This window comes from Lynx canadensis, chromosome A2 (assembly GCF_007474595.2).
Source record: "Lynx canadensis isolate LIC74 chromosome A2, mLynCan4.pri.v2, whole genome shotgun sequence".
NCBI lineage: Eukaryota > Metazoa > Chordata > Mammalia > Carnivora > Felidae > Lynx > Lynx canadensis.
Window position 1 is genome coordinate 104,896,248 of NC_044304.2, and position 144,179 is coordinate 105,040,426.

The 144,179-nt window shown below is 35.8% G+C and overlaps 1 protein-coding gene across 1 annotated transcript; it reads right to left on the bottom strand.

Annotated features, from left to right (window-relative positions):
- Positions 1-20,975: 20,975 nt before the first annotated feature.
- VWDE (von Willebrand factor D and EGF domains) lies at positions 20,976-98,684 on the bottom strand. The gene is given in 35 exon segments (XM_030294831.1): positions 20,976-21,162; positions 25,279-25,382; positions 27,669-27,764; positions 28,974-29,069; positions 29,174-29,269; positions 32,658-32,753; positions 34,001-34,096; positions 34,890-34,985; positions 35,983-36,078; positions 36,160-36,255; positions 37,627-38,196; positions 40,479-40,619; positions 44,462-44,599; positions 46,183-46,402; positions 47,473-47,723; positions 54,547-54,661; positions 56,686-56,790; positions 56,915-57,070; positions 60,739-60,875; positions 63,114-64,075; positions 64,502-64,710; positions 65,208-65,478; positions 66,901-66,934; positions 66,937-66,973; positions 67,259-67,476; positions 70,067-70,096; positions 70,099-70,173; positions 70,176-70,209; positions 71,941-72,033; positions 72,830-73,077; positions 76,815-76,880; positions 86,586-86,678; positions 86,681-86,816; positions 89,365-89,549; positions 98,618-98,684. Coding segments are annotated over 35 exon segments (5,478 nt in total). The 3' UTR covers positions 20,976-21,147.
- Positions 98,685-144,179: the final 45,495 nt, after the last annotated feature.

Below are 144,179 nucleotides of genomic sequence, written 5' to 3' on the forward strand. Positions count from 1 at the left end.
TTTTTGTTTTCCTTTGCTTGCAAGTAAAACAAAAACAAAAACAAAAACAAAAACAGAAGGAAAGGCCAAAGACTAGAACAAAAGGTGGCAATGAGAACGTGGAAGACTGAATTCTGTGTAGTGTATACATTGATGAATAAGCAACCCTTAGTGGTATGGGTGGCTCTAGAAATGTCCAAGAACAAGTATGTCCAATTAAAGGTTCTTATTTACTATGTGCACTGTCATTGTTGAGCAAAATTTCTGTTCCTTGCAAATCTTGCATTATTGGTTTAGTTGGAGAGGGAGAGAGAAAATAGTGCAATTATTGGGTAAATGCCATGTGTACAGGAAGGAATGACCTGTACAAGAGCAACAACAATTCCACTCTTCCTCCAGGATTTTGCCCAGATTATATGACATTGGTTTGAATTGATATGTGCATCTCAAGGAACTGAGACACACTAACTGACCTAGAGCTTATACAGAGTTATGATGACATTTGCTTTGAAACTGAATTTTCTGTGTTCCCTAAGTTAAAGAATATTTCATGCTAATTCTTACAGAATACTAACATTTAATATCTTTTTAATATAATGTATTAAATTCATGTTTAATAAATGTTTAAAAATAAAAGGTAAATAAGTGTTAATTTTGTATTGTGTCCCTTAGATTGTTGTGAGTAATAAATTTTGGTTATTACCTTAATTTAGTGCACATTTAGGTGTTTGAACAATGATTAGTTCTAGTGTTAGATTTAACAACATTTATTATTTAGCTTTGGGCACTAATGAACTTTTTTTCTTACATAATTTCATGTAACTCTGAAGATCTTTCTAAGGTTTGTAGAGAAAAATCATATTGTAATAAAAATAATACTATAATTAAAGAGTAGTAAATATTTCATAATCTTTGCTGTGCCAGTATTTATTTCACCCCATAAATTTGATATGTAAAATACCTCATTCTTTGTTTGGGATACCTCATTCTTTATCTGTGACTAGAAGTGCTCCTGGGTCTACTATTAAATATCCAAATTGAGACAAGTTTTAAATAATTTTGAATGTGGGTGCATTCATAGAAAATGAGATCCTGTCAGATATGTATCATGTATAAAAAATTATTCTGAATTTGTTATCTTTATTCACCTTTTTCCTATTTATCTTTTACATTTATTTTATATATAGTGTACATATATATGATAACATTAAATATTTACTATGCACTACATAAGGTACATATAATATTGACTATATTTACCTTTATTAATCTGTGTTTAGTTCAATCAAGAAATACCTTATTTCTCTTCCTCAGTATAACTGTAATTCCAATGATCAAAGTAGTATATCTCTTTATTTAATTTTTTATTGAGATATAATTGACATATTAGTTTCAGAGGTACAACATAATGACTCCATATTTATATATATGTTGCAAAATAATCACCACAATAAAGCAGTTTATTGATACATCAATTTAAGACTTGTGTTTATTTAAATTCTAAAAGCCCATTTTCCAACGTTTATTTATTTTTTTGGGGACAGAGAGAGACAGAGCATGAACGGGGGAGGGGCAGAGAGAGAGGGAGACACAGAATCGGAAACAGGCTCCAGGCTCCGAGCCATCAGCCCAGAGCCCGACGCGGGGCTCGAACTCACGGACCGCGAGATCGTGACCTGGCTGAAGTCGGACGCTTAACCGACTGCGCCACCCAGGCGCCCCCTAAAAGCCAATTTTGAGATAACATAAAAGGATCTTGGAAAAGTTTTTTCTAAATTTAGTTCATTAATGTTTCTTAATCTGTGAACTTAGATTTATACCAAATTTTTGAGATTTTTGGTATAAGCCTAAGAGTATTTTTTGACAAATTGCTTTGCCTGTTTGAGGAGTTCTTACATATTGCCCTTCAAGGAACAAGGAACATCCAGAAATTAGGAGACTAAATGATATTGGAAAAATTGCTTTTTTCTTACGATCAACATAAAAATAGGTCAAAAATATATCATGCGTGGGAGATAGAATGTTCCTTTTAGTTTTATTTTATTTTGAGGTCCTTATTAAATATATACTTTACACTGATTTTGATTTAGCTTGGAATTATTTAGTGAAATTTTGATGAAAATTGCCTTTTTAAAAAATGTTAATTTATTTATTTTTGAGAGAGAGAGAGCACACACGAGCAAGCAAGGGAGGGGCAGAAAGAAAGGGAGACAGAGAATACCAAGCAGGCTATGCACTGTCAGCACAGAGCCCAAACATCAGGCTTGAACTCAGAACAGTGAAATCATGACCTGAGCCTAAATCAAGAGATAGCCGCTTGCCAACTGAGCCACCCAGGTGCCACTGATTAAAATTGCTTTTAATAATGATGTTGAAAGATTAGGTTTTATTTTTTCCTCCTGACTTACATGCATAATTATACATGTATATTCATCATTTACTCAGCTCACTGTGATATTTAATTCATATTTATATATGGTTTTTTGTAGTTATTAATTGAATATAATTAGAAAGAAACTACTAAAACTTCCAACCATAGTAATAATCAATGGAAACAAAAAGTAAAAATAAAACTATTAACACATTTAAATTTTTTTCTTTTAATTGAGAGAGAGAGAGTAAGTGTGAGCAGGGGAGATGGGCAGAGGAGAGAGAGAGAATTTTAAAAAAAAATTTTTTTAATGTTTTTATTTATCTTTGAGACAGAGAGACAGAGCATGAGCAGGGGAGGGGCAGAGAGAAGGGGAGACACAATCTGAAGCAGGCTCCAGGCTCTGAGCTGTCAGCACATAGCCCAACGCGGGGCTCTAACTCACAGAGTGTGAGATCATGACCTGAAGCTGGACGCTTAACTGACTGAGCCACCCAGGCGCCTCGGAGAGAGAGAGAGTCTTAAGCAGGCTCCGTACTCAGCACAGAGCCCAATGTAGGGCTTGATCCTGATCCCATGACCCTAGGATCATGACCTGAACTGAAATCAAGAGTTGGACACTCAACCCTGAACCACCCAGGCGCCCTCCTATTAACACATCTTAAAGCTGAATATTCAGGTTACAGTTTTTAACATAAAGATGCTGTTTTGAAATGTAAAACTATACTGATTGATAAAATGTGATAAAACTTTCAAAGCTCAATACAACAACAAAAAAAAAACGACAAAATTTCTTTTTAAATTAGAAAACAAAATGTAGAGTCAAAGAAAAAAAAGTTTCTGAAACTTATTAGGGCTTTGAAACCTAACTCATCAGATAGGGCTTATAAATACAGAATTTTGATTGTGAAGTAGAAATTTTTCCTGTAAATGGAAGGAACATCTGGGCAGACTCAGATGAAAACAGAATGCCACAATCAGCTTATAATACAAGCCAATTCAAATGGAAAGAGATGATTCTCAAAAAAGAAAAACCATTTTGAGAATAAAAGAAACATATTCAAAACCTACAATTTATTCTTAATGATGCTTCATTTTTCATTTGCTTTATGGCAGCCTTCTAACCAAAGGGCAAAGATTGGCAGACTATTCCTTAGTCCCTTAATTTTAGCTGTCCCCTTAACTATGACTTTGGGGCTGGAATGCACAAAGAGGACAATAAATCAGAAGCAACAAAGAACCTTTAAAACTATATGGCAGAGGGGAGAAGAAACGTATGCTGAATAATTCCTTTTATATGTATCCTTAATAATTGATAAACAGTACTGAGTTTGCAGAGTTCAGTTATATATTTTTCAAGACAGGTACATTTTTTCATATTTTTCCCCATCTAACTTGAAGCAACACAGAGTGCTGTTTCACATTTCTTCCTTGATGTCATTCTCTAGTCAATTTGTTTAAAATTAGAATAAATTCTAGGTTTGGCTTTAGAAATATTCATACTTGCCCTGTCCTCAGCTCTTTCAAAACACCCATTGTATGCCTTCCTTGATTTGAAGCAAATTTCCATTTAAGTGTCATATTATCAAAAGTAGTACACTGTTGCATTAGTCAATAATACTCTGCATTTAAGGTTTCTGTTTAGATAAATCTAGCATTTCTGAAACAAGCTTAATTTGCCAACTCTAAAACAAGAATACTAGTACTTTCTAAACTTCTTTGTCATGGAGCAGATCTCAATAGATTTTTTTCTGTCCTGATTTAAATGTTTTATAATTTAATAATTGAACTGTTATTATAGGTTGAATGTCATATATGTGCTGAAATATTACAGGTAATTTTCTTTATGTAAGTAATAAGACATCTTTGACCTAACAACTAAAAACATGCGTATCAAGGTCAACAGCTGTCACACTAGATTTCATTACTATGTTACTTCTGTCATTGTATGGTGGTTAAAAGCACAGGTAGGTCAAAAGGAAAGTTCAAGGATGGAGGGCTGGTTAGAGGGGCTTTGGACAAACTGAATTGGTTATTTCTGGTCTCAAGGACTTTGGCGACATTATTACAGGTAAGGATTTGTAAGATGATCATTGGGCAGGACAGGGGAGTTGGTTAAGCTTTCCAGCTACTAACTCAAACTAGGAGTATGGAGAGAGTAAAGAAGTTCTGGAGACGATGTACACATGCTTCAGTTTTACTGAGTTTGGTAGGGAAACTAAAAATGAGCCTGGACTATGGCCATGCCTGTTCTCACACTTATTAAATTTAGATGGTCAGGGAAAGTTTGTAAAATAGATTTGGGGGATGAAGTTTTGTGCTGATGCAGCAGTTTCCTTTACAGTATATAATTAGTTTCTTCAATTTTTAAAATTCTGTTGTTTCTTAAATCTAAAAGTTAACTTACGGTCTTTCTACCTTACATTTGTCCTTAAAATTGCAGTAATTGCCTGCAAATAAGTCATAGAACTATATAGAAAAGTAGCAAAGTATTTTTACCATTAGCATCTGCTTTTTATGTCAGCAAGGAAAAAAAACATTTCAGCTTAGAAATTCACTTTTCAGCAGTCTTTATTTGTTTCTTTCCTAAACCTTTTGTATCCATTATGCCAAATCTCTAAGCATTTAAATGTTTTTTTTTTTTTTTAATCATATTCCCTGTCTTCATTCAACAATGCCTATTCTGTTACCAGATGTGCTACATCGAAAGAGAATTGCTCTGCTTCTCTAATTTGGAGTGGAAAAGGATCTGCTTATTTATCTTTAACATTGTTGAAGTAATCTCACATAAAACACCCAGTGATGACGGGCATGGCAATATTCAGGTGAAGCAAAAATGTTTTGTTTTTCCTGGTTTATTTGGGAGTCGGTCATGATTCTGAAGAATTCAATTCACTCTTGTTTGAGGAAAAACAGCCTTTGCGTTTTTGTGTCTTTCGTATATCAAAGAATAAATCCTAGCTTCAGAAAGAAGTAAAATATAAACCCCATTGAAATGTGAGTGTTATGATAACACGGGGGGCGGGGGGGGGAGGGCAGGTTGCGGAGACTGAGTACCCTGAGGTCTCTTTCCTCCTAATGTTAGACGTACTGCTTCCAACTTCGACTGTCCTGGCCCCATCAGAAGCTACAGGGCAGGGAGCCAAGGTGAGGCAATCTAAAGATCAATAACAGGGCACATAGTCAGGCAGATAATGACTAAGCACCAGAACAGATGGGTTAAAAGTCAGATTAGATAAAATTTAAAAGATAAGTAGTGATTTAGTGATAGGTTGGTAGAATTATCTGCTAGCACAGAGAGACAAGGATTTGGAAAATAAGAAATATTAGGTAATTGACATGAGGAATGTAATAGACAAATGTCTTACATTTCTAATGGGTATTCTAAAGGAAAGAATACAAATAATGGGAGGAGACAATATTAAAGGAGATGATAATAAAAGTAGTCATTTTCCAGTACTAATAGAAAACACATATAGCATTTTCTCTGTGCTGGGCATTTGGCATTCATTTGTTAACTAATTTAATCATTGTAACAATCTTCTGAGTAGGTACAGCATGAATCCGTAGACAGGGGAAACAATATTATCAATCAGTATAAATAAAAAATAAGCTGACATTCTGACACCTTGTAGTCAGACTACTGAATACCAACTAAAAAGAGAAAAAAAGGGAAAAGAGCCACAATAAAATAAAGTAACAACAATTAGATTAATAACAAATTTTAAGAACATTGGAATCCTAGTTCAATGTATAGAAAGAAAATAACTATGAACGTAGAATAAAGTATCCAGAAAAAATATTTTCAAGTATGAGGGAATCACAATAGTACTTTGAGATAAAAACAATGTTTACCATCAAGACTGTCACTAAAAGAGCTTCAAAATGAATGTACTTCAGGAGGAAGAAAATTGATTGCAAAAAGAAGGTCACGAGGCAAGACAGAATAGTGAGTAAATTGATAAACATTTAACTAAATTAAAGCAAATAACTGTCTTTATAAAGTAACAGTAATAACTTCTAATTTAGGATATAAAAGAGGATAAAATTAAAATACAACAATAACATGTAACTTGGAATAAGAAAAAGTCTCTTATGTTTTTTGAAATGAGAGTGAAGAGTGATTTTTATTTTGTTCATCAATTGAGAATTTCAAAGGCAATAATCAAAAGGATTAAAATATAACATATATTACTCCCAAGCCAGTTGAAGGGAAAAGATGAACCAAGAATCAAATAAATATAATATCTCAGTCAATTTAAAATAAAAAAAGAAAGGGGGGGAATAGTAAAAATGGGACAACTAGCAAAAAACAAAATGATAGAAATGTCAGAGTACTTCTTTCCAGCTGAAAGACTGACTAACTGTATTTTAAAAAAGAAATCCAGCTACACATTGAATTCAATTAGGCATAAAACCTAAGGAGAAAGAAAGGTTGAAAATATAGTAGAAAAAGATTAATCAGGAGGATTTCCCCCCCCCCCCCCCCCAGGAACATCCTTCTTTTAAAAAAAGATAGAGTAGCTATCAAAATAACATATAAGTAACCTTTAATAACCATTAAGCAAAAAGCATTATTAGGAATAAAGAAGTCAGAACATTTACTGGTTTATCAATAGCTGTGTGTCAACTTCTGTTATGGGCTTGTAAGTATTCACTTATTTAAACCTCATTTCAATATCCTGCCATGTAGGCATTATTTCTATTTCCATTTTTCAAGTGAGGAAATTAAGGGATACAGGTTAAGTCATTTGTTCAAGGTCACTCAGCTAATAAGAAGTAAAGTTAGGATTCAAATCCAGAGGGCAGTAGGTCTCCAGAGTCCATGCACTTACCACCATAACATGCTGCCTGATCAAAGGCTTACTATACTAGAACCTTCTAAGCATCTAATTTAATGGCTTTGAGAATATAAGTCGAATTGATAAAGTTACAGGGAGAAAGAGACAACTACAAAAATGATAAAAAGAAATTTCAGTACTTTTCTAAATTAGAAAATTAAGCAGCTAAAAAACTTGTAAGGTGAAGACCTGAACAACACAAATTAAGAGTTTGCTTGAGCAGAAATTAATATACTTTGTGCTCTTTATTAAAACTTTATACAAGGCAAGAATAATATACGGGTTCTTTACTGCTGACTAACAAATCACTCTAAAGCATAGTATCTCAAATTAGCACACATTTATTATATTTTCTTTCCTGTGGGTCAGGAATTTGGGTTTGGTTTACCTGAGTGCCTGTGTCTCCGGGTCTCTCTGAGGTTGCAATCAGGGTGATGCCTGGGGCTGTGGTCTCATCTCAAGGCTTGACTTGGGGATGATCCACTTCAAAATCACAGGTCATTGTCTGGGTTGTTGGACTGAAGGACTCGGTGCTGCCTGGCCTTTCTCATTCTTTACTACCTTTTCATAGGTAAACTGACTGCATGGCAATTGGCTTTCCTCAGAGCAAGCCACCAAACAAGGGGGGTGGGGTGGGCGAGAGGAGAGGGGGAAAGGGGAGAGAAAAGGAGGTAGGGAGAGAAGAGAAGCTATAGTTATTCTATAACCTAAGAAGTGACAGCCATTACTTCTCTCATATTGTGTTTGTAAAAAAGTGAATCATTAAGTGTAGCCCACCCTCAAAAGAAGGGGATTACATGAGGGTATGAATACGAGAAAGTGGTAGCTACTGGCAGGCATCTTACAGGCTGCCTGGTACAGATAACAAATGAAATTCAGGGCAGTAGTTTGGGGTGGGGAGGAAGCAGGGTCACAAGAGGAGCACAGAAGTAGTTGCAATCATATTGACGTTGCATATTTCTGGACTGGATGATTGAGTTGTAGGTGTCCATTTTGGAACGTTTTATAACTTTAGACATATAATACTGTTTTCTTTTGCATGCATGAAATATAACATATTTTTTTCAAAAAGAAAGGTACTGGTCATCTTTTGAAACAAAACAAATCTCTGCCTAGCTTATAGACTGACCTCTGACAACTTTAGTTTCTACTGAAAAGTATTGTGTTTCATTGGATTTATCAGTCTTTGGGAAGGTTGCTCCATCTCTGCCTGCCTCATACTATATATATAAAATAAAAGAGCATTTTAATTCTACCTGTAAAGCAAAATGTTCATTAATTCATTTTAAATTATCATTAAGTCATTCCTTTGAAGGTTCTAAAATTTTTACATGATAGGCACTCTACAACTTATAGGTATAAAACATTATTTTGTGGTGTATTTGCTCCCATAAACTTAGGCAAATGGGAGCTCTTTGGCTGCATTATTCAGGTAATAAGCTCAACTCTTAGCTGTAAATGTGACCTCTAAATATTAGAACTAATGCAAACAAAAGAACTTGGTTTCATCATTTTGATATGTAGCATATTTCTCTCCTGCCTACCCCTTGCCTGATAGTATTAGAAATACAGTTTGATACATGAATCAAGCTAATAACATTAGCCTGTGACTGATTACCTGTCCAGTTTGGCCTCATATGAAAATTCTGAGCAATTAATTTTAATCTTATGATAAGACTCCTGGGACTGTAAACCATTCTCCCTAATTTAAATACAATGGTTTCCAAGTTAAATACATATGCAATAATGAATTAGCAAAATCTTTTCTCTGAAAAGAGTATAAGTACTATGGCTAAAATTTTACACAAAAAACATTACATTTTTAATTAATTTTTATTTACCCTTTTCAGTTGAAGAAAACTATATATTGGTTCTTTGATTTTCAATTCCTATTTCAAGAAAGCTGCATTGTTTGGGGCTAACTGGAGATTCTACAAAAATATAAATTACAAAAATAAGATCACTTATTTAATAAGATCACAATAAGATAAAAATTTGGAGCAGTATAAATATATATGAAATAGTAAGTAAAATCTCACCCTCCAGCTTCTAATCCCACCTAAGAGGCAGCCAATTTTAAACATTTAATATTTGTCTTTTTAGAAATTTTCTGTTATTAAAAATATACATGTGTGTTTACACAGATGCAAACATATATGCATCTTAAATAAGAATGTACTATAATTACTGCCTGGAAATTTGCCTCCTCACCTTTTTCACTTGATATAACATAGCCACAAAATACAAGATACAGTTCTTCATGAATCAGTTTCATTGGGTGTATAGAAATTGTATAGATGAGTGTGTAATAATTTAACTTTTCATATTGATAGTCACTTAAAATAATATTTATTAATTTTTATTTTTTCATATTGGGAACTGTCCCACAATAAACATTTGGCAGTAGAATTATGCTAATAATTCAAATAAATTATCAGAAGAGTAAAATATCAGAGGGTATTATTTTAAACCTCCATGCAGTTTCTTAAATGGCCATATTTCTCAAAATTTTCACTGACTGCTCCCCATTTCATAGGACTACTCTTAAAATAGATGTGATAATCCTTAAATTTGATCCTCAATGAAAAGTTCACATCTTGATTTTAATTTTCATTTGTTAATTGTTATTATACATTAGCTAAGGTATCCATGATAGCATGCCAATTTCAACTACATGCACAGCTTAACAATAATAAAGCTAGTCTTAAATATTTTATCTGCTTTCGCATAAGAACTATAATATGGTAATATAAGATTGTTTGCTCTTTTCTGACAGTTTTATGCCTATAATAAAGAACTTACTTTGCTTTTTAAAAAAATAATGAGTAGCAATCATCTTAATTAATTGCAATGCAGCTTTTACAAAAAGCTTGGAGCCTCATTAGTTAAAATCTCTCATGTATTATTTCCGGCATGAGTATTCTATCAGAAGTTACAAGCTGATTATTCATTTTGGTTTCAACCACTCTTGTCTTCTTAATATTCCCTAAGGGGTGGGGAGCCTACCAATTTGCTCTTTCTAGCAAGTTGTATCACTGGCGCTTAGTAACGGGGACTGACCAAGCCTGTAATCTGCCTGCCTGCATGTGTTGGTAAAGGATTTGTCAGTTTTAGTGGAAACTCAGTATTTATTCACTTGGAAGAATATAATGGTGTTCAAAACAATTAGAAATAGGAATTTTCTCCTAATTGCTTGGCTTAACAGTGATAGGAAGGTTAGGTCATCTAAACAAAGCTCACAGGTAATGTTCTGTTTGAGATCTTTGTTTTCTCAATTCAGGTGGAGAAAAACACCAACGTATTCCTTGGCAGGCTCCCCCTTTTTAATATGAATCTGACGTTGGAAGCTTTTTAGAATACATTATGCATCAGGACTTTATCGTTAACTGTAAACTGCCTTCTGTCCGCTCTAGCCCGCTGCCCTTCTTGATTCAACCATATGGCTCTAGAAAAATCCCACTCTTGCTCGGCAGAGCCAGGCACAAAGCCATATGCCAACCCTCAAAATGAGCAATTCAGGCTTTATGTTCTGGTAATGCAAATTTCCATTTCCTATAGCTATTTCTTCTTTTATGGGGAGACAGATGAAACTAAAATATTCTTTCAAAATACTTGTCTGTGACTCATGTGACACATGATGGATTTTCTCTATAAAGGTGCCCACATTTTCCACCAAGCTCTGCTGCTGTCTTGTGACTTTTTTTCCCCCTGGATTGAACCATTCTATTCTTCCATGTAGGCCACTGTGTAGGAAATGAAGTGGTCAGACTAAATATATCATCATTAATGCTTTATTCATTTCGCTTGTAACGCTGCAGCAGGATGCATTTGTGACATTACACTGGAAATGGCTTCACTCTGATATGGAGAGATAAGTCAACTCCAAAGAAAGAGTTGACAATTACCACAAGAAGGGATTTGAAATAAAATCCTGTCCACTTTTACAGTGCTCAGAAATTGTCAATCAACAGTAAGAATGCATCAGCACTGAACACTGACATGACAAAAAGCAGTCAGCGTAGAGGGATGAGGCATCCTTCAGCTGCCAACTCTATTAACCAACATCAAGGCAGCCTCAAGGCCTTCTCTAGAAATGAGTGACAGGTCTTGATAGCTAAAAATACAACTTGGGGCCATAGAATATGCAAACCCTACGAATCTCCTTTGGTTTGTAATCAGAGCCCTCAACCAAAAAAGGAACATCTCAGTTTAGGTAGCACTGAGCCAAAGCAGTCAAGGAAACACAGATTACGATCACTGGAACCTAGAATGAGAATTGAAATTAGATAATAACAGTATTTCTTGGCCACATTGACAAGGATTACCACCAATTCCATGCTGAGGAAGATTGAAGTCTGATATCCGAAGCCACTCTATATATTTTGAGTATATATCTGAGGGAACTGAAAAATAAATTGGGATTATTCTCACTACAATATTTGCATCCAGTAAGGCTTATTACTTTTCTCAGATTCATAGTATGTCAGCTCAAAGATTCTTCAGGTGTTGTCATGTACAAGACACATAGCTGTGGGGACCCTACTTAATTCAGGCAAAATGATGATGCCAAGTAGGAGCCTTTTCAGCAAAGCACACTTTACAAAGATTATTTTTTTTCTCTCAGGGTGTGCTATACATTGACTTACGATTCTTTGTTAATGACAAGGGGGAAAAGGGATAATTTTTAAATACTTGAAATCTGAATTGCTAGAATTTTCCAACTTCAATGTATATATGAAAATAAAAGGTTCTCTTCTTACACTAATACTACTCACAACCATTTTAATTCTAGTATAGATTGGGTAAATCACCAGTCTTTGAATGAATTGTTAACTGCACTCAGGCAAGGGGCTATTATTGATTATCCACCAGGTGTAATGAAGACTTCAAGGCTCACATGAAAGGCTGATGTTGTGTTACTAAAGAATTTCCATTTTGGAGAATGTCATGTTTACATTAAATATTTAATATGCTCTCTTACTGAAGTGGTCCTTCTGCATGCCTGGTGTGTTTCCTGGGAACTGAGGATCTGGCACCACCTGCAGGCAAAAATCTACAAAAGTTTTACGAAAGCCTTCCAACTGAGGCTCAAAGTGTTTCTCCAATGAAGAAGGTGGTCCTTACAGTAAAAATTCCATCTAGTTTGTCTTCCTTTTCTTTTATTTGCCCAGAGCATCCGCAGTGGTTATTTAAGAAGTACTCTGGTCTCAGACTTGGTATGCCACAGGCCACCACACCGTGGCAGGCAGGGCCACATTTCTGATCAGGCACAAGAGGCACAGCGACTAGCGGTTCACAGTACTTTTAAAGGCTCAAGAAAATGTTTTAATTTATTTTAAAATCAGAAGAAAAAATAAGCTTCTAGGTAAAAGAAAATGTTTTAAAAAATAATATTAATATATTGGCCTTTTTAGCAACCCACCTGTAGAATATCATTTTAAATATATTTAAGTGGAGGAAGGGGCCGGGAAGACATAAGGGCTTAGGGCCCACAGAGGTTTCCCTGGAAGACTGTTGCTCAGGGCTGGAGAACTGTTGAGTGAGGAGTAACTGCTCACAGACGAGCCAGCAGGAGCAATCAACTGAACCCTTGTCCACCACTTAGAACAGAGCCTGGCTCACACATGGCTCACAAATTTTAGTCATTATGTGCCTGATTTTAAAAACTTTTTAGTCTGGTTCTTACTAATTGTATGCCAGACTTGATTTAAAAATTCATAGGCTCTTATTGTATCTTGTGTGCAACACACATACTGTTTCATCAATGCTTTTTTTTTTTTTTTTTTAATTTTTTTTTTTTCGTTTATTTATTTTTGGGACAGAGAGAGACAGAGCATGAACGGGGGAGGGGCAGAGAGAGAGGGAGACACAGAATCGGAAACAGGCTCCAGGCTCTGAGCCATCAGCCCAGAGCCTGACGCGGGGCTCGAACTCACGGACCGCGAGATCGTGACCTGGCTGAAGTCGGACGCTTAACCGACTGCGCCACCCAGGCGCCCCGCTTTTTTTTTTTCTTTAAAGTAAATTCTTTAATGAGGGAACAAGAAACACTAATGTACAGTAATCCCTAGAAAACCGAAAACCTGAATAATGGAGTCTACCTATCGTCCTTTTCTCAGCTGGTTCTGCTGATTTATTTTCAGCAACAAAAATAATAAATAAGAAATATGAATAGAAGAAATATAAATAAAAATAATAAAACCCATATATTTGCCATTTATTAGATGAGAGTCATTGTGAAAAATCATTTCTAAAAATTTCACTTTTTGGCACAAAAACAGACACACAGACCAATGGAATAGAATAGAAACCCCAGAACTAGACCCACAAACGTATGGCCAACTCATCTTTGACAAAGCAGGAAAGAACATCCAATGGAAAAAAGACAGCCTCTTTAACAAATGGTGCTGGGAGAACTGGACAGCAACATGCAGAAGGTTGAAACTAGACCACTTTCTCACACCATTTACAAAAATAAACTCAAAATGGATAAAGGACCTAAATGTGAGACAGGAAACCATCAAAACCTTAGAGGAGAAAGCAGGAAAAGACCTCTCTGACCTCAGCCGTAGCAATCTCTTACTCGACACATCCCCAAAGGCAAGGGAATTAAAAGCAAAAGTGAATTACTGGGACCTTATGAAGATAAAAAGCTTCTGCACAGCAAAGGAAACAACCAACAAAACTAAAAGGCAACCAACGGAATGGGAAAAGATATTTGCAAATGACATATCGGACAAAGGGCTAGTATCTAAAATCTATAAAGAGCTCACCAAACTCCACACCCGAAAAACAAATAACCCAGTGAAGAAATGGGCAGAAAACATGAATAGACACTTCTCTAAAGAAGACATCCAGATGGCCAACAGGCACATGAAAAGATGCTCAGCGTCGCTCCTTATCAGGGAAATACAAATCAAAACCACACTCAGGTATCACCTCACGCCAGTCAGAGTGGCCAAAATGAACAAATCAGGAGACTATAGATGCTGGAGAGGATGTGGAGAAACGGGAACCCTCTTGCACTGTTGGTGGGAATGCAAATTGGTGCAGCCGCTCTGGAAAGCAGTGTGGAGGTTCCTCAGAAAATTAAAAATAGACCTACCCTATGACCCAGCAATAGCACTGCTAGGAATTTACCCAAGGGATACAGGAGTACTGATGCATAGGGGCACTTGTACCCCAATGTTCATAGCAGCACTCTCAACAATAGCCAAATTATGGAAAGAGCCTAAATGTCCATCAACTGATGAATGGATAAAGAAATTGTGGTTTATATACACAATGGAATACTACGTGGCAATGAGAAAAAATGAAATATGGCCTTTTGTAGCAACGTGGATGGAACTGGAGAGTGTAATGCTAAGTGAAATAAGCCATACAGAGAAAGACAGATACCATATGGTTTCACTCTTAGGTGGATCCTGAGAAACTTAACAGGAACCCATGGGGGAGGGGAAGGAAAAAAAAAAAAAAAAAGAGGTTAGAGTGGGAGAGAGCCAAAGCATAAGAGACTGTTAAAAACTGAGAACAAACTGAGGGTTGATGGGGGGTGGGAGGGAGGGGAGGGTGGGGGATGGGTATTGAGGAGGGCACCTTTTGGGATGAGCACTGGGTGTTGTATGGAAACCAATTTGTCAATAAATTTCATATATATATAAAAAAAATAAAAAAAATAAAAATTTCACTTTTGATTTAAAATCCCATGAAATAAATATTATTTACCTCTTATAAATGAAAGAATTAAATATAGAAGGAGGTGAGGCTCTCTGTGTAAGTCCATATCACTGGGGAGAGGTGGAGTGAGGATTTGGGGCTGAATTTAAAGTCAGTCTCCCCCAATTCTAAAGTCTCAGCTCAATGTCCTGTGGCTTCTCTGCCTTTAGTCTTACCTCTGCAAAGAGCTCTTTGTTATCAGACACCTTTCTAGATAAGGATGCATATTCCACAGCTAAAATAAAACAGGCTGCTAATTTAGAAAGTCTTCTTGAAATATGTTCCTTTCAAAAATATTTTTGCTAGATGGGGCACCTGGGTGGCTCAGGTGGTTGAGTGTCCAACTTTGGCTCAGGTCATGATCTCACAGTTTGTGGGTTTGAGCCCCACATCAGGCTCCCTACTGTCAGTACAAAGCCACAGAGCCCATTTCAGATCCTCTGTCCCCTTCTCTCTCTGCCCCTCCCCCTCTCGTGCACTCTCTCTCTCTCTCAAAAATAAATAACCATTAAAAAAATATATACCTATTTTTGGTGGATAAGTGAATAAATGAAAACGTCTTATTTTAACATGCATAGTTTTCTGTTATCAGACCATACTGTAAATTGAAAGAGTCAATAGACACCCAGACTCCTTTATTGAAATTATCAGGTGGTCTTGAGCCATTAGAAGCCATTGAAAAATCTTGTTGTTGTTGTTGTTGTTGTTGTTGTTGTTGTTTAAATAAGTGGTACTATGAAGTTAAATAATAGGCCTAGGTTTCAGATAGATATGCATTCGAATAAAATCACTACAATATGTGAGCAGCAAGATCATGGACTATTCTGGTCTTTAAGATCTTCATCTGTAAAATGGGAAGAATCTCCCTATCTCAAAAGCTTTGTGAGGTCTAAATAATTAATATGGGTTAAAATCCCGTTAAAAACACGTTAAAATTGATGTGTTCAATACATTTTAGGTTTTTTTCTCTCAATTTGCCTGATAATTTGATAATCACATAATTGATCTACTTCAAATCAAGAAAACACTTCTAATTCTCATAGTGTGCTACTGAATAATTTACGAAAATAAAGTGGATGTTGACTGGAGATAATATCATACATAGCACTGTCCTTTAGCAGATATATTTGTTCATATGGGCTTTAGTTTACCTGCCTTAAATACATGAAAAAAACCAGAAACAAATATAAGAAATCTTCCTTGACAACAATTTTTTGCCTAAAATTACCATAACTTCTCGAGAATAGGGGCCTATTCTGTCCTATTTACCTCAATTAATTTCAGCATCACAAAGATCAAATTCTGAAAACTCTGGCATACTGGGATCTTCCTGTACTCAGAAGTTATATGTCCACCTCAGAACATGAACTTCCTCATAGGCTAAACACAGGCAGCTCCACCCACAATATGACTTTTCTGGCTGTAATCATGCCTGTTTGCCCAGGGATGGACACTGGCTCAAGCCCTCTGACTGTTCATTACTCTCTGAGGTCTTTCTCACTCAAGATTTTTGAACTAAACAACATGGTTTCTAACCAATGGGTGGCTGCTATGGGAACTGAAAGATTGTCATGTAGATTTGGTGGCCATGTTGGATCCTGAGGTGGATCAATAAAGGACAGACAGCAATGGGTAGAGAGAAGTATAGGTTGACAAAAAAGCCAAGAGGAGATAATCTATACAGCTTCAGTAAAAGAGTGGATCTCTTTTCTTAATTGCTTTCTGGTTCCCATTAAATCCAACTTCATGTCTTGCCTCACAGAAAGCTCTGTGAGATTTCTCTATATCCTTTTACTAAGTCACCATTTTCATTGAGTTCAATCAAACTTAAACCTCAACTTGATGATTCGTACCTTAGAGAGGAGAGGCAGTTTTCACCAAACTGAGACAAGATAGAAAATGAAGGAAACTGAAAGCAGTTGTCCAATTTTCAACACCAGGGGTGGGTGGCAGTCCAGCATACTTGTCCACAGCAAACTCCAGAGCATTCCAGGCCATTGTGAACAGATGATTAGAAGACGCAGTGACAATGATGCTGTCCATTGTCTTCAACATCAAGAAAGAGTTATATGAGGAGGTCCTTGGGAGGTAAATTGAAAGCTAGGGGAAAAAACTGACAAAGGAATCAACAGGGTCAGTTCTTGCAGCCCATTTTCAGGATTAGAGGGCTGAGTTTTATGAAAAATGGAAGGTATTTAGGAAAAGGCTTTATGCTTCTTTTCTTTTTACATTTTTTGGTAATGTGTATTTATTTTTGAGAGAGAGAGAGTGAGAGCGGGGCAGGGCAGGGAGAGAGGAAGATACAGAATCTGAATCAAGCTCCAGGCTCTGAGCTGTCAGGACAGAGCCAATGAAGGGCTTGAACCCATGAACCGTGAGATCATGACCTGAGCCGAAGTCAGATGCTTAACCGACTGAGCCACCCAGGCGTCCCATGTTTCTTATTCAGTATTAAATATTAGTGGCTTCGGCACAACTCTATTTTGCTGCTGTTTACAAATATACCATTTCATCCACTTCATCAGATGAATAAAAGTGTTGAGGATTTATGCAATGTTAAGACTGTCAGGCTTTTCTTTTTCTAAAAACAAGAACTGACTTGATGTTTTCTGTATCATTGGCAAACAGCGACTGAGAAAATACCAGCTACAGGGCTATTCAAAGTCAATTACAGAAGAATTAATTAACACATTCCACGGAGGTCATCTACTAAGCTTTATATGAAGAGATGGCTATTCCTCTTTTTTTTAAAATACAATCTTATAACTGCCTAGTATTTACTTCTTATTTATAGTTTATAACATTGTAGATACAATACAGTGTTTCTTTTTTAAGTTTTTTGTATTTATTGTTTTTTCCCTATTTAACATGTTTATTAATTTAGGTCACTCGATCTCATTTTAGAAATAACTGGCATACATACCCTAAGGAATGAATTATTAAAGTTGCACAAAGAAAAGCAAATTATTACATTCATTTAACTAATATAAATATACCTGGTTTAAACTCTAACACATAAATACTTTAAAAACAATACATAGTTTCAATGATATTTGTAAAATGTGTGTAATATATATATGTTCCATTAGAGGCTCCAAATATTTCCAAATAGTTTGTCCTTGAAATCTGAAATTTTATTATGTATGCTGCAATTTGGATAAATTTTATAATTTGTGAATGTGAAAAATAAGATGTATTTAAAATTCTACCAAAAAGATTATGATACTTTAGTATTTTAGAATAAAGGGCTGGTAGACATATTTTAAAATTTAGACAGAGAAGTTCATATTTTAAATACTGGACCAAAGAAAGGATAAGAATACTGGACAACTGAAAAATTTCATTTAAATGTTAACATGAATAAACACGAAAAAGCCAAGCATATTAAATAAGGTCTACAATCTGAATTCTTTTTGGAGAATGATTTATAAGGCAAAAATTGAAAGGTACACATTTTAAAGTACTTTTGCTTAAATTGTCTAACAGTCATTATCTTCAAAGTATTATCCAAATGGATTTTGAATGAAACACTTTAAAGTTAATAAATGTGAAAATATCAACAAAAAGTAAGGAAAAATTAAATGTCTTCTCCATAAATTTATCAAATTACTTGCTTTTCTAAACTCAGATTATATTTCTAAAACATTACTTTCATTTGCATGAGTCATTAGCTTTCATAAGAAGTGCTCTTATATAAAATCTGTAAACCATAACATTTCTTCATTATTAGCATGTACAGGCCCATTAAATCTATTATAAATGGATAGTCTACTGATTAATATTGTAATTGTAGCATGGGGTTCTTGGTGTGGATCTAGAAAATATTTATGAAAGATTTAAAAGTGTTAGTTTAGACATTTCAGAATAGATCCTTGAGTGATTATAACTTCTAGCCTTAAAAAGTATACACTGAAATTTAATTTAATAAGGCTATTGATAAAGTTGCTATGCTGTTACAGAGCAAAGGTGACAAAGAGACAAATATTAAAATTATATCTATTTTTATTACATCTATTTTTGTAGGAATTTCAATTCTAATTATTAAATTTTAAAAAGTATTTTTATCTAGAGTTCATTTTTCTTTATATATATGTATATATATATATTTAATGTTTCTTTTGAGAGAGAGAGAGAGAGAGAGAGAGAGAGACAGATAGACAGCATGGGCGGGGGAGGGGCAGAGAGAAACAGAATCTGAAGCAGGCTCTAGGCTCTGAGCTGTCAGCACAAAGCCCGATGCCGGGCTCAAACTCACAAACTCTGAGATCGTGACCTGAGTGGAAGTTAGATGCTTAACAGACTGAGCCACCCAGGACCCCTTCTAGTACTTACATTTTCATAAGAGTGTAAACATATAAGTACACACTAAGTGTCAAAGGTTTATTTTGCATTTATAATAATCTGTATTTTTAGTAATGAAATAAAATATAGTGAAACATTGTTTTCTTCAAAAATTCTTTAAACTACCTTTCAGCAAATAAGAAATAAATTAAAATCTCTTTAATTCTGACATTGGATGCTATTACTTAAAAGGTTCTTCTCAACATTAGCATAATTTTATTCTAATAATGTCTTAGTCTTATAGTTTAAACATGGCTTAGGAACGCTCAGTATTTCCACTTAAAATAACAAAATGAGTTCTGTAAACTTGTATGATTTAAAATAAATATATTCAAAGTAAAATAAAAGTATATTTGAAAAAGATAGTTTGAGGTCAAATCTGAGATAGGAAAGATTTATAACTGTATATAACCTATAATTATTTTTATCTCAAAGACAAATGTTTCAATTATATGTATATACCTTGTTGACTTTACCCACTTCCCCAACAGTTAACGCCATTAAATTTTGCTTTCATCAAGGATTCACTTTTTTTAAAAAAAAATTTTTTTTAACATTTATTTATTATTGAGAGACAGAGAGAGAGAGAGAGACAGAGCATGAGCATGGGAGGGGCAGAGAGAGGGGGAGACAGAATCTGAACCAGGCTCCAGGCTCTGAGCTGTCAGCACAGAGCCTGGCGTAGGGCTCGAACCCATGAACCGTGAGATCATGATCTGAGCTGAAGTTGGAGTCTTAATTGACTGAGCCACCCAGGGACCCCTCTTTCATTATTTATAGAAAGACTTGATTTTGTGATCTTTTGTCTCTTGCTTCTACACCCAAATAGATCATGGTACCAAAAGAATGGAAAGTGAAACAGACATCTTCATGTCCTTTTTACATCTAAACACAATGAGCAAGTAAATCTTCTAAAACCAGAATTTCATTATTCCTTTCAACTTGTCCAGAAATGGTACAGGTCAGAGAAGTAGAAAGACTGGAGGCGGAAAATAGGCAAAACTAAATATGGTGTTTTTATCACAGAAAAATGATGGCTTGATCTCTGGAATATGGTCCAAAGCCACAAGATGCAGGGTATATCTTTTGTTAGCTCACTGTTGTCTCCCTGGTACTACTGTCAGTTACTTCTAAGGCTAGGACTACATTTTCCAGAACCCCCTTCTCTGTGTGTTTCTGGGTTAGGGTTTGCCAGTGAGAAAAGCTTTCCAGAGAGAGAGAAGATGGAAGTGGGAAGTCATTTTTTTCAGAGGTGTTTGCAGCTAGATATTTGGATAGATAAAAGATTCACAGTGGCTTCCCAGCAAATTTTCTGTAATGACAGCTTGAGACAGTCAGTGGAGTTTCTGAAGATTGTCAAGTATTGCAGCAGCTCCAAGAAAGCTGAAATCTGCTTGGTGCTTTAGGCTAACATCTTCAAGAACAACCTCTCTGACCTTCAGCAGTTGCTTTCCCGACCTCTACCTCCTCCTGTCCCCACCCTTACCCCCAACCCTTCCAACAATCTTGAGATTTCCTAATTCTGCTTTAAATACTTTATATCTGGGTACATCACATGGTTTCTGTTATGCTGACTGATCCCTAATGATAAAGACACCAACCATCACGGTAAGAATTGGGAGATATTCAGTTTATTAGATAATGTGAATGTCTTGAATATCGGATGCATCATCTCAATATGTAAATATCAAATCACATTTCAAAGTCAATTCAAATGACCTGGATTTCTTCTTTGCTTTTCTCTAACAATGACCAGATAACAGCATTCTACATTTGATTAGTTTCTTCAGTCTTCAAAATAATTTTAAAAATGATGTTCAAATAAACTTCAAGTAGTTATCTTCAACTTTTTCTGAATAAAATTTCCATTCTTAAGACAGGCTTGTGATATACTTGATATTAATGGCGTTTTGTCTGTAGTAAGAAGTGGGAAACCAAGTTTCAATGAATACAGGAAAACCACTTGACCCTTATTCATTGTTTGCTACCTCTTCCTCTCTGACGTGATACATAAAGCTTTTGGTTCTACATTTGCTACTAGAGACCAAATACTGCTTTCATAAAACTGAGGTCTAATCCAGATCTTACTTATTTATTTAATTCTTTTAATGTTTATTTATTTTTGAGAAAGAGAAAGAACACAAGCAGGGGAGGGTCAGAGAGGGAGACACACAATCCAGAGCAGGCTCCAAGCTCTGAGCTGTCAGCACAGAGCCTGACACAGGGCTCAAACCCACGAACCGTGAGATTATGACCTGAGCCGAAGTTGGACACTTAACCGACTGGGCCACCCAGGTGCGCCCAGATTATATTTAAGTATCAAAATAGTTGTGACTAATTGGAGCTTGGATATTACATGACTCCACCTTGAAGAAAAATTACATTCAAGAAACATCCCTGCTCAATAAAACCAAGCACGTTTTTTCCTGATACCCTTCAGGAAAAGACTGTTTTCAATGCGTTGCAACATTTCTCTCCAGTCTTTTTCCTCATCCTTTTCCTTCTCCATGGCTCTCTATTCCTCTATTCAATGTAATAACCAGTAACAAACTGACATAGTGTTTTCTACACACCAGGCACATATGTTAACATAGTTAGTCCTTTAACAACCCTATGATTAGGTGTTATTAGCACCATATGACAGATGAAGAAGCTGAGACTTAGAGGGGTTCAGTATCTTGCTGAAGGTCACAGAGTGAACAAGTGGCAGGTCCAATGCTAAATGTATTTAGCAGCTGGGCAGCAAGTTCTGAGGCCTCTCAAAGCCACCTACCCCTCTTTAGCACCTCTTTTGCCCATTTCTCCTTTCTTTGTATTCTTTGTTTCTGGCTAGTAATTCTCTGCTGTTGTTTTCATTGAAATTCTAGCAACCCAACTTAATCACTATCTTCCATTTCTTTTTCCCCCTCACTACCTCAGGATGCTTGAAGAAGGGCCAGGAAGGTAGGCCTGAAGGGAGCTGGGAGGAGCCAGGGAGGGTTCTGAATACCCAAAACGGTAGTTGTTTTATTATTTTTTTCCTGCCTAAAAATTTGTTTTTTACCCTATGTTTTGGAGCCCAAGGAAAAATAAATAAGTAAGTAAGTAAGTAAGTAAATAAATAAATAAAAGCAATGACACCAATGAACAACTGAATAAAGCTCAAGTGAGAATTGAAGTCAAGAATTTGGACGAACAGGTTATAGTATTCAGGACATGTGGTCCCTGAGCTAGTCTCATTTTGTTTTCCTATTCCTTCTCCATGACTCTCTGTGCTTTCCTTCCTTAAAATGGCTCCAGGTGCAGTCTGAGAAGCATCCCCATTAGAGGAGATGAAGATTATCTGAGGAAGGATTCAGGTAGTAAAGAAATAGATAAAAATAGATTACAGAGAAATCACCTAATTTAGTATGTCAAAGTGGAGTTGAAAGCTTTTGAGCTCATGGAACTTTCTGTGCCATAAAAATCTCAAATAAAATGAAATAATACATGTGTAAAAGCTGCCTTTGAACTAGGGAATTCACATTTTTATTGTTTTTATTGTTCTCAACAACAGCTGATCAAACAGGCACTCAATAGCTTTTGTTTTCTGGCTTTCAAACCACAGTACTATTATGAGCTTGTTTTTGTTTGTGTTTTCAAAATGGAGGCCATATCCAACCAGGATGGATACCAGTGCAAGGAGAAACACATGTGCACGTCCACTTTGCCTCTAAGCTAGACTGATCCAGTATCACGCTTCAAAAAGAAAATTCCTTATCATTTTTCAAATTACAGTACTCCAGGATACTTTGATACTCACAACCCTTGGGCTTTCTGAAGTGCTAAATAGCATATAATTGCTTTTAAAATTAAAACCAATACAGATTAGGGGCGCCTGGGTGGCTCAGTCGGTTAAGCATCTGGCTCTGGATTTTGGCCCCATGTCGGGACTGTGCAGACAGCGTGGAGTCTGCTTAGGATTCTCTCTTTCCCTCTCTCTCTCTGCCTCTCTTTTTCTCAAAATAAATAAATAAACATTAAACAAAAACCTAATACAGATTAACATTAAGAGGTTTTTGAGAGCTCTGCTGCATTTGTGTGTGTGTGTGTGTGTGTGTGTGTGTGTGTGTGTGTGTGAGAGAGAGAGAGAGAGAGAGAGAGAGAGAGATTAGCACTACCCTTGTACATGTAGGAATTAGGACTGAAAAATTCCTTGGCTGTTGATATTTAGAAATTTAAGATTGGAGACAAAATAAAATACAGTTTAATCTTAGCACAGATTTGATCACAGAAACTTTTAAAAAAGATGTTTATGTAGCACTAGCCTTCTAAGGAAGTGTGGGGCAATTTCAGGAAGTCTAAGAAAGTGTCTATTTTTCCTTTGCTTTCTTGATTTCTTAAGTAAAAATAAATCCTAATCCTAATGATATGAAGAGTTTTTTATTGCTTTCCCTGAAACAGATTTTAACAGGGAGCAAATAAAGAGCAAGAACTACTATCTAGGAAAAGAGTGAGGACAGATAAGGCTTTTTTGGCACACACATCCTCAAATCAGTGAAGCAGTGGATTTAAAAGTGGTGGATTTAGGGGCGCCTGGGTGGCGCAGTCGGTTAAGCGTCCGACTTCAGCCAGGTCACCATCTCGCGGTCCGTGAGTTCGAGCCCCGCGTCAGGCTCTGGGCTGATGGCTCAGAGCCTGGAGCCTGTTTCCGATTCTGTGTCTGCCTCTCTCTCTGCCCCTCCCCCGTTCATGCTCTGTCTCTCTCTGTCCCAAAAATAAATAAACGTTGAAAAAAAAATTTTTTTTAAAAAGTGGTGGATTTAAATAAACTGGAGGGAGGGGTGAGGGTAGTCTTTTTATCTAGTATTTGACCAAATTTGTGGTGTCAAATACTGTGGTGTCAAATATTTGTGGTGTCTTCTTTCCTAAAGAAAACATCCAGATGGCCAACAGGCACATGAAAAATGCTCAATATCACTCCTCATCAGGGAAATACAAATCAAAACCACACTCAGATACCACCTCACGCCAGTCAGAGTGGCCAAAATGAACAAATCAGAAGACTATAGATGCTGGAGAGGATGTGGAGAAACGGGAACCCTCTTGCACTGTTGGTGGGAATGCAAACTGGTGCAGCCGCTCTGGAAAACAGTGTGGAGGTTCCTCAAAAAATTAAAAATAGATCTACCCTATGACCCAGCAGTAGCACTGCTAGGAATTTACCCAAGGGATACAGGAGTGCTGATGCATAGGGGCACTTGTACCCCAATGTTTATAGCAGCACTTTCAACAATAGCCAAGTTATGGAAAGAGCCTGAATGTCCATCAACTGACGAATGGATAAAGAAGATATGGTTTATATATACAATGGAATACTACTTGGCAATTAGAAAGAATGAAATATGGCCCTTTGTAGCAAGGTGGATGGAGCCGGAGAGTGTTATGCTAAGTGAAATAAGTCACACAGAGAAAGACAGATACCATATGTTTTCACTCATATGTAGATCCTGAGAAACTTAACAGAAGATCAGGGGGGAAGGGAAGGGGGAAAAAAAAACAAGTTACAGAGAGGGAAGGAGGCAAACCATAAGAGACTCTTAAATACTGAGAACAAACTGAGGGTTGATGGGGGTGGCGGGGAGGGGAAAGTGGGTGATGGGCATTGAGGAGGGCACCTGTTCGGATGAGCACTGGGTGTTGTATGGAACCAATTTGACAATAAATTATATATAAAAAAAATCTGTGGTGTCTTAACCATTTTGAGGAATATTATTCTCTTTCAGTTCCAGTGCCATAAAATAGAATAGTATTACACTTGAAAGTCATATCTACACATTGAAATCCTTTAAGTGAACATCAGAATTTTGAATAATAAGGTAACTCTACAATGACACAAAAACGATACTGTTTTTAGTTTCAGAGGCAAATAGTAAATCTCTGCATGTTTTTTATTTGGAAATCAATGAAAATCAAACAATAACACATAGATGTCAATTGCTAAGCAAAATATCTGAGTAGATAGCAGATAGCAATATCTAATATTTATTTTCCATTTAAAATTTAAAATACCTGTACTTTCTTTTCACATTTGGGTCCAGAATATCCATTGCGACAAGAACACACATTAGGAAATACACATCTGCCTCCATAAAGACACTTTTGTTTGCAAATTGCTGGAATATAAAAAAAATTACAATGACCATTCTTTGACACAAATGCTTGTGACATATTCTCTTCTGGTGGTCTGAAGCATGGTCATTAAGATTTTATGAATGACCAATGGTACTCCCATTCTTGTGCAGCCAAAACACAGACACACATACTCACACACATCAAAAAACAAAACACCCAAAACTCAACACAACAGTTTCACAATTCTATAAAGATATTATTAAAGCAAACAAAATTTTCATTGGCTACCTTTTAAACAGTGGCTATATGTTTTTGTTTTCTTTAGAGAGGAGATTCAAATCAGTAATATAAGCATTCATAATTTGCTTAATAATTTAGCAAAGATTTAAAAGACACAATGCAGTACTGGCCAGTGTAGAGAAAACTGACAATTTAATATGCTATCATTGGAAGTTTAATGTGAAACAACTGTATTAGAAACTTCCTAAAGATTTTTACACCAGCAATTTCTTCCTCAGAATCTCTCCTCATGAAATTTAAAAATACCTATATCTATCTCAATATAATTCAATACCAGTCTAGTTATCTATCATCTACCTAATGTATCCACCTATGTTATCATCTATCTACCTACCTACTTATAGAAAGAAAATGCTTATTATAGTAATAACTTGTAAATGACTACAATGTTCAACATAAGGGAAAAAGTCAAGTGAATTATATATCTATCAATATATTATATATATAGAATAGATATACATACAGTGGCATAGATTATATAATATTTCGTTCAAAGTTATATGTTGAAGGACACAGAAAATGCTTTTAAGTCATATTAAGTGAAAATACGTATAATATAAAATTACATACAATACAGTTATTTTTCATGAGAGAGGTATCTGCTTCCAGAGTTCATATTGAAAGCTTGCAAAATTCAAGAACAATATTCTCTTTGGTGGAAGTGCAGCATTAAAAGATTACGTTTTTATCAGTGATGCCATGTGTAGCTGGGCAGGCTGTGCAATACACAAAGCCCCACAGCTGAGGGAGTACTTTTCACACCACAGACATCATAGATTTGCATATTTGTTACAATAGCTCTCCAGCAGACGGCAGTCAGACATCTTGGTCAAATAATGTCAATATACAGAGTTTCTGGAAGTTGGAAATCAAGTATTTTGAGGAAAGGGACTTTGAAAAATTCACACAGAAGTGCTGCAAGGTGCAAAAATAAAGTGCACATCTTCAGGCTGTACTCAGAGTACCTCAATCCACACTTACTGGAGCACGTTTCCACATTAACGTGCTTCTAATATCTCATCATTCTCTTTCATGGTCCACAAAGACCTCTCTCTAGAATAAGCAGCCCAAATTAAGGGTGATGGCTCTTTTTTCTACCATTTTATCGCATATAACTCCCAATGAGAATTAGTGATTTTTGAGCACATATTTCTTAAGTACTAGAAGTGAATTCTTTGATAATATTTTCCTAAGATGAAAAATGTATAAATTGTAATAGCACTTACTAATAAAATACACTCTAAAAGTCATGAAAATTATATGTGAAATCTGTGATATATGGAAACAAGTGTGGTTCATAAGACATCAAAAAGCAGGGCAGATATTTTTTGTAAAAACACACGGTCATTTTGCAACTGTATAATTTCAGTTTACAATACACTTGGATCACCAGTTTAAGAGGATATAATTATTGATCAATTGAAAATATTTGGAGGGGGAGACTTCCAGTTTTTCTCATGAAGCTAATCTTTGTTAATATTTTAACATGTTATTTCAAGTTTTCATAAATTTCAATATTAGATCATTGATCTTCCTCAATACCCTGAGGCCCCATGAATGTAAAATTTTTAACTAAAACAAAAGGGAAATATATTAAAATACTAAAATCACAACAGGAATTTCTTTTGGATGGTAGAATGTGGGACCATTTAGTTTTTGGAACTTTTTCATATTTTCCATGATTTTCATGAGTGGTATGTATTTTTCTCATAATCTGAAAAAATATTTCAAGTTTATGCTAAAAACCTTCTTCACACCTGAGAGAACTTCCAAGGCACCCCAGAGACCATAATTTGGAGTTATCTGTGTCACACAAAATATTAACATATTTTACCAAATTTTCTTCTTTTAAATGGATATAACAATGAATGAAGATTTCCTTTTATTTCCAAACCCTTTTTTTTTTAATGTATAAGCATTATGGGATTTTTTTTCTCTATGATTTCTCCTCACATTACGCTTTGTTTAATAACTGTAACAGATTCAGGTTCAGAACATAGAGTAAAAAACAAATTTTGTAGGCTTACGTATTTGACACTGCACTCCTTCCCATGCGGTAGGACAGTGGCATATACTGGGAGCTATACATTCACCACCATTTTTACATTTCTGAAAGCAGATAGCTGCAAATAGAAATACAAACAAGTTAACAATTTAATTTGCCAGTCAAGTACTCACATAAACCACAAAAAATTTCACGGAAGAAAAAAAAGAGAAACAGTTAAAAGTTAATGACTTAAAGGAGCTTTTCCCTTAACATTTTATCAAGAACATTTTCCAATGTCACTGCTGATTCTTGAATAAGGTGATTTTAATGGTTGTATAACATTCCACTGATCGAATGCATCGTGATTTAACTTTTCCTCAATTTGTGGGACATTGGTGTTATGTCTTATTTTTCACCTTGACGAGCACATTATAATAGCTGCTAATTTTATAGAGTAATTTATAAAAGGGGGAAAAAATGAAACGTTTGAATGAGGAGAGCTGTTATCAACTCTAAAACTAGCCAGAGTTGAAAGTAGTGTGACCCACCTTGGAAGGTTCTGAAATGGTTGGTCTGAGATGTAGTCATGGAATCTGTAATTTTCTTTTTAACTATTTATTTTTATTTTTAAGAGAGAGCGCACGTGAGTGGGGGAGGGGCAGAGAGAGAGAGGGGAACAGAAGATCTGAAGTGGGCTCTGTGCTGACAGTGGAGAGCCGGAGGTAGGGCTCGAACTCACAAACTGTGAGATCATGACCTCAGTCAAAGCTGGACGCTCAACCCAGCCACCCAGGTGCCCCAGAATCAGGAATTTTTTACACCTTCCCCTGACCCTTCCTTAGAGAGGGAGACAGGACTTAAAGAACTTGTCATTTATCATGGCAATCACAGTGGACAGACTGGAAAATACAGCATAATCTCTTTCTCTGCTAGCCTGAAGAAATGAATTCAGAGCAGTTGGCATTTCACTCCAGTTCACAAAAAAATCCCCTAAAGTAGGAACAAAGAATCAAAAATAAAAACAAAACAAAACAAAGAAAATGCCCTGTGTAGTAAATTCTGCTTGATGTTCTCATGTGGATGCAGCATTTAAGAGTACCTCTTGGGGCTCCTGGGTGGCTCAGATGGTTAAGTGTCCGACTTCGGCTCAGGTCATGATCTCACGGGTTCGTGAAGTTTGGGTTCCGCTTTGGGGTCTGTGCTGACAGCTCAGAGCCTGGAGCCTACTTCAGATTCTATGTCTCCCTCTCTCTCTGCACCTCTCCCCACTTATACTCTGTCTCTCTCTTTAACGTTTAAAGCAAATAAACATAAAAAAAAAATTTTTTAAGAGTATTCTTCTTACGTGTGTTGCATTGTTTCCCTCTCCAACCAGAAGGACAAGAGCAAATGTTTGGTCCTACACATTTTCCTCCATTCATGCACATGGGATCACAGATACCTTAAGGTAAAAGCATGAAATATCAGCCCTCAAATGGCAATAGTTTAGCTATTTAATGTGTTTGCTTTACCTGTAGTTAAAAAACACATTTAGTGGTATCTTACTTTTTTGGCATCTCCTACCAGTGTATCCTTCACGACAGGTGCACACATTATTTCTCATGCAGCGGCCACCATTCTTACAGGGAGGGTGACAGATAGCTAAAAGAACACATGGCAGCAATCTGAGAATACTCCATATTCAATTATTATATATTACATATTGCATCATGTGCTTGTTATCTATGGGGCCATAAGGCAGAGAAATGTGCTATTAAAATAAAAGATCACATCTGCAAGTCATTAACACTATCCTTTCTAAATCATAAAATCCAATGCTTATAGCTTTAAGCAGCTAGTGGATTTGCACAATTTGAAAGGTATTGATGAAGTATTCATAACAAATGGAATCTTTGATATTATAGTGCTTAAATCACAAACCTTATCTTATGATTCACCTTTCTTAGAAGTAAAGAGTAAAATGATCCAGGCAGAACCAAGAAAGTGAGTCATAACCTAGCTCAAAATAAGAAATGCACCTATTCCTGTGGAAAATAGAAAAATCCCAACAATATATCATATGATTTTTAGAAAATAATTTTTAGTTGACTTTTGAATACCTAACTGAGGTCATAAAGGCAGAGCTTAGTATGTGACTTACTCCTAAAAAACTTAGTGAAAAATCCTTTTAACAATAAATCCCTGGCTTTGTTAGGAATATTTATCAGATAACCTTGACTACATTGTACTAGTATCTTCTATGTATATGCTTCTGCTTCATGGAATTCAGAAGTTAATATTTATCATCTTTTATGAGAAGATTTACATTGCTTCATGTTTCTTACAGATATGACAATAAATGCCTTTATTTAAAAAAATAATACATAGGCAAACCCGCCTAAATAGAAATTTATTTTTTTCTCTAAATGATAATTAAATGGATTTTAATTTGTATTTTAAAAACAAATGTCAAATTAACTGATTTTGGTAACAAGGCTATCGTAGACTAATTCCCAGTTTTGAATTAGATCCATCTTTAATAGCGACTTTATTTCCATTCTAAGAAAAGAAATCAACTAATTTCAAATGGATTCAAAACTGAAAATAATTTAGTACTTTATGTATAAAAACAAAATAACTGAATGATTTTAGCAAATGGATAATTTCCACTCTTTTAGTTTGAACCTTTTCTGATTAATGCTTCAGTCTACTTTCTCTGGTGTTTATTTGGTACTTTTTATAAAAAGTACATTTTCTGCTTCCTAGTCTTAATACAACTTACGATCATTTCTAGTATTAGAAAAAAAATGTATTTGTTCTATTGCAAAAACACAGTAGGAAATACTTATGGTTAGAAATTTAAAACTAAAACAAAAATAAAAAAACCAATATATAATGGGTAACCTTGCTATAATCAATACTCATCCATACCACAAAACTTGAGTGTAGAGATAAATACTACATTTACACAACAAAACATATGTAAATAAAGTAATATAAAGAGATTATATATTAATATAAAGGTTTGATCTTCTCCACATCTAGTCCCATTTTAGGAAAAGGAAGTTTAGGAGAAAATCCACCTACATATATACCTATATATTCTCTAGGCCTCACACAGATATTCCATGAGACTCCAAAGGGAGCTAAGTAATCCAGCCTCACCTACCATGTGGAATGGACTCATGACATTCAAGGATTTGAAGGATATAAAATGTATTTAAACAACTCTCCAGTGACACATTATAAGCCTTGATTATGAATGGAGTAGTTTAACTCTTTCGTTATGTCTCTAGTTCAGTTTTTATCTTCCTCATTTGAAATCCTATAGAACACACAATATCTTGTGTGGATAAATATTTTATCCATTTTCTGCCTATTTTTATTCAGTGACTTTGAATGTGTATACCATTTTCCCTTCCCACCATTTGGGCTCACAGAGGCTCATGAGAGGATGTGATCTGATAAGAATAAAGCTAATATTTTTTATTTCTTCTGCATCTCCTGTAGCATTTCTTAAAAACAATTGTACTATTATTCATGGTAGCCAGCCATGCACTTACAGTATGTACGTCTCGCTCCTTATGGCAACTGTGTGGTTCAAATCTAAAAAGTCAGGAAGTCTGATGCTGGAGACTTTGATTTCAAAATCCATGCCAGCTAGGAGGTTTTAGAGGCTAGCTAATTCCAAAACCTTTTAACATATGTTCAACAGATACTTTTTAGTTCAATACTTAATAATTTAGAGATTTCCTCCTTTCTCAGTAATACTGCTGGCACATAAGTTTTAGAGACATTTTCTCACTATATCTTACATCTACTGCAAGGAGCATGAGAGATATCAGCTTTTATATCCCTCTTAAATTCTGAGTCAAAACTATACCTATAACTCAGAAATATGGGGTTAGACATAGTCACTTGGTTTTCAAGGTTTGCTTTAACGTGGTTTTTACATCTTCCCATTTCACAAAGTGGTTCCTTGAAGGAAATCTTAACTAGAGGAACTCATTTGCTACGCCTGTACTTCAGTGGTAGTTTGTTCTCTACCTCATCTGCAACCTTAGAATCCCAGTCAACCTCCAAATAAAAGAAATTAAATCACTTCAAAGTATAACATGCCCAAAAAAGAATACGTTTTAGGAATTAAATTAGGACAGCCTCTGACACGTTTTACTAAAAAATCTATTCTGCATTTTGCAAAAGTTCAAAGATATGAAGATGTGGAAAATACATTTTAAATTTCATTTATTGACATTAACTCATAACTACACTGTCATCTTCAGGACATGCTCATTATTCTGAAAAAATCCATCACATTTCTATATCAGCGAAAGTATTGAAATAGCAGGCCACGAAGGGGGGGGGAACGATGCATCTGTATGACCTGATATCACCTTGCCCAATGCTGTGCATAGCTAACTTTTCACAAGTGTTTAATAAAACTAATGTTGACAGATCATGAGGTAATAGTGGGCATTAGTGGACCATAAATCAAACATTTTTGCTATGAGGGCAGAAAAAATGACACCATTGCATGCAATAGACTCCAAGAGAATTTTGCTTATTTGGTTCACACCTTGATCCTATAAAACTGCATGGACAAGTGCCAAAATTGAGAGTCTAATGTATAGTGAATAAATGTAAGTATTTTATTTAAAAATTTTTTAATGTTTATTTATTTTTGAAAGAGACAGAGATAGAATGCGAGTGGGTTGGGGCAGAGGGAGAGGGAGGCACCGATTCTGAAGCAGGCTCCAGGCTCTGAGCTGTCAGCACAGAGCCTGAGGCGGGGCTTGAACTCACAAGCTGTGAGGTCATGACCTGAGCTGAAGTCGGACGCTCAACCGACTGAGACACCCAGGCACCCAAAATATAAATATTTTATACAATAACTCATACATTTTCAGGATCTGGTCATTAAGCAGCCACAACTGTAACATCATAAGAAAGAGAGAAAAAAATAGCACTGTCCCCTTTGAGACTTGTCTTGTGTTTACTCAGAGTTCTGTTTATGCCTTTCTCTTTGTATTCATAAAGAAAGAATAATTACCATTCTGACACTGCGCACCAAAGAATCCATTTGGACAGAAGCAAGTGTTTGGCTTATCACAGGAACCACCATTGAGGCAAACAGGGTCACACAAAGCTAATGAACAGCAGGGGGAAGAGAGACCATAAAAGTTTTATTATTTAAAAAATGAAAGCTGCACTGAAGTACAAAATGGTGCCTAATGAAATATTTTATTTTTACTGCAAGGAAAAGCCATAACCTATAATTAATTTGACTTTGCCAAACATACGAGGAATAAAATAAGTGGATAATAGCTTTGAAAGTCTGTTCATTAAGTTTACAAACAATACCAAGCTAAGAATATGGAGGTTATGATTAGAATTCAGAATGCCCTCTGCAAGCTGAAAACAATGATGGGAAATTAGAAGACATTTCAGCAGCACTAACTGGACAGTCTGTAATCCACTCAAATACACTTCTTTAGGCCTCCATCTCAATTCAAATAGGAACACTGTGCTCAAGTCCTAGCATACTCAAAAGCATTCTGCTTAGCTTCTTTACCTTTGTTCCCCTTTGAGAGGCACCCCTAATTCCATTTTCCAACTCAGACTTTACCCATTCTCCAAAGTCTACCTCAATACTATCTTCTTCCAAACTGCACTTGCCAGAATGAATTTCTGTCTTCTATGCTTCCAAGGAACTGTGCATTAATTACATTACTTATTATAATCCAACTTGTACCACATTCATTTAAAATTATTGTATCCTGTGTCTTCTTCACTAATGACATCTACTTGAAGTCAAAGCAAAAATCAAATTGATCTTTGTTTCCCCTTGGATCATGTTTCACACATAGTTCGCAAGCTATAAACATTAAGTTAAACTTATGTTGAGAAAAGTCATTAGATCACAATGGATTAAATTAAACACAGATAACTGCAAACATTGCTGGCAAAAAATTAAGCCTGATACTCTGATAAAGAAATGGAATAGAGTGATGGTGTCGTTTAACTCAACTGCTTGAATGTTTCTTGAAACAGAATGTCTGTGTTGTGATAAAAAAAAAAACTTAAAAGAGATTGAAGATTGAGATGTAACATATATTTGTTTCTCTCCATTATAAGGCAAGTGTATGATGAGAATATAAAGTCATAAAAAACAAAAAAAGAAGTACTGGTTGGGCTAGATAACACTAAAGCTGAAATATACTCTATGGCCTGATACAGGAAGAAAAAGAATAAAAATAAAAGATACTTTTATTAAAACTTCATACTAATCTTGTCAGATTAGTTTAATGCTTTTGGGTGCTGGTTTAGGACACTGGTGCATTTAACATTTTTTTTTTTAACTGACTTATTCATTGAAAAAAATCCTGATTTTACCTGAACCACAAGTAGATCCCGACCAGCCAGGCTTGCACTGGCAAATATCTGGTGTAAGACATTCACCTCCATTTTCACAGTGCCTGTTACAAATCACTAAGATCACAGAATAAAAATAAAAGCAAGCTAAATTAGGCTTTGAATTGGTCATGTTATTGGGTATTATCTAGGTAGCTCATAACTGCCAATCATATCCTCTAATGAATAAATTCAGAGAGAAAAATAAAAATAACCTATTCTTTGGCTTTAAATGGTCTCCAATTGTGACATTCAGCTACTTTTTGGTAACAGAGTTGAGGAAAGAAGAAAATCATTGAGCTGAATGGTAAATAAGAGTTGGCTATTTAAGAAAATTATTAGTTACTAATGAAAATAGTTTTAGATATAAATAAACAAGATAAACTTATAGGCAAATCAACAAACTGGAATTCTTATTATCTCAAAGAAATGGTCATGGATAGGGTAAGGAGAGAGTTGTTTACAAGAACAAACTTCTTTATCTTAGTACTGGAATCCAGTGTTCCCAGTGGCATACAGAATAACAACTGTCATAATAAATCATGAATGTATGTTTGTTCGTTTTTTTAATGTTTATTTATTTTTGAGAGAGAGACAGAACGTGAGTGGTGGAGGGGCAGAGTAAGAGGGAGACACAGAATCCGAAGCAGGCTCCAAGCTCTGAGCTGTCAGCACAGAGCCTGACACGAGGCTCGAACTCATGAACTACAAGATCATGACCTGAGCTGAAGTCGAATGCTTAATCGATTGAGCCACCCAGGTGCCCCAGGAATGTATATTTTTTAGTGTTTGGGTTTATCTTAGTATTAAAGGCATCAACTATTAAAAGGAGCAGTTTCATTACATTAGGCTGCAAGAGAGTTTTGCTTACTTGTTTCACACCTTGGTCCTACAAAACCATAAGGACAAGTGCAGAGATTTCCAGCCAAGCAGGTGCCACCATGTCGACAAGGTGGACTACAATGTTCTACAGACAAAAATTATGTTATTAAGTCAGATCCTAATTAAGAATATGTTTGTTTATATTTATGAATCATAGCCACAATAAACTGTGTTGTAAAAGCAATTTATAATAAACTTGGCTTGCTTTTAGTATGAAATTTAGTTCTGTGGGATTGACCATACAAGTTGATACTCTCAAAACACCAACAAATCATCATCATGTTTTGGTTTATAAAACTGTTGGTTAACTGAATGGAAATATACCATGTTAGGTTTCTTCTGCAAAGTGAGACACACACTCCTCCCCTAAAAATAGAATACTTCTATATTTCCATAATTATTTTCCTATGTCATCGATAATACGTGTTTCTATTAGTTCACTCTGGACTTACTTTAATTTGTTATTTTGTACCTTGCCTTGACATGGAAGTATTTAGGGTGGTTCTTAGATTATTAATAATTATTTGTACTGTCTATCAAAGTATATTCTTTAAAATATTAAAAATAACAAATATGCTTCTTTAAAATATTTAAAAAATGTCATTTAATAAACTCCCCTCTTAAGATTTCAACCAAAGTAATAAAATTATGTGCCTATAGACATGTTTTTAAAAATCACTTTTTAGGATTCTTTTTACTACCTAATATCTTCTAATTATTTGGTATTTAGCACTTTCTTGGAGTCATGTTTGACAAGTCATTCAATAACCAGGTGTCCTTTACTTGAAGCTAAAATATATGTAGGGATATGGCACCTTAAAACCAAATATCCAAGATATTTCCGAAGACAATTTTACCAAGGACAAATAAGCTATTACTCTTTGGATTTCTAATGAAACTGAAGTTTTTAACATCTTCAAATAAATTATTTTTGGAAAACATTAAAAAGCTTAGACATCCTCTCCAACATTAATGAATATATATCAGTAAAGACACAGTAAAACAGAATTATCTTTTTAAAAAAGCTTTAAAAAAGTGTTTTATCTTGGCTCTATTATTTGATTTTTAATTTGAATTATCACCTTCATCACAGGTTGCTCCAGCACGCCCTGGGGGACATTCACAAATGTTAGGCTTAATACATTTTCCGTGGTTTTTGCAATCAGGATGACATAGAGCTGTATAAAATAAAGCTCAGGTTTTAGAAATATCAACTATCAATTAAATTCATTATGCAAACTAACAAGTTTTATACCTACCAGTTTGGCAGTTAGAGCCAGCATAACCAGGTTTACATTTGCATATGTTTGGGGCAACACACTCCCTGCTTTTCCCACATGGGTGTCTACAAATAGCTGCAAAAATCAAAGGAAAAAGGATGAATTGTTGATACATGTTCCATAGACTTACGTGTAAGAAAAGTAAAAATCTCTGAAATTTGAAAATTTTGACGCTGCTTATTAAAGCAATAACCATTGCATTTATCCATAAAGTCATTTTCCCCCTTATATTTGTTTTACTATTAGAATGACTGAAGAACATGATTAATATGGTCAGAAATAAGTGTCATAGGTGGTAATTATTCCCTTTGTGAGGCCTGATGTTGAAGATGGCTGCTAACCAGAAATGGGATTCCAGTCTTTTCACAGAGGTCAATAAAGTTCCAGATACTGATCAGATAAATGCTGGTAAATGTAAGAAATAATCAGAATTTCAAAGAGCAAGATACTAGGACCACATCTTAAGTTTACAGGTTTGTATTCCTTAAGCTTCTTGAAGTGCTTGATATATTCTAACTATTAGGCATTTAATGTTTTTCTGAGGTGACCAAAAAGTATGTGGTTGTTAATATGGAGTTTTATATTATGAACATATAAGTCCTGAAAGTCATTATTATCACTATTCCTACAAACAAACAAACAAACAATGTACCTCTCAGTAATACCGACAACAAGGGAATATCCCAACAGCTCTATTGCTTAAGTTGGTCTCAAACAAATCAAAACACAAGCAACACAAAACAGTAATAACAAAATAACAACACAAAATAGCTTCAACAGTGTTAAAGCTAAAAATTTGAGTTGCATCTAGGAAAACAATACTGATAATTATGAAAAGAAGTAAATGCTCCTTTCAAAATTAAAGTGATGCCCAACTTGTTTTTTCCTCAAGAGCTGGAAGAAATACAGAGAAACATAGTTTATGCAAATAAGCAAATATGCCAGAATTAGTAATTTAAAGTGCTAAATGCCCACTGTGAGATGAAAAGAACCCAGACAACAATGTTATTCACATCCTTATTTTATCTCTTTAGCTGCTTAATGCTAGGAAAGTCAGTTAGCCCTCTAAGGCCCTGTATTCTCATCTGGATGATGGGAAAAATAACACTCAATACATGGAGTCTTTATGGATTATATGACATAATTGATACAGAATGTTTCTATAGACCTTGGAACACAGTAGATACTCAAAAACATATTTATACTATATTATATAGTTTATAGTACTATATAATAGAAACGTTCTTTCTAAAAATAATGCAGGAACACCCATGTTAATTTTTTTGAAATATGAAGAGGGGATACACAAACAATAAACAAATAAATAGAAATTGGAGAAATAAATGGAGTAAATAGAATTTAATACATAAAAAAGAATCTCTTCTTAATTACTTAAATGTGAACTAATTAGTTTTCTTTCTATCTTCTAAAGAATTTTCATACTACCTCTGCAATTGATACCATCTCCGTAATATCCAAAGGGGCATCGTCCACATCGGAAATGACCATCTGCGGTTGGCACACAGGAAACACCAAGAAAACAAGGTGATGCAGCACAAGTTGATATTTTGGTCCATCCAGGCTTTTCCGGCAAAACAGTGATGGCTCTAGTAACTGATGATGTAAACTCATCCTTAAATTGCATGTAACCTTGGGCAGACCTGTTGATTTGAGAATTATGCCCTCCTGCCTCTGTTTGGATGGTACTCTGTATAACATCCTTTGCTTTACCATGGGAACTGTTTGGGTTAATGCTTAAGGAATTTGGGTGTTTCACAGAAACTACCAGTTCCTCCAGACTGAGATTTGTAGTGATAGTATGATCCGCATGTTCAAAACCTGATATCTGATGGGAAATAACTTTCTCTGAATTATTCATCTGAGAGGTAACTGCTTTTAATGAGAAGCGTGAGATGTCACTGGTTGTGTCCAAGAACTTTTTGACAGTAGCAGGACCGTGGGTAAAGTTCACACCAATCAGTGAATGATCTGTTGATGGTGGAGGAAATTTTACACCTAACAACCAAAAAAGAAAAGGAAATGTTAGTAACATTTATTAATGTTCTGCCCTTCCCACTATATTTAACATTAAGTAATTCATTCCTTCACATAATGTCTGGTGCATGTATACCATTACACTAGGAGCAATGTGGTAATAAGAAGTCATCATACAGTCCCTGCCTTCAAGGGATTTGTAATCTTTTTGAATACACAAGAAACATAGAATATTAAACATTATAAAAGTTAAAGAACAATAAATAATAATTTTATTTAAGAGTTAAAAATAGCCAACAAACATTATTGACCACTTTATACACTGAGGCTCACAGCAAAGAAAGCATAGTGTTGTCAATAATGGACATGTGAGCAACTCATAATGATAATCTGAAGAAAATTTTTATTATATTTTACTTATTTATTTTATGTTAGTAGGCTTCATGCCCAGCATGGAGTCCAATGAGGGGCTTGAACTCACGACCCTGAGATTAAGACCTGAGCTGAGATCAAGAGTTAGATGCTTAACTAACTGAGCCACTCAGGTGCCCCAGAAAAATTTAACTTACACAAACATACTATGTATAATTTTAAACTAAGAAGTCTGAGATCTTGATGAGATAAACACATTTTTTTTTTTTTTGCAAAATATAAATGATTAAACTGGTGGAAGAAAAAATAGGAGTTGATAGAACAATTACCATGAAAGGAAAAAAAATAATCCAAAGTCGCCCCCAAAAATTATGCCAGGAAGGATGATCTAATGGAAAAAAATTACCAAATAATCAAGGAAAGACTGTTTTACAAAACTTTTGCAATGCAGAGAAAGAGATGAAAGTTTTAAAAACATTTGATGAAGTGGCATAATCGTCAAGTCAATATTATTTATTAAAATACATAAGCATTTAATGAAATACTAGCAAATCAAATGCAGCAGTGTGGTTCCAGATTACTATATCAGAATAAATAAACGTGTATCTCTACTAATTGAATTATATTACATAATTATATAATTACATTACATAATAAAGAATGCAGTGTAAAATAATGTTAAAAAATGATCTGATCCCATTTTCTGTTGAAAACATTCTAAAAAAGTTAGCCTAAGGAAACATTAACAGAAACTGCAGCAAGTAATAAATGCTGAAAAACTGATAAAATTTAAAAACTACTTCTAATTTAAAACTAAAGAGAATTCTGAGAAATCAACAAATAAAAGGAAAATTCTTCAACTGGATGAAGGATTTCTAGCAGAAATCTACTGTGGTATCATACTTAATGGTGAAACATGAAAAGAATTTCCATTAAAACCATTAAGAAATAATTCCCTGCCTAAACACTCTGCACTGGAGGTCCCAGCCATTACAATGAGGACCCAAGTTTGAGAACTGAGACTCTATAGTCAGACTGCTCAGGTTCAAATCTCTCTCCTTTTACAATGTCTATCAGCCTGAACAGATAACCCATCTATGGCTCTGTACAGATTAGAAACTTCCACAAAATGGAAATAAGAACAGTTACTGTCTATAGCTATTGAAAGGACTGAATAATATATAAATAATATTTGTCTAGAGCTGATATGTTGTAAATACAGGCTAACTTGTAAATACTATTATAATGAGAAAGTAAGAGGAAGAGACAAATTGGCAAGCAGTATTGACTATTTATAAAACCAATAAAGAGACCCAACTATAAAAATAGCATAATATGAGTGTTTAGTAAGGCAATTGGATGTACGAATAAATTAAAATCAAGACAGCTTTCCTATGTTGCAGTAATCTACAATGATATTCTGCAAAACAAACAAGTGCAATGATATCTCGCAAGATGAATAGCTAATGTTACATAAGGCAAAGGCATAAAGAAAGCTAATGTAAAATCTGTAAGGCCTTTATAAAGACAATCAGAATATTAATCAAATAAAACAAGACTTATAAGGACAGCAGAATGGACAAGGAAAGGCTGTATGAAATAATGAGCTTCTTATTATTTTTAGAGTTTGAGTAGATGTTGGACGACCAGGGAGTTATAAAATGTAACTTTAAAATGGTCACTTCCAACCATAAGCTTCTCTGAGATCACCTTAAATATCATTTGTTCATTATACAACATGAATCATTTTTCTAGAATATAAACCAAAGAAGTCAATGGATTAGCAAGAAAAAGAATAATTTGTAAACCACATTATATAATCTTAGGTGATCTTTATAAACAAAAATTCCTGAAATAAATAATGTTAGTATTCTGGAAAATGAATGGGAGGTGTTACTTGTCATTAGCTTTTAACTAAGACCATTACTTACTAGAGGCATTTCTGCTTGTTGACTTAACACGGCTCTCTCTCTGCATGGCATTTTTATCATTCTCTTCCTTAGTTTCACTTTCATCAGAACTTGTAAGAACCACAGTATGTGTCGTAGATTTGTGTAAAAGCTGTGTTTCAACTGTAAATGTATGCGTGAAAAACAGATCAAACTATTGTAAAACCGAAACACTGTGAATGAGAACATACGATAAAAATGTCACTTGGGGGGAGCACCTGGGTAGTTCAGTTGGTTGAACATCCAACTCTTGATTTCCGCTCAGGTCATTATCCGAAGTCCCGCATAAGGCTCTGTGTTGAGTGTGGGGCCTGCTTAAGATTCTCTCTCTCTCTCTCTCTCTCTCTCTCTCTCTCTCTCAATCTTCGTCTGCCCCCTCCCCTCTTTGGGCTCTCCCTCTTTCTCTGTCTCTCTCTCAAAAAAAAAAAAAAGTCACCTGGACTGAACTCTTAGCAAATTAGATTACAGAACTAGCTTAAATTTCACCTCTTCAGCAAATCCTTGGGTTATGGATTGAATTGTGTACCCCCAAATTTATGTTAAAGCCCTAACTCTAAATGTGACTATATTACCTTAAAGGAGGTAATTAAGCTTAAATGAAGTCATGAATGGGGCCCTAATCCACTAGGACTGGTGTCCTTTTAAGAAGAGCAGGAGCCACAAGGGGCATTGCACATGTGAGGACACAGTGAGAAGGTGGCCATATCTCAGCCAAGGAGAGAAGTCAGAAACCAACCTGATCTTGAATTTCCAGCCTCCAGAACACTGAGGAAACAAATTTCTGTTGTTGATGTCACCCTGCCTGTGCTATTCTGTTATGGCAGCCCGATCTGACTAACAGATGTTCCTATAGTACCGCACTCACCCAACCACCCAACTTCATCTATCTGTGTTCTCCCACAGAGCTTTGTCCTTCACGCTATTGATTTTTATGTGTCTCCTTCCCCTTCTCGTTAGCAACCTCAATAAGAACTGTGCTGCATTTACTTTAATGGTCAGTGACTCTGTTGCCTGCTATAAAACTAAGTAAACAATACCAACAATAAAAGAAATATTTTGTATTAACAAGCATCTTCCTAAAATACACAAATGCTTCTGACAGAGTTAAGAAACTTAATAGTCACTGATGTGTAATGGGATTTGGTTCAACTTGCTTTCCTCTTAAATTCCATTTGATACAGGTTTTATTCAGGGAATGAGTCTTTGTTTGCAAAAGGCAGATGTTAGATAACTTTAGTGTATGGAGTGAAGGGTGTGATATGGTTGAGTATTTGGAACTGGATATTGAGGGGGAAATGTGAGTGGCTGAGCTACTAATGAATTCCCCTTACCATCCAGCACTATGCTCCTCAAGTCTGTTAGCTCCAGGGCTAGATAGTCCCACCTCCATCTGAAGCACAAAGTAACATTACATCACTAATATATGTTTTTCATCAAAACGGGGTCTTATTCACTGGTGCAGCCACTCTAGAAAACAGAGTGGAGGTTAGTAAAAAAGTTAAAAGTAGAACTACCCTATGGTCCAGCAATTGCATTACTAGGTATTTACCCAAAGGATACAAACATACAGATTCAAAGGGGGTACATGCACCCCAAGGTTCACAGAAGCATTGTCAACAATAGCCAAACTATGGAAAGAGCCCAAATGTCCATCAACTGATGAATGGATAAAGAAGATGTGGTGTATAAACACACACACACACACACACACAGGAATATTACGCAGCCATCAAAACGAATAAAATATTGCCATTTGCAACAACATGGATGGAGCTAGAGTATGTTATGCTAAGCGAAATAACTCAGAGAAAGATAAATACTGTATGATTTCACTCATAAATGGAATTTAAGAAAAAAACAGATGAAAATATGCGAGTGGGGAAGAAAAGAATAAAGAGAGAGGGAAACAAACCATAAGAGACTCTTAAAGATAGAGAACAAACTGAGGGTGGATGGAGGGATATGGGTGGAGTATGGGCTAGATGGGTGATGGGTATAAGGAAGGCATTTGTTATGATGAGTACTGGGTGTTGTATGTTAAGTGATGAATCACTGAATTCTACTCCTGAAATGAATATTGCACTGTATGTTAACTAATTAGAATTTAAATAAAATTTTGAAAAAAAAAGAAAATAAAGAAAAAATTATGTGGAAAAAAATGGCGTCTTCTTCACTTAATGATACCAAAATATAGTTCTTTCATACTGTCTTCTATAATTTGCTTTTCTCTTTTAAGCTTTTAAAATGTTGATATCCACCAATTTTTTGTCCTTCTTTCTCTTAGTGTTATCTTTGGGCAATTTCATCCATGACTGATGACCCTAAGACCTGTATCTTTAACTTAATCCTCCCTCCTAAACTCCACTTGGATATTCCATAGTCTTCTCAATCTCTATGTATCCAAACTGAACTCATTATCTTTCCCCTTGCAAATCACTTCTTCTTCATGTGTGTGTCTTAACTCAGCTGAGGCTGCCATTACAAAATACCATAGACTGGATGTCCTAAACAACAGGAATTTATTTTCTTACTATTCTGCAGGTAGCAAGTTCAAGATCAAGATGAAGGGCCATTCAGTTCTTGGTGAGAGCTCTCTTCCTGGCTCCCAGAGGTCACTTTTTCCCTGTGTCCTCACAGGGCAGAGAGAGAGAGAGAGAGAGAGAATAAGCTCTCTGGTGTCTCCTCTTATGAGGATACTAATGCTATCGGATCCTAATCCTCCCTTATGACCTCATTATGACCTTAATTAATTCCTTACTCCAAATATAGCCACAGTGGGGGTTTGGAACCCAACCTATGAATTCTGAGGCCACACAATTCAGCGCATAGCAAAGTGAATGCCAATTCTACACACTCATTCATGTAAACTGAGCTTTTGGAATTTAGTAACTCTTTACCTCGCCATGCTAATCCCAATCATTGACTGTGGACAATCAGCTTGCTTCTTTGGTGTTTCTTTCAACAATGACCTCCTCACCCAAAGTCAGAGTATCTTCCCATGTTTCCTATTTTTTTTTCTTTTTTCTTTTGGTGGGGGGAAGAGGAGCAGAGAGAGAGAGAAAGAGAGAGAGAGAGAGAGAGAGAGAGAGAGACTGAGAGAGAGAGAGAGAGAGAGAGAGAGAGAGAGAGACGGATAGATAGACAGAGATTAAGAATCCCAAGCAGTCTCCACACTCAGCGCAGAGCCCAATGTGGGGCATGATCCCAGGACTCTGGGATTGTGATCCAAGGCAAAATCAAGAGTCAGATGCTCAACTGACTGAGCCACCCAGGTGCCCTACATCTTTCCTATTCATTCGTAATATTCTCTTAGCTTTTCTTCCCACCTTCAGGCTTGCTTGCACAGTTTCTTACCCATAAGTGGTCCATCCACCATTATGCTCAAGTAGACTTCTCCGATATAAATCTTATTAAATTTCTCATAGTTTCTCAGTGATCTGGCCAGTGGCTAGTTCTCTAGCTTCATTTCTTATAGCAGTTCCTCTTACCCTCTATATTTTAAGCACATTGAATTATTTATAGTGGCCAAGTGTGCTGTGATGTTACATATTTCTCCACCTTTGTTCATGATGTTTCTTCTGCTTAGAAAGCCTTTCTTTCTCTTGATTGGATACATCAGATTTAGCTGTAATGACACTCGCTTTTTAAAACTTTTCATTATCCCTCTAGGTAGACACGATTCTCTGTGTAGTATTCCTATTATTCTCTACAGACACTTCTCATGAAAGACACAGAACACCATATGAAACTATGTGATTACATGTCATACTGGTATTACACTCAAACCTATTAGGTCAGAGGACATGTTTTACCTATTTTTGCATCCTCTGCATCCAGCTTAATGCATGAAACTTAGCGAATACATACTGAATGAACACATGAGTAAAAAAGGTAATAGAACTGAGTGATTTTGATTAAGTAAATGTAGCAACAAATATTTCATGCCAGAAAATAGGGACTTTTACCATGACATATCTTTCCATCACCATAAAATCCTTTTGGACATGAACCGCAATGATAGGAGCCAAAGGTATTGAAGCACTCTGCTCCTGGAAAGCAAGGTCTGGATTGACACTCATCAACATCTTCCTGGCAATTTTTACCTAAACAAAATACAGATTGAGAGTTCAATTTATTTATTTTGAAAAACACTGTATATCCCATCAAGTGTTCCTTATTTTATTTCTTTTACTTAAAGTACTTTACTTCTACTTTACTTAAAGTATATTTACTTCTTTTACATAAACTCCAGAAAAACTGTCATACATTAAGAGGAATGTATGTATGTATAAAGTCACCAATTAGAGGGGCACCTGGGTGGCTCAGTCAGTTGAGCATCCCACTTTGGCTCAGGTCATGATCTCGCGGTTTGTGAGTTCAAGCCCTACATCGGGTTCTGTGCTGACAGCTCAGCACAGATCCTGCTCTGGATTCTTTGTCTCCCTCTCTCTCTGTTCCTCCCCCCTCTCACACTCTGTCTGTCTCTCTCAAACATAAAATAAAAGGTTAAAAAAAATTAAGTCATTAATTAGATTCTATTTAACATTAAATAAGACCCTTCAAGTGCATAAGATTTTCCTTATAAAAAAGACGACAGAAGGCCCTTGGTACTCTAAGGCAAAAAATTACCATATCATAGCAGCAATTCTCACTTTGTTAAAAAAATACTCAATGATTTTTTTTAAAAAAAGTTAGTAGAATGATTGCTTAATTAGCTTAAGGACAGCTTATTCAGTGCGGTGACTGCATTAGCTGTGAAAACGCATGAAAATTTTACAGCATGTGAGGAAAGTCAGTATGTCCTCAATAAAGTTTTTTGAGATGAAGTGTTCTTTGAAATGTTTAAAATCTTAGTTGAATGAATATATTCAGTCATTTATGATGGTTGCTCCCATTACAGTAAGATCCATGAAGCACTCAACACGAATTGTTTCAAATGAAGTCTGTAGCACAACAGTCCCAACTGATAAAATTTTTATTTTAAAATGCTGAAGAAAATAATAAATGTCTTGCTTAGTTCAATTATAATGTTAAAGTAGATGCCTTCAAGTAAAATATAAACTCAGTAACTGCATATTTACTTAACATTTATATCTGTTTAAATTAGAGGAAATATTGGTATGACTCTTAAAAAGCCTTGGGAAATTATAAGTCATTCATATACTTATTTGAGGTTTCTAGAATAAAATTTTTCAGGATAATTAACAAGTTAGCAAACATGCTAATATTTCCTTTCATTTCGCTTTAACATTGTATCATGATCTTTTTAAGTTAATGAATTATCAAGTTTTCTTAAATGATAATGTTTATATTTCTCATGGCAGATTTCTTGATTTTTCCATATTATATTTCAATAGTAATATATTTAAATATATTTCTACCTAGCAAATATAGACAGAAATGTTTAAGAACCTGCAAAGTACAATACAGACATAGAATACTGCCATTAAAATTATAAAAAATTGGCAAAATTTTACGTAAGAGTATTTGTAAGCAATGTACAATAATAGAAGGATATGAGTAGCAAATGTATTTGTGATGACTTTTACTAGATTTTAAAACATATATTAAAATCTTTAGGACGATACACATGCTTGAATAACCTGTATATTACTTGGAAAGCCAAGGAACTTTCCTTTCTAATTTGTTCACATACTAATTTCGTTCATGAAGAACCAAAACTTACCTTTGAGTTCAGGTGGACACACACAAGAATAACTGTGAAAACCACTAATACAACTGCCAAGGCCACAGGGGTTTGACTGGCACTCAGTGACGTCCACTTCACAAAGACTGCCCTGAAAGCCAGGCAAGCAGACACACAGGTGCACTCCACTTCCTGGAGGAAATTTAATATCTGACACACATGATCCACCATTCAAGCAATCACAAGACTTCACAGTCACCTCCAAAAGAAACAAAAAGTAAACGCTTTATTCTTCAGTAAAATAATCTTCAGTTTATGCCTTAGAAATTGTGTTAGGCATGTACATTTAGGTGGAAGTAGGACCAGATCACAAGTTTTGAAAAGAAAGTATATATATATATATATTTAATGTAAAAGAGTATTTTAAAATATAGTTTAATAAGGTAACCTTGCCAATTTTCAAGAGCATAGTCAAAATATAAATGCTATGGATAATTTTTTAAAATGTTACAAGATACAGGTGCCTGGGTAGCTCGGTCCGGTAAGTGTCCAACTTCAGCTCAGGTCATGATCTCGTGGTTCATGGGTTTGGGCCCTGTGTCGGGCTCTGTGCTGACAGCTCAGAGCCCGGAGCCTGTTTCGTGGATTCTGTCTCCCTCTCTCTCTGCCCCTCCCCTGCTCATACTCTGTCTCCCTCTCTCTCAAAAATAAATAAAACATTTAAAAAAACATAAAATGTTACAAGATAATCAATTTCTATGATGCAATTGGAACAACTGGAAAAAAATCCTTAAGGGGCAAAGCAGTTAGTCACATGACTTGTCCCAGACTATAGGGAGTAAACAGTCATTTGAATTATCTGGTTAGCATGACATAATACACAATTGCCCTTCATACCATTACTTCTCTGGGAGTGTGTCTCAAATTTCAAGTGAATACAGGGCACAAAAACAGTATTAATAGCTCGTGACTGATAATATCAAAAGAATAGCCAATAAAAAAATGACTTCACTTGAAGGAAAGGGTATAATTCTCAATCTTAGGTTTATCATAGATATTTCAGACAGGTAGACATGAATGCATTCTTTACTTAAGTAAACTTAAGTACAGGAGCAAATGGTCTAGGAATTCGTCACATAGATCCGTGCTCTGGACTTGAGACCCTACCGAAGATTTTAAATTCTGACAAAAATAGCATTTTGGCAGTTTAATTTTCCACAAAATGTTGAATAATTTAGTTCCTCTTCATGAAGAATTCTATTTTAAGTTTCAAATAGTTACTGATACTGTTAATTAATTCAGTGGCATTTATGTAATTATAAATATTACCATAATCGTGAGTCTAGTTTCAGCATTGCAGTCATCGGTAAAAAGTAGAGTGAATTGCTGTGGAGTTTGGGACTCTGCTTTCCACATAAGAAGTCCCATAGAAGAAACATTTGCTCCCTCGGGACCCGAGTCCAAGGCAAAATGGATGTCAGAGCCTTCAGGATCGACAGCTGTGAACTGGAACACAAAGTTCTCCCCGAAAAATGTCTCTAATTTGTCTTGTGGCATTTGAATCAGTGGGGGTTGGTTGTCTGTCAAAGAGAAAACAATTACTTTGTACTTGTGTATAAAGAAAAAGGAAAAGGGAAAGTAAAGTATGATGCAAAGACCTCAGACTGAAACATTTTGATGAATTTCAAACTCCCCTAAAACTTCCATTACCTATGCTGGCTCTTTTTCTTTTTTCTTTTCTTTTCTTTTCTTTTCTCTTTTCTTTTCTCGTTTCTTTTCTTTTCCTTTCTTTTCTTTTCTCTTTTGTTTTTATATTCTGAATAAATTCAATTGCATTCTTAGAAAATGTAAAGTAACTGACAGGTGCAAGACTTCAAACTTTGCTACAAGGGTGTAACAGCACTTTGAACACAGCATAAAATACATAAACATATCTGCATTTCCCAGACTGGATGCATCTCCTTTTCTGTCTGAAATTATTTCCTGGTGTTGACCAACTCATTGCTTGCTCTCACTCTCTCTTCTTCATCCTCTACCCTTTTCAGCTTTACTTTCCCCTCAACACCTCCTTTTATTTCCCCTTCACTCTCCATGACTGGATTGTTCATTTAACCCCCCCTCCCCACCCGACCTTATTTTCCTCACTGTACCTGCCTCTCCAGTAGGAACTGGAAGCCATATAAGTCACAGCCATCCTCTGCTCCTCAGAGGCATTTCCCACTGCCAAGCTCACATAATGGAACGGTGGTTATTTCAGAGGACAGAGAAAGCTCCCTTTGCGCTCAAGTAATGCTTTAAAACACTTTTTTTATATTGTCATATTAAAAAATGTCCCCCTTCCTTGGCTTAACACATGGAAGGTAGAGGCTTTTTCATCACACTGGGCACAAACACTTTCTGCTTGCATTGACAAAGCACTGATGCCAAGAGAATGTGGTTCTGGTTCCCATTCTGCCATCATATATCTTTATACAATTCACTGGTTTTAATTTCCTCACCCCTCAATACGAGAAATTGGGATAGATGATTTTTCCAGCCTCCTTAAATCCTTGAACATTGCAAATCTATTATGAGTTAGTCATACTCAAGCCATTAAAAACATAGACACCAATTCAGAAGTTATATTGTGTTTCCCTTATCTTTTGCACTTAATTCTTCTCCAAATTTGTAGTGTCTTCCCATAGCACCCCATGAGTCTTGCACCTGAACAATAAATTATCTGAAAAATGGTCTAATACAGTAATGAAATTTGTATACACAATAATATAAATAGTGATGTTACAAAGCACTGTATAAATACAAGGTTTTATGATTCCTTAGCTAAAATTACATGGGGATAGGAGGAGGGAGTAATTATATCTTGTATTTTATAATGCCTGCTTGGTCTTTGGGATGAGGAAAGAGAATGAAGAAACAATTATATGGAATTATGTATAGCTGTAGTTAAGAAAGAGAAGACATTACAGGCCAGAAAGGAACGGCAGGAGATCTTCAAAGTGATGGACAGAAAAAATATGCAGTCGAGAATCCTTTATCCAGCAAATCTGTCATTTAGAATAGAAGGAGAGATAAAGGTCTTCCCAAACAAACAAAAACTGAAGGAATTCGTCACCACTAAACCAGCCCTACAAGAGATCCTAAGGGGGATCCTGTGAGACAAAGTACCAGAGACATCGCTACAAGCATGAAACCTACGGACATCACAATGACTCTAAACCCATATCTTTCTATAATAACACTGAATGTAAATGGATTAAATGCGCCAACCAAAAGACATAGGGTATCAGAATGGATAAAAAAACAAGACCCATCTATTTGCTGTCTACAAGAGACTCATTTTAGACCTGAGGACACCTTCAGATTGAGAGTGAGGGGATGGAGAACTATTTATCATGCCACTGGAAGTCAAAAGAAAGCTGGAGTAGCCATACTTATATCAGACAAACTAGACTTTAAATTAAAGGCTGTAACAAGAGATGAAGAAGGGCATTATATAATAATCACAGGGTCTATCCATCAGGAAGAGCTAACAATTATAAATGTCTATGCGCTGAATACGGGAGCCCCCAAATATATAAAACAATTACTCACAAACATAAGCAACCTTATTGATAAGAATGTGGTCATTGCAGGGGACTTTAACACCCCACTTACAGAAATGGATAGATCATCTAGACACACGGTCAATAAAGAAACAAGGGCCCTGAATGATACATTGGATCAGATGGACTTGACAGACCTATTTAGAACTCTGCATCCCAAAGCAACAGAATATACTTTCTTCTCGAGTGCACATGGAACATTCTCCAAGATAGATCACATACTGGGTCACAAAACAGCCCTTCATAAGTATACAAGAATTGAAATCACACCGTGCATACTTTCAGACCACAATGCTATGAAGCTTGAAATCAACGACAGGAAAACGTCTGGAAAACCTCCAAATGCATGGAGGTTAAAGAACACCATACTAAAGAATGAATGGGTCAACCAGGCAATTAGAGAAGAAATTAAAAAATATATGGAAACAAATGAAAATGAAAATACAACAATCCAAACGCTTTGGGATGCAGTGAAGGCAGTCCTGAGAGGAAAATACATTGTAATCCAGGCCTATCTCAAGAAACAAGAAAAATCCCAAATACAAAATCTAACAGCACACCTAAAGGAAATAGAAGCAGAACAGCAAAGACACCCAAACCCAGCAGAAGAAGAGAAATAATAAAGATCAGAGCAGAAATAAACAATATAGAATCTAAAAAAACTGTAGAGCAGATCAACGAAACCAAGAGTTGGTTTTTTGAAAAAATAAACAAAATTGATAAACCTCTAGCCAGGCTTCTCAAAAAGAAAAGGGAGATGACCCAAATAGATAAAATCATGAATGAAAATGGAATTATTACAACCAATCCCTCAGAGATACAAGCAATTATCAGGGAATACTATGAAAAATTATATGCCAACAAGCTGGACAACCTGGAAGAAATGGAAAAATTCCTAAACACTAACACACTTCCAAAACTCAACCAGGAGGAAATAGAAAGCTTGTACAGACCCATAACCAGCGAAGAAATTGAATCAGTCATCAAAATTCTCCCAACAAATAAGAGTCCAGGACCAGATGGCTTCCCAGGGGAGTTCTACCAGACGTTTAAAGCAGAGATAATACCTATCCTTCTCAAGGTATTCCAAGAAATAGAAAGGGAAGGAAAACTTCCAGACTCATTCTATGAAGCCAGTATTACTTTGATTCCCAAACCAGACAGATACCCAGTAAAAAAAGAGAACTACAGGCCAATATCCCTGATGAATATGGATGCAAAAGTTCTCAATAAGATACTAGCAAATCGAATACAACAGCATATAAAAGAATTATTCACCATGATCAAGTGGGATTCATTCCTGGGATGCAGGGCTGGTTCAACATTCGCAAATCAATCAATGTGATACAGCACATTAATAAAAGAAAAGAGAAGAACCATATGATCCTGTCAATTGATGCAGAAAAGGCCTTTGACAAAATTCAGCAACCTTTCTTTTTTTTTTTTTTTTAATTTTTTTTTTCAACGTTTTTATTTATTTTTGGGACAGAGAGAGACAGAGCATGAACGGGGGAGGGGCAGAGAGAGAGGGAGACACAGAATCGGAAACAGGCTCCAGGCTCCGAGCCATCAGCCCAGAGCCTGACGCGGGGCTCGAACTCACGGACCGCGAGATTGTGACCTGGCTGAAGTCAGACGCTCAACCGACTGCGCCACCCAGGCACATCTCAGCAACCTTTCTTAATAAAAACCCTAGAGGGGCGCCTGGGTGGCGCAGTCGGTTAAGCGTCCGACTTCAGCCAGGTCACGATCTTGCGGTCTGTGAGTTCGAGCCCCGCGTCGGGCTCTGGGCTGATGGCTCAGAGCCTGGAGCCTGTTTCCAATTCTGTGTCTCCCTCTCTCTCTGCCCCTCCCCCGTTCATGCTCTGTCTCTCTCTGTCCCAAAAATAAATAAACGTTGAAAAAAAAAATTAAAAACCCTAGAGAAAGTCGGGATAGAAGGAACATACTTAAACATCATAAAATCCATTTATGAAAAGCCCACAGCTAACATCATCCTCAATGGGGAAAAACTGAGAGCTTTTTCCCTGAGATCAGGAACACGACAGGCATGTCCACTCTCACTGCTGTTGTTTAACGTAGTGTTGGAAGTTCTAGCGTCAGCAATCAGACATCAAAAGGAAATCAAAGGCATCAAAATTGGCAAAAATGAAGTTAAGCTTTCACTTTTTGCAGATGATATGATATTATACATGGAAAATCCAATAGAATCCACCAGAAGTCTGCTAGAACTGATACATGAATTTAGCAAAGTTGCAGGATACAAAATCAGTGTACAGAAATCAGTTGCATTCTTTCTTATACACTAATAATGAAGCAACAGAAAGACAAAGAAAGAAACTGATCCCATTCGCAATTGCACCAAGAAGCATAAAATACCTAGGAATAAACCTAACCAAAGATGTAAAAGATCTGTATGCTGAAAACTATAGAAAGCTTATGAAGGAAATTGAAGAAGATATAAAGAAATGGAAAAACATTCCGTGCTCATGGATTGGAAGAATAAATATTGTCAAAATGTCAATACTACCCAAAGCTATCTACACATTCAATGCAATCCCAATCAAAATTGCACCGGCATTCTTCTTGAAACTAGAACAAGCAATCCTAAAATTCATATAGAACCACAAGAGTCCCCGAATAGCCAAAGTAATTTTGAAGAAGAAGACCAAAGCAGGAGGCATCACAATCCCAGACTTTAGCCTCTACTACAAAGCTGTAATCCTCAAGACAGCATGGTATTGGCACAAAAACAGACACATAGACCAATGGAATAGAATAGAAACCCAACAACTAGACCCACAAAAGTATGGCCAACTCATCTTTGACAAAGCAGGAAAGAATATCCAATGGAAAAAAGACAGTCTCTTTAACAAATGGTGCTGGGAGAACTGGACAGCAACATGCGGAAGATTGAAACTAGACCACTTTCTCACACCATTCATAAAAATAAACTCAAAATGGATAAAGGACCTGAATGTGAGACAGGAAACCATCAAAACGCTAGAGGAGAAAGCAGGAAAAGACATCTCTGACCTCAGCTGTAGCAATTTTTTACTTGACACATCCCCAAAGGTAAGGGAATTAAAAGCAAAAATGAACTACTGGGACCTTATGAAGATAAAAAGCTTCTGCACAGCAAAGGAAACAACCAACAAAACTAAAAGGCAATCAACGGAATGGGAAATGATATTTGCAAATGACATATTGGACAAAGGGCTAGTATCCAAAATCTATAGAGAGCTCACCAAACTCCACACCCGAAAAACAAATAACCCAGTGAAGAAATGGGCAGAAAACATGAATAGACACTTCTCTAAAGAAGACATCCGGATGACCAACAGGCACACGAAAGATTCTCAACGTCGCTCCTCATCAGGGAAATACAAATCAAAACCACACTCAGATATCACCTCAGGCCAGTCAGAGTGGCCAAAATGAACACATCAGGAGACTATAGATGCTGGAGAGGATGTGGAGAAACGGGAACCCTCTTGCACTGTTGGTGGGAATGCAAACTGGTGCAGCCGCTCTGGAAAACAGTGTGGAGGTTCCTCAACAAATTAAAAATAGACCTACCCTGTGACCCAGCAATAGCACTGCTAGGAATTTACCCAAGGGATACAGGAGTACTGATGCATAGGGGCACTTGTACCCCAATGTTTATAGCAGCACTCTCAACAATAGCCAAATTATGGAAAGAGCCTAAATGTCCATCAACTGATGAATGGATAAAGAAATTGTGGTTTATATACACAATGGAGTACTATGTGGCAATGAGAAAGAATGAAATATGGCCCTTTGTAGCAACGTGGATGGAACTGGAGAGTGTGATGCTAAGTGAAATAAGCCATACAGAGAAAGACAGACACCATATGGTTTCACTTTTATGTGGATCCTGAGAAACTTAACAGAAACCCATGGGGGAGGGGAAGGGAAAAAAAAAAAAGGAGGTTAGAGTGGGAGAGAGCCAAAGCATAAGAGACTCTTAAAAACTGAGAACAAACTGAGGGTTGATGGGGGGTGGGAGGGAGGGGAGGGTGGGGGATGGGTATTGAGGAGGGCACTTTTTGGGATGAGCACTGGGTGTTGTATGGAAACCAATTTGACAATAAACTTCATATATTGAAAAAAAAAGAAATTGAAGACGTTATACGACACATAACTATGATTTGGGGTGTTTTTTGGGGGTGGAACAAAGTATCCAGACATTATCTGTACCCACTATTATACTAATGAGGTCCCAGAATGGTAGGGCTGGAAGGCACTTAATAGATTATTGAATCCAGATAATCTCATTTAACAGGTGATGAATGCTTAGCCTTTGGAATTTAAATAGCTAAATGCCTTGTCACAAAACAGAAAAGAAGGCTAAGAGCAGGATGTAGAGCTTTGCTTTTGGTCTGAAAGTAATGTCTTCTTTCCACTAAACCCGCCAACCTTCACTGATGGACATTTTATGTGTTTACATAGTGGCCATTCTGTTGGTAGCTGTATGACTTGTACAAACTGTGTGTAGCTGAATTAATCATTCTAATTTCTTCCATTAATAATTCACATTTGCTTTCAGGATCAAATACTGAAAGGAAAATCCCATACCCTATTATAGTATAATCACGGAAATTACATAAAATAACATGTCATCTTATATTACGTTCAAGCAAAGTAAATCATGCAGTTAGGAAAGATGCTAAATAAAGCACAGTGTTCATCTTAAACACATTTATGTAACTCGTGTCTTAAAAATCACTTAAAAATTATCTTGTAGAGGAAATATTTGTATTAATAAAGAATAACTTACTTTCTAAAAATGACCAAGTAAATTTTGAAATTTTTGGTCTACAAATCAAACAAGGGCTGGTAGGATTTTTATCTCCTTCAGTGTAGCAGAGCCCATCGATAATGCAAACATTTTCCTAATGGAAGTTTTAAAAAGAGGAAAGCAATTAGGATATCGTTATAGTTAGTGTTTAGGAAAAAATGTACATAGAAAGATAGCATCATATATGTTGATCATTCCAGGGTAAGCATGTTATAAGTCTGTTTTGATTAGGAAACATTTTTTCATGTGTTCTAATCATAAATGTGTGTTAGAAAACAAATCATTTCCTTTTTGTGTAATTGCCCGTGGAACTGATCAATAGGGAAGGAATAAGAAAATACATATAGCTGTATCTCTGTGTAGAATTTTAGCTTATAAATAACATGGGAGACAATCTGTCTTTTCTTCTGGTCTTTCTTACTGCTAAGTCAGGCAGAAGTGCTCTATTTATAAAGAAATGAAACAATTTTTCCCCTTGCTCATCTTACAGAAACATATTCGTTTATAGCTATTTTCCCTTCCTCTAGGATCCCACTATGTCCTCTGAACAGAGCAAAACTGAACCAGAACCTTGGCATAATGATCCACACTTGACAATGGATATCCTTATACAAAATAGTGGAAAGAGAGGCTGATCTGCAAAAAAATAATTTTAAATGTAGCAATAATTTTCAACCTGGGAAGAAGACCAAATTTTGTTCAGCATATATAAGCTTTGCTCATTTAATGTAATCTCCTTTGATGTCACTTGGAACACTGCACAAAAATAAGAACAGAACAGTCGCAACAATGTAAAACAATTTTGAATTACAAAGTTTTTTTTTTTTAATTTTTTTTTTTTCAACGTTTATTTATTTTTGGGACAGAGAGAGACAGAGCATGAACGGGGGAGGGGCAGAGAGAGAGGGAGACACAGAATCGGAAACAGGCTCCAGGCTCCGAGCCATCAGCCCAGAGCCTGACGCGGGGCTCGAACTCACGCTGAAGTCGGACGCTTAACCGACTGCGCCACCCAGGCGCCCCCAAAGTTTTAAAAGTACTTACTGTAAGACATGTGGAAACAGAATATTTAGGGGAAAATAAAAATCAAACAACTTTGTAAAAACAGAAACTTCTGGGGCACTTGGGTGGCTCAGTCTGTTGAGCATCTGAATTCAGCTCAGGTCATCTTGTGGTTTGAGTTCGAATCCCGCATTGGGCTTTGTGCTAGCAGCTCAGATAATGGAGCCTGCTTCAGATTCTGTGTCTCCATCTCTTTCTGTCCCTCCCCTGCTTGTGCTCTGTCTCTCTCTCTCTCTCTCCCTCAAAAACTAAATAAAACATTAAAAAAATTAAAAAAATAATTTAAAAACCCCAGAAACTTTTTACTGACATGATCTAATTGCTAATCTCAAGGGAAAAAAAAAGATTTAAAATTCAAAATAATGATACTTTTCATTTTTATCTACATAAATATTTGATATGCTTCTCAATTTTGAATAGCCAAGTAATATTACTGCCATGGTATGTATTAAATCAGCAACTGGCATATGAGAAAGATATGGTGATAAACCCAACAGACTGCACATAGATTAAGAGGGTGTGGCTGTGAGGATGCAGCTCAGGCTGGGGTGTTCTGTAATCTCTTAAGTAGATAATTGCATGGTTCAATGAATTTATTTGCCACACACACACACACACACACACACACACAAACTCCCTATAAAAGTGGTAGCCTTACACATTTTACAAGCTCTATCAAAATGCATGTCATTTGCCACAAAGAAGATTAGGCGCGAGCAGAGAGACATATAACTGGAAAATCTTTATTACTTTTTAAAAGGAATGTAGTAGGAGTTAAAATTCAATCTGAACCTCTCCTTTTAATTTTTTTTTTTTTAAGAAATAAATAACCAGCCACTTGAAAACATTAGAGGTAGAAATCTCCTTGCCATTTCACCAAGAGTTACTGGCAGAGTAACAATTTCAGTTAACCTCATATAAACTTGAGGAAGGCTTTTCTCTATTAGTATTTCTGATATGAAGGTGAAAAAAACTAATATGCCTTTAATATGCCAATAGCATGGGAAATGAAAATACTTACCATGTAAATGTGAAAATAAGTGAAAAACTGCTTACCTTTATAGTACATGAGTCTTTTCCATAGAGACCGCAAAGTTGACAAGCCCCATCATAGATGATCATTATTTTGGGATTACTGAACCTGTAACCATCATTAGATACCTGTAAGATGTAGTTTTATAATAAGATAATTTGTTCTAAATGTGGCTTCATAAATTCATTATGAAATTTTAATACATAAATATTTACTTTATTAATAAATATGAGACTATCTTTTCTTTTTTACCTTTAACTGCCACTTCGCAATTGGCTTCTCACCCATCAGATCTAAGGTATCAGACTGCTGAACATCAGGGGGCAGCTGACAATCAATAGTTCTGCTATTTTGAAAAACAATATGCGTGTAGACAGCTTTTCCAAGGACCCATTTACTGCTATTATACTAAAGGCATAATAAGAAAGCAATTAACTTCTGTTTAATTATGGAAATTCCTTGCTAATAAACTACATATAATCAAAATATAAATCTTAAAAAATGCATGGCTAGTATAATGGAATATATAATGAATGAAGTAATAAAACTGACATCAATAGTGAATTTTATCCAGAATAATGAAAACCATATATACCTTAATTAGACGTAAACTGGTTCTAATGCCTCATGCATTTCTTATAGGTGTAAATCAAAGAAGTTATCAATATTGGTCATGTATAATGAATCGCCAAGTAATGAGTTTTGTAGCAAGAGGAAACACATTTGACTATGTAGCTGACACACAGTGGTTTGATTTTCTGCCCAGAAACTCTCTCATTTCTTCTGCAAAAGTTCTTAAACTTCTACTTTTACTTGAAATTGCTCTTTCGGTCCTTCATCCATATGGTTCCTAGGACCTTCTCATGTTTTTACATGACCCATCTTCCTGGCTATGCTTGATTGCTCTGGGGGTGTATCTAAGCTGAGTCAATGCTTTGATTATTTGGAATGTTTCCACTTTATACCAGAGGGGATACTGGGCCAGTATGCTTCTGGTAGCTTCACGTGCAAGATAAAAAGTAATGGAGATGTGGGTGGATGTATTTTTCACTATGTGTAGGAGGCTAGTATATAGTAAAAGGGAAAAATGAAGCGCACAGAGAAAAGCAGAACTGAGACAGACAGATACACACACACACACACACACACACACACACACACACAAGTTCAGATATACTGAGTCTTCGTGGTGTTCAAGTCCCAAATTCAAGTTGTTCCTGAGAATTCAGCAATTACATTCTTACCCTGATTTTGTGAAAAACACACTACCTTAATAATAAATCCTATTTTTGATTAAGGTAATTCAAATGAATCTATATAACTTGAAACTAAATTCTAACTGGTTTATTCTATTTAATAACTCAGTGGCATATTATATTTAATCTACACTTAAAGTATAATTTTTTAGTATTAAAATGTATTGTATTAAATGTATTAAATTACTAAATGTACTAAATACATTTAGTATTAAAATGTATTTAGTATTAAAATGATCTAAAGAGGAAAAGCCAGAAGAATTTTCTAGGTACTGGTAACTACATAGAAAGCTAAAAGGATATATTTTATTGCCAATATTTTGACTTAGATTTTTCTTTTAAGTTTATAACTGTATAATGTTTTCAATTGTTCAGAAATGGTCAAGGACCATGTTGATGCTTCACTATTGTGAGTCTGCAGGAGAAGGAAAGGAAGGTAAGAACATGCTCATCTGTGGCTAGCGGGAAGTATCTTAAGATCTGAGGATTGAAGGAGTAGGCCACAGTACAAATCTCCATGTTTGAGGGGGGTATGTATAGTCTGGCTAAACAGATCAGTGGTTTCCCTCTAGCGGAGGGGGACTGACAACAGTGTCTCAGAGCAGTCATGATAAGGACACTTAGATGGATACAGGGTTTTGTGTATTGAAACAAGATTCCAGCCAAGTCCAGAAATCATTTCCCCTCCTGTTTGGAGAAGCCAACCCCAAATAAGGAATAAATGGAGTTATATTTATTTTCCATTCATCAATATTTTGAGAGTACCTACATGTGCTGAGAATTTCCCGATGAAGAAAGATCACAGAGGAAAGGACAGACAAAACAATTTTAATACTGCTATAACCAAGATTCAAGTTACGTTCAGTGAAAGAGAAAGAATCCATTGTGTCTATCATGGTCAAGGGAGGCTTTTCTCCCTGAAAGTAGAAGAGGAGACTGCCGTTTGGACACCTGGAGCAGAACTGGAGCGACTACACTTCAGTGAGGCTGGAAGGAGTAGCAAGTGAAAAGGGAGGGATGCATGAGACAGCATGAGATTTTAGTATAGTGTATGCAGGCGGTTCAAGGTTACAAAAATAGACAGGAGCTGGATCACAAAGGACCATTCATTTCTAGGAAAGCTACTTGAATTTAATCTTACAAGTATTTAAAAACTGGATTCTGTAAAGTTCTGGCTGCTTTTCGGAGAGGCAGAGAGTGAAAGAAAGGATTGGGTGCTTGGATCTCCAGATAAAAACGTGTAAAATTATTATTGCAAAAGTAGAAAAGAGCAGCCATAATATGCTACCTTTCATGTAATAAAAGAAGGGATTCATCTGTTCCTTTGTGCAAAAGAAATGCAGTAAGGACAAACCAGAAAATAATGAGAGTGGATACCTCCAGGGATAGATGGGAATGGAATGGAAAGAAAGGGTAATGGACAGAGCAGTATAGATGAAAAGACAGTGATATTTTTCTGTGTGTATCTTCCGTACGGCACCAACTCTCAGAACCATGATTTTTTTGCTTACTTTCCAAATAAATAAATAACTAAAATCAACTAAACTGTGGAGGAAATTTAAAGCGGAATACAAATATTCAAAAATAAACTGAATGGTATTACAAATGAAATAAACATCCTGAACAGGGTGCAAAAATATAAGTAAGTTTGGCGCTGGCTAGTGAACATATATATTTTCTTTCTCTAGTTCTGTATAGTGTGTTAGAGAATTTCATAGTGTGCTCTTTATTTGTCAGATATTTAGAAAAAGTTGTATGAGAATAAATATCACAGCAAATAATACATCTGAAAGTAAGTACAAAATGTACTTTCCAAGAGAATACAAACCTATAAAACTTTTTGGCAAATAACTTAATTGTACTGTGATGTCATTTGATTTATTCTGCCACAAAGAGTATAATGTCTAGTCTCTTGAGGAATACTGAAGTGAATAAAATTATGCATACATTCCATTTTCCATTGTGTGTCTTATTTTTTCATTGGGATTAAAATATTTCATGGCTCATTTAGAAAAGCTCTACTCAAAAAATCCTGAAACAAGAATATTTTTCTTGTATAATTCTTTGAAAAAGACAGACACAAAAGTTATTTCCTCCTTAAATTCTCAATCCCAGGATCACATTTAGCTTTAGCAATTTAGAGAAAAAGTATAAAGAATGCTAAAATGTGATTTTCTGTTTTAAGTTTTCAGCTTACCCCAGTATTTTCAAAGGGATTTCCTTAAAATAAAAATCCACTTGAATAAAGAAAAGGAAGACCAATGATTGATGATAAATAATCATCAAAATAAGATATAGCTTGATATAGCAATGTTCAAACTGAGTGATTACGTCTGTCATTTGTAGCCCCAAGAAAGAAAAACACTATTTTTATTTTGAAATCCATAGTAAGGGAAATATAAAGGATGAGTGCAATTAATCTTCACTTTTTGTTTGGTAAAAGGGAATTATTGTTCATATCTCTACATCCCCTAAGTCATACAGATTTGTCTTGGGCAAAAATGATCTCTATTTGTTGTGGTTTTACATTTTAATAAATGCAGAAGCTTACATATCAAGCTTAATATTACTTTAATTTCTTATTATGACTGGAATATGAGCCAATACTGCAATAAAAATTATAGAAAATATTTTAATATGGTTAATGAATAGGAAAGAAACTTTAAGGTTAAGCAATGTAACCATATTCTTATTGAGCTCTCTGTGGATTTGACATCCTTTGGGATTATGTTGTTAACTGACAGACCAAATTAATCCAAGAAAAAATTAATCTGAATAACTCATAAACTTAATTGTTCTTCAACACTATAATTAACATACCTGCAGTTTAGTAACTTCACATTTAGTTGAAGGTAATTCTTTGAAGCCTTGACCAAACACTCTCACTGTCATACAATTATATTTTTGAATATTACAGAATCCAGCATTCCCAAGTCCTATAATTTCAGGAGCCTTGTCTTTGGACAAAAATGATAAAACAAAATGGACAAAAATCCATAAAAATAAACTAATTATTTGCAAGGTCCAAATTAAAAGCATATGGAAAATAATATTTTGAAGTCTAACCAAGTATAAGTACCTTAATTAAACTATTAAATATTAAGAGTAACCTGGTATTTAAAAAAGTGTCACTTACCATCAAGCCAATAACAACAGCATTAAAGATACTACCAGTGCCCAAATACACAGATTTAATTGATGTTTTAATAATGATTAATACCAATTATTTACAAGTATTAGAAAATTACTACTACAATGGCCTGTGTTTTGTTTTTGCCATTTTGGTTTGTGCCATAGAGGTGGGTTATAGAAAAATACTTCTGCAATAAAATAGTGTAATTAGCAATGTAACGTATTAATATTTTTAAAAAATCTTAATTTAAACAGAAGAATTATCAAAATTTTATGAAAATGAAAATGTTATTAATGTTTTTATTTATTATTGCTATCTTACATGTCCCAATTATCTTAAGTGTACTTTCAATCACAGGAGAAAAAAATTCTCCTAGTAGTCAGAGTTAACTGATTTTCACAGTTATATCTTTGGTTCTGGTCTTGGTAAGATCACACATCATCTGTACCAGCAAGATCTGGTTGTCAAAATAGATAAATGCAGCATATGAAAGTAACTGAGTCCTCTAAGTACTGGCAAAATGTAAATGAATATAACTTTACTAGCAGGAGAATATAAAATCATAAATTGTATACTCAGAACACTAAAAATGCTTATGGAAATTAAAAAAAAAACATTTGTTTATTCTTTCATATTCAACAAATGTTTACTGAAGAATTTCTACTTTTCCAGATGTTATTCTAGGTTTCTCTATGTAAAGAGAACAAGTTCCTGCCTTCATATAATTTACATTCAAATATGGGAGGACAAAAAAAAATGAAAAATAAATATAAAGTGTATCACACAAATGTTTTCAAGACTATGGAGAAAACATATGTACTAACTATATTAAGTGAGATAAAGACTATGTGATTGTGTGAAGAAAACTACTTTATTTTGAAAGACTTTGAGAGAAGTCTGAAATAATATGATATTTGAACAGAGAAGGGAAGGAAGTTGATCAGGAATCTATGAATTGGAAGAATGCTCCCGTGAAAGGGATAGTAAATTCAAAGGTCCTGAGGTGGGAGCAGGCTTGGCCTCTTTGACAACCAGCAAAGCAACCACTCAAGAACACTGGGGAGCAGTGAACTACGGAGAGAATGGTAGATGAGTTCAGTGAGAGAGGAGGCTCAGACTGCATAGGGTCTTCTAGACCATGGTAGGGAATGTGGATTTTACTCGGAAGGAGAGAGAGAGAGCCATTAGAGGCATTTAAGCAAGAGTTCTGTGATCTCACTATCATTTCAAAGGGATCTCTTTAGCTGTTATATGCAAAATAAACTTTGAGAGAATCTATAATAATCCAGGTGAGATATAATAGTAGCTTGGACTAAGTTATTGCAGGGAAAGAGATGAAATTCTTCACATCTAGAGCTGGATTTGCTACTAAAACACGAGGCATGAAAAAAAAATGAGAAGCCAAAATGACTACAAGTTTTTAACATGAACAATCAGAGGAGTGAAGTTTACATTTACTGAGATGGAAAAGGGCAGGATGGTGGGGGTAGAAGGAAAATTGGGAGTTACTGGTTTAATAGCTAATGAAATCCAATTGACTTTTAGAAATTTCTTTCTCTTATATACTGAGATACAAAATAGTTTGTGCCACGTAGATGGGTTAGAGAAAATATTAAGCAAATTGGTATAATTAGTAAAATATTATAAACACAGTACTCAAAATACACTGAATGTAAGTTCTAGAGAAATAGTGATTCTCTACTAGTAGAGGGATGAACTGTATGCAAAGGCCCTGAGGTCAAGAGAACCTAGTGTTACAGAAACCAAAGTGGGTGGAGTAAAATAAGTGAGGGTTTTAGTCGTAGGGGATGAGTTTGAAGATATTTGGTGTGCCTGAACATATTGTGCTTTATAGGCTATTATCAGTACCCCAGCTTTCACTATAAGTAAGATGAGACACTTTGGAAAAATTATTACTAATAGTATTGCTTAATATAATTTACATTCTTTTCCCAACATAATCTGAAGGAACCCTGTCAAAATACAGAAGGTAAAAGAGAACAAATAAGTTTTCATAATCAAATAACATACACAGTATCAAAGTTGGAGGGTACTTACTCACCATGGGAATCACTGCAATCATAGGAACTAAAGCCTGGGGAACATACACATCCCCATTCCATACACTGCCCATTGCCACTGCATAAATTGGGGCATTTTAGCACTAAGAGAACGTCTTCAATTGACTTGCCATATTCTTCTGTGTTGTATTTCCCCTCTTCCAAAATTCTCCTTTCACATTCATTTTCTAAAAGAGCCACAGCTGCTTCTGTCCAGCTAAGATCATCTTTTAGGAGAACATCCTTAATGCACATATCTATAGCCCTGTCTAGGCTCTTGCCCAGAAAGGCAAGACAGTGCCTTCCTATGCTGGAGTTACCAAGAGTCTGCTGGCACAGTGCCAAGGTGCTGTATTCAGTGAGTCCAGAGGGTGTGGGCCACGTAGGGACAAACTCTTGGTGGACATCCTCAGAATGGTCCTCAGGGAAGAAATAAGTGAATTCTTCTAGGTCACTTTGGCTGAGACTTCGTAAAGCAAACATAGGAAGAAACTCATAATTTATGTTTTGCCGTTTCCATCTGTTTTGTGGATCCCACCTCATCTCTTGGCTGCGGCTACCCTGGTCCTGGGTCTGTTTCCCATTGTCCGAAGTGTTTGGTGTCTCTTGTTTTTCATTTCCAGGATGTGTTTGTAAATCTAAACCCAGTTTGGTTAGGTTCACATGCTTTTTTTCTTGAGGAAAGAAATTCAAATTACTTTCTTCAAATGCATACTCATTTATCCCTCTGGTAAGAGCTTCTGAATTAATATATTCAGAGGTGACATCTAGTTCTGGTATCAGGAAAGAGAATTTGACATGTTTGAGATCTCTGCAACCTGAAACAATCTCTGGTTGAGAAACACTGTCCAGGTGATCAGAAGGATATAATGAATTAGTCAGTGAGCAGCTACAATAGGATTGTTTTCCAGGTGATGGCGGAGAAATTGGCATTGTGTCAAACATGCTTTTCCCTGGCAAAATCCTTCCAAGTGCAAAAGAGAAAAGAATAGTAATTTGGACAAGAACATTTTTTTCTCAGTAATGTGTTGAAAAACAAGCAAACAAAAAAAAAAAAAAACAAAAACAAAAACCCGCAGAATACTGTGTCACCATTCATTTATTTATTTTTATTTTTTTTAATGTTTATTTCTTATTGAGAGACAGAGAGAAACAGAGCATGAGCATGGGAGGGGCACAGAGAGGGGGAGACACAGAATCCAAAGCAGGCTCCAGGCTCTGAGCTGTCAGCACAGAGCCCAATGAGGGGCTAGAACTCACAAAACGCGAGATCATGACCTGAGATGAGATCAGATGCTTTAGTGACTGAGCCACCCAGGCACCCCCATGTCACCCTCACTTAAACTCTAACATGAATACAATAACAAATGAAAATAATTTACTTTCTTACCTCCATTCATTAATAAAAGCAACACAATCATTAAAAGTTGAACTAATTTTGGTTCCATTTTTATTATGGAAATCATTTTCTGGGTTTTCATCAAAGGTGCCACAAAGTCCCAAAGTGTTTCTATAGTCTAAGCTAGGGGCTCGGATTGTTAAACTCATGCCCCACTCACTAAGATCAGCACGGATAAATGCTCCAGAAGAAAACCAGATCTGCAATACAGAAATAAATCAACTGCATTAAGAGTTGGTATAAAATAACACATTAAATACAAAACAGTGTGTTGAATTTATTTATATATGTTCAATATATCTTGATGCAAGAATGAAAACTCTGTATTTCTAACTATTCCTGAATATTTATTCTTAACTATATATTTAATCCCTAATATATGATTTATTAGGCACTGTGAAAAATATTTTTTTAGGAATAACTTACCAAGTTAGCATATTGAAATCTTAAAATAAGGCTGCTTAGATTTGACAAAGACTTAACTATGTTGTGTCTAAATGTGTACGGAAAATTGAAAAAAGGTATTATTCCTTCTTAGATCCTTCCCCTAAAGCTTTATTTAGGGGGAAAAAAACCCTAATGCAAAAAAAAAAGATAACTCTTAATTTAATAGAGATGAAAACAAGTTCAGAAATCAATCCAAAATCTGTAGGAAAAAAAAGGAAAAATACTTTCAACCGTGAAGAATCATACATACTGTGACTTTTCTTCCTAAGTAAGATTCACTTATCTTGATATTGCTGGTTGCATCTTGGCTCTTTACAGATAAATATGGCTGTGATTCATGTAGCTGGCCACTGCACATATCAAAAGTAACTATATCACCTTCTTCTTTGGCAACAAACCCGCAGTTACAGGACACAGGATAGTGAAGGCTTCCACAGTCCCACTGGCGTACATGGACTTCAAAATCACGTGACATACTCTTATAAAGCACAAATGTTCCAGTCTTGAAATTATCATATACCCTGGCATTAATAAAAATCAACTGCGTTAAGAATTGGTATAAAATACCACAATAATACATTAAGCACAAACAATGTGTGTTAAACTTATTTATAAGTTTACTTACTTATTATAAGTTTACTCAGATACACTATGCATTTTACTTATTAATCATGCATATCTCTCTTTTGCTTTATAGAAGTAAGCTGCATGAGAGAGGGCACGTTTGTTTTATGCCCTGCCACACCCCCAGCATTTAGAACAGGGATTGTCACTCCTTGCACAATTAATCTTGTTGAATTATAGCTGATTAAATCAATCCCACTATTCTTGGAGGTTTTTCCACTAAAATTTTTAAGTTTTCATCATAACCATAAAGGATTCTTGAAGGTGGGATCAATTTCTACAACTTTTTAATACTTGTTCAAACTTTTGGAGTATCACTTGCTAAGGAGGATTTCTATCTCTATTTGTTCATATTGAATAATTTTACGGACAATGATGACATTAAAAATATCTTAAAAAGAAGGGTGCCTTGGTGGCTCAGTCAGTTAAGCGTCTGACTGCAGCTCAGGTCTGAATGCACCGTTTATGAGTTCGAGGCCCACATTGGGCTCTGTGCTGACAGGTCAGAGCCTGGAGCCCGCTTCAGATTCTGTGTCTTCCACTCTCTCTGCCCCTCCACATTCGCACTCCGTGTGTCTCTCTCTCTCAAAAATAAATACCCTCCCCCCAAAAAAATTAAAAAGAAAAAAATCTTAAAAAGAATAAATTACCTTATATCATGAGAAAATTTTGACTCACCAAAGAGGTGTTCTTAAAATTTTCTTAGGGACATCTTAAAATCACATATTCCCCAGAAGAGTATAAACTGAGTTTAAATCCTTATAGGCAGATATTAATAGCAAGATAGCTTAGATTACTTTTGGCCATTTAGCCCATTTTATTTGCATTCTAGAAGCAGATATTTAGGTATTTATGATAGCCACAATAGTTTCCCCCCTGAGTATCATTGTCATGAATTAGAAGTGTTTAGTTTTTTAGAAGTGTTTAGCTTTTTAATAATTATGTGTTAGTTAATCATCTTGCCTAAACCAAAAAGATTATTTCAGTATCTTGCAGAAATGCAATATAGTAAATATCTCTAGAGCAAATATTTTAATCATTATTAAAAAATAACTGAATGATCAAATTAAAATGACTATTCATATTTGTAAGAATCTTCATTTTTACAAATACAGACTCACTACAAATCTGTATATTTACCAAAGGCTAAAGTTTAAGGCAAAAACATTTCACACAAATAAATCAGTATTTGAAACAAGCCAGTGTTATCTATACTGCCTTCCTTTCTAATCTTTCAGTGAATAGGACTAGAAACAAAACAACAGCAAATTCCAAAAGAAAGCAAAACTATTAAAAGAAAAAAACTTTCAGGAAATTACCTGCCATCAAATGTAATTATATGTGGGTCAGTAATGAATAGCAGTAAGCAGTTGGGACATCCTTTACTTTGATCTTAAAAGCAAAGATATTTTTGGTAAATATTATCATTAATTGTATTTCGTGACATACAATAAATAGCTTAGCAATCTCAATGATTTTCAAATAATTGCTTTTATCATAGTTATAGAAAACTGAATCATTAAAATGGAAAAAACTTATTAAGTAATTTTGAAATGAAACGTTTATGAGATGTATTGCTCAAATAAATATATCTTTTTAAAGCTTCAATTGTGAAGCTTCGATCATTTAAGCTTCAATAAAGCTTTTTTAAAGCTTCAAATTACAAAATTTGTCAACCTGGATGCTGTCTGGAATGTAGCTGTTCCACAGGAAATCCTCATTAACTATAGGTTCCACTACAATGTTGTGATTCTATCTCCGTCTCGAGAAAAAATCTGTTACAGCAGTGTAGGACACAAAAGCATGGTTACAGGATCCATTAGCACAGGATGATGTCTGGTGAAGGTCCACGTGACAGGAAGACAGTGCTAAGTTTAAACCTAGCTGTTCTGTACCTATTTGTGAAAAAAATACATTGAGAATTTTTGTAAGGAAATATACCAACAAAGCATGTAATAACTTGATTAACATGGAAATTGAATCAAGATATTATTCTCATTTTCTCTTATTCAAAAAATATGGTTGTAATTTTGTCTGAATGTGTAAATTTTGTCTAAAGGTATTGAACTCTATTTGATTTTTATAAGTAATTAATCAACTTCAATATATATGTATACATAGTACTATTTTCAATAAGGTTATAAATCCATATGCACCTTCATAAAATTCAAAGCAATATATAAAATTTATTGTTTGTGCAAAAAAATCATAATTTCACCACCAAAAAGCAAAGTTTGATGTCTTTCTGCCTAACAACTGTGCCTTGGGTCCCAGATATAGCTGGAATATTTCATAGGGTTTGTACGCATGTTCTATCCAGCGTTGAAGTGATAGCAATGGTTATTAGTACAGATGATTATTGATCATCAACTTAAAAAGAGAAAATTAAAATAAGTAATGCCACACAAGTAGAAACTCTCTATGCTTTTTAATCTCCGCAAAATGTCTCAATATATTCAGAACCTTGAGAAGCTTCCTTTCCTATGGAAAAAAAGGACAGAAAACAATAATTTAGAAAAAAAATAGTAACAGAAGAGAGAAAGGAACTTCAGGAATTTGTGTAAGTAAACAAAAAGGACAGATTATTTCAAAAACCGGTAACAAGGGAAGTCTGCTATCATATCTCATTAGTAATTACAAAATCCTTCTGAGATCTAGAAAAAAGTAGCTGTTGTTGAAAACTTTGTATCGTCTTTTCTTCCACACATGATTTTCAGGTGTAAAATTATATTGGCCTGATGTAGGACACTGCACTAGATTCAAAATTACTGAAAAAAAAGTTCCTCTTTATGCATTTTCCCATGGAAATGCATACTGTTATTATGCACATAAAAAATAACAGAAACATCCAAATTTTTAGCTGGCTCCCTAAAGTCACTGTGGAATATATCTGGCTTGGATATAACCCCTGACATCATTTCCCCTGGTCCATGGTATGAGGGCCAAGTATTGCTCTCTGTAAGCCTGTGAAAAAGCAGCATAGTAGTTGTGGAAATACACTAAGAGATACCCACTTGAGCTCTATGGAAGTAGATATGTAATGAAAATACACTTAAAAAAGATAAGATGAAGCAAATCCAGAATGAAATCCAGAAATTCTCCTCCAGAAAAAAAGGGAAATTATTTTTAACCGACAAATAGCAGGGACATGCAAACTCCTAAAATGTAGATATATATTGCTTTTGTATTATTATAATAATGCCTTTCTTGCTGCAAGAATTGAGAGCACACAAAAATAGTTTTAAAGTATACTTGCAGCTGAAGAAAATCTCTGCCTGACACAAGTTTGAAAAGGGTCATATTAACATCATCCTCTTCCTATTTTCCCCCATAAGCTGTAGTAAAATTTACCAAATATACTTTTCACACATAGTTTGAAGTAAAATTATGTCAAACAGTCTGAGAGAGAGGGTTTGATTGCATATTTCTGTGCTGAATTTCAAAACACAGTGTTGCTCACAATGCCCCTGAAATCTGAATGAGTGGCTGGGCATTTATTACCTAAGCCTGTTTACTGTCACCTGTCTTGAGACAGCATCTCCCAATGCTTCTCTCTATTTGTACGTCCATCTCTTTTCTGGGTGTATCATTCCCATGGGACTCTCTCTTCAAACATTTTTATCCTTTGCTTCTCTGATTTAATTAGGTATAATAGAGACCTGAAGACCTAAACACATCGTATTTGGTGTATTTATTACATAAAATTTTATGTCCTATGGTGAAAAGGTATGTAAACAGAATCTCTCTTAAAAGTCATATTCTAATTTATATATCTCTTATGTGCTTTGGTTTCTACCTCAGAGTCTTAGGGGGAGAAACAGAATTCAACTAAACCCAATCACCGCCATCCATGCTTTGTCCTCTCATAATCTATCGTGTCCTTTGGGAGAATTTCATCTCTCCCTATATGGCTGTGACAGTGACATATGTGCAGCCATGCATCACACAATCTATGTAATTTGTAATTTAAATAGAATTTTATAACAAAAGGTCTCAAACACAAGCTTACATTAAGGAGAGAAGTATAAAGACTGTATTAGGAGACCCATGTTGCATAAGCGCATAAGCTTGAATTTATGTTAATATAACATATCATACCTCCCTAGTTAGGGATATTTGGAAAATCTTAAAGAGCAGTTTGTCTCTCCATCTCTGAAAACAAAGCAAAGAAAAAGTGAGTGGGAGGACGAGAATGAAAAGGAGGAAGAAAAAGATGATGAGGAGGAGTTGTTCATCACTGTTTTTTTTTTTTTTAATACATGCTATGAGCCCAGGAGGGATAAATGTGAATTACAACATAGACTGTTTTGACAGTCAATAATATGGACCCATATCATTAATATGGCTGAGCTATAATTTGGTGTAAACACACAACATAATTCATTATATGCATACTCTCCAGTGACTTTTTCTAGAAGAAAAAAAAAAAGCGTTAATTATTATTTGAAATCCAGTAATAAAATTAAGTGAATTTAGTGTATATACCTTGATCAACAGTTTTCAGTTTTAATGAGATTTGCATTCCTGGTCAAGCTCACTGAATTCAGAACAAATGACAGGTACTGTGCTCTCTATCTTCAGGCGATATTCTTTCCATCTTCTGATATAGTGCTTAATTCAGGGTGTAACTGGTATAAGAAAATATGCAGTCATATCAAATAGAATTTATTCCTAAGATAAAATTTTACAAGAGCATTCTTCTTAACAGCTCCTATTTTGCTAAATAAGCTGGGAGTAATAACTTAAGCCCTGAAATTTTCAATTTAATAAGATCAATTAAAACCAATCTTTAAAAACATTAGCACATAGCAGAGTACATGGAGTCACTGTACTGCCCTGAGCTGAGGGATAATTTGGTTCCCCACATGGTAGCAGTCTGGTAGGAGTCTGCCTTGATGATTCTGGTTCTGGGATGGGCACTGGGGAATGGGCACAGACAGAGAGAAGCCTATATTCTTTCATTGTTTGTTAACAGTTACTGACTCACAAATGAGTGTGTTTATTCTGAGAGATTAATATCACCCTTAACATAAGTTAGAAATCTAAGTATTTTTGCATATATAAATCAAAATATCATTGTCACCTCAAATATCTCAAGCTTATGTTGCAGCCTCTGTCTTCCTTAGTTGGATTACTAACTACTGAAGTCTAGGACTGGTCCCATCCCAGTTCATGGGCCAATCCTTTTTTGAGGCAGGAAGTTTTTACTCCGTCTGAATTCTTGGCTAGCTCCCTACTAGCCTAATTAGAAACATCTCCTGGGGGCTGACCAATGACCCGGATGTTTTTTGCTGAGTGTTCACCAATGGAGATCCAAAGGTTCTGCCTCCCCGAGGTATGAACTCTTCTCTCCTCCTACTGTGATTATACTCTTCTGACAACATGGTTACTCTTCTCACTCCTTCCTTGGTTCCTACTGTGTATAAATGGACTTTCTCCAGACCAGTTTTTGTCTTGGCTCTCACAATCTATTATGAGTCCTATTCACACAATCTATTGATTGTCTCATCTTGTCCTTGAACTAGAGATGAGTCCAGGTCAAACTCCAGTCCTGTGGCTGAGACCACAGGGGGTGTACAGTGGCTGTCTGCCTAGACCTCATGATATTGCCCCATTCATTCCACCACTTCTGGATTCCCTGGATGACTGCTCATCTGCTGTAATAGCAGCAGATCCTGTGCTTGGACCTCCCATGATACCAGCAGTGACCACAGACATTGCCTTGTGTAGTTACCTCCATCTTCACAGTTCATAGAGCCCAGATTTCTGTGTCCATTTTACCTCTAGTCAGAGGCTCCAGTACCTGACCTGGTACTTGTCTTCTGACCTACATGCTAACTAAATATCAATAATCTAACTTTTAGACATGTGATCGCATGAATTATGGGAATAAGCCTTCATTTTTAATTTTTTTAAGTAATTATTTTGACAGAGAGAGAGAAAGAGAGAGAGAGCACAAATTCGGGAGGGACAGAGAGAAAGAGAGGGAGAGAGAATTCTAAGCAGGCTCCACAATGTCAGTGGAGAGCCCGATGCAGGGCTCCAGTTCATGAAGTGTAAGATCATGACCTGAGCCAAAGTCAGACATCTAACTGACGAGCTACCCAAGTGCCCCACTTTTATTCTAATTTGAGCTATTTCTCAAAAAATATGCAAGTATATTCCAATTTTAGTTCATTAACAGGGGCTCTCGAACAGTGTGTGCATTAGATTATTTGGGTAATTTTTCAAGAATATAGACTCTCGGATCTCAGTGTTCAGTCTGTGATGAGGTCTTGGAACCAGCATCCACAGATCACAGTATAGAAAACACAGTGATAGAGAAGTAATCTTTCTGATCCATCCCCGTGGCTACATACCTTAATGCCTGCAAAAATTCTTGGCTTTCGATGGCTAGCTAAGCTTTGTACATGTGGATTTCTCCAACAAAAGATGGAAGACATACAGAATATCTATGAACACAGTTATGAATAATCATTTAGCAATGCAATTATGGAGAAAATATGTTGTAAACTATTGTAATTAAGTACTTATAGTAGATTGTGCATAAAAGATAATAAGAAGCTAAACAATTTGAAAACTTGCTTGAAAATTGAGAAAAATTCCACAATTTAAAATATTACCTATTCAAACCTCAACATAAATCAAAGTGTTGTAGACTTTGTATTTAAGATATATTTTAAAAGTGGATAAGTGACATCATCATTAAAAAAATAAAAATATTTTCAAGAATAAAAACATATCATTTAAAATTTTTTTTTTTTAATTTTTTTTTTCAACGTTTATTTATTTTTGGACAGAGAGAGACAGAGCATGAACGGGGAGGGGCAGAGAGAGAGGGAGACACAGAATCGGAAACAGGCTCCAGGCTCTGAGCCATCAGCCCAGAGCCTGACGCGGGGCTCGAACTCCCGGACTGCGAGATCGTGACCTGGCTGAAGTCGGACGCTTAACCGACCTGCGCCACCCAGGGCCCCAAAAACATATCATTTTAAAACCAGAAAGAGGCATCAAGTTATAAGGGTTCATTGATAATTCAGCAAATGGTAACAGCAGATATTCATATGTAGTCATTAAGATACTGGACTCATCCAATATCATTTGAGTTGGCACAATTGCCAAGGAAAAAAGAAAAAGAAAAACATTAGTGCTTGGTATTCTGGGGATGAAGGTATTTTTAGGATATATTAAAAACTCATTTTTTAAAATCAATACATTCACAAAAGAAAAAAAAAAATGTGAACATACCCTATCTCCGAGTCTTGAGATTATTCCATCCAGCTCTAAAAGAGAGAATGCCTGAACTGTGGTCTCTTGCTTCAGCTCCTCTTTGATTTCTTGAGAAGAAAGCCTAGACCAAGTTATGAGAAATCCACCCGAAGTGCTTGTAGGGGAAACATCAAAAGCACACCTACAGAAAGCCCTGGATTCAATCAGCTCCACCACAACTTCTGGCCTTCCTGGGGGCGGTGGTGGCACTGAGACAAACCGCTGACCTGAGGGGAAAAAATGCATAATCTGTCATCAATCAGGCATCTTAAAGAATGGATAATGACAAGCAGAAGCTCATGGAGACTGTGGCTCAGGGATTTATATTAAGAAAAGTAAAATACATTCAGAAAGATAACTATTATCTAGCAATCAGCAAAGCAGCACATTTTTATTTTTGACCCAATAATCACAGAAATATTGATAGCAGAGAAACTTATCAGCTCATCAAGCTTATATTAATGTACTTTGGATGTGTCTACCCTTGAAAAAGTCTAGCTCTTGAGCATAAAAGTAATTCACCTCCTTCGAAGTGATTTATGAAAGATTTCCCTTTCTAAAAGATTGAACAAAGAAATAAAATTAAGGTTTTTTTACGTTATAATTTCTTGCTTAAAAAGTAGTCATTTATATGGGTGCCTGGGTGGCTCAGTCGGTTGACTGTCCAGCTTCGTTCTGCTCAGGTCATGATCTTGCGGTTTGTGAGTTCCAGCCCTGCATCGGGCTCTGTGCTGACAGCTTAGAGCCTGGAGCCTGCTTCGGATTCTGTCTTCCTCTCTCTCCGCCCCTCCCCTGCTTCCTCTCTCTCTCTCTCAAAAATAAACATTTTAAAATAAAAAAAAAGTCATTATAATGTAAACTCAAAAGGCTTACTATTTTCCTCTTATAACTCAACCCATCATTACTCTGGGTTGAAAGAGCAGCTCATTATGGGACTGATTAAACTGTTGAGTGAAATACATCAGGTGTTAAACAACAGTCTTACTCTTTTCATTTTTCTGATGTTAAAAATGTTTGAAATTTTCTCTAGGAACTTGGGGAGATTTTGCAATTTTCATCTCTGGTCATTCGTAAGATTAAATTTAGGGATCTAAAATGTTTCTAAATGAGTTTTTTTAAATTTCCTTTGTTTTAGAAAAGAGAAAAATATCTAAGTGATAAATTTTACAAGATTTAAAACATGTGCTAAAATGTACAAATTTTTTTTAGGATATACATGGTCATTTTACAATAGTTGCAAAAGTAATTTTTTTAGTCCTCTCATAGATTTTTGAAAACTCTGAGGGATTCTAACCTAAATATAAGGGAAAAAATAACCTTGTGTATTTTAAGATATTTTAACTTGCTATTTTGTTAGATATTCAATTACAAAATCCGAGTAGCAAATGAATTTTTTTCGAAATAATCTGAGTAATAAATATTGTTTTTTTTTTTTTTGAGAGAGAGAGAAAGAGAAAGAGAGAGAGAACACGCAAGCAGGGAAGGGGCAGAGAGAGTACCAAGCAGGGTCCGTGTTGTCAGCACAGAGCCTAACTCGGGGCTTGATTTCACAAACTATGAGGCCATGACCTGAGCCAAAATCAAGAGTTGGATGATTAACTGAGCCACCCAGGCACTCCTAATCTAAGTAACAAATACCTTGCCAAACATCTTAAACATGAGGTCAAATCATTATGTTCACATTTGAAAGAAATAATAGACTACTCTTTAGTACATTGGTTTTTAAAAAAATTATATATGAGGGAAAATTTCCTCTTACATAAATTAGGAAAAAGAAGTTCAACTTATTTCCAAACAGGGAAGAACTATCTATGGAAATGATTATTTAGAGTAAGAGATGACAGATAACTGAAAAGAAAATAATTCATGAAAATTAAAATTTTGAATCACTATTTTAAATGGCATCAACTATCTGGGTGAAAAAACAGATCATTGCTCACAACAATGTAGATGAAAGAAACTTTGTCAACATATATTTAAAAGAAAAGTTTGCAAAAACAAGAGATAAATTATTTCTGCTTGTATCTTTTTGTCAATTCTGATATTAACAGTTGCTGGATATGTTAACATATTCTCTACTTTATCCTGAGCTGTTGACTTTTGATTCAATATTTCCATTCAAGGGTTATCTCCCCAGATTGTGTATGATTTTGTATAGCATTTTTTCCAATAATTGCATAAGCCTTCTGTACAACATACATACATAGCTTAAATTTATTGCTTATTCAGAAAAGAAAAGCGATTTCACTATAATATATGTATATGAGAAAGATAATCCAAACCTATTATGCAGGTTATATATAAAGTATAACAAATATACTTTATGTTTAATATTACTATTATTAGGGATATTGTTTTGTTCTCTTAAGAACTTAAATCACAGTGTTTAATTAAACTGAGACTTTCAGAAAAAAATAACTTGTTTAAAGAACAGGAGAAAAAGGAGCTGGAAAATCCATTTACAATTGGAATAGAACATAAAAAACAACTCAGAGGGATTTACTTTGAGTGCTATTATTTGTTTTTTGAGAGAGAGTGCAAGTGAGGAAGGGGCAGAGAGCAAGGGGGAAGAAGACTATTAAGCAGCTTCCACACCCAGCATAGATAGAGCCCATGTTGGGGTTTGACCTCCCAACTGTGAGATCATGATCTGAGCCAAAATCAAGAGTCAAATCCTTAACTGACAGAGCCACCCAGGCACCCCTTATTTTGAGCATTATTATAAGGGTAGTTTTCAAAGGCAAAACATATTAATTTTTAGAACTGGTATCTAAATATTATATAATATCCTGATTTGTTTTTTGTCATTATGGTTTATTTTATCAAACACCTTAGTTAATTATATATCAACAATCCCATATTCATTTATTTATTCTCATATCATCATCAATATACTTGACCAATATATCCCACAAAAACGCTAAGGTTTCAATAATAGTTTTAATCTCTTCTCATCCTTTAAGTAGATATCATAAATTTATTAGACGATCTATTTAGAGTTATTTTAAGAAATACTGACATAGGATTTTTTTTAGTGTGTAAACAACTTGTAAAAATTTAATTTAGAAAATACAAAAAAAATACAGATTTGAAGGAGGAGAAAAATTACGAGTACCATTAATATTTTTGGTGTTTATCTTTCAAGAGTTATTTGGTACAAATGCAATCGCTTTCAGAAAATAAAAATGAGATTGTGCTACATATTTTGATTTCTTAACTACAGTATGCTATTAATATTTACTAATATCAAAGAATGTATTCCTGAATTTTAATATTGTTTATAGAATATTTTATCATGGGTACACCAAAAATATTGAATCATCAGCAGTTATTGTATATTTGCAATTTAGTTTTTCATATTATTAGAAAAATGCTGTTTTAAAGAGAGTACTTACATGCTTCTTTAAATATTTCTATAAGCTAGACTTTTGAAAATGGAATTGTTGAGGACAAATATATGTGCATTTTTAATACTGTTGCGATATACTGCCAAATATTTCCCCATATAAGAATTCTACCAATATCTGTAGGGTATGACATGCCCAACTCCATATATTTGCTAATTCCAGGACTATTCCTTACAGGCAGGATAAAGTGATTTTTATTTTTGATAGTCACGAGACTAAGGTGAAGTCAAATAGCATAACTAACATCTAAGTAAGTTACAGAACATAAAAACCCATTGAAATGGGGGCACCTGGGTGGCTCAGTCAGTTAAGTGTCCAACTCTTGATTTCACCTCAGGTCATGATCTCACAGTTTGTGAGACTGAGCCCTGAATCAGGTTCTCGGCTGACAGCACGGAGCTTGCTTGGGATTTCTCTCTCCCTCTTTCTCTCTGCCCCCCCCTGCTCATGCTCGCTCGCTCTCTCTCTCTCTCTCTCTCTCTCAAGAGAAATGAATAAAAAAACAACTTTGAAATTGTAAGTTTATAAATTGTTAAAAAATAAAATTTGATACTTACGAACACAGTCACCACTAATTTCAATTTCATCAGGGTCACATGGGTGTAATTTTGCATCAGAAATAGCTGCAAAAGGTTAAGGTTTATATATTTATTCAATTGAGCATAAAGATATAAATACATACATAAATATCTGAAATGACAATTCCCGGAGAAGTATGTTTCAATAGACTAAGACTTACTTATTTCATTTTTATTTATAATAAAATTTTCCCTTTTGGATGAGATCAAATAGAGATAATTTGGAATCATATTTTAAAAACAACTAAAGCTTTCATGTCGTTTCCTAAATTTTAGCTACACTATTAAGTAATGAAACTAAAATTTACAAAATTTATACAACAATTGGTTTTGAACACTTCTGTGGAACTTGTTTCCCCTATATGTGCAGGGTACAGAAATGAGTTGACAGCTGTCATGGTAAAACTATAACCAATGCCAAACAGGTTCATTGGAAGAAAGGTAACTACTCGAACAAAGACAGGCTCATCAGATTGCTTCTTGGAAGAATTTAGAATTAGAATTTAGAGACAAGGACTTGAGAGCAGAGTCAAGTCAATGATGACGTTCTACAGGAATGTGTATAGACTCTTATTGCTAACCTCATGGGAGGTGCTCTAATGCTCATATCTTCTGAGGCCTTCTTATTTAACTCTTTCTCAGATTCAATGACACATCCTAAAATCCTTAGAGTTCATGATTTTTAAACATTATTTCAACTTGTTTTCTGTTATTTGTAACTCAAACTAATGATTCATTGTGAGTTATACCTTTAAAAAAATTTTTTTTAACGTTTATTTATTATTGAGAGACAGAGACAGAGCATGAGCATGGGAGGGACAGGGGAGAGGAGGAGACACAGAATCAGAAGCAGGCTCCAGGCTCTGAGCTGTTAGCAAAGAGCCCGACACAGGGCTTGAACTCACAAACCGTGAGATCCTAACCTGAGCTGAAGTCTGACACTTAACCAACTGAGCCAAACAGGCACCCCTTTTGTGAGTTATATTTTTATACGCATTTGATCACAGTTCATTTTTTAAAATTTGTGTATAAACGATTTGTTGAAACTACTGTCCTTTTTCTAAAGAATTGACTATATTTAGTGTTGAAAATCAGTTGATTATATGTGTGTTGATTTCTTTCTGGGCTCTGTTCTTATCCACTGATCTATCTTGATGCAAACATAACACTTTACAGATTAACTTTAGGATAAATCTGAAAGTCACTATAAATTGCCCAACTCTTTTCCTGATCAAGGTAGTTTGGGGTATTGCAGAGATTTTGAATTTCCATATAAATTTTAGGAAAATTTGTCAATCTCCAAAAAAAAAAAAAAAAAAAAAGCTTGCTGAGATATTGATTAGGACTGTTTTAGAGCTATAAATTACCTTGAGAATTGGTTTCTTTTTTTTTTAATTTTTTTTTAACGTTCATTTATTTTTGAGACAGAGAGAGACAGAGCATGAACAGGGGAGGGGCAGAGAGAGAGGGAGACACAGAATCTGAAACGGGCTCCAGGCTCTGAGCTGTCAGCACAGAGCCTGACGCGGGGCTGGAACTCACGGATCGTGAGATCCTGACCTGAGCCGAAGTCGGCCGCTTAACCGACTGAGCCACCCAGGCGCCCCAGAGAATTGGTTTCTTAACATTGATCTTTGTTCCATAAACATGGTTTATCTCTCCATTATTTTAAGTTTTCCAATTTTTCTCAGCAAAGTTTTACTCTTTTCACTTTATAGGTCTTGTGCATCTTTTTCCATATTTATTCCTAAGTATTTCATATAGTTGGTACTATAATTAGTATTTTTCGATAAAATTCCTGCAAGTATGTATGTAAAGAAATACAAATGATTTTTATATGTTGATTTTTTCTTTCAGTATTACTTCTTACTAGCTCCAATAGCTATTTTGTAGATTCCACTGGATTTTTTAAATAGATGATCATACCATCTGCATATATATGTATGAGGGATATAGTTTTCTTGAATGTCTGTGTCTTGCTTTTACTTTGAGAGTATTGTTGGCTCTACAGAAGTTTTTTGGTCCCTACTATTCATTTTTCTGGAAAAGTTATGTAAAATTGGTATTATTTCCTTCTTTATTATTTGGAAGAATTCCCAAACCATCTGGGCCAGGGTTCTTGTTTGTTTATTTTATCTGTGGAATGGATTTTAACTAAAAATACAATTTGTTTAACAATTATAGGGCCATTGAAATTATTTTTTCTTTTGAATGAGCTCTAGTATCCATGTATGTCAAGAAATTTGTCTACTTCATTTAAGTTGTCAAATGTATTGGCAGTTATTCATAATAATTCTTATTCTTATAATCTTTTAATATCTGGAGAGTCTGTATTTTATCACCTCTCTTATTCCTGATATTGGAAACTTCTGCCTTTACTTTTTTCATTTTGTGTATTATTCCATTGATTTTCACTCTGATCGTTAACTTCCTTTCTGCTTACTTTGGGTCTCATTTGTGCTGCTTCTAGTTTCTTAACATATAAACTGAGTTTTTTTTTTTTTTACAGATCCCACAGATCTGTAAACTCTCTTGTTTTCACAGTATATTTAGGGGTTGTTTGTTTTTTTTTTTTTTTTTACTAACATCAAACTTTTTCTTATATTCTAATTTCCTTACTCTAGGGCCTAGCATGTAATCTATTTTGGTAAATGTTTCTGGTGCACTTGTAAAGAATGTGGGTTGTTCTGTCATCTGTGGAATCTTCTCTAAATGTCATTTAGATCAAGTTGATTGATAGAATCTTTCCACTCTTCTCCATTTTTTTTGTTTTTGTTTCTATGTGCTCAATTATTGACTGATGAGTGTTAATCTCCAACATGAACCATAAATTTGTCTATTTCTTCTTAAAGATCTGTAAGTTTTGCTTCCTGTATTTTGAATTCTGTTATTAGGTACATAAGTATTTAGAACCGTTTTATCCTGTGTTCAATTGATCCTTTTATCTTTAGGAAATGACCCTTGTTCTTCTAGGTGATATTCTTTGCTCAATAATTTACTTTGTCTAATATGTACAATGCCACTCTAGATTTCTTGACATTTGTGGTACCTAAGTCAATCCTTTTTTCCTCATATTTATAACCTCATTTTTCTTTATGTTTAACATGGGCTTCTCTGGGCAGCTTATAGTTATAGTTGGGTGTTGCTTTTATTATCCAATCCAAAAATTTCTGACTTTCGATTGGGGTGTTTAGATCACATATATTTAAAAAATTATTGATATTCTAGGGTTTAAATCTATCATAATGCTATTTTCTATTTGTCCTTTTGGCACTTTTCAGCTGTTTCTGTATCTCTAAAAGGTGTATTTTGTGTATCTTATCTATTTTATTGGCTATTAGATACACACACATATTTTAGTGGGTGCTGTAGGGTATATAGTAATATATGTCCTCAACTTCTCATGGCCTACTTCCAATTGATATAATGCCTCTTTGTATAGCATAAGGACCTAATAACCACCTTGCTAAGTACAAACATGGAAAATATGAAAAAAAAATTTCCAATGAACTTTTCTCAGTAACATATATAAATCTTTTTGCTTGAATGGCATTGATTATAAGTATAATCTTGAATTAACATTTCTTGTCTTCTTTGCCTTATAGAAATTGTAGATAAATTGTATGAAAATTATATGTAAGTTATAAAAAACAAAAGTCATAAGATATTATTAAAATGGTGACAATTTTCTTTAATTTGTGCTGTTTTGATAAGGTTCAAAATTTTTTTTTAATATTTATTTTTGACAGAGAGAGAGCACACACAGAGCATTAGCAGGGGGAGGGGCAGTGAGAAAGACACACACACAGAATCTGATGTAGGATCCAGGCTCTGAGCTGTCAGCACAGAGCCCAACACAGGGCTGTAAGAACTCATGAACTGTGAGATCATGACCTGAGCCAAAGGTGGACACTTAACCAACTGAGCCACCCAGGCACCCCTGTTTTGCTGATTTTTAAACTAAATATACCTGATGGATTGTTGCCTATCCAATAGCCTATTAGCTGGTGACAGAAATATGTCCAAGTAAAAAAGGAGATTTCACAGATTGCCTCTGAAGACAGAGATAAGCCAAAGAATTCTTCTGAAGTAGTTGTGATAAGACTTCTTCCAAATAAGCTCCTTAAGGGGACATAAGTTCCAGTTAGCACAAGCTCTTTTTATCCTTTAGGCTTCCCCTTTTATCCTGTCTAAAATGCACATAAAGAGCAAAAACTGGACCTTCATCTCGTCACTGTGAAGGAAAAGCCTAGAGACTCACAGAGACCTCAGCCTGACATTGTAAATGGCCAAGTCATCATCAGCCCGGAACATCTGCTTCAGATTCTTGGTAAGCAAGAGAAAAAGACACTTAAGAGGATTATGTGATTCATTTCTGTTTGCTATCCAGGAATTCTAATTCAAGTTTAAATAGTATTTCAAAGTAAGCTTTTATTGGCACATCAGAGAAGATAATTCATGTGTATATCGATTAATAACTTATATACAAAAAGTAAAAAATAACAATCTTCTCCCAGAAATTCTCTTCACTTAAAACCAGTAGGAGGACATGAATATGAAGAATAAAAGAAATACTTTTGAATATTCAAACTTGAGAAAATGAATGGGCGGGAATGACATTAACAGGACATATTTTTTAAGTATTAACAGCATGTCAAAAATGCAAATTATATGTATTGAGTTTTTAAATTCAATGTAAACAATATTTTTGTCTAAGTGATTGCTTTTATGATATTCCGTGGTATAAAAGTTCTGTTTTCATTTTTTTTTTTAATTTTTTTTTTCAACGTTTATTTATTTTTTTGGGACAGAGAGAGACAGAGCATGAACGGGGGAGGGGCAGAGAGAGGGAGACACAGAATCGGAAACAGGCTCCAGGCTCTGAGCCGTCAGCCCAGAGCCCGACGCGGGGCTCGAACTCACGGACCGCGAGATCGTGACCTGGCTGAAGTCGGACGCTTAACCGACTGCGCCACCCAGGCGCCCCTGTTTTCATTTTTAATAGTAATCAATATTTCTTAAAAAATAATGTAGATATGTTGTTGGTTTTTTTCCCATTGAAATACCTATGCAATTTTCCACAAATACTTGGTAATATTATTAGAGATTTTGTAAAAATTAACTATTTGATAACAAGAATATTGAAAAATACTAAAAAGACATTTTTCAAATCTCTCACCTTGGCCACTCAAGATGCATCTCTCTGGATTCTCTCCTTCCTAATGGTACCATTAGCTCTATTAACTGAGCAGTTGCTGTCCTTCCTGAACATACTGCTTTCAACCAGGTTTAGCTGGCTAGCAGCTGTGTAAGAAATGTGAAGACTTACTGGCTAAAGCTCTCAGGATAATTCTCTTAAGACTTCTCAAAGCACAGAATAAAATGAAGAGTTTCCTAACTAGCAGACCCTGCTGCCATTCCAACCCATGTCTTGTAATACTCTGCTCACTCTTTGCGATCCAACATCTCTGTGCTACTTTCACTCTTGGGAGCAACACCACACTTACTGCCTTAAGGCCTTTTACGTGCTGTTGTTGTTGTTGTCTGGGATGTTGTTCTCCACAATTTTTATCTGACCCAGGACTGTTTACCCTCAAACTCTCAATGTCAATGCCCTTTTCTCAGAAGAGGCTTTCTTCTGTGGTTCCTCATTATAAATTTCACCCTCCTTCACCTTTGGCATTCTCATCTACAGCAACTTTTTTTTCTAATTTTCATTTTAGAGAGAGAAAACATGAGTGGGGGAGAGGAGCAGAAGGGGAGAGAGGGAGGGAGGGAGGGAGGGAAAGAGAGAGAGAGAGAGAGAGAGAGAGAGAGAGAGAGAGAGAGAGAATCCCAAGCAGGATCCACACTCAGCACAGAGCCCAATGTGGGGCTTGATCCCATGGTCGTGGGACCATGATCTGGGTCAAGACCAAGAATTGGACACTCAACCCACTGAGCCTCCCAGGCACACCTACAGCAACTTTTAATCTTCTCATTCACACCACTCATTGCAATTTGTGGTTCCATGTATATTCCTAGCCATTGTTTTGCCATATCTATTATTTGTAGGTTTTTTTGTTTTTTGTTTTTGGATAATCTAACAACCTCAAGATGAAAATATTCATAGGTATTACTAACACGATTGTCATTGTTTGCTAAATCAAGTGTTTGGCCTAGTTTAAGAGCACTAATCCAGAACAGTATCTCCTAGCATTTTCAGTCTCCTACATATGGAGGAGTCCAGATAACATAGTAGAGGGATATTGGTTTCCTCCCATAATTTGGTCACATATCAGCAAACTTTCTCCATCCCCAACCAAGAATAAATCCCTCAATTATCAGCTTCATTCCTGTCTAAGCAGTCCAAGTAAAAAATCACCATTATGTAGCTTCTTTCCATTTTGAGCTCCTTGTATCTGAGGAGTTGGGTCACTAGCTCTATTAAACACTTCTATTAATGTGCATTTGTTGTGCCCTTACTTGGTACTGGGCATGAGGTCATGAGACCTTGATATAAAGGGTACATTGCCTTCAAAGAGTTCACAGTCGTAATTGAGCACAGAGAAAAAAAACCCCAAAAAACTCATTAAGTTCAATTATCTATTGTGAGCTCCATGATGGTGTATTATGGGAACTACCCTCTTCTCCAACATCCTTAGTCAACAACATGGTCAGTGGCAGGCTCATGAATCCGCTATGCATTTTATGTCTGTATATCTCATGTCCTCTCTTAGATAACAAGCCAAAACAGAACTGTCCATTCCTTTCTCTCCCGAACTAATGTGTTGCTTTCCTATCTCAGCTGCTCAAGCAAAAAACCTAGGCCTTGTCCTTGGTTCCTTTCTTTCCACCTTCTCTCATATCTAATGCATGAGCTCTGCCTCCAAAAGACATCCCAACTCAATAACCTCTTTTCTTTGCCACTAGTCTAAACCATTTTCTCCTTCTCCAACCTTTGAGCCACCACTGTCTTTCCACAGCCTCTTCAATGGAGTCTTTTAAATACAATCCATAGATCATATTCACCTATTTTAAATCCCATTAAGGCTTTATACTGCAGTTATGACTAACTCTAAGTTCTTACCACGGTCAACATACCCTACAGATTATGTCCCCTTCCTACTTCTCTGATCTCATCTCTGAAGACTCATCCATTCAGTCTTCCTGCCATGTTGTTCCTCCTTCAGTTCACTGAACAGCCATCTTCATACCTGTCTAAGGACACTGGCATTTGTTGTTCTTTCTACCTGGAATGCTCTTTCCCCATATCATGGATGGTTCATTCTCCTCATTCAGAGCTCAGCTCAAGTTCATCAACTGTCAGAGAGACCTTCTTCAGGTACTCTGGGTGAGACAGCATCTTTGTGCCAGTCAATCACTATTGCACTGACCAGTTTTCTCTAATTTATAACACATTTTGCTTCCAAAAACAATTTATTTTTTGTTTTATTTTCAGTTTGTGATAAACATTTTATTTAAAAGTAATTTTAAATGCACATAAAAGTTGCAAAAATAATATGGAGCTTTCCTGGTAATAATACCCTTTCACTAATGTTAACATATTACAAAACCATGATACATTTGTTAAAACTAAGAAATTGATCTTAGGACTCTATTCTTTTTTTTTTTTTTAAGTATATTAATTTATTTATTTTGGCGGGGCAAGGGGAGCGAGAGAGAGAGAGAGAGAGAGAGAGGTAGAGAGAGAGAGAGAGAGAGAGAGAGAGAGAGAGAGAGAGAACCCTAAGTAGGCCCTGTGCTATCAGCACAGAGCCCAATGTGGGACTCAAACTCACAACCGTGTGATCATGACCTGAGCTGAGATCAAGAGTCGGATGCTTAACTGACTGAGCCACCTAGGTGTCCCAGTTAGGACTCTATTCTTATAAACTGAAAAGTCTATTTGGATTTTACCAGTTTCTGCTAACATTTTTCTGTTCCAGTATTCAATCCAGGATATCATCACATTGCATTATTCATCATGTTTCCCTAATCTTTTCCAATCTGTGACAGTTTTTTCACTCTCTCATGACTCTCCATGATTCTGACACTTTTGAAGAGTATTTTTCACAGGTGTTTTCTATAATATTTCTCACTTTGGATTTGTATGAATTTTCTCATGATTATACTGGGGTTATGGCTTTTAGGGAAGAATACCACAAAGGAGAAGTACATCTTATTGCATGTTATCAGCAGGTAACTGATATCAACATACATTATCACTCATGATATTAACCTTGATCACTTGGTTAATACAGTGTCTACTATGTTTCTCCCTTATAAAATCACTATATTTTCCTTTCTATACACTATTATTTGGGAACAAGTCACTAAATACTGCTCACAATCAAAATGAAAGGAATTAGGCCCCATATTCTATGTGGGATACTAACTACAAATATTTGCAATTCTTCTTTAAGGAAGGTTTGTCTCCTTTCTTCCATCAATTTATTTCTCTAATCATGTCTTGATGTAGTAGGGACTCGTGGATATTTATTTATTCTTTGAGTCATATCCAGTTTATTTTTCTATGTCTGAGGCACTCCACTAGAATGTGAGTTCCATGAGGGAAGATATCTCATTTGTCTTGTTCATTACCATAACCCTAAGGCCTAAAATAATTTCTGGCAAAGGATAAACATTCAATCATATTAATGAATGAAAGATGAAATAACTTAAAACACATTTGCATGATATCTTTTTGTGTGGAATAAGCTTAGGAATTCCCTGAGCTTGCACGCATGGGTTAACAAGGCATAAAGTAATAGGAAGCCACAGAATGAAAGCATCAAAGATTAGGTAAACAGGGAAAGGCCCCCAGTATATGACAAAGGTATAGGAATAGGAAATTTCAGGATGAAAACATCCAAGATGAGGTAAACAAGATTAGGTATTCAGGGTGGAAGCCCCCAACATAGTACAATAGCAGAAAGCTGCTTTCACAGGAAGGAAGGACCAAAATAGGTAAACAGGTAAAGAGGGCTATGGATGGCAGCAGGGCAAAGTTGCCCAGAGTGGAGCTAATTAGCAAAAGAAAGGTGCCTTGTTGACCCTGATGGTAGCACGCTCTTTCTGTCTTATTCCCTAGGCTAGCTAAGATAAACAGACTCATGCCTGCCGTAAACAACCATCTGCCTGGCACCAGGACTTTGTTTTGTATTGACCCAAACCCCTAACGCCACATATATTCAAAAGCCCCTTTCCCTCACACCCATGAGTTAATGTTCATGGTTTCATGGTCCCTTTGTGCATGTCCATCAAGCTTGTAAGCCTTCTGATCCTAATAAAAATGAGCAAGGACCCTTACTCGTGTCTCGTCTCTTCCTCGACATTAGCCTCTCTCGCATTTCAATCCTGCGTCTGCTCTCTTGCTGGACAAGAGAGAACTCTAGACCCAGAATCTACGACATCTTTCACTCACCATCCTCATCCTTTAATTAAAAAGGGTGAAAGGGCATGAGGAAACCAAAGAAGTTTTAACAAACTCAATCGTTATGTTCAATGGGAGGAATGGCAAGAAATCTGCTTTGATACTTTCACATCAGCAAATATTTCTGATATTGGCTCACTTAAGATCTTGGTAAAAAATCCTAAACAGATTTGGCCAATTTAAACCGAAATTTAGCTTCACTCTAGCAATAGTGGCAGACCAAGACTCAGTGAGATTTGTATTATCTCAACACAACCTATCCAGAGAATGGCCCAAACAGAGCAACACACAGTTCTGTGACTAGTAGTTCATGGATATTACTCATGTTTTCTTACCTTCTGCACAATATCCCATACATCCTTGAGTGGGCTGTAGTAAGTACACAAAAAATTTTCCACAGTTTCTTACAGACACTGGGATTTGAAAAGACAGCAGTCTTTTGTAGCGTTAAACAAAAAATGCCATGTGGCACAAGCTGTCAGTTGCTTGATCTCTCCAGGTGAAGGCAGTGTCTCTGAATCTCTCAGGGATAGCCAGATGGGGGCCTGTGTTCCACAGTGATTCATCTTTTGCAATAGAGAAAACAAAAGTTGAAAATCCAAGTTATTTTCACATGTGATAGATAAATCAACTTTGCATTTTTTTCTGAACCACCTTTAAATATTAAGTTATCATTTAAAAAAATCTAATAACTTATACCTGTACTATAAAAGTATCTTTATGGAATATTAAATTTAAGGTAGATTGCTCATAATTAATATAACCTTACTCAATTTAAATTTATTCTGTTACTTTTGTATTATGAACAAGAGAAATTCAGTATCAGATAACTTACTATCATAGCAATATTTTAAGGTAAGATAGGTGAATCTGAAGTTATCTTAATACAGAGCAAAAAGATAAACTCACCTTGGAGATTTCTTCTGAAATTACTAAATATAGTATATGTAAGAAGTTAATGCATGGTTCAAGAGGTATCAAAAATCAGGGGAGAAGGAAAGGACTGTTCACAATTTGGTGATGAAACAACTGGTTGGCGATTTGGGGAAAGAAAGGAAGTTAAAGCCTCACTTGAAGCCAATTAGCAAAATCGCTTCCAGATGGAAAATGGAATTAAACAGAAAACTAATCCAGGAAAAATAAGAAGAAACTATATTGACTTGGGAAGGCACTTGCTAAATGCATGACCTTGGGACAGGAACTCAACATCCATCTTTTCCTTTTGTTCTAGGTGGATTGCAGAATGTACCACACTGTACTATGGTGAGCTATAAACATAATTATGCACACAACATAATTTCTACATAGCAATGACTCAGTAATTATTAGCCAGATTATAGCACTCAGTATATTATTATCCCCATGCTTAATAGCAAAGGAAATCATAAAGGAAAAGACTAAAAATTGTGTTTAAATAATAATTTTAAAAATATAAGACAAATAAGAATTTAATAGGAAATTATTTAATAGGATTATATTATCACATTATTATATTATTTAATAATGATATATTATTACCCACTTAAAAACTAAGATCACAAGGGCACCTGGGTGGCTCAGTAGGTCAAGCATTTGATTCTTGGTTTTGGCTCAGTTCATGATCTTGCAGTTCATGAAACTGAGCCCCGTGTCAGGCTTTGCACTGACAGCACTGAGCCTGCTTGGGATTCTCTCCCTCTCTCTCTCCCCCTCCTCTGTGGTCTCTTCTCTCCTTTCTCTCAAAACAAAAAAATATTATTAGAAAGGGTACTTTTATCTACTGCTACTGAAATGAAATATTAGCATTGTATTTTCTAAAAACAATTATATGTATCAAAAAGATACTAACCTCCACTAATTTTACTTATAAAATAATCTTACTAAATACACTAGTGATAGAATATTATGTTCAAAATTAATTTTAAAGAATATTCAACAGCATAGGAAAATGTTAATGCTTTAATGGTACTTGAAAAAAGCATGTTATGCAATTTAACATGTAGCATGAACCTTAAAGAACAATATGAAAAGAGGGAATGACAGAAAAATGTGAATGGAGGTATGACTGTGGGGTGGATGATGAATGAATGAATGTTATTCTATTAAATGTCTCTTATTTTCTAAGTTTTCTGTAGTGCACATAAATTACTTTAAACATTATAATAGACATTTATTTACACAGACATGTATCCTGTAGAGTTAAAAAAAAAAAAGATCACTTCTCCAGTTCGATGCTGCAAAGCCTTGGTTCAAGTAGGAGATGAAAGAGTGGGGGCAGAGAACACTTCCTCATGGGGGCACAGACCCAGCGGAATCATCTCACCTTTACATTTGTGTCAGGTTCTACATTCAATTATAGTTAGTTCAGCCAAAGAAAAAGAACGCAAATATTTAAGGATGTAGTGAATTTCCTGTAATTTCTTCAAATTTTACTTTTAAATTCTGATTTTTTTGTTTATCACAACAAAATGCCACAATAGTGACAAGCAAATAAACAAAAAGGAAAAAATAAGATAGCCACAATGTCACCACTTAAAATTAAATATTGTTAAAATTTGGATATTTTTACTGAGTTTTTTTACATTGTTGTTTAAAAGGGAAAATAATTCCTGCTTCTGCATAATTCACAAAAGGTGAGTAACAATAAGGGGAATGAACCTTCTATTTAAGACTGACAAGAAATGAAGTACTTGGAATATACATTATTTTACTGTTAGCAGGTTACTTGTGTGTGGTTCAGGACATGAGCTCCGGGGACTGGTGGTCTGTGATCAAAACTTGGGTGTTTGGGTAGCTGGGTAACTCTAGTAGGAGTGTTTCGCCTAAGAATCTATGTTTCCTGTGCTATATGATGGAAATAATGATGACAGGTTACATTGTAGAGCCATTGTAAAAACTACATAAGATATTGTAGGTAAAAACCCTTGGTGGACTGCATGAGCATAACATTAACCATTGCTATTACTATTACCATGAGAACAGGGAACATGGAAATACCTCTTTGGATTAACTCAATCTTGATACACAAGCAAAATAATATTTTAGAGTGAGAAATAAACTGGTTGTAACAAGATTCGACCCTCATGAAAACATACATAAGGAAAAGCACATGTAGTTCTTAGTGAGTTGAAATACCTCAACACATTTGGTTGGCATCTCAGCAGGTCTGTCAAAGATGAGAAACCGATACCATCCGGGAGACAGGGAACGGTCACACACCAGGTTTTGAAAGGGAGAATGCTGGAGTTGCAACGAGTCAAAATGCACACTTCGGTAAGGGCTCTGAAGAATCTGGTGTCCCCCAGGAGAGCACTCCTGAGCTAGGCGGGAAAGACAGTATCTTAAGTACGCGTTTCCTTCATTAACATGGGTTAGTCCTCAATTAAAATTGATTCTTTCCCCAAATTAAACAAATAATCCACAACTGCACATAAGGACCATCAGAAATGTCAGGGTCTCATAGTAAGTCAAAGATGTATTCCACTTTTCATAAAGGCAATAATCCAGTCAGCAAAGTGTAGGATGTGCTTTTGAGGTACTTGAGCTTCAAGAATTTTATTTTCATTTAATTTGGACAGTCAATATTGTTATCACTGTTGACATAGGTTTTTGTTGTTGGTGTTGTTTTTTTTTTTTTTTTCATTCTTTCCGTCTGAAGTTACAGCCCCTATAAGCCTCCTCTTGAGGATGGCCTTCCAGGTTTGAATGCCATTACTGACCCTCCATAACCTGCTTTCCTTCCCAGTAACTATAGGTCCCCCAATATCCATCTCTACCAAGTCCTGAAAGGCAACAAAGAAAATTAAGCTTTTAATGCTAATCTAATTTTTGCAAAATGCTCTCCTACTGAAGCTTCCTGCATTCTTCAGTACAGGAAAGAATATAAAGTTGTCAAGATTTTTTCTTTCTTTTTTCTTTCTTTCTTTTTTTTTTTTTTTAAGATAAGTATTGGAATACCTTTTTACTACCAAACACAGGAAAAGGAATGGGGTTCAGGGGTACAGTTTTGAAGGAGAAAAGAAGAGTTCCGTAGTTTTTTGGGGAAGTTGTCTTAGCGGCACTTGGCCTGGGAGATACTTCAGTGAAACCCACAGAGGCAGAACATCAGGCTCTCCCATCAAGAAGAGAGAAGCAGGGGCGCCTGGGTGGCTCAGTCGGTTAAGCGGCCGACTTCGGCTCAGGTCGTGATCTCGCAGTCCGTGAGTTTGAGCCCTGTGTTGGGCTCTGTGCTGACTGCTCAGAGCCTGGAGCCTGTTTCAGATTCTGTGTCTCCCTCTCTCTGACCCTCCCCCGTTCATGCTCTGTCTCTCTCTGTCTCAAAAATAAATAAAAGTTAAATTTTTTTTTAAAAAAAAAAGAGAGAAGCAGATGTCAGAAGAAGAGACGTCCTAGAAATATGACTCTTGTTTGAGCTTCCTGTACTCTCGCATGATAGGGAGCAGAGAACTGCCCTTATTTGGGTACCAGAGTTTCTTGTTGACACAGTAGGTAGAAAATCTCCAAATATTAGCTATTACATACACTGAAGGAAAGCACTATAAGATAATATCCATGAAATTGAAACGGGAAAGAAAAATCCAATCATTACTAAGGTACCTCACTATGGGACAAATTTATCTAACTGAACAAAACTCTCAAACATATATACATAATTTTAGGTTACAGAGGTGTTTTTCAATCAAAATCAATTTCTGAACTTAAGGGCATAAACTAGAAATACTAATTTGCAAGTAGATATCATAAATGTAGCTTATACAATTTTTTATTATGATTGTTTGCTGTTCATTTTGTTGTTTGTAGATATTACAATTAAATTGCACAAAATGTAGTGTTCTTAAAGAATTTTTAGAGTAAAAAAGTTTAGGAATAAGCACAAAAGTTTCCTCTTCCTTTTATCTCTTGCTATACCAGTTTTAAATTTCCCAAGAAAAATGTAATCCAAAAGCTCTATTGACTTTAATGATCTCAATCTGTCAACACTGGATAAATATTTCATAAAATGTGTATGGATGGAACTCAGGGGATGTGCTATCATTTCATCTAATTTTGAAATAACTCTAAGGTCCTATCAATACCAGAACACTGTACCTGGTTAGAAACTAAGGAAATATTTAAAAAGAGATTCCTAGTGAGGTTTGCATGAATTATTGAGATGTTTTCTCTGTTCTCTTTCCTGCAGTAGAATTTTGTGTTCGGAAAAAAGTCACTAAGTCCATCTCTATTCTGTGTGGTATTTCTTCTTCCTAAGTGCTTCTGTAGCTCTCACATTTTCTCTAATTTTACACTCTCAATAACTGTTTTCTAGTCCAAAGCTGAAGATGTAATAAATATAGTAGCAATCACAGTGTAACATCAGCAATACCAAAGAACTATATATCTACACAGAATTGTTAGACCTGCATTTATTTTTATTTAATATTTATTTTAGAGGAAAATTCTTAAATCATATAAATAATAACAGCCCATATTTTTATATTGATCATTTCAGTTTTTTCTAAAAAATCTACTTGTCTTTTTAAAAATGTTCAAGGTCTCTGTAGAAAATTTTTAAATCTTATTAGTAATGAACAAGCCACACTCTTAAAAATCTCATGACAGCCTTAACTTTAGAATGCAGTACACAATTAACAAAGTGAGAATTATAAGGATAGTTTTGGTTTCCATTTGGAAATGTGGGGACTCAGCTCCTCAAATACTAATAGTTCTACAAGCCCATCTCACTTATTCATGACGTGAATGGTGTGCTAAGCTTTCTAGCAAACTTCCAACATAACTTTTCCCTCATAAAAAAGTACATATAAAATATTCACTTAAATTTACATATCCATTTATTTGAATCCCAATAGATTTAAATAAGTGAGACAGCATATATAGGATTTAATAGGATATAATACCTGGATTTCAAATACTGTAGGAGAATGTGTCAAGTTATAAAGGATACATAATGATACAGTATAAAAAAACTCTTCTAGTTTTATTTGTACATAAAAGGTAACCTGTACTAGATTGTTTTCTAGTTTAACACAATGGCCAGGATTCTTTAAGATTCATAATTAGTAGACAAAAAATTTGTTAAGAAACTAGATAAATCACTGTATTTTTAAGAGATGAATAGGCTTAATGCCTGAAACAGGGACTTCATAATATTTGAGTTTATAATTAAAAAACCTTTGGTATATTGCCCTATGGGAATTTCAAATATTTGTAAATTTTTGAAAATCTGCTAGCTTCCCTAAAGCTTCTGATATTCAAAATAGAACTGTGAGTTCTGCAACAACACAAAAGGCTGAAAAACAAGGTCAGAGAGTGTCTAGTTTGCTAAATCTCTTTACCTTGCCCTGCTTTGTATGTCAACAGGCAAACTGAATGCTTCTTGTAAAGAATAAAAATAGATTGAAAGTAAAAGTATGGGCAATATCATGCAAACAGCAACCACAAGAAAACTAGATTGTCTGTATTAATATCAGAAAAAAATCTTTAAAAATAGTACCAGAAATAAGGAGGGGAATTTTGTAATGATGAAAGGTTCAATCCATGTGGAAGATATTCAATTACTAATACACACACACACACACACACACACACACACCTAATAAGAGAGCATGAAAATATATCAAGTTAAACCTGACAGAAATGGGAAAAAGTACATACTTCAACAGTAGTAGTTGGGGACTTCAATATTCCACTTTCAATATAAATACAAAACTGGGCAGAAGATAACAAAGAAATAGAGCTACAGCAGTACTATAAACCAACTTGACCTAAAAGACATCTATAGGACATACCTGTCAAAACCAGCAAATACAAGTTCTTCTGAAGTGCATATGGAACATTGTCCTGGATGGACAATAAACTACACCACAAGATAAACCTCAATAAATTAAAAAAAAAAAAAAACAAACACAAGTCATGCAAAATATGTTCTCTGACCATAATGGAATGAAATTGTGAAACAGCAAAAATAAATGTAATTAGCTTACAATACGTGTAAATTAAACAACCCAGATAAGTGATGACTCAAAAAGAAATTAAGAAGGAAATGACAAAATACACTGAAAAGATTAAAACAGATACAGTATATTTATGAGATGCTGTCAAAGTAGTACTTAGAGGGAAATTTATAGACATATATCCTTACATTAGATAAGAATAACATCTCAATGTAATAAACTAACCATGTACCTTAAGACACTGGAAAAAGAAGAGCATACTACATCTAAAGGAAGCAGAATGAAGGAAATTTTAAAGATTAGAGAGGAAATTAATGAAATTGAGAATAGAAAATCAATGGAGAAAGTCAATGATATCAAAAGCTGGTTCTCTGAAAAAAATCAACACAACTGGCATATCTCTAACTAGACTGAGAACAAAAAGACTCAGTTACCAGAATCTGAAATGAAATAAGAGACAGCACTACAGATCTTATTAAGGAATATTATTACAGACAGGTATATGTCAATAAATTAGGTAACTTAGATGAGATTGGAAAGTTCCTAAAAAGACACAAACACCAAAACTTACTCAAGAGAAATAAGCAATCCAAATAGATTTGTATCATGTAAAATACTGAGTAAAAAAAAAAAAATACAACACAACACACACAATAAAGACCAGATTCAGATGGTATCAATGCTGCATTCTACCAAACATTTAAGGAATAAACCATTTCTTCAGAAACACTTCTAAATAATATATAAGGATGGAATACTAGGGGCACCTGGGTGGCTCAGTCAGTTGAGCATCCAAGTCTTGATTTCGGCTCAAGTCATGATCACAGGGTCGTGGGACCGAGCCCTGAATCCTGTTCCATGCTGAGTGTGGAGCCTGCTTAGGATTCTCTCTCTCTCTCTCTCTCTCTCTCTCTCTCTCTTTCCTCTCACCCTCTGCCTCTCTCCCCTGCTTGCACTCTCTCTATCTTATATATATAAATAAAGTTTAAAAAATTAAAAAAAATTAAAAGGATGGAACACTTCCAGACTCATTCTAGAGCCCAGTATTACTGACACCAAAACCAGAAAAAAGGTATCACAAGAAAAGAAGACTACAAACCTATGTATCTTTTGAATATGGAAGCAAATGTCCCCAGCAAAATATTGGCAACATGAATCTAGAAATTAGACAAAGAATTATAAACCATGACCAAGTGGAATTTCAACCAGGTGTGCAAGGTTGATTTAACATCCAAAAACTAATCAACATAATATTCCATATTGATATAATAAAAAATAAAAATCCATAAGTGATTTTCAATATCCAGAAAAACTCATTTGAGATAAATCTAACACTCTTTATGTGTGTGTGTGTGTGTGTATACACACATACATAAAAAGACTAGGAGTAGAATGTAACTTCTTCACCTGATAAAGAGAATCTACAAAAAACCCTACAGGTTCATACTTGAAGAAATACTGGATGCTTTCTCATAAGATCAGGAATGCCTGCTCTCATGCTTCTATTCAACATGGTATTTCAGGTTCTAACTCTGACAACTAGGAAAGATAATAAACAAAAGGTATCCAGATTGAAAAAGAAGAAGTAAAACTATCTCTATTCACATATGACATGATTTTTTATGTAAAAATTCCTAACAAACCCACACATACAAAAATTATAATGAACACATTTAGAAAGATTTCAGGATACAAAATCAAGATACAAAATTTAATTATACTCCTACACATGTGCAAAGAATAGACTGAAAATGCAATTTAAAAAATGATTTGAGGGTGCCTGGGTGGCTCAGTCAGTTAAGCATCTGACTCCTGATTTTGGCTCAGGTCATGATCTCACAGTTTGCGAGATTGAGCCCTACATTGAGCCCCACTTTGGGCTCTGTGCTGACAGTGTGAAGCCTGCTTGGGATTCTCTCTCCCTCTCTATCTGTCCCTTCCCCTCTCACGTGCATGCATGTTCTCATTCTCTCAAAATAAATAAACTTTAAAATAATGATTTCACTTACATAGCTTCAAAAGAACAAATTACTTAGGGATAAATTTAATAAAACAGTGTAAATTTAAGTATCACAAAACATTGTTGAAATAAATTAGAAATCTATGTAAATGGAAATACATCCACATTCCTAGATCATAAGATTTAATGTTAAGATTGCAATCTGCCCCAAATTAATAAGAAGGTTCATCCTATCAGAATCCCTATCAGAATACCATGTGACTCCTTTGTAGAAATTGGCAAACTAATACGAAATTTATTTGGAATTCCAAGGGACCCAGAATAGCTAAACCATTTCTTAAAAAAGAAAGACAAAATAGGATGAATTATATTTTCCTATTTTATAATTTACTACAAAACATCAGCAATCAAAACAGCATCATGGTGAATAAGGATGAGTATAGATCAGGCGCCTGGGTGGCCCAGTCCATTGAGCATCTGACCTCAGCTCAGGTCATGACCTCACGTTCTGTGGGTTCAAGCCCCGTGTCAGGCTCTATGCTGACAGCTCAGAACCTGGAGCCTGCACCAGATTCTGTGTCTCCCTCTCTCTCTGCTCCTCCCCTGCTCATGCTCTGACTCTCTCTCTCTCAAAAATAAACAAACATTAAAAAAAAAAAGGATAAGCACAGATCAGTGAATAATATGGAGAGTCCAGAAATAAACCCATGTATGTATCTATGGTTTTCAACTGATTTTCAGCCTAGGTGCTAAGGTCATTTCATGGGAAAGAACAGTCTTTTTCAATGGTGCTGGGAAAATTGGATATTCACATGTAAAATAATAAACTCGGACCCTTATGTTGTGCCATGTATAAAAATTAACTCAAAATGTATAATCAAAGACCAAAATACAAGATATATACCTATAAAACTCTTAGAAAAAACATTGGGGTAAATCTCCATGACTTTAGATTTGGCAATAGATTCCAAGAAATAACAACAAAAAACAAGCAACAGAAGAAACGATAGATAAATTGGATTTCATTAAAATTAAAAACTCCCATACTTCAAAAGACATTATCAAGAACGTGAAAAGACAAGTCAGAGAATGGGGAAAAAATTGCAAATCACATATCTAGTAAGATAATTGTATTTATAATACATAAATAACTCATCACTCACCAGCAAAGCATCTGAGTAGTATTTCTTCAAAGAAGATATACTGGTACCAATAAACACATGAAAAAATGCTTGCCATCATTAGCCACCAGGAAAACACAAATCAAACCACAAAAAATGTCACTTCATACGAAATAAGATGGCTAAAATAAAAATCTCAATGTCGACTGGGATGTGGATGCATTAGAACCTCACACATATGAGACTACAAAACATGCAGCCACTTTGGAACCAGCTGTTCCTCAACAGGTTAAGCAGAATTACTCCATGATCCAGTAATTCCAGTAATAAATATGCTTCTAGATATATCCATGCCTAAGAGAAATGAAAACAGGTGTTCACCCAAAAGCTTGTACCAGGATGTTCACAGTAGCATTACATATAATGGCCCAAAGGTGGGGGTGCCCAGGTGGCTCAGTCAGTTAAGCCACCGACCCTCGATTTTGGCTCAGGTCACGATCTCACAGTTCGAGAGTTTGAGTCCCCCTAGTCAGGCTCTATGCTGATGATGCAGAGCCTGCTTGGGATTCTCTCTCTCCCTCTCTCTGTCTCTCTCTGCTCCCCCCCCCCACAAAATAAATAAATAGAAACTTAAAAACGTGGCCCAAAGGTGTAAACCCCAAATGTTCATCAACTGATGAATGTACAATGTAAATACTTAGAGTGGAAAATTACTCCACCATAAAAAGAGATGAAGTACTAAATACAGTACAATATGAATGAACCTTGAAAACATAAAGCTAGGTGAAAAAAGTCAGTCACAAAAGGCAGGCTGCTGTATGATTCCACTTATTAAAATGTCCAGAATAGGCAGATGCATAGAACAGAAAGTAGATCAGAGATTGCCTATGGTTGCAAAGGTGAGACGGTAATGGAGGGAAGAGGGGACAGAAAGCTGGAGTACAGTATTTCTTTTTCAGATGATAAAAATGTCCTATAACTGACGGCAGTGGTTGCACATATCTGTGACTATACTAAAAAACAGACCACTGCATACTGCAGTAACTGCTGCACACTGTAAATGAGTGACTTATATGGTACAATAAACTGTATTTCAATAAAGCTGTTTGAAAAAAATATTTTCTATCCTCTCTCCTTCCATCTTTATTAGATATAAAAAACTTATCAACTTTACCAACATATGAACTTAGAACTTGGTAAGGGTTAATATTTGCCCTCAGTAGGGAAATTATAAAGCTATATAAAGGCAACAAGGGGTTTTGTGCTGTATGGCAAACATTGAAGCAGATACTCTCTATAAATATTAGTCATTTTTCTGGAAATATTTTATCTAACTATAATAAATGCATATTTAATGCTTTTTATGTTTAACAGTTCTTCATGAAAATCTAGTGAATCTGAAAGCAAACGAAAGAAGGTGCAGACTAATGATACCTTGTTGAAGTATCATTTCGGGAAATAATATATTGGGTTTTAATATTCTTTTTAAAATTTTACATGGGAAAGTGCTTTCTCTCCCCCCTCCTCTTTTTACAAAGCAAATTCACCTTAGTAACATACATTGAGATCAACAAGATGATAAGACTAAATTATACCCTAAGCAATTATAAACGTATTTTTTTTCAAGGGGCAGATATACACAGATCAGATTTATTTCTGAAAACATACAAGGAAATTTACAATATAATAAGTCACTTTCATTTAATATTCCCAACTATCCGCCCACAAAAAGCAATCAGGAAGAGCTAACTAATGTTTTAACTTCCCTGTATTCTAAACTGTCCTCTTTTTAATGGATTAAAGATGCAGGAGTGGTGCTATTTTCTTCGTAGAGATCTCTTCTACAGCAGCAGGAGGGATTCTAACAGATATACTAAAATATCATACACAGAACTTAACGTATTGATTTATTGTAGAGATAAAATGTTCATCAATTACTTATTTCCAGCGGTGGGGTGGGAGTGCAGATGTCCAGCAGTTTGGAACTTACTCTTTGCGGGTAATTCGGCTTCACTTGCCACTAGGATGCTGGCAAATCCAGCAAAAGTTTCTTACAGTAGAGTCCTTAAAGAGCAGGATATCAGCAGGAAACAGAACCGAGGAACACTAACAGGACTGAGGGTCTTAGAGCGGGAGAAGAGGAGGCGACAAACTCCTGAGCACGAAGAAATCACGCAGAGCCGAAGGGCTGCAAACTGACCAAAGAGGGCAGAAGGGCAGGGCAGAGGTCGGTGAGGGTCAAGTATCAGATGCGGCCATAGGATGCACAAGGACGCTCCAGTGTCATCCGGGAAGTCAGCCCCTTTCTCCCTAAGGTCCGAGTGGCGCCCCAGCGCTCCCTTCCGCCTGAACCCTACCTTGCCAACCTTGTCCCGGGGCCAGGAGCATAAGCGCCAGCGCCAGAGCCCAGACTCGGCCAAGCATCGCTGCCGCCGCACTTGAGGTCCCAGGCTTCGCAGGGCCCGGGCCGTGGGTGTAAGCAGGCTGCGGACACCTCAGCCCTCCTATCACAGGACTTTCTCAATCCGTTCCTGCTCAGTCTTCAGGGACGCTGCATGTCCCCGCTCGGGGGAATCAGCTGTCCTTTCCTGGGACACAAGCGAGAGTCTTCCGCGCAGCCCCTCGGCGGCGACTCTCCTCCCACAGAAGCCCCGCCCGTCCATCGGAAAGCCACGCCCACCTTTTCCCGGGGAGACCAGGTCCTGCAGGGTCCAGGCTGTAGCACACCCACCACCTTGGATCTCAAAGGCAGTCGTACATCCAGGGCAAGCTCACGGGATATAGCTTGGCACCTCGAGTCTCACTGTCTTAACAACGCTTTAAGAAAAACTGATAATCCTAGAAATTGTTCAGATGGATCTCCAATAAAAGCAGCTTTGTGAGGTTCTGTTGGAAGGGGCAGTGCCCGTGGTTATCCCTGTAGATGGATTCTTAACTTCGCAATTGCGGGTGCTGGTTTGCCCCCCAGAGGAGCATATGCTTCTCAGAAATTGCTCCTGTCACCTCAGGCCTCATTGATGAAGGATGGGAGGAGGGAGTGGAGATTAATGGCGCAACACTGGTAGCTCTCTTCCTCTGCTTTTAAGACAGTTTTGAGAAGTGGGAGGGAGGACATGGAGACTTTCAAACATGTGGAGTTAGCCATTGTAATTGCTGGTGATCCCCAAATTTTTTTCAGGTGCTCAGTGGTGACCCAGTGACTCAGGATATGGTCAACATATGGTCCCATGATTCCCAAGGTTGCCTTGTGGATGGTGTCCAATGTGAAGTTATCTTCACATGCCTGGTTGGTTCTGCAGAGGGAGCAGGCCCCCACCTTTAAAAAAAGGAACAACTGATATTTTTAGGTAGGCTCCACACGCAGTACTCACAATGCTGAGCTCAAGACCCCAGCTGAGATCAACTGGACACTTAAATGACTGAGACACTCAGGCACCCTGATTCTGCATCCTTCTATGTCATTAAATGAAACCTCACTTTCCTAGGTTTTCTTTGGAAGTCTCCATTCTCTCAAGAACCTTATCTATCACCTGGCACTTTGTCTTCAGAGCTGGTATTTGAGAGGAAAGAAGACACTGGACAACAGAAGGTAGTTCCAAGGTCCTGATGGGCTCCAGGATTCAGGCCACAGTTCCACCTATAGATCTGGAGGACTGAGGCTTGGATGAGGCATGGTGGTAAAGGCTGAAGATGTCCAAATGCATAAGAAGTTATTTTAAAAATAGTTTATATTTTTTATTTGAAAGAGAAATTACAATTAAAAATTTTTAACTTTGTTTCCAAAACTGTAAGTATTAACCCATTTTGGGAAAAAAAACATCTTTGTTGTGCAACGTGTAGCCCCCTTTTACATGCAATGAAGGCATCCAATGTAAAACAAAAATGAAATACAACTTTTTGGTGGGGTTGGACAGATGATTTTCATCTTTGGGCCTAATTATGGAAGAATAATTTAAGGTGAGAATGAAAACCCTGAGATATTTTTAACGTATGTCTTTTTGCTTCAGCTTATAAAGCCCTAATAAAACTGAAACAGAAAAGTAAACATCAACTGTCTCAGACTATTTGTGAAATAACCAGGAATAAAGTAAAGGCTATAACCAAGATTTAATTACAATAGGCTTTTTATAATTTATTTTTGTCAAGCAATATGTGTAGAAATACAATCAACTTTTATACTTTATTGGAGGACATTACTTACCTAATTTCCAACAAATCCTGATTATACAATTTAAAGTACAGTGGGTCCTATTTTTCCCTTCAGGTTTTGACTTATGAATACTATTTGATGAGTTTACAATAGACTTGTTAACAAAGAACCAATTTTCCTTGATGTCTGTGAGTTAAAATGGGAAGAAAAGTGCTCTTAAATTGTTTTTCAAATCTCAATGGGACATTTACTTGAACTGGTGTGGTTCTGGAAAAATATACCAAATAAAAATTAGTTACAAGATTGTGGAAAAAACTAAAAAGTAATAAAAATAATGTTTTCATATGTATCTGGTGAAGTACATCAAAATTGGTGTAAGATTCAAATATTTTTAACTTTTCTTTATTTTTGAAAAGGAGAAAAAAAACAATGGATATATGGTACCCTTACTGTAAATATCGATGGCGCTAGTAAAATGCAATAGATATCACCAAGAGACAGAAATAATACAGAATGTCTGAGGAAAGATGAAACGAAGCCAAGGGTTAATAAGTACAATATAACCTGAATGAAGAAAAAAGCCCACCAACAGAAACTTTCAAATGATGATTTTTTTTTAAAGAAAATAACTCTGCTCTTGTCAGGTTCTTTTGCAAAATGATGATGGGCTTGTCTGGGTAAAACCCCCCAAATTGAGGGAGCAGAAAGACACAGCTATTAAGTGCACAAACCTTAGGGTCAGGACACCTGGATTGTAATCCTAGATCTGCTACCTATTTACTGGCTGTGTAACTTGGACATCACACTTAACCTCTTTTAACCTCATTTTTCTGTACAATGGGAATGATGATAATAATACCTAATCCACAGAGTTTAAGAAACTAAAGTGTATATAGTGTGAGGAATGGTCTGGAGGATGAGTCTGAAGAGAAAGCACTTAGGTTCTGGCACAGAGTAACTAAAATGAATGTACATTATAATTTATGGTTAATAAAACAAAGGTGCAATACCACATAATGATTTTTTCTTATATCTTGTTATTATATAAAGGTGCATAGTTTCTCAGTGTTACCTTATACCAGTGTACAGGATAATTTGGAGTAAACTTACTGAAAATACACATTTATAGCTCGTATGAATTCCTTGGCCAGTATGTATTTTACTAAATAAAAGAGTCTGGCTCTTTCCCAGATACATCTACTATCTATCTATCTATCTATCTATCTATCTATCTATCTAGCCAGGGAGAGGGTTAACAGGAAATAGCATCAGGGGGAGATAATGGCATCCCCAAATCAATACTTGAGCTTCATAAATTAGTATCTTGGCTTTGGCTCTCAGTTTATATTCAGGAAGTTATTGCTCCCAAACAGACACACCAAATGGAACAGACATTTTGCTCTCAGCAACAGCAAATCCTTTCTTAATGAGGAATGAACTAGAGACTTGAAACAGTAAAGAAAATTTATTGAGAACATCCATTAACTGTGAATTTTATAATGTTTATTATGGCACGCCTCTAGGGAATAAAGTGGAAAGGCTGGGAGAGGGGAGCTGACTGCCTGGCATAAATGCTGGTTATAAGAATCAATCTTTTCACGTCTATGTTTGAAGCAGCATTACTCATAATAGCTAAAACACGGATGAAATCCAAGTATCCACTGATGGATGACTGGTAAGCAATGTATGGAATATGAATACAATGGAATATTATTCACTTTTAAAAAGGAAAGAAATTCTGATACAATATAAACATGGATGAACTCTGAACTCTGAAGACATTATGCTAAGAGAAATAAACCAGTTGAAAGGATAAATACTGTATGATTCCACATATGTGAAGTACCCAGAGCAGTGAAGTTCATAGAGACAGAAAACAGAATGGTGGTTCCCAAGGGCTGGGGGCGGGGGCGGGGGCAATGGGGAGTTATTATTTAATGATTACAGAGTTTCAATTTGGAAAGATAAACTTCTAGAGATGGATGGTTATACCTGTTGCACAATACTGTGAATGTACTTATGCTACTGAACTGTATATTTAAAAATAGTTAAAATGACAACTTTATGTTATATTATTTTGCCACAATAGGGAAAATTAAATAAAATGAATGAATCTTTCACCCATCAGCCAGAAAGCAAGCCCTTTATGTAAACAGATCTCAACATTACCAGCTCCAAGGACATTTCTTGAAATGTTCCGTAGAGTAGAAATGGCTTAACCTGTGATTAAGTTTACAGAACATAAACTCACAGAGGTTAACAAATTGATTACACGTCAATCAGTCATGCAAAACCACATAAATTGAGACATGGTAGCATAAGATTTACCAGCTAAGCAGTTTTCCTATTTGTTGATCAGAATACAGAATTCAGAGAAATTACTTTTCAAAGATTTCTTTCATTTTTATGAAATGAAAGCAACTTTTATGAATAGCTGTTTTAATAAAGAAATTAACTTGTTTCAACATAATATGTTCCATAATGTGATTTACAAAATGAAATTGGAATACTAAAGTTCCTTTGAAGGGAGTTGGAAAAGGTATATATTATCCCTTTCAATAGCCATTCATATACATAAGTAATAGTTTGGACCAGAAGTATATATATAAATGCCTTTATAACCGAAATGTCTGCCTAGTAAACGTCATGATTAACTTGAATGTTATTTAGATTCTTCTATAAGACTTAAATAAAACGTTGTAGCAGGTGGGCAAGCTATGTGACATTTGTATTTTTGTTTATATGATTTATGATTACCATCCCTTTCTAAATCATGAAGCATTTTGAGCCTCACAATTATAACTTGTAACATGTAATTAAATTCTGTAACTACAGAGGAAACATTTGATAATATTGGAGAAGGAATTTCATTATTTAGGAAATGGATAGTTTGATTTATGAACAAAATCTAATAAATGTCAGTAAATTTAGTTTTTGCCCAACTGTCCCACTGACCCTAATCCAATCTGAAATAAGCCAGGATTTTTAAAATACAAAATGATTTTTTTTACCACAGCTCTACTGAGATGTACTTTATATAATATTCACCTGTTTTTACTGTAAAACATAACCGCACAACATCACCACACTCTAATTTCTGAACATTTCCATAACTCTAAAGATAAACCTCATCTCAACTTGTGGTTGTTCTCCATTCAAACCTCAAATTTTAAGCAATAACAAATCTCCTTTCTGTTTCTATACATTTGCCTTTTTTTGGGACATTCTATAAAAATGGAGAATATGTGTACTTTTGTAACTGGGTTCTTTCACTTTTTGAGATTATCTATGTTGTAGTTTTATCAGCACTTTATTCCTTTTTATTGACAAATGATATTCCATTGTATGGATATAGTCTATTTTGGGTAGCCATCAATTGACATTTTGGGTTGTTTCCACTTTTCGGTCATTGCAAATAATGCTGCCATGAACATCTGAGTGTAAGTCTGTGTGGGTACCTATATACTCACTATTTTAGGTGGAGTTGTAGGAATGGAATTTTTGGGTCATATGATGAATCTATGTTTCATTTTAAAGAAATTTCCATATTGTTCTCCAGACAAGCTTGTTTTAAGAGCGAAAGCAAATTTGTAATCACATGTGTGTTCTCAGCTTATATATGTTTTCCTCCAAAATAAAAATCCTTCAGAGATTGATCAAAAAATTAAGTCTCTTGGCTTTTTACATAACTTAATTTTGAAACTTTACTGGTAAAATTGTTATAATACCTTAAGTCATGATTTAAAAAACAAAACCAATTACTTAAAAAAATGTCAAAGCATTTTATTTGATATTAGATGGGGTAAAGTAAAACCTCGTAAAGATTTATTCATCTAAAATTGGGATGACAAGTTTTGAAGTCAATCTCCGAAAGGTTCTCAGGTTCTTATATTGCCAATATTTCTAAAATTTTTAGCAGTTTTTTTCATGAGTGATTTGTTTATCAGCAACCCTTTGAGATTTCAATTAGACTGAAATTTAGATTTCAATTTCAATTAGAATGCTGAAAATGTTAGAAGAAAAAAATTAAGTTTCTGGATTTCCTGACATTTTAGGTATTGGGAAATTAAATTTTATGCATACATATGAATTCTCATGACATGGAAAAAAAAAATGTTATATTAGACCAAATTTGATTCAAAATTGGGATCTGATACTTTCTTTTTTAATTTTTCTAAAATTTATTTACTGAGAGAGAGAGAGAGAGAGAGAGAGAGAGAGAGAAAGCATGAGAGAGGGGCAGAAAGAGAGGGAGAGAGAGAAAAATCTGAAGCAGGCTCTGCACTGTGAGCATGGAGCCTGACATGGGGCTCAAACCCACGAACAGTGAGATCATGACCTGAGCTGAAACCAAAAGTCAGATACTTAACCGACTGAGCCACCCAGGTGCCCCAAGATCTGATACTTTAAAACCTGTAGGGCTTTGGGCAAGTTTTTTGATAGCTCATAAAATGTATTTCTTGATTTGTGAAGTGAGGCTCATAACCCCAAGACTTCCTAGACAGAGAGGGCTCCAATAATTTCTAATTGACGGCTACATTCGCCCCACAACTTACTAATGTTTTGCATTTGGTGACTTGCTTGCAGCTGATTGGACTAGCGATCCCTGCTTAAGGGACCTGGCATCACAAGTCTGTCCAGTGAAAATCTCCATGTCACTGCCAATTCTCTGAACCCATCATGTCCACACCTTTAGAGAACTGAAATTCTCGACATGGGAAGTCAGCTACCAGGACTCCATTGCTCAGAGAGCTAGTGCATTGTACTGAGAAGGCAGAACAAGGCGAGGCATGGTGAAGACCTCAGATTCTGGGATGAGAATGCCTCATTTGGAAAACTGTCTTGCCAATTCCCATCTAGGCAAGTCTGGATAAGATACTTATCTTTTCCTCTGTTTGTTTATCTATAAAATGGACTCAATAATAAGAGTATTTGCCTAATAAAGTTATTCTGTGGATTAAACCAAACAATATATGAGGAATGTTAGCACATAAGGGGTATTGGACATGCTCTACAAATGGCTGAGGCTCTTGTTATTGTTAATATTGTCATTTCTCATGTAGTCTATCAATGCAACCCCATTACCTTAGCACATCTAGTCACTGCAGCCTGAAGAAGATAAAATTACAGGAAATTGTCAGGGAACTTAGAGACTGCCTATGGCCTTCATAAATCCTCACTCCATCCTATTTTGCTCCTATGCTACATTTTTATAATTTAGTCGATACAAAACCTCTAGTAAATTTTTCTGAGCTTGAAGGCTGGGCAAGAGTCCCTTTCCTACCATATGCTCCTGTGACTACTTTGTTACAGTGATGCCTGGATTTAAATGTGACGTTAAGCGTGTTACTTAAACTATCTGGAAAATGGAAATAATATTGTTATGTTTATCACTGTGATGGTATAAATATTAAATAAATTGCAAGTATATATTTACATTAATATTTAGCATAATTCCTGTCAAATACTAAACAATTGACAGAGCTACTCTGTGTATATTTCTATGTTATTTATAAGCATGATTACTGAAATATCCTATTCAGTATTTTGTGATGGAGTAAATGTACCAATCGGAATATGAAATCTAAGTGGAGAGGGACACTGTCTTGGCCATCACTTAATGTTAGCAAACTTTTGTAATGACTTAGTCACAACTGACCTGGAACCACTCTGCTCTATGGGTGCTGCCCAGATTTTGCCTAGATTTGGCACACTTTTTCTGTAAAGGGACAGATAGTAAATATTTTCAGACAATATGGTCTCTGTTGACACTACTTTCCCATCACTGTAGAGTGAAAACAGTCATAGATGATACGTAAATTGTTGGGTATGGCTGTGTTACAGTAAAACTTTATCCCCCAAAACACACTGCAATCAGATTTGAGCTGATTGCAGATAGTTCGCAGATCGTTCACAGTTAGAAGATTATATGTATTGTTATCTACTCGCCTTGCACATAGTGAACTTCTTTCTTCCTTAATTTTTAAATATATGATCTTGCTTTTTGTTTTCTTGGAGCATTTTAAGTCTACCTTAGAACTTCTATATTTTCTTACTTTATACTAATAAAAATAGTAAAAAAAAAGATATCTAGTTATATCTGAATAAAAGTTACCTATTTTAGAACTGGAAAAGTCATCAAGATCAATGATTTTTAAGCTTATTTTAAGACAATTTGTCAAAAAAAAAGTATGTATCCAAGGCTTTGATTAAAGATGGAATGGAAGTCTTGAAGCCCTACCCAGAAGCTCTCCAAGGATAGTTTGGGAAACATGGCTTGAAGTCAGGGTACACACCCAGAATTCCACAAAGGCAGAGCAGGAGAGATAAATACGTGACAGTGGTTCAGTGCAAGACAAGTGGGGGAGGCAGGAGTAGGGCATGAAGTATGCATTGATTACAGAAGCAACAGCTGATTGTTGTACTAACAGAATTTGGATCTGTTTTGCTGGATAAACTCTTTTTTCTAAAAAGTCAAATATTTTTTGCTCAGGATCAAGGTTCTCATTTTATGGGTAAGAATATGGAAGATCAGAAATCATGACTCGGGTAAAGCTGGCATATATTCTTTGACTTCAGTGTCCAAATGCATTTTTCACTAACACTGTGATTTGGGAAGAGAACTGGGCTGATCATGTAGTAGGTAAGAGCAGACGTTGCAGCTGGGCAGATTTGTTCTAGAAAGCCCAGCTCTGGATCCTATGATATCTCATTCTTCATTTGTAACATAAAGGGATAAGTGCATATTTCCCAGGGTCATAGTGAGGGTTAAATGGGATAGTGAGTGCAAAGCACTGAGTCCCATTTCTGGCATACAGGAAGCACTTAATTAACGGTCCTAGTATTAAAATCTAGAAGGTAGTGAAATTTTTGATGAGTTAGTGTGAAAATATAGGTCTAATTCATTGGTTAAGTGTAACTATGCCCATATATGCATTTTTATCCTTCTGAGTCAATAGAATAACTGTCTCTAAAAATTATTACACAATCAGAATTGCTTAGTTATGTTAATTTTTTTTTTTAAAGCTTCTTGCACTAAAATTTTTAATGTTATTTTATTTTTGAGAAAGAAAGAGACAGAGCATGAGCAGGGGAGGGGCAGAGAGAGAAGGAGACACAGATTCTGAAGCAGGTTCCAGTCTCTGAGCTGTCAGCACAGAGCTGGATGCAGGGCTTGACCCTACGAACCACGAGATCATGACCTGAACCGAATTTGGACACTTAACTGACTGAGCCACCCAGGCTCCCCTAGCTACATTAGTTTTTAATAAAGAAAGCAACTACAACAAGGTGAGTGCTTTTGCAAGTTCCCAAAGGGGGGAAAGAGACTCCAGGTCAGTGAAAAATGAAGTATCTCAGTTTCATGTTTAATGTTGTAATGCTTAATCTAGATGAGAAAGGGACTACACCTCAAAATAAGCAGACACATGACTATATTTCACCACAAAAGGAGACTGAAAAAAATTGTCATGTTGAGGGAACATATGGCTTCTTGTAAATTATGTCATGTTGAACAAGGGTTTTAATGAGAGACTTCCAATAAAATAAATGCCTTTGAAAAGACCTCTTTCTTCCCCTTTAACTACCAAAGAAAATCCCCAGTCTTGCTTCAGGGAACTGAATTTCCTGTTTGTTATTTCTTAGAGCTACAAGCTATTTTTATTGAATGGCAATTCCAACTTCAGGCAGTAATGAAAAAGGCATATACCACCAAAGCACTGTAATAAAAGGATTTTGTAGATGATAGAGGACATTATCTGAATTAAATAAAGGTTTCAAAAAACAAATCACCATGTTCATGTTTCATTTCCTAAAATCAAGTATATAGCTCACCATTAGAAGCAGGATATAAAACAAGAAGACCCCCAGGAGTCCTTGGCAGAACATTCTCTTTTTATGGTACTCTTTAAACCTAATTATTTAAACAGTGATCAGCTCGCTTAAATAAATTATCATGACCTATTCGTAATGATAATCACTCGAAACAATAGAGAACAGAGTAAGTATCAAACCAACAGCACAGTTGTGTTTTATAATCTAGTTGTATGAAAAATTCCTAAGAACTCAAAATAGTAATATTTATTACATTTTTCATTTAAATAAATTCTTACATTGGCTGTGATTTCTTGGGTACTGTAGCAGAAACGGATATGAATAATACCTGGGCCACTTAAAAAGAGTGATAAAGCTGTGCCCATCAAGTAGCAGGTCTGGAAACAAATGACACTGTGATGTTGTCAAGTACGGAAGGATTTAATGGAGGAACTGGATGCTCCTGAAATCATTTCAAAGGCTGAGAAAAAGACTCCAGTCTGGGTCCCAGGAATCTGGCAGCACAAAGATATGCCCTGATAAGGTGGCTTGTACCTCTGCCATTGTCAGAAATGTGAGTAATCACGAGGATACCTTGGAAATACCAACTTTAAGGACCCATTGCCTTCTAAACAAAGGAGCACAAACACTCCTCCAAATAGCCAAAATGTTGACAAATGGAAAATGGAACTCTGACCACTAGGCTCACTATAATGCCCCTAAACACTCAAGAAACTGAAGATGGGGCACCAGAATTAAGCACTGCTACAGAAAAGCTGTTTGGGAAGTCCTTTGAAGGTAAAACTGTTTTTGAGACATGATGTTTTCCCCAGGGTTGGCTCAGCGCCTGAGACATCACAGGCAATACAAACACGCCTAATTAAATTAGTTCTAGCAAAACTATTAATTGTATTGATGTGGAATGGAAGGTCAAGATTCTTAGTGGACAAAATTATACAGCAGGCTCATGAGGAAAATTCAGAATAAAGCTCAAACCTGGGCTCCAGTGCTCAGAGCAGCCTGTTGAGAGGTTGAGAGGTCTGGCTTCAGATGCGTGACTACCTACCTACATACACACTAAACTTGCTTTGTCTTCTCAGTTAAGTTGTCCCCTTCAAATACTTAATAGAAAATCTACATTTATGTATGTAATCTTTGCAAACTGGCATTGTCTCTAGGCCATGTTAGGCCTAGAAAATATTCAATAATTGAATATATTTTCAAGAATCTGTTATTTTTTTTAAGTTACAGTATAGTCACTTCCAAACCACACTTTCTGAGCATGAGACCATTCAGAATACAGATTTTTTTTTTTTACTGACTACCTAGTCATGTAAAATTTCAATTATAGTTTAAGTAAGTGGCAAATCAATAAATTAAATTAAAATATAATACTTGGAATGTCTAATTCTAGAGAGTTTAATTAGAGCTAGACTGCACATGAATATATGAAAAATGATTTAAGTGTATATAAAACTATGATCTTCTTTGTGGATATGAAGCAACATTTTTTAAAGTCAGCCCTCCAAAAAAACCTAAAAATGTGTTCTGGATAGTTAAATATACTAAAATTATAAGGGAAATTCTTCAAAAGAATGGAGAGTGACTCGACTCATGAACTTGTGTTATGTAATTATAATTACTTATAAATATATTATGAAGTAATAATCTTAAAAACAAAGGAGAAATAATATTAAATACATAAGAGAATTTGAGAAGCAAGAAGTAGGACATTTCAAATATTTGGGGAAATAGTTTTTAAGCTTATTTAAGATGAAGAATAATTTATTCAAGGTTAATTGCTTGTGACAATGACTATGGTTGAAGGAGGTGTGGGAGTTCTGGAGTCCTACCTATGCAGAGAGCAGTTTGGAAAACATGACATAAGGGCAGGATAGATACTCAGATGTCGACACAGGCAGTGAATGAAATGTAAATGGGTGACTTCGGTTCAGTGCAAGGTAATGAAAAGTGGTAGGAATTAGGAAGTCAAAAGTGCATTGCCAATTTAAAGGGAGCAGCGCATCCCAACCAGCTGTTGCACTGAGGGAATGTGGTCCTATTTTGCAAGATGGCTTGTTTTTTTAAGAAAAACTAAAAATATTTTCTTTTTACTCTTTTCTTTTTGTTATTTTTATTTTAATTTTTGACCTGCAATTAATTTTAAAAATTAGACACAAAGAACAGCTTTTGAGTCAGCTGCCAGTTAGCAATTTGTACTCAAGAGGGTATAGATAACAGAATGGAGAGTCAGAAATCTTCATGACTTGGGGCCCCTGGGCGGCTCAGTTGTTTGAGTGTCTGACTCTTGATCTCAGCTCAGGTCATGATCTCGCGGTTCATGACACTGAGCTCTGCATCAGGCTCTGTGCTGACAGCATGGAGCCTGCTTGGGATTTTTTTTCTGTCTCCCTCTCTCTCTCTCTCCTCCTCTCTGCCTCTTCCCAATTCACTCACTCTCAGTCCCTAAATAAATAAACAAACATTAAAAAAAGATAAATCTTCTTGACTTGAGTAAGTCTGGCATATAGTCCTATGACCTCAGGATCCAAATGATAGTTCAAGAACACATTATTTTTTATGAGAAGAGGTTTGAACTAATCCTGCAGCAGTTAAGAGCATGGATTTTGTAACTGGACAGAACTTTCCACAATTCCAGCTCTGGATTCTATTGTGCCTCAGTTTGCCTATTTCTAACATAATGTTTATAAATGTGTACTTCACAGGGCTGTGGTGACGACGAAATGGGATAGTAAGTGGAGAGCATTATCCCCACCCCTGTATACAGTAGTCACTTGATAAACTGAGCTATTATTAAATTCTAGATAGAAATAAAAAATTGAGTGTGAGTCAGTGAGAAAAGAGAAACTACAGATCTAATCAGCTTCACTGGGTAAGCATGAACAGAAATATACCTGTTTTCCCCTTGGGTCTAAAGGATAAATTTCTCCAGAACTTACTGCATAGATCAGAAATATATGATCATGTCTTTTGCAATAAAACAAACACCTACCCATAGGTTTATGTGGATCTTTCTAAAAAGAGATGGGATGAGACTACAGTTCACCACACAGATAACATTGAACATTCAAGTACACCAAAGTCATACGTGAGAACCCATCTAGCAGGTAACAAATGACATACTGAATGTCTCAGCTTCACTCTTCCTATTCAACACCTGTTTAATGCAGAGCAAGAGGAAACTGCAGTTCAAAATGAGCAAGCGAATGAATGTAATACTCTACAAGAGTATTAAAAAATATTGAGGAAACATGGTACTTATTATAAAATATCATTGAACAGGGCTTTAATTATAGATTTTCAATGAAATGAAGCATTTGAATAGACCTCTTTCTTCCCCTTTACCTACCAAAGAAAACTCCCAGAACTCCATAAAGGCACTAATACATAGGCTGACTATATGCTTATATTAACTAGTGTTAGTTTTTATTTATTATATTATATTAAGTACTATTAGTTCATATTAATTGAATGTTCCATGTTCCATTATAGTACATTATTTCGTATTAATTTTTGAAAATTATCATCAAATAAATAAAAAATACAATGTATGATCTATTCTGTATGCTGAATTTTACATGAAGACTTTCTGGAAAGGAACCTTGTGTTTGGGGGGTTTTATTTTAGAATTTATTTTTAAGTAATCTCCACTCCCGATGTGGGGCTTGCTCTCACAACCCTGAGATCAAGAGTCACAAGCTCTTCCAACTGAGCCAGCCAGGTGCCCCAGGAACCTTATATTTTATCAAATTTTTTACAAGAGTCTAAAATAGAGTACAGCAAGAAAGTCTCAAAGTGCCCTCCTGTTCTTTATCTAACTCTTTCCTGAAAGGTATTGTGCTATGCTGATTCTTATTGATGATGTTGTTAACTTCCTTCCTTGGCCCATTGTTCTTACTTTCTGTGTGTTGGTAGTATTTTTGCATTATCCATCAATTCTCATGGTTTATCTATTTTCTTGTGCACTGAATTACAAATGTGTTTCTCTAGACTTTTTGCCTGAGCTTCGGTTTCATATAATCAGAATCTGCCTCCAACATGACCAAGACTTAGCTCATTTATAATGTATGCATTCGTCATGGTCTGGGCTGTGTGTAACTAACTCCTCAGCCTCAGCTCCTCATACTTCTTGCTTCTCACTTCGACACCTGGTTCAGTAAAACTGAACTCTGTTCTAATCTGAAGTACATTTGTTTTTATCTAGTGGCATTGAGACTTTACCCGTTTCGAGTTTTAACTCACCACCCACTAAGCTCTATGCTCCTTGAGGAGCAAAGCCTTATTATTCACCTTTGAAATCCCAATGCCTAACTTAGTATTTAATACTTATGATAAAAACATTGTCGAATTGAATAGGACCAACTAAAATTTATCTATTTCAAACCTACATCTGACATTCACAGCTCCATTGCCTACTGGAAGTTTACTGGGGTATCCTAAAGGAAAAGTGTAATACTCTATTCTATCCATAGGTGGTATAATACTCTACTCTACTCATAAAACTAAGGAAACAAAAGGTGTAAATGGGCTTTAGGTACAATTGAGCACAAAGATTAAATTTATAATTTTTAAACTAAAAATTAAGTCTACCCTAAGACTTAATTATATAAAGACTTTTAAATTATCTATTACATACATATAACTATAATTATATTTAAGACTTTATATATAATTTAAGTCTATTTTATATATAAAATAGTAACTGTATAAACTTTCATTTGCCGCAAATTGTAAGCAAGGAGAAAAGAAGACAGTCTATTAAAGTGGGAGCTCTTTGAAGTGAAGTTTTTCTGTCTTAAATAGTCAAGATACCTAGGGTTACCTACAACATTTCATTGTCTTACATTTTCCAGCCTTTTCATTTTCATAAAACTTTGTGCTAGTTTTACCCAGACCATGTGATGGTCTTTCCCCACAACGGTTAAGGAAAAATAAAAGTTCAGTACAGACAGCTCAAATCCCTCTTTTTAAAAAAAATCACATTCTGTGGGTAATGTATAACAAGGATACACAGCATTAGATGTGAAAAGTTGACTTTTTTTCATGCTGATATAATTATTTTAATGTAAACACAATTTCTCCCTAGATCTAATTTATAGGAATAAACATTATTTATTTAGCTATGACCTTAAAGTAGCAAGTGGCTTATTAAATGAAATGTTATAGTACGAAATCATTAAAAACCAAAATTGTTTATTACTAAAGTTATCAATAATATGGCATTCACATTTTATCTGGGTTTTCCAGTTTATCAAGGCTTACTGAAAATACCTGTTTTTGTAAAAATCTTCCTACATGGTTAAAAGAAATTTTTTCTAGTCCTCAAAATTATTATTTCCCAAATAAGAAAATTTTTTGTCACAGCCTGGAGCCTGCTTCGGATTCTCTGTCTCCCTTTCTCTCTGGTCCTTTCCCCTTGCACTGTCTTTCCCTCTGTCTCAAAAATAAATAAACATTAAAAATTAAAAAAAAATCACAACCAAAAGTTCCACAAGATTTTACCTTTGCTTTCTTTCTTAGGTAAACCAATTTTACCATGTTTTATATGTCATTCTATATACTCACATACACTTAAAATCACACATACACAGACACACACACACCACACACACATTTATAGGCACAAGGGAGACTTGGGGGTTACTAGTTTTGTTTTTATAAACTGAGGTTATGCTGTTTCAGCTATGCAACTTGTGTTCTTCCTGAAAACATGCTGTGCATTCCTCCATGTCCATATGTATAGATCTAACTCTAATTTTAATAGCCACATGGTGAACACATCACAGTATTCAACATTCCTCTTTCCATGAATAATCAAGTTGATTTCAGATTTTGATGCTTCCTACCCAAAATGCTGCCATAAGAATCTCTTCCAGATACACTTAATGTGGACTTTTTATATCTCTGGAATTTATATTTAAATGAGGAAGTGCTCACTCAAGGGTATATTTATAATTTTTGTCTCATTTTGTCAGTGAATTCCTCAGAAAGCAATAATAATTTGTACTTCAAACAATGCATGAGAGTTGCCCTTCTTCACATTCATGGCAGCATCAGATAGTACTTTTTAACTTTTGTCAACTTTTTAACTTTTACATTATCAATTAATGATAATATCCCATTGTTGCTTAAATTTGTACATTCTCAATCACTGGAGAAGATGAGCATCTTTTCATATTTATGCATCATTTAGATTTATTAATCTATTATTTCTTTAATGTTAACTCTTTTTTATAGTGCGTTGTCTTTTCTTATCAATTTTAACGTTTATTTATTTTTGAGACAGAGAGAGACAGAGCATGAACGGGGAGGGGCAGAGAGAGGGAGACACAGAATTGGAAGCAGGCTCCAGGCTCTGAGCCATCAGCCCAGGGCCCGAAGCGGGGCTCAAACTCACAGGCCGTGAGATCGTGACCTGAGCTGAAGTCGGACGCTTAACCGACTGAGCCACCCAGGCGCCCCTTTTCTTATCAATTTTAATACCTATAGGAATATTACTGATATTCAATTTTTTGTATTGTCCTTCAATTTTCCACATATGAGGCAATTTTTTTCCTTCCTTATCTCATTTGTTCTTTGAATACTAAAACTTTAAATATCAGGGGACACAAAGACTGACACAATTCAGGCTATTATGGTGGAAAATATTACTACCTTTCTGAGTGTACTTCATTACACCTTGTAGGTAGTTCATTTAGTCCAGGATATGCAGTCAACTCCATTTATACTCTATGAGGGAAAAGGGAGGTTTAGGAGAGAAAATAGACAAAGTGGGTAAAACAACTCACAAAGAATACCCTCGACTACTAATTTATATTTCCATATTTTTGTTGATTTATACATATATTAAATCTTAAATGTACAGTTTAATAAACTTTTACAAATAAAACATGCCTGTGTAACTGCCACTAAGTTTCAAATGTAGAACATTATCACATCCCAGAGCCTCCCTCATGCCTCCTCTCAATCACTACCCTGCCAAAATAAAGTACTATTCTGATTTCTCTAAATATAGATTAGTTTTGGCCTGTTTTAAATTTTATTCAAATGGAATCATTCAGTATGTACTCTCTTCAGTCTTGCTACTCTCATTTAACATCATATTGGTGAGATTTACCAATGTATTGACAGAAGTTCATTAGATTAGAAATCCATGTGTGAATAAACCACAACTTAATTAGAATTCTTCTGATGACTGGAATTTGGGTTGTTCTCACAATCTTTGCTTAATTAAAGTATTATGTCATTTACACTGAATGAAATTTCTCATCTTTTTTTAAATCTCCCAAATTACCATTTGTTTTATGGTTTTCCTCATCTCTTTGTTGTCCCTTTTTTCCTCCTTTTCTTTCTTTGGAATAATGAAGTTATTTTTCAATATGACATCTCCTTTGTTTATAGTTACAAATTCTTTTACTATTACTTTATAGGTTATCCTAGAAAACGTTCTCTTTTCTTTTTTTCTTTCCTTCCTTCCTTCCTTCCTTCCTGTCTCTCTCTCTCTCTCTCTCCTCTCTCTCTCTCTCTTTTCTGACAAAATAAAGAATACATTGTTATTTATTAATGTGGCTTAAATACAGATTTCCTCTCTCCTGGGTAAAAGATTAGCTGTGTGCTAAAATAACAGAACTACCACATATGTGACTATGACAAATAAAACCAGCTACAAAAATTAGAAATGAAAGACAGACGTCTGCTTTCCTTAAAATGTCTAAAATGATAAAGATAGTTTAAATAACAAACAACTTTGAAAAAGATAAAATGTTTTCAAGTCCACTGATACAGATGAAATTCACTTTACTTGGAATCCACCATTTTCAATGATGGCAGAATAGGACATTATTTCTTCCATTCTATTATTACAATAGGGCATCTTTTTAAATAATAGCTTGTATTTATAACTTATCAGCAATAATACAGTCATATTTTTGGCTATATGCCAATGGAAGGAAGAAGTAAAAAAAAGTCCTCTAAAACAGTAACCTAGAAATCACAAATAACTCCTCTGGAATGCACTGTATTATTCTGACTTTATAATTTAGCAGAAAATGTACCTACCTAAAAAAAAAATCTGCAACTGATGAAATCATAGAAATACGTGTCTTCTAATACAACATGGCAGAAAGCTCCCTAACTTTATATGGGATGTACTATCCCTTAATCAGAACTGGAAAAGTTAAGTGTCCTTTACCTGGTCAACTTAAAGGAGAGGGGTCCTCACTTTAACCTATGCTGACACAGTGCTCTCCCCAGCAGCCATGTCTACTCTGTTCAAAAATATTATCAAGTTTGTGATTTCTGGTCTCCAGGAAAGACAAGGATGATTGTGAAAATCAATTACCATTATAGGAGACGCCTGACATAGCAATAAAAACCAGGTCACAAACTGTTTCTGCCAAAAACCACTTGCAGAAACCTGGTTAAAATCACTAAGTGGATAACCTTTATTCAAAAGCAAAACTATTATACCTTTAATAAACATACAGTTGGATTAAACCTGAACTTCCAGCCTGTGAAAAGAGGCTATCAAGCTAGCGTGAAATGCAGAGAATGCCACTGACCTCAACAGAGGACCCTTAGGAAAAGAAACATTGTTAAACAAGTGGGAAGCCTCTCAGGCTCTCAAGGCTTCTGAAGCCCAGCACAAGAGGGTTACACATGAAATTCTAATACAATGGTGCTGGTGGACATGGGGTTCTCTTAAAGAATAATATGAAACTAGATGAAAGTAGATACCAGAATTGCATCATTCTTATGCTTTCATGTAGCAGATAAGACAAGGAAGAGGTCACAGTCTAAGTGGAGCCTAGTTCTAGCAATTTTAACATGGTGTACAGTATTAACATACCCCTCACACTTACTTTAAAAGAATATCTGCACTGAAATAAGAAAGCAGATGTAAAAGAAGTAACAAAGCACCAGGAATTCTGGTGCTACAGAGAAGAGGATGGGAGAACAGGAAGCTTCATGACTTGAGTAAGGCACAGTTGGGTAGCATAAGTTCTGTGACTTCTTGTCCTGGAGTCACAGTTTTGGGTTCTGTTTGGGTCTCAGCTTCCTTATTCATAAGAGAAGGAAGTAAACTGTGTTTCATAGTCTGTGATGAGAATTAGGTGAGGTGACTAATGGGATGCACTGAGCCCCATTTCTTACATACGTTAATCACAATAAATAAAGGTATTAATAAATTTTAGATCCAATGAAAATTGGATGTAAGTTAGTGAATACAGAGAAAGTACAGGCCACACTACCTCACTGGGTAAGTATGACTGTGGACATGTATTTTTTTTTTTTTTACCAGCACTTAAAAGGCAATATTACTTAATTATATAAACCATATTAACTAATATTAATTATATTTGCTACATTAACTACTATTAGTCAATATTGAATGCACATCCTATTAAAACACATTATATATTAATTTTGCATTCTGAAGTTATCTTCAAATAAATAAAAGTATAATCCACGATTTATTTTTTATGCAGCTTTTTGCATAAAGATTTTCTGGAAAGAAACCTTACATTTTTTTCTATCTTCTTAAAAGGATTCTGTAACACAAGATCCTCTGGAAATGCCCTTGGTGTATTCTATTTTTTCCTTACCAAAACTATTTCCCAAAAGATTTATTGCTCCTCTCCTGACTCTTAATCAGTGGTGTGGTAAACTTCCTCCCTTGGCCCATTTTTCTTCTCACTTCGCCTGTTTGCCATTTTTTTTAAATGTTTATTTATTTTTGAGAGAGAGTGGGGCGGGGGAGGGGCAGAGAGAGAGGGAGAAGATCCCAAGCAGGCTCCACACTGTCGGCATGTTGGTCTCTATCCCATCAACCATGAGATCATGACCTGAGCTAAAATCAAGAGTCGGATGCTCAACCAACTGATCCTCCCAAGGTGCCCTGACTGTTTACTGTTCTTACATGACCCATATACAGTCCTAGCTTATCTACTGTTCTCATCCACTGACTCACAAATGTGTTTCTCTAATCCTGACATTTTGCCTGAGCTTCAGATTGATATAATCGACATCTGCTCCCAAAATGACCAAGACAAAACTCAGCTATAACACACATTTCTCAGCGTCCATCACTCACACTTCCTGCTTCACACACATTATGAAAACTGATCTCTGCTCTTGTCACAAGCACATTTGCTTTTGTCTCAAGGAGTTTAAATTTTCTCTCTCGAGATTTATCTTACACACTAGGCTACAAGCTCCTGGTGATCAGAGCCTTTTTTAATTAATCTTTGAAAGTCCAGTACCTAACTCAGTATTTAATATCAATAACAGAATCATTGTTGACCTGAATTACAATATCCTGGTAAAAACTGTAATACTCTATTCTTATCAATCTAAGGAAGCAAGCTGCTAAAATGAGGGAGGAATGGTTTAAATGTGCCTTAGATATAACTTACCGCACAGGTTAAAATCATTTTTTATATAAAACTTAGTCTTTATGTGAACAGAAGCTGAATAAGCTTTTATTTACCACAAGTATTAAGCAAAAAGAAGAGCTCAAACTCGGAGCTCTCTAAAGTGTGTTTCTCTTATTACTCAGGATCCCCAAATCACCTACAAAACCTCATTATCTCGCTCTTTCCAAGGCTGCCTTTTAGTATAAACTCAGAGCCAGTATCAGTGCCCATACGTGATCACAAGAGGTTTCCCAAACTTTTAATTCATTGGAGAGTTAAAATCCTCCTTTACCACACTATCTAGATAATCTATAATAAGAATACACAGAATTTGGATAGGTAAAAAGCTGACTGTTTTCCTGACAGGGAGCAAATATATAACAATTATTAAGAGGTACAGATAGAGGATGAAGTAGATGTCTAGAAGGAAAGACAAAGATAATAGAAAGAGAGAAGCATAAGAAGACGAGGAGAGGGAGAGAAAGACGCAATTTCATTAAATTTACTTGAATATTTTATTATTAATAAATAGTAATTTAATAATTTATATTAAGTATAATTAATATAAATGTAATATTTGGCCTAAGAATCCATTTTTTTTTAATGTTTTATTTATTTTTGAGACAGAGAGAGGCAGAGCATGAACGGGGGAGGGTCAGAGAGAGAGAGACACAGAATCGGAAGCAGGCTCCAGGCTCTGGGCCATCATCAGCCCAGAGCCCGACGCGGGCTCAAACTCACGGACCGTGAGATCGTGACCTGAGCGTGAAGTCGGACGCTTAACCGACTGAGCCACCCAGGCGCCCCCTAAGAATCCATTTTAACACAATGAATCAGTGTACATAGATATGATCATAAAGTAGTAAAGTGATTCACGAAATGAAATATCATATCACCAACTTTTTAAAGACCACAGTTGTTCTTCACTAAAGTTATCAAAGACAATATTGCATCCACATTACATCTGGGTTTCCTAATTTACCAACTTCCTGAAAACACCATTTGTTTTGTGAAACAAAACAAAACCAATTCTTACATCATCTAAAATGATCTGGTGTTTAAAATGATTGCTTACCAAATAAGAAATTTCTGTTACCCTGCAAACAGTTAAGCTCGGGGAATTAGTGTGTCATGGGCAGTGGATATTTCCTTATAAAAAAAATCTATGTGTAGGCTTTCTTCTTTGATGGTACCTGAGCAAAATTGTGAATCTGGTTAAATTTATTTTGGTAACTGATCTCTATCCCCTGACAGACGAAACAAAATGGAAAACCTTCTCTTTGGCCAGCCCTGAAGGCTTTATCTTCATTGCAAATAGCTTTTTCTTGAGTATTCATCAATTAATTTCTAACAAAATATACAAATACAGATTATGTACTCTGAAATATTTGTATCATAAGATGTCTCTATAAAAACAAAAATACCACAGGATTTTATCTTTCTTTTATTTCTTGGGTAATCCATTAGTACCATGTCTTCTACATATTCATACACTCTCATAGAAACCACACACACACACACACACACACACACACAGGCACATGAGAAAAACTTTTGGGAGTTTCTATTTTTGTTTCTACAAAATTGACATCACACTATAGTTATCTATGCAAACTGTTTTCTCCACTAAAACATATAATATCCATTCCTCCATGTGCTTACACAATATTCCACATTGTGGACCTATCACAGCCTATTCAATATTCCTTTCTCAATGGATAATGAAATTGATTTCAGTTTTTAGATGCTCCCTCACACAAAATGCTGCCATATAGATCTCTTACAAATACCATTTTATGGGCATTTTAGTCTGTGCTACTATATACACACACATGCAGAAAGATTAGAAAGAGATTCATACAAAGGATTGGCTCACTCAATTATAAGTCTGGGAAGTTGCACAATCTGTAGGCTACAAGATGAAGGCCTAGAAAAGCTGGGGTATAGTTTCAGTCCATAGTCAAGGGTGGGAGAACCAGGAGGACCCATGTCCCAGGGAAGAAGATACAGTGGTATCATTAGGTATATATTACTCATTTTACAGATGCAGATACTGAAACTCTGGGAGGGTATGACATACCCAAGGAATAACATTTTGTAAGTGCCAGACCTAACAACAGAACACAGAACTTCTGGCCCCTAACTCAGCACTTTCCACAATACCACATTGTGCTACCATTTAAAATAAAACCAAACAAACTTTCGTTGGCTTACACTAATAATTTATATTTTTATAAACATTTCTATTAAGTATACATAAAGAATATAAATTTTAAATGTACAGCTGGATGATTTTTTTCAAGGTAAACATACCTGTATTACCACCACCTGGTTCAAATTTATAACATGATCACTCCCAGAAGCCTCCCTTATGATCCTGCCAAAGCTAAATCACTCTTCTGATTTCTTTCCCTGTTTGTTATTTATTTTGTGATTTTGAACACTATACACATGAAATAGTTCATTATGTATGTACTTCTGCATTGTTTCTCTCAACATTATATTGGTAAACTTTATCCATTATAATGCATTACAGCATAGAATTTCATCATGTGAACTGACCATAATTTAAGTGTCTATTATTTTATTGATGGGTAAGTAGGCTGCTGTCTGACAATCTTTTCTCATAATTGGAATATTTATACCACTTACATATAATGAAACTACTGACACTTTTTATTTAAATCTATCAAATTGGTATTTGTTTGCTAATTTTTCATCTTGTATTTTTTCCTAATTTTTCTTTCCACCATCAGAACCCAGGAAGCTATCCTTCAAGACACTTTCCCCTGAGTTACTATTCTAAAGTAAGTTCTCACTTCTCATTGATTTATTAACACCTCAGTTATAGTAATATGAGCCTAATTGTTATTGTCAAATCTACTTTATATTCAAAGTAATGTTTGGAAGTAGATTCTTGTATTAACCAAGTCACAAATAACCATATTCTTACTTTTGATTTATTTTCACTACAATTTTAGTCCATAAAGAATCTTGATGCTTATTCTTTTCGTTAAGCCCACAAACCAACAATGTTTAAAGAAATCTCACTATAAGAAATCCACACAACCTAGAGAGTAAGACAGCTAAGTAGAAAAACAACACTTACTAAAGGTGAAGATCAAGGATAATGGTGGAGTTTTAGAATAACAGTAATAAGATGGTGATAAGCATTCTTTTTGTCTAAAGGTAGACTGGCTAACCTAATTTAGCCTGCAAAAACTCCATATATATCATTTGTTTTGCTCAAATTGGATTGGGCACATCCTGGATAGTTACAAGATTTGGTAAATTAACCATTTTAATCATTTAATCAGTCAACAACCATTTACTGAAACTACTGGGTTCCTATGATTCTAGTCCCTCCCCATCATCAACACACTATATGAATTTGAGATGTTTCTTATATCTAAAATTGTCCCAGTTTCTTTCCAGTTCCTATTCCATTTAAATCTGTAAATAGGCTCTCTCATGATATAATGCTAACAGCAGCAACAACAGCAACACAAATTAAAACTCCAAAACCATCAATATCAAAATTTTCAATAGTCACATGTATCATTTTGCTTTCTTCTCTTAGATATACACTGGCCTGAAAACAGAGTACTTGGAGAATTTGCATTGCTTTGCTTTTTCCCAATTCATGTATAATTTCCTCCAGAACTAACATACAGCAGGTGCTTATACACAAGTTGAATTAATAAATGCATTTCGTTGATTTAGTTATTCATGAAGACATGAATGCAAACTCTGAATGTACAAAACAGAATACCATGAAGAATCATAAAGAAAAAAGTTTATCAAACATAGTGCTACCTACAAAACAAGTAAGTTCAAAACCAAAACCACTGTCACTTTGTTCTGATAAGACCAGATAAGATTCTTCAGTTAAGTTTGAGAAAAACTTACATATCAAAAACTTCATGATATAATGTAAATTTAAAAAGTTCAAAGTCTGCTTTAAGTTTTAGGAAACTCTATTTAAAATGATATAAATAAATGAATGCCAAAGTAAAATTCCTTTGCAGCATTAAATATACTCCACTTTTCATCATATAATACAGTACAAAGTACAACTCGTTTTGATAACTGTAGTTTAAAAAAAAATCCCAATATGGAATACAACAAAAATAGCTCTTTAAATGTATATTCTATTACCAATGGCACCCAAGTTTAAACATATGAGATTGGAAATGAAAGAAAACGCTTTTGTTGTTGATAGTACAAAATCATCTAGAAATTTTTTTAAAGATGAACAAAAAGACTCATTTGCCACATAATATTTTGTGCTAATTCCACTCATTTTCTGATGTAAAGCATCAGATCTTGGATATTTTCACTTCACCTTTGCTGTGGTGGGTGTGTACAAGAGAGGAGAAAAACAGATAAAGATTACTTTCAAATCTCTGTTAGTTCTGCCTATGTTTGAATAAATTCCAAAGTAGTATTGGTTCGTAAACTAAGAGACTGTGATGATTGCAAATACTTAATAATGTCATATTCTTGTTGGGCTATCTGTTCAAAAACCCCATAAGAAACACACAATAAGGAAAGGACACTATTACCCCCTTACATGTGGACAAACAAAATCTTAATGAACATACATAAGAGAATGTTCCCCAGTGCTTCCTGTATGTCTACAGAATATGTCTCACAATTAGAAATATGTAAACTATTTTAACAAAATCCTCATCTTTTGACTTATAGTTAATTCCTCTCTACAGCTTCTCCTGCAGAACAGATGTAACATAGCTTAGTCCCCATACAAATGTTTCCGTATGGTCTGAGTTTGGATTTCAATGAAACTGACTCTATTTTCTTATTTTATTTTGATATTAAAATGCAATATCAGCTGTAATTCTATGATAATATTCTAGTAAAGAAACTATGACAATATGAAAAGGCATTGGCTCCATTATTGCTTGCATATACCATGCAACTAAGGTGTTCTCTAATGTCACGTCTCAAAGATAAATCTATATTTCTGATGCTAGTGAGTTGGGTTTTTTTAAGTTTATTTATTTACTTTTGAAAGAGAGAGAGAGAGAGCTCTCATGTATGCCGGGGAAGGGCAGAGACAGAGGGAGAGAGAGAGGATCCCAAGCAGGCTCCACATTATCAGTGTGCAGCCCAACGCAGAGCTTGAACTCATGATCTGTGAGATCATGACTTGAGCTGAAATCAAGAGATGGAAGCTTAATTGACTGAACCACCCAGGCGCCCTTGGTGCTATCGACTTGTAAATGACTCAACCATGCTTCAACTGAAACTATATTCCAGTTTAATAAAGATTAATTATTTTAATGCCCTTATAGTGCTTACTAAATATGAAAGATATTCCATAAACATTCTTTTCCTCTCACTTCCCCTTATGTCTCTACTCGATTAAACAAAAGGGTATTATCCACTTCACTTTTATAGGAGCTTAGAACCTGGTAAGTGATAACATTTGCCCTAGAGAGATGTCGTTACTATTTATGTGAAGGCTGAAAACGAGATGTAGTTAGAGTAAAAATCGAAATACTTTCCTTATTAAATTTCGGTCAAGTTTTTAAAAAAAATATTTCATCTAAACAAAATTAATGCACAATTTACTATTATATGCGTGTATTTTTAAAAGATGTTCATGAAGACATGGTAAATGCCTGGTACATTTGCAAAAAGGAGGCGCCAACCAATGATACCTGGAACACTGAATGAACCTGTGACAGTGCTTGCCTGAAGTAGAGAGACGACAAGGCTACTGAAGGCAAAAAAGGATATGTGGTCTACAGTAAAAATATTATAAATTTTGAAGTCTCTTGCCTTTTTAAAGGTTGGTCAAGCATTTTCTTACAAATATTTTGTGTATTACAGTAAATACATAGTTTACGTATTACATAAATCCACTTGTAAACATTCTTTTTGAAGACATGGTATTTCTGCTGGAGAAAAATGGAAAGCACTTACACTCAGGTGTGTTATTTTTGGACATACCTAATAAATTGAGTCTAATGCTCATTTTAAATCGTGTGGTGGTGAGATAATAGCTCCCCATTTTTACAAATCGAACCAGCCAAAATAAAACGGACCAAATTCAGTACGACATAAAAAGACAAAATCCTAAACGGCTATTAAGTCTTCCACGTGACCTTTTTAAAGTTGTAGAGAGTTGTACGTCCCATATATGACAGATGTAGTTTTTGTGAAACATAAGGGTATTTGGAAGATAAGAAAAAAAGTACGTTTCCTTTAATATTCCTGTCTGTATAAGTATTGAACAGTACCCGGGATGGCTAATGAATACTGTTCCTGTTTTAACAGCACTGTGTATTAAGCTACGCTTTCTTTGCCTAAATTAAAGCAGTTGGGGGCCTAGAGTCTTCCCTCAATGGAGATCTCATTTACAGCAGTAGCAAAAGGGATCCTAACAGACTCAGCGTCTGATTCTCCTGTTTGCTAAGCACAATTTCCTTGCCGCTAGGAGGCCTTCAGAACCGAGTTGAAGTTTCTCAAAGATGCTTAAAGAGATTTTAAGGAGCGAGGATATCAGCGGGTAGAATGCAGGCCCGCGAGCAGGACACAACTGCGGCCAGTACGCACAGGGAAACTAAAACCACCGGGAGCAAAGTGACCACGGCAAAGGCAAGGGAGGGGCCGGTGACGGCCGGTCACGACCAACCACAACATCCCGCCGTACATTAAGATGCCCCGTGACACTCGTCCTGTCACCTGACAGCCCCACGTCCACACCACCCGACGGTGCTGCGCCCCACTCAGCCCCCTACCTCTCCGACCTTGCTCGTGACCTGGCCCAGGTTCAGCACTCGCTGCTGCGGCGGGCGGACTTCCCAGCTGTTCCTGCTACGTTTTGGGTGGGACGCGGGTCCCGGCTCGCGCCTCTGCCACCCCTGGGCGCGGAGAGCTACGTCCGCCTGCGCGGGGTCCTGCGTGGTTCCTGCCCAGGAGGTCACGCAGGTGGGGAGCGGCGCAGCCCGCAGCGCGCGCGCCAATCCCTCCTGCTTTTCCCGCCCTCGCATCCCCCTGGGCGCGCGCAACCCGAGGGAAGGCTCGCCCGTGGGGCTTGGCACGCGCACCTCGCCAAGCGCAGTTGTTTGAGGAGGGCGTAGTAGTTCTAGAAACTGCGAGAGGAACTTCCAATTGATGTGGCCCCGGATGGTTCCGTTGGAAGGGGCAGTGCCCCTGACTGTCCCAGCAGACAGATCTCCAATCAATCCTCTGTGCCGGATTGCTTACGAAAACCAAGCTTCTCAGAAGAAGCTTCTGCCACCTTCCTTCTCAGTGAGGCAGTGAAGGCTCAGGTTGCAACAGCAGCATTCCCTCCTTTCCCTGCAGCTTTCACAGGATTAATGAAGGAACAGCCTAACTCATGCTTCAAACACGCGGCACTAGTAACCACTGTATGACGCTGAGTCCAGAGTTCTTTCAGCATAACCTCTCTGCTGGCTCCGTACCAGAAAACCAAATGCCGATTGAACAGCTGCCCCATGGTCCCCAGATCCAGTAGGCCCATCCCTCCCTTGATTCACAGACCTGCTTCAAAATTCGCTTTTCCATGATTTCCTGTCTTAGGAATGATTCCCTTGCTTCCTCTCAACTGGAAGCCTGGTCCTATTCATTTTGTTCTACAGCCAGCAATTCCCGAAACCTATCTATCTGCTCCTTTAACAAAACTCAATTCCATCCACCTTCTTTCCTTTATTCCTGACACTTCTTGTGCAGACAGCCATCACCTCTCTTCTGTGTTATGTACAATATGTCTTGTTGCTTTCTTGTTTGCCTGTATTTCTACTTAAACCTGTCAATTAACCCAATGTCCTTTGCATAAGTTCCCGTTGTTCAAAAGATAAGCTGCAAGAGTCTTCACGATGGACTCCCCTCCATCCTTATTTGTTCTTTTTCTCTTATCAGCATGTACCCCACCCTCCCGACACACACCTCATTCAACAGTTTACAATTTCCTGATATGACCAGCCTCATTTCTTTCATATAATAGGTCCCTGACCTGAAGGTTTTTCTGTTCCTTCTGCTTCTCCTCCTCCTCCTCCTCCTCCTCCTCCTCTTCCTCCTCTTCCTCCTCCTCCTCCTCCTCCCCCTCCTCCTCCTCCTCCTCTTCTTCTCTTCTTCTTCTTCTCTTCTTCTTCTTCTTCTCTCCTTCTTCTTCTTCTTCTTCTCTTCTTCTTCTTCTTCTACCTGGCTATCACCTACTCAGCTTTAACTTTCACCTGAGGCATCACTTTTTCCAGTGTTTCCTTAAACCACCAAGAAAGACTCCCATAGTTCCATGTACTAAATATTCTATGTTCTTCTCTGCATGAAAATTTCCCATTTCCTCATCTGCCTATCCTACCAAATTGGAAGATCCTTGAAGTTAAGGATTGTCTGGGTCAACATGTTATCTCCAGAGGATTGCTGAGTAAATGAGACATTGATGACACTCGAAAGTACTTGCCTGATTAAATTGAACCTGGTAACACTGTGAATTGTGCTGATGAGGGAAGGTAGGTCAAGGGTCTGAGAGAACACAGTTATCAAGTAGGTTCATGGGAGAGTTAGGAATAGGCCCATTGTTGGTGTCAGAAGATGGTTTCTTCTGCAACATCAGCTGCGAGACTCAGCTTTGATATATGAAGTTGTTAAATAACCTGTTTAAAACTCAGCTGCTTTGTCCTCTCACTTTTTTCACCTACATATATTTAAAACCCAAGCTGATACATAATCACTGCCAATTGGCTCTACCTGCCCCACCAAGTTGTTGGAGGAGAGCATCAAGAGGACCGGACCTCTGGTTGACTTGAGAGCTGCACCTGTCTCCTCATCTCTTCCTCTGTCCGTGGAATGTGTGATCTACCCACCATTCCCATAGCTGGGGCTCTTTCAAGGACACAACCTGGAGAGCGTAGTGTGTTATGATACCATATGGATGTTATATGTGACTGAATCCAATGAAGGCCTCTGCATAAACTTTTAAGATTCTAGCAGGTACATGCAGAGATCTACTAGTCTTGCAGCCTCCCAAGACAAGTCTTGTTCCCTTGCTTATTAAACCTCCCAATCTGGAGTGGTCTGCCTCTGTCTTTATTCCCTCTTTGCCCTCATTGCATAAGGGCCAATTTATGATCCAACGCTCAGTAATTAATCATATACAAAATCCACCATTGTTTTTCAAGTCGCTGTATAATTCCAGTTATATACTTGCTTAGCATGATATAACTCAGTGGTATTATATTTAGACTACAGAATATCAGATGATGGCTAGGTCTTGTGTTGGATTAGGAAACTGAGATTGATGTACACCATTTTCTATAATTACACTGTATTAGATTGTGACACCAAAATGTGCTACATGTCCTCACACGGCCATACCCTTGTTCACACTGTTTTCTTTGCCTAAACTGACTTGCCCACTATTTATTACTGACAAGATCCTCTTCATGATTCAGCTGAAATAAATCCAGTGATAAAGGCATTGTAAATTCCATGCCAGGAAAAGTAAGTCATCTCCAGAGTGTCACATTCATTGCTCTCTATGCCCCTTCATTGTTGCACCCATTAATCTTCATCCATACTTGCACAGTAATTGTCAGGCTGTATTTTAATAAACTTTAATGTCTCTCTCCAACATTAAAATGATTTATTTCTTGCAAATAAGCGACACTGGCAGGCTGTGTTTGGAAAGAATGTTGCCGAACAGGTAGCACTAGAGCCATAAAGCAAATATGGCATTTTTATAAGGATTAATCTCAGTTCCACTGTGCTGTGTGAAAGTAGACAGATTCAAATGGCTATACACTGTTAGATTTCATTTACGTGTCAGTACTGCAATGACAGTACTATCTGGTCAGAGAGCAGATTAGCAGTTGCCAGGGGCAGGGGCGGGGAGATCTGTTGAATTTCAATGAACAAGAGGTACATTTTGGGGTGATACCTGCTTTATATCTTGCGAGAGAGGTAGGTACACACAGAACATGTTATGAAAATACTCAGAGCTCTACACAAAGAGGGTACATTAAGTATATGGAGGTTGTTATTTTAGAAGGAAAATATAAAAGCGCTGGGCAGCAGTCACATTGGTGATTCATGCCCATAAACCAAAATCTTATTTGTAGTCCAGCTTCCCAGCACTGCAAGGGGTGAGGAGGTTAAGGAAGATTTGATCCCAATTGGCTTTCTCTTGGTTAAGGTGCTGTAACAGGAGAGGACTTTGTGCTCACACAGTCACTGTGTACTTTGGATTTACTTACAATTATGTGTGTCGTATGTGGCATTTACAAACTTCATACAATTTTAAAAATCTAAGCCCCAAATCATTTCTTCTTAAATATCAACCCATGAAAAACTACATCCCAAGTTCAGTGTAATGTGGAACAAATCAAGAGCAAATTCTGAGATAACATGCGTAACTGTAAATTTTGAGTAGCTCACAGAATTCAGTAAACATAGCAGCAACTGATGTATGTATCAATGTATTGTTTCTCACCTGAAATGGCTAAGTGAGAGATGGGATAGCATGCCCTAATTCCTAACAAGTCCAGAAATGATGGGAGGCTGGTGTGGGAGGGCTAAATAAGAAACGTACCATCAATACAACAAAGTCATTTGTGTGTGTGTGTGACATAGGAGTTTTTGGAAAACAGGGGAGGTCTTGTTTGTTTGTTTGTTTGTTTGTTTGTTTGTTTTTGTGGGTACAATGCCATGGTGTCATCAGGGAGCCCTACAGTGTTGGAAAGTTTCACCAGGGAGGGATTTTCAGCTCTGCTGCGCACATCCTGCAACAGACATTGGCTTAGCCATGATGGATCCTTAGGTCCTCCCAGCTTGCTACTGCTTCACAGCCATTTTTAGGGCACTGGAAACTTTCTTCAAGGTGATCTTAGTCTTTATGCCTAGACCTGCCCTACAATCATCCCCTAAAAGTCTCTGCCCTTACCTATCTTTCTTCTCCCTTTTCTAAATCAAGAGGAGCCTGGTTAGGGTATGCACACGTCTTTGTGTTTGTACAGAGTGATAACTGAAGGAGAATATACTGTTCTCACCTTCTTTTTCCCCAAGATACTTTATTCACTCTCCAAATTCCCTCCTCCAAGATTTAAGCTTTTCAAAATAAAAAGCTAGAACATACTGGACAAATTTCTGTTATCTTCCTGTTGTATCTAGTCGCTCAGAGATTATACAAAGAGCCTAGTTCAAGGAAAGAAAATTTCCCCCAAATGAAGGAAACAAAGATTAACATCTTAAAATATTATATTTTCATAATTATTGACAAGTTAAAATATCTAAAACAAGTCTAAAAATAAACAGGCAGCACATGGATAAAAAATTCTAAAGAATATATAAAAGGAGTCTTTTTTCTTTTAATGTTTATTTATCTTTGAGGGGGAGAGAGAGAGAGAGAGACAGGGTGTGAGTGGGCGAGGGGCAGAGAAGGAGGGAGGCAGAGAATCTGAAGCAGGCTCCAGGCTCTGAGCTACCAGCACAGAACTTGATGCGGGGCTCAAACTCACAGACTGGGAGGTCAAGACCTGAGCCAAGGTTGGATGCTTAACCTACTGAGCCACCCAGGTGCCCCTGTAAGGGAGGTCTTACTTTAATATATGTTTGCTCTCCTGTGGATGTGAGCCAACTTCTCTAAACTGGTCTATAAAATTATTACTAAACCAATAAACAACTTAATATATTTTGCTGGGACTCAGGGGGGAAAACTCAATCAAATGACAATGGATGCATCTGCAAAAGATAAGCATATCTTAAAAATGAAGAAAATTCTTAAAGAGAATGAAAAAACAAAACCCTAACAAGTTTTCTAGGATTTTGTTGTTGTTTTGTGGGTGTTTTTTTTTGAGGGGGAAGGGAGAGGAGGTTCTGTTACCTTTAAACCAATCATTAAAATAAATATTAAGTAACTTTTACAGATCTTGATCTTATATCAAAACAGACTTTAATGTTTCAAGTATCTCCAGCTGGTCATGTCAAACCTCAATTATCGTTAAAGTAATTGTCAACCAATTTATTCCTTTAAAAATACAGTACTTATACAATAGAATTCTAGAAGGTCCAATGGAATGCAAATAATATATTAATAAGAATTATATTTCAACCATTTATATTTGGAAATCACTCTCTTAGGAATTATATAAAATTTTGAAAGATAACATGCATCATCAGCTACACTCAAAGGAACTCAACCCTGGGGCACCTGGATGGCTTAATTGGTTAAGCATCCGACTTCAACTCAGATCATAATCTCAGAGTTCGTGAGTTCAAGCCCTGCATTGGACTCTGTGCTAACAGCTCAGAGCCCAGAGCCTGCTTCAGATTCTGTGTCTCCCTCTCTCTCTGCCTATTCCCTACTCATACTGTGTCTCTCTGTCTCTCTCAAAAATAAATAAACTTAAAAAAAAAAAAGAGCTGGACCAACTGAGTCACCCAGGTGCCCCCACCTAATCATATTATTAAGAACTGAGGCTCTTGACATTGATTGCGTTTGTGATCTTAAGTATGTTACAAAAAAAAAAAAATCTAAGCCTCATTTTATCCTCTTAAAAATGGAAATAATATATAATCACTTATCATTAAGTTAGTATAAAATTTAAATAAAAAGATGCATATACAATGTTGAGTATAATACCTAGTTAATACTAATTAACAGTGATTCCTACCGTACTGTTGTTGTTGGGTCATTATTACATACATGGTGAATGGAATATCTTTTTCTAAAATTTTTTTTTTCAACGTTTATTTATTTTTGGGACAGAGAGAGACAGAGCATGAACGGGGGAGGGGCAGAGAGAGAGGGAGACACAGAATCGGAAACAGGCTCCAGGCTCCGAGCCATCAGCCCAGAGCCTGACGCAGGGCTCGAACTCACGGACCGCGAGATCGTGACCTGGCTGAAGTCGGACGCTTAACCGACTGCGCCACCCAGGCGCCCCTCTTTTTCTATTGTTGGTGACAGAGTAAACATGCTAATTAGAATATAAGATCTAAGAGGACGCAGAATCTGTGTTAGTCAACACTTAGCCGAGGATTTCTAAGTACTCCCTAACTGAGATAGAATCTTTCCACTTGATAGGTAATGTCCAGCTTTTGCTCTAGGTTTGGCAAACTTTTTCTGTAAAGGATAAGGTAGTAAACATTTTTGGTTTTCCTTACCAGTCTTTTGCAGAAACTACTTATCTCTGCTGTTGTGAGGCAAAAGCAGTCATACACAATCTGTAAACAAATGGGTATAGCTGTGTTACAGTAAAATTTTACTTACAAGTACAGAACACAGCTTTATTGGGCATACTAGCCACAGTTTGCTAACACATTCCTTGCAGATTACTCTGATAATTGTCCACATGTCTTCCGTAGACTGCCTGGCTGTCTCCTTAATTTTACCTATATGGTCTTATTTTTATTATATTGAAATTCATATCAAATCTATTGGAGAAATCATCTAGGTCAGTGTGTGTCTACAGCTTTTGTTGAAGATGAAGTGGGAGTCCTGAGTTACCTTCCCTAGTTCTGGGACAGCTGCCAACTGGCAAGGACACGTCCTTAGTAGAGTAGACTTTGAAATGAATCCTCCGTCAGGTCTTAGAAAAATCTGGTGTTCGTATTACACTTGTTACACTTTCTGGCAAATTAGGCTACATAGTCGGTTCCTATATGTGGCTATGTCGTTTTAGAGACGCATTTTTAGTTCTTAAAAGTAAATATAATGTAAAATATTAATTTAATATAAAATATAATTTATTTGCACGCAGAAGTCTACTTTGCAAACTGAGACTCAAAATATAACATCCTTACTAAACTATGCTTTTCTTTGTTTCCAAGTTTTCATTTCTGTACTTGAAAATATAAAACTACAGTAACAGGATGGAACTATTTGTTGATATTGCTTTATGTTCCATAACTGATTGTATGAATGATATTAAATTCCACAAGTTGATAGCGATTATATTAGTTATACTGTACTATTTGTTAACATTAATATTTCTATTTAAAATTATTTTATATTGATTTTACATTTTAAATTATTTAAAAGAAGTAAAATAAGCACAATACCTATTTATTCTTTAATCTTATGCAAGTTTTTGTATTCTTCTGGGAAAGCATCCATACATTTTTATCAAACATTTTTAAAGAATCCTGTGACACAGAAAAAAAAATAAAAATCCCTTTTCAGTGCCCTAGGAGTCTTCTGGTTATACCCTTATAAATTCTCTCCTGGTAGGTTTTTTTTGCCCTTCTCTCTCTCTTTTTTTTTTTAACATTAATTATTATTTATTATTATTTATTATTTTAAAGAGAGTGAGCGCAACGCATGCGTAGGGGAGACAGGCAGAGGGAGAGAGAGAGAGACGGGGTGGAGAGACAGAGAAAGAGAATCTTAGGCAGGCTCCCTGCTCAGCAAGGATTTGGATGTAGGGTTTGATGCCACGACTCCAGGATCATGACCTGAGCCGAAATCAAGAATGGGACACTCAACTGACTGAGTCACCCAGGTGCCCAACTCTTCTGACTCTTAATAAATGTGCTCCTGACTCTTCTCTTTGCCTCATTGTTTGTCTCACTTTGTCCATAGTATTATTTCATGATTCATTCTCTGTCATGGTTATCTATTATTCATGTCCACTGGCTCATAAATGTGAATATCCACTCCTGAACTTTTGTCTGATTCAGACTTTCAGATTCATATGATCAGCATCTCCATCCACATCTCTAGGAGTACCTATTTTATATCACTCAGAACACACACACACACACACACACACACACACACGTTGTATTAATTTACATGAAATATTTTTCCACCTTAAAACACAGTTTTCCATGATCTGGACTTTGTCATTAGGCAAAGACGTAAGTCTCAACCTTCTACTCCTCACAATTTCTGCTTCATCTTACACATTATCAAAATTGAACTCTGCTATTTTCCCATAGTACATTTTCTTCTATCTCATGGTATCGAAATTATGTCTTTTTCTAGTTTATCTGTCAAGTAGCTACTATAAGCTCCTTGACAATCAAAGCCTTATTTATATATGAATGTCCAGTGCATAATTTGATGTTTAATATTGATATTAAATATTATTTGAACTGAATTGAACTTAACTAAAATGTACGAAACTCAAATGTGCATTTGATATTCACTATTGGACCTTGGGAAGTCTTCATGCAGACTGTCATACTCTACTCTTATCCATAGGTGGCAGCAAGCCTCTAAAATTAGGGGGAAATGGTCTGTGCATAGATTCAGTTGATCACAGGATAAAAATGGCATACTCTATATTTGGCCTTTACATGAAAAACAACTATGTAAACTTTAATTTTACAGAAACACTAAGAAGAGAACACAATCTATTAAGCTCCTTGAAGTGAGTGTTTTCCTGTTCTTAATTACTCATTACCTCCAGAGTCATTTACAAAACCTCATTGTCCCTCAATCCTTCCAGCTTATTCTATGTAGAGTCGGCATGCTGGCCTCTACATTTTTGTTCGTTAGGCATTGAGCAAAACTATGAAGTGGATTAATTTCTTTTTGGAACAATATTTTTCCCTTGACTTAAGAACCTCTTTTTTCTGACTATCCTCACGTATTTATTATTCATTCCCTAATGAATCTTCTGAAGTACTCATCAATTAATTTGTAATTAATATTACTTACATATTCTGAAAATGTATACCAATTGTACAAGACAATCTTAAAAGATTAATAACAAAAATTAGCAAGTTTTTCCCCCTTCTATTTTCTAGGTAACCAGTTATAACTACATGGTATGTAACCTTCTCCATACTTAATACTTACAGAAATCCACTACACACATGCATGCACACATAATATTTAGGGTAGTTCTGGTTTTGTTTTTATAAAAGTGAGCTTATGTTTTAATATATGTATATATAATAATATTTTTTTTTACCTGGAAACAGATCATGTACATTTGATCAGGTCCATATGTATATATTGAATTATTTTAATAAACTCAAAGTATTCCACAATGCATACATATCAAAATATAGAAAATATTTATGGATAACTAAGTTGATACCAGCTTTTAATAATGCCTCCCCTCAAAATACTCCTCTATAGATATTTTATAATTTACTCTTAGAAATGGTCCTTTTGTCTCTGTGAAAACCATATATGAACAGGAACGCAAAAGTACTCATATATTTAATGTTATTGATATTACCAAAAAATGCCTGAAAAGCAAAAGTAATTAATATTCCCAACAGCATTATAAAAGCCATTTATGAAAAACTCATAGCTAATATCATACTCATTGGTGAAAGACTGAAAGGTTTCTCCCTAAGAGCAGGAGCAAGACAAGACGCCTGCTTTCACTGCTGTGATGTACTGGTAGCTTTATCAGGAGCAATTAGACAACAAAAGGAAATAAAAGACATCCAAATTGGAAAGGAAAAAAGTAAAAACTATCTCAATTTGCAGGTGATATGATCCTGTATATAAAAATTCTCAAATTCTACGTGGGTGGCTCAGTCGTTAAGCGTCGGCTTCGGCTTAGGTCATGATCTCACAGTTATGAGTTGGAGCCCTGCGTCGGGCTCTGTGCTGACAGCTCAGAGCCTGGAGCCTGCTTTGGATTCTGTCTCCCTCCTCTCTCTGCCCCTCCCCCGCTCATGCCTCTGTCTGTCTGTCTGTCTCTCTCTCAAAAATAACTAAGCATTAAAAAAAATTAAAAAAAAAGACATTCTCAAAGAATTCACGAGAAAGCTACTAAAGCTAATAAATGAATTCAGCAACATTGCAGGGTGCAAGACTAACACACACACACACACACACACACACACACACACGAACAATTGTTTCTAAATACTTGCAGTGAACAATCCAAAAAGGAAACTAATGAAGCAAATCTATGTACAACAGCATCTAAAAGAATTAAACACCTAGGAATAAATTTATCAAGAGAGTGTAAGACTAGTACACTGAAAACTAAAAAATATTACTGACAGAAATTAAGAGACTCTAAATAATGGAATACATCTCATGAATAGGGAGACTTAATGTCATTAAGATGTCAGTATTAGCCAAAGTAATCTATAGATTCAATGCAATCCCTATCAAAATTTCAGCAGCTTTTGCATAAATGGAGAAGTTGATTCTTAGATTGATATGAGTAATCAAAATATTTTAACATAAAGAGCAAACTTGGAGGACTCACAACTCAAATTTCAAAACTTACTGCAAAGCTACAGTAACAAAAATAGTATGTAGTGGCATTAGAATAGACAGAGAAAAATGGAATTGAATTGAGAGTTCAGCAATATACCGACAACACTTACAGTCAATTAATTTTTGACAAAGTTGCAAAGTCCATTCAAATAGGGAAAGAACAGTCTTGTCAACGAATGATGCTGAGACAACTGGACATGCAAAGGAATTAGATTGGGGCCTCTACTTCACACCATCTACCAAAATTAATTCAAAGTGGATCAACAACCTAACTATAAGAGCTAAAACTACAAAACTCTTAGAGTAACACAGAGAGGTAGATCTTCAAGATCTTGAATTGAGCTATAAATTCTTAGGTACGACACCAAAAGCATGAGCAACAAAAGTGAAGAAGAGATTAATTGGACTTCGTGAAAATTAAAAACCTTCATGTCTCAAAAAACATTATCAAGGAAGTGAAAATACAACCTACAGAACGGGAGGAAATATTTGGATATCATATATCTGATAAAGGTTTGATATTCAAATTATAAAAATGACCCTTACAACTTAACAACAAAAAGATGGCCCAGTTAGAGGGCAAAGAATTTGAATAAACATTGCTCCAAAGAAGATATGCAAATATGCAGTAAGTCAATAATTGAAAGATGTTCAACAATATCAGTTGTGAGGAGAATACAATAAAGAGCACAATGAGATATCACTTCATACCTACTAAGATACCTATAGTAATCATTTGTAAAAACCTGAAAAGCACAGAGAACAACTGTTTCTGAGAACATGGAGAAATTTGAAATCCTTGTTCATTGCTGATGGGTGTGTAAATGGTGGAGCCATTGTGAAAAGCAGTTTGGTGATTCATCAAAAAGCTAAAAAGAGAATTGCCACATGACCTAGCAATTCTCTTCCTAAGCATACACTCCAAAGAATTGAAAACAGGGACTGAGCACATACGTGTATGTCAATGTTCGTTGCAGCATATTACAAGAGCGAAAAGGTGGAAATGATCCAAGTGTCCATTGACAAATGAATGTGGTATGTGCATAAAATGGAATGTTTTTCAGCCATAAAAAATGAAGTTTTGATCAACGCTACAACATGAATGAACTTTGACGGCGTTATGTTAAGTGTAATAAGCCAGACCCCAAAAAACAATTACATAATTCCACTTATATGTAATATCTAATATAGGCATGTTCATAGATTTAGAAAGTAGGGTTAGATGGAAGAGGTTATAACAGTTAGTGCTTAATGATTGTAGAGTTTCTGTTTAGGGTGATAAAAGTTTTAGAAATCAAGAGTGGTGATGGTTGCACAACACTATGAATGTAATTAATGTCATGATTGTACACTGAAAAATGGCAAAAAAAATGCATGAGCCTTTCCCTTTCTTCACATTAATGACAACACTGAATAGAAAAACTTATTAACTATCAACAATCTGATGGGTAATAATGATATTGCTTCAATTTGCACTTCTCCAACCAGTGGTGAGAGAAAATATTTTTTCATATTTACTGACCACATGTGTTTCCTCATCTATGATTTTTCCTTCATATGTTTTCTTTATATTTTTTGCCCATCTTTTTATTTATTTATTTTTGTGGGGGGAAGGACAGAGAGAGAGAGAGGAATAGTCGGAGAATCCGCAGGCTTTGCCCTGTCATAGCAGAGCCCAACATGGGGCTCAAAACCACGGACTGTGAAATCATGAACCAAAATCAAGAAATCAAGGGTCGGATGCTCAACTGACTGAGCCACCTAGGTGCCCCTGTTTTGCCCTCTTTTTATATTTGTTTTCTTATCAGTTTGTAAGAACTCTTGTAAATATTATGAGTGTCAAGATAATCTCCCCTATGTATCACAATATTTTTTTCTCTTCATTATTTTCCTTTGAAACGCAAACCTTTAAAAGTCATGAACATACTCCATACAGCTATGGATAGAAGTTGAGAGCATTCTTAATACTAGTTTCCCAAAAAGATAACATTAGATAGATGATAGATAGAGTATATAGATATAGTTTATATATATATATATATATATATATATATATATATATGTATAGGTACAGGTATATGTAGGTATAGGTATGGGTATGGGTATAGGTATAGAAAAAGATATATTTTGGGTGCAGTGAAGAAAGGACATGGTGTCAGCAGCCTATTTCCTTAATCTTACACTCTTTTCATGGAAGTCGTTGAAGGCTGTCTTTTGGATTTGACTGATTACAAAAACGGCATAATTGATCTCTCCGTGGCTACGTCTTCTAGTACTTCAGGGCACCCTGCTTTCATTTATAGTTCAAATGGAGAGCCAAAATTTTTGGTCCTTATGTGGAACTACAATAATTGTCATGTTCAATGCAATGTCCCAGTCAGTCCCTGAGGATCAGTCTTCTCCCTCTGCTCCCAAAATCTGTTCCCACCACCCAAAGCAGGAAGCTCCTCTTCATGGAAGGATATTCTACAGAATTTTTGTACCAAAAATCTAGGTACTGTTTTCTAACTAATTGAATAGTATTGTTGTTGGCAAAGGTACTTGTTAGTAATTTGTAGAATTAAATGTTTGTATAACAAGTCAGGTCATAAGTAACCTGATTGTTACTTTTGATTTGTTCCATTATAGATGCCATCTATAAAGAAACTTGATGTTTTTACCCTTTTTTATAAGTCTCCAAAGAAATCACAAACAAAAAAAACTTTCCCATAATAAATAATCTATACTGGCTAGAGAGTGAAGATGCCACCAAGTAAAACATATAGTTTACTAAAGAGGAAGATCAAGGATGATGAAGCAGCTTGGGAACAACAGCAATCTGATGGTGACGAGCCTTCTCTTCCCTAAAAGAGGAGAGTGGCACAGAATATTTTATGCTGTTAAAGTTCCATAGATAGTATTTGTTTGATTCCAATAGAAACTTCATATTTGTGATAGTGTCTTTGCTAATAGTGAGTACATACTGGATAATCATACTTGTCAAATAATCAATTTTCATCTTTTATTTAGTCAATAAACATTTGCTGAGATTATGGAATCCTAGGATTCTACTCTTTCTCCAATATCAGCATAGTGTATGAATTGGGAAATTTTATATCCACAAAATTGAATAAATTTCTTCTGCCTCCTTTGATACTTGACGAGGTAGTGAGGCTCTGTAATAACCAACATTGTAACAACAGCAGCGCTGTAGCAATAACAACAACATAATTCTCACTCAGCACTTTTTTTTCCTTTCTTAACACCATTTGAAAGACAATGTATTAACATTATTTATTTGAATAAATCAGCATTAAACTTTTCCTTCTGACATAGGAGTTAACATTGCCAATCATTTTACTAAGAAATACTAATGCAGTGATATCACCTCTCACTGGTTTGTATACAATTTGAATAGTTATACGTTTATGGTCATTATTTAATAACATGATTGTATTCGTATTGCTTAAATCATAAAATAAAATGAAGTTTTCTGAAGAAAAAAAATGAGTGAAGTCTGAGAATGTTTCCAACTGGAACAGGGTAAGAAGAAAACAGCTTCGCATCTTTGTGTGCATTTGTGTGTGTGCAGGTGTCAATTGACTCCTGCAAATACATTTGGTTTTAAATGCAGCATGTTAACTTACAGACCTGGTATCTGACTTTTGTATGACATACTCTAATTTATTTTATACCATACAGCTTATTTTATCATTCGTTAAAATCCGGCATGCGATAAATCACCTCTGGTTATTATATACTTGTGGATCAGCAATCACTCATTCATTTTTTTATTCATTTTTTTATTAATTTTTTAACGTTTATTTATTTTGAGACAGAGAGAGACAGAGCATGAATGGGGGAGGGTCAGAGAGAGAGAGGGAGACACAGAATCGGAAACAGGCTCCAGGCTCTGAGCTGTCAGCACAGAGCCCGACGTGGGGCTTGAACTCACGGACCGCGGGTCATGACCTGAGCCGAGTGGGCCGCTTAACCGACTGAGACACCCAGGCGCCCCAATCACTCATTCATTTAAAAACATTTCATTCAGTCAATAGTTTCCACAAAGAGGTTTCAATGAGTAAGCTTAATCTATCTTTTAGATAGAAATAATAAATGTAATTAGTTAACCTATCCTCAGTTTTTTAAATTTTGCTTTATTTTTAGTTAATACCTATATATTTTGAGAACAGCAAGGGAAACTTGCGTATGTATGTATGTATGTATGTAATTTTTTAATTTATTTTGAGGGAGAGAGAGAGACAGAGGGAGAGAGAGAGAGCAGAAGAGGGGCAGAGAGAGAAGGAGAGAGAGAGAATCCGAAGCAGGCTCCTCACTGTCAGCACAGAGCTCTACTGGGGGCTTGAACTTATGAACGATGAGATTATGACCTGAGCCTAAATCAAGAGTTGGATGTTTAACCAACTGAGTTACCCAGGTGCTCTGCCCGACCATAAGTAACAACATTATATTAAGGTTTACACTTATGTAGAATAATATAATTTATTTTCCCTTTTCTTATTGGCTTACTTTGCTTTTAACAATAATAGAAATACAAATTTTAAATAAATATTTTGGAAAGTCCAATATAATTTTAAGGGCTAGAAAATATGATTTATAAGGTCGACAGCCAGAGGCAACCACTGTTGCCATATTGTCTTTATTCACTTCCTTTTTCATATCCCCCTTTTTACATCATGCTTTGTCCCTCAGCATATAACAATTGTCTGTAATGTTCTTTTGTTCCAAATTGGTAGAGTCGGAGTAGGCAGCCTTCTCATGTGGTGGCTGGATTATCTCAGAGCAAGCATCCCAAGAGAAGCAGGTGAAAGCTGAACGGCTTTTTCTGACCTAGCTCAGAAGTCACATAGTGTTATTTTTACTGTTAACGATAGAAGCCACCATAAACTTCTGTACATTCAAGGCAAGAGCCGAGACCCCCACCTATCAGTTGTAAGAGAATAAAAAAAATTTGGTTTGATTAAAACTACTACAATACAATAAGACACAACTGTAAAGCAAAACCATAACTGGCTTTATTTTAATACAAGAAAATATAAACACTTCTACAATGGAAAAGCCTAAGCTGTTTGTCATCTCATTTCACTAAGAGCTCATTTCACTAAGAGCTCATATATTTAGTATGTGAGGATTTTTATAAACTTTCCTAATAAAATTGGAGGTCATGGTAGCAATGCTGAAAAGGGAACAGATTTTAGAGATACTTTAAGGGTAAATATTTGAAATGTTGCTCCTTATATTGTTCTGAATGACAGCTAAAATTACTGAGAATTTGCTTTGTGCCAGGTAATTTCAAGTATAATGATATGTGTTACCTCATATAGGTTTCCTAAGATACTTGAAAACATTGTGAGACTGTGGAATATTCCGTAATAGAATGAATTGGATCTGAGACGTTTATTTTCTAGAGATGTCCATTATATATCAAGAGAAAAAGGAAACTCAACAGTTATATATACACTATGTGTATGTGTATATAATATATATAATAGAAACATGTCTAAGGATACTTATCAAATTGTTAAACTTGGTACCTTAAGGAGTTGAGATTGGAGTAAAGAAAAGCACTTAATTTTTTTATAGAATTGTTAGATCAAATTGTTAGAACACACATACATTGCTTCTGTAATAATAAAACAAATTAATGTATTTTTTTTTTGAGGGAAAGAATTGAGACAAAGGAAAATTGAAAGTAAGAAATGTAAAAGGAAGTCAGGAGTCTAGCCAGGAAGACATGCAAGACTTTCAAGCCAGAGTACAAGGTGCTGTAAGAACCTGATGGAAGGAATGTTAGATCCTGCTGTGTTTCTTTCTTTCTTTCTTTTTAAATGTTTTATTTTATATTTGAGAGAGACAGATAGAGCACGAACAGGGGAGGGGCAGAGAGATGGAGACAATCTGAAACAGGTTCCAGTCTCACAGAGCCTGACGCAGGAGTCGAACCCACGAACCGTGAGATCATGACCTGAGCCGAAGTCAGACACTTAACCGACTGAGCCACCCAGGCACTCTGATTCTGCTGTGTTCTCAAGAAGAAGTTCTGGACAAAAGCATGGTGAAAGAGCCCACTTGCGCAAAGACATGGAGAAAAAACCCTGAGAAACTAAGAAAGCTGGCCAGGTTCAGTTTTGTAGAGGCAAAATGTCACTGAGCAAGAGAATGGTAAGTAAGACACTGGATAAGCTGGGATGAACTCAGTTGTGAAGGCTTTGCATTTGGGCAGAATAATTTTTTTGAAATATTATGCTAACTTCTCTGTCCTCCCTCCGATATTTTTGCCTTTTATCTCTTTAGACGTTAAGTACATAGTTTTCTCTATGTTCATTGCTTTAAGGAGAATTCTGAGACACAAAGCTAGAATATACCGAGAATGTCAGCTTTTGCTTTAATTTTACAAATTCACAGGAGAATTTAGCAAATTACAATTCAGAATGAAAAGTCTGTACTTCATGGATAGAATGATACCCTTGTACCTATGTACTTCATGCAAAAAATATTCCATGTGGCCGGAGAGGAAAAAAAGGTGGGTAATGACACATGCACAGAGAACGTGGGTTAGAGAGCTGGTCATGTTCTCTGTCATCATTCCAATGGTGAAGCAGGACTAGAGAAGCAAATACCTTATGACTGATTATTATTTTTATATTAACATTTCTTTTATCTTGTCAAATCACAAAGTTATTACAATTAGAATGACATCTTCTTTTGCCTGAAGCGGCAGTCTTGTTCTCATGTAATTAATATGCACTCTCCATTTCATTCTCAAAAATGCCATGGTTGGAGCAATAACTTGTACAGTCACTCTAATTATAACCAACACATATCAAAGCCACTCTCTACTTTGTGTGCTGCCACTCTTCCTTCTCCAATTTTCTCATTTTCAAAAGCGTTTGAAGCATCTTTGTTAATAAAGATACAATAATATAAAAAGGTGAATATGTTGAGTGTGAACACCCGAAGATATGAAGTACAATGAAGCCAAGAAACAAGTCAACACACAAGTGAATAACACACAGTTCTGTGTGGTTCGTGCATCTAAATCATGAACACGTTTTTGTGTCAAAATCAGCAACAGGATTCATAGTATGGGTAAGATAAGAAAGCAATAGCTCAGTGCAGGACATCAACAGGAAACACGTGGGGGACTGAAGTAAGCTAACGGAAGTGAAAAAGTTTGACAGTTAGATTTTATCAAATTTTTGCTGGACGCATGCTTTAAACCATGCATGTCACCAAGGTGAAAAAAGCCAAGTTCTAGACCTCATGAAACTTAGGTTCTATGAGCAGAAACAAAGTCATTCCATTTTATTTAACAAGAAAGGTAATGAAACTGGTGCTAGTTTTAGGTTGAGGTGGCAGGAGGCACAATTTGTCAGATTCAAGAATAAAATATAAAATATGGGGAGGATAAAGTGGTTGAATATCCTTTAAACAAACTAATACTCTCTGGAAATGAAAGACTCAATTAAGCATTGAGCAATCTGTAACTTAAAACAGTATTTTAGACATACACATTTACAATGAACCTGCAAGTGATTATGTTTCTCCACTTTGATTTTATATATTTATTAACTTTTACATTTAACTTTAACTCAAAAGAGCTATATTTTTATTAAGATCTAAGTATACCTGTTTAAACTAGAAAACTGAAAGTATGAGGAAAGAAATTACCAAGTAATTACCAATAAAAATATTTAATGTAAAAAAGTTTAATGTACATCTTTTCAGTTTTTGTTGTGTGACTACATACCTTTAACACCACTAGGTTACTATTCATGTGCTTTGTAGGCCACTTTTTTATTTTGTGATTTATTTTATTTTAATAGAGGGAACTATATATCATGCCCTTATTGGATTGCATACTCCTGTATCATTGTGTGGATTGTATGGATGTATCCATTGATTTTTTTTTAATCATCTTTTAGGATAAGAGCTATTTCAAATTTTTGTCATTTAATAGCTGCGCTTTAGCATTTAACATGAAGAATTTTAGAACCTGGTTGTATTGTGTTTGAAATGACATAAAAGATTGTTACAAGCAGAAACCCTACTAAGTCAATGGCCAGGATATTTGGAAATAAAATTTCTACTTTTAAAGAAGGAAATTAAGTATTAGAATTTTGGGGAGCTGAAAATGTTTGACTCGTCCAGCTTTGGCTCAGGTTGTGATCTTGTGGTTTGTGAGTTTGAGCCCCACATCGGGCTCTGTGTGACAGCTCAGAGCCTGGAGCCTGCTTGGGATTCAGTCTTCCTCCCTCTCTGATCTTCCCCCACTCATGCTCTCTCTCTCTCTCTCCTCCTCTCTCTCTCTCTCTCTCAAAAATAAACATTAAAAT